This window comes from Dermacentor albipictus, chromosome 7, assembly GCF_038994185.2.
Source record: "Dermacentor albipictus isolate Rhodes 1998 colony chromosome 7, USDA_Dalb.pri_finalv2, whole genome shotgun sequence".
Taxonomy (NCBI): Eukaryota; Metazoa; Arthropoda; class Arachnida; order Ixodida; family Ixodidae; genus Dermacentor; species Dermacentor albipictus.
The window spans coordinates 83,568,829-83,713,007 of record NC_091827.1 but is presented as its reverse complement, the minus strand read 5'-3'; the positions used below and the strand labels follow the sequence as shown (position 1 = coordinate 83,713,007).

The 144,179-nt window shown below is 46.0% G+C and overlaps 2 protein-coding genes and 1 pseudogene across 3 annotated transcripts in view; 1 reads left to right on the top strand and 2 right to left on the bottom strand.

The window, feature by feature from the left end:
• The window catches only part of LOC139048040 (sulfotransferase 1B1-like), a 362,107-nt gene extending 320,657 nt beyond the window's left edge, over positions 1–41,450 (bottom strand). Inside the window, exon 1 of one of the 2 annotated variants that reach the window (XM_070522422.1) lies at positions 41,185–41,450. The gene's annotated coding sequence lies outside the window, so the exon portion shown is untranslated. The remainder of the gene's footprint in view (positions 1–41,184) is intronic. The other variant, XM_070522423.1, reaches the window with a different exon arrangement.
• Positions 41,451–87,836: 46,386 nt separating this feature from the next.
• Positions 87,837–139,902, bottom strand: LOC135908644 (uncharacterized protein C19orf47 homolog). The gene is made up of 9 exons (XM_065440497.1): positions 139,626–139,902; positions 134,116–134,318; positions 131,419–131,470; positions 123,289–123,402; positions 119,778–120,002; positions 118,386–118,474; positions 104,203–104,368; positions 102,208–102,384; positions 87,837–93,162 (listed from the first exon to the last, which is right to left on the bottom strand). Exons 1-9 carry the CDS (start codon positions 139,645–139,647, stop codon positions 92,915–92,917), a joined length of 1,296 nt encoding a protein of 431 aa, XP_065296569.1. The 5' UTR covers positions 139,648–139,902; the 3' UTR covers positions 87,837–92,914.
• LOC135907590 (piggyBac transposable element-derived protein 4-like) lies at positions 98,306–98,973 on the top strand (annotated as a pseudogene).
• Positions 139,903–144,179: the final 4,277 nt, after the last annotated feature.

Here is a 144,179-nt window from a genome sequence, read left to right as displayed (position 1 = left end):
GGCGTGGCAACGTTTCGACACTCACCCTGGCTCGCTCGGTCGCCTCCTATGCTGCTATTTGATGTCGGGCCCGATGCAGTAGCCGGAGAAAGTGCCCATACGTCGCCACATCCTTCTGCCACGTGGCCACCTTGTGCGTCGGGACTTTGCGACACACATGCTTCCGGAAAACAAAACTGGTGTAGAGAAGGTATTAAAATAAGTTAGTTAAGGCCTCCGAGGCCTGCGAGCATATTTCTAGGGTTAAGTATAACGAGGGCCCAATTTCGCACACAATTAACAAAAAGCAGTTAGGCGACTTTTCGCTTTGTTTATAGCGTTAGATGCGAAATATCAAATAAGCTAATCGAGGAGCGAGGACGCAACGCGTAACAAAAGAAGAGATAAGATATGGGATATAAAGTATGTGGGGAAAATGTGGACCATATGAAAGGCAAGGATAACGAAGCACCGATAACAAAGGCACGCAGGCACGGTACGACGATTAGAGGTTATTAACTTCACAGGCATGTACATGTATACGTCACACCAACATCTTGCACAAAGCCGAATGATTTACAGCATTGTGTTTGGGTGATTGCGGCGATAAATTTTCATAAGAAGTTAGTGACGCCATATGAACTCACCCAGAGGTTAAATAGTAAGACGGAAGCGATGGAAACCAGTTCGCGAGTGGGAGATTGGAATTTTGTTTAAGAAGTAATCCTAAGTTTCCGCGCTTTCGAAATGAACATGAAATGCGCAAACGTCTTCCTCCGGCAGCAGCTTAACAATTTTTGCTCGCAAAAGAAAAAAAAAAGAAGATTAAAGGGGAACAATCAAGCACAAAATTCTTGTATCTCCTGCGAACAGGCCTGTTTATTTTTGACGAGAAAATGATGCGCGTTAAGGCGCTTGTAATTAGGTTTATTCAACTTCAACTTGGATGGACCGACACCAGCTTTCACACTCGTGACTGTGAAGAAGCAACCTCACGTTTTCTGTGCATCTGCCCACCCTTATACCACGGGAAGGCAAGTGTTGTATACAATATCATGGACAATGGACAACCGGTCACTGTGAATGTAAAATAGTACTTTGACAGTGGCCGCAACGAACGTTGTCACTAAAGGAAGTCACAGTACTTGTTCGCTCCCTGTGATCTACGGTGGTCTGCGAGATTAGACTGCGATAGTGACGTGTGCCACTTAAATTTTGTGCGCCAATTCCCATTTCTGTAGCCACCTCTCTCTCTTCCTATCCCTTAAAACCCCATTTCCTTTTTCTCCCAGGCAAGGTAGCAAACCAGACATTTTTCCTCTCTTTCTCTCAACTTAGTCTTCAATTGACTGGCAAATTGGACGAGCACAAGTGTGCGATATTGACGAATAAACGTATATTGACCTAATATATAAGACGTGCCAGAAAAAAGAGCCCAAGAGCATGCACATCTTCGTTCGACTCCTTGCATGTATTTTTTACCACAGCATTGCTTTCAGTCTCGTTCAAAAATAACTCAGAAGTGATTACGCATGATATTCATATTCGATTTAAATTCATGCGCATGCGGAGCTCTTTGGAAAAGGTTTAAATGGGCATTTTTGCCGGTGACCTTCGTAAAAATTTATCCTAATTTAACCAAACCCATTCTGTGGTCACACATGAAGAATATCATGGTCGAAGTGCGTTTTGAAGTACAGAGAATCGGCACGAAAAGTCAGGATGGAACATCAACATGGCATCAACCACCCCACAACCTGAGTTCAGTACTAGCGATAAAAAAAAGATGCAAATTCTGGGGCCTTACGAGCCCAAACCACGATCTGATTATGAAACACGCCATAGTGCACGACTCCGGATAGATTTTCACTTCCTCTAGGGTACTTTAGCGTATGTCGAATTAATTATGTAAGAGTGTTTTGTATTCCACCGCCGTCTGAATGCGGCTGCCGAGGCCAGGATAGAACCCGCAACGTACCTACAGCTCAATAGCTGACCGTCAGAGACACTGAGCGTGTGAAAGATTTTACAGCGAAGCTGTTAGGCTTTCATTGGTCGCCATTTTTCGTGTCAGCGTCCATGGGTAAAAATGTGGGCCGATCCCGGAGGTAGCGTGATACCGGGCTGAACCACGGCGGAGGCGAAGCAGGCTTCAAGCAATCAGCAAAGCGATGCGAAAAGTGCATACAATCTTTCGAACCAAGCGTGCGACATACGGAAGAGCATTCCTTTCAGTAAATAAAAGGCCCAAAACAAGCATCCGGAGCACATAATTGATGACTAGGGCGCGAGAAACTCATAAGGCCGTTCTCGATAGGCCTAATCGTTTCGATATGGGCCCTCGGTACTAGAGGTCCTGTGTTCGAATCCTGCCGTCGAACATGTTTTATAAATGTTTGTGTATTTATTCCACAGTACACTGTAGAAAATGGCGCGTTTACAAAGTCACGAAGCCGTTTGAAGCCAGAAGGACGAAGTTTAGGCAAATCCATGGACTTCCCATGATTCCTATGCTGGCTGAACCGCCCCGACCGCAACTCTCGTAGCCACTCCCGTTGCAGCACTGCTATGGAAAGGTATGGGGGATGACACTATGGGCACACAACCGTAAGCAGGTGTAGTGGCTTTGCACCAGCTTCACTGGACATGCTTTTTCGCAGGGCCTTGATGGCTAGTCTTCTTTTTTCTTTCTTTCTATTTTACGACAGCAAGCACAAGGAGACGGCTATTTTCTCCATGCACACAGAGATTACTGCTGTCGGCATGTAACCGCGTAGACTAAACAGAAAAATTGTTTTTCTTTCGTGCTTACTTACTAACTTACGCACTTAGTTTTCGTGCAACTTACTAACCGATAATAAACCAACTTTAAAGGTCGTTGTGTTCCAGAGGCATTTTCGTGTCCCAGGTGGACATTCTGTGCGGTGCGCATGACACGTAAAATAGCGTCGTAATGAAGTTACCCACATGCTGATATTTAAGTTCATTCTAACGTTATTCCGCGTGGCAACTCAAGCGAAATAAAAGAAAAGGAGCATGACACGCTTACTGAGCTCGCCTGAAACTACAACCGACAAGGCTGACAGCCAACTCCAGGTGAATGCGCGAGATCGATAGAAAGCGAGTCTGAAATTCAATTACCGTCCGAAAAAAAAATTAATTGTTGGAAAGGCCGACGCACGCCGTTGGCCTAAAATAAGCTGCAATCAGCCCGATGCGTGCTATACACGACCGCAGGCGAACTGACGCTCGCGAATTCCCATGGCCACAGCGCGCGAGTGTATGGTCTACGTGCTGACGTCCCAACTACAGGGTTGCCAACCCTTGTTTTGCTGAAAGCTGAGAAGTGCGTTGGAGGAGCAGAAGCGAATGTCTGAGAGAGGAGGAGGAGGGAAATACTTTATTTGAGGCCAACACTAAGGCCCAGGAAAGAGCGCTTGCTCGAGAATGTGGCGATGAAAGACGAAGGCACCCATTTCTTTTCTGGACATGTTTGTACAGACTAACAACGCAGAAGCTACAGGTGTTTTCGAAAAAGAGTGTAAGACAGTGACATGTGCTTTTTCCCCTTCACTGGCTGGTCACTTCCTTTTTTAAGCTTCCAGATTTTACTCCGGTTTCTGAAGCCGAGCTTTTGGCCATGATTATCTAGCTGCGCTAACTCCCTCGGAATACATTCGCGGCGGTGCTTATCACAAACATTTACGTCTTTTCTTCTCTTACAGTTTCAATAAGTTCACCAGTCTTAAAAGTGTTCCTATCACTAGTTCCCTCGTAGGTAAATCTTATTAGTATAATGCAGTTCAGGTCATTGGGGGTTACGTGTAAACGGGGTGGATGAATGGTTAGCGCTTCTCTGAATAGACCAATTATTCGGATTCTCCCAGTACCGGCGCACATCACAGTAATTACGCATTGGAAATTTTTAGTACGCAGAGATCCCATCGAATCATGAATAACATCATTGACAGAATTCCAACGCCGCAGATTTTCCTGGAAATATCACAATGGGCGACGATTTAGCACTAGGTTACGTTGCTGCATTCCCCCGTTGAACCAATATTTACACAGGTTTTCTTCGGTAATATTGCCCCTACACCGATTATGCCAGAACATATAGATCATTACATTTCAACTATCACCGGTTTATACCACACAAGAAGACTTCTTAACTTGGCTGGAATTTAAATGCTGGAGTATTACTTTATTTTTGTCCTCGGCACTGGGCTTTAGACTCAAGGGTGTCTTCGGCGCCGTGTGTGGTGTCATTCATGCAACAAAACGTATGTCATTGTGTTTGTTACTTTTCTTACAATCGGTAATTTTCGTAAATTTCTTTCATTCTAAATTGTTCAATAAAATTTTTTATTTCATTTAACATATATTCCCCATTCATCCGGTATCAGTTCTCAAGTCCACACTACTCTTTTATTCGCAGTTCTACCTACAAGTTCATTTTTATGAAGTGATTAATCGCGTGCACAACCACCCGATTACTAGTCCATATTCCATCGAGAGTGTACGCGCCATGTTTTTAATCTGGTGCAGACGAGACTTCTCTTTTCTTTTAAATGTCTGAAATACAAAGAGCTATTTAACTTTAGAATGGAAGATGAAAATTTTCCAGATTTTATAGATATTCCCTATGACATTAACCTCCTTTCAAACGCGTTCACATGCGTAATTCAACTACCCGCGCATACGAGTGCGTATTCCTTACCGATGGAACGTTGCGACAGAAAAGATTTCGGCTGTTTGCAAGTGGCACGCGCCTTCAATATGCGCCTATACGGAATAGACCGGGCTTCGAGGAGGAACCTCCAGTGGGTGACTTGCACGAGGCCGACAACCTTGTGCTGCGATCACGCGACGTCGCCATTTTCGGCCGCCATTGTGAGGCCGCCATAGACACGGGCCGGCTCGGTAGCCGGTCGCTTCCCACCGCGTTCCTTGTGTTGTTTCTCCTGCGTTCCTTCACTTACATGCCTGGAAACGGGACGCGCGCATAGACATCGCCTCACGACCTCGGAGAGTATCTTCCGGCAGTGAACAGCATATCCAGATTTCGAACGCCCGGGTACGTGTGTGTTTGCGGCATTTTACATGCGTTCACTAACATTTCCCCGGCATCGAAAATGCCGCACACATAAAAAGACAGCATGTATAATTCATCATGTTTTCCGTGTTACACGTTCTGTGCGTAAGCCAACGCACAACGGGCGATAAAGGCAACAAAAAGAAACGCATCAGGATGACGCAGACAAACCAAGAACATTTTATTGCGATAGCACTTATATGGACACTCCAGGTGCATTTGTGCCGTCTCCGTCGCCATGAGGTTTTGTATGAGCTACAGCGTGTGAGTGTGAGCCGGCGAATGGTGGTTCAATCTCGTGTGCACGAGCGAGGAACGCGGCCAGGATGCGTGCCTTCTCTAGTCGCGCGCGAGGCAGGGGTGGTCAGGCGAAAGAGGAGGGGCGTCCTTCTCCTGCGGCTGCTAGGATGCCTCAATGTCCTCCTCGCTCGCCACTCCGTACAGAGTGGAGACAACCGCGACGTCTACTACGGCGTTAGCCACGCCAATCGCGGACGCCGTAGTAGACGCCTTTGGCGGACGTGGTTGGGACGCGTTGCCGCCGCTCGTGTGTCTTGAAAGCGATCTGCGACGTGGCCAACGTGCGCGCCCGCGTGGGCCTCATCTTCAATGCGATCTGCGATGTTTGCAGAGTGCGCGTAGTGCCGGTAGCTTCGTATACGCTTTGCTTTCGACGTTTCGTTCGCGTTGAAGCGAGAGATGCATCGAGGTCAATTCTCTTGATACTGCGATTCCTCACTCCAGAATTTCGACAGCGAGTTCACGTGCTTATCGAGCAAGATGTGTTCATGTTTACCTGTGCGCGCGTGACACCGTGCTGGTTAATTTAGGTAAAACACGTTGACGGGCTAGTTGGTTTGAATCCATGATAGAATGTGTAAGCGCGACTGAACAAGGACGTAGAAAGAAGCAGACATACAAAGACATCGCTGTATTTGTGTGTCTGTTTCTTTCTACGTCCTCGTTGGGCCACACTTACATATTCTATCATTTTTAATTTAGTTAGTAAGTGAAAGCTTACAAGTTTATACGCCCTATAGAACTACTACCCTTACTTCGTACAGCTATTTACCAGTTTGCTATCGCAATCGGTGCTTCGCCTTTCGGGCGGAACTGCAAATGTTTTCTGTTAGGGAATACATCATGCCAGCAAATTATCAGCACATTCACGTACCCTACTTATCCGGTATTTCTTCGCCTCCTCTCAAACAGCCCATATTCACACCGCTCACATCACGTGGTAATAATGTGCCCTACATACGCGATGTCACCTCACCTCACGTCGCTTAAACGGTGACCGCGCTATCAGCACATTCACGTGCCATACTTATCTGGTATTTCTTCGCCTCCTTTCAAACAGCACATATCCACACCGCTAACATCACGTGGTAATAATGTGCGCTATATACGCGATGTCAGCTCAGCTCACGTTGCTTAAGCGGTGACCACGTCCCTGGCTTTATCTCGAGTCTGAGTCAACGCTATAAAGGTCAGTTTTACGCTTCGTATCGGTTACGTGTTCCCACCTAACGAGTGCGAAAATAACCGCCGCCGCAGGTAGTGGAATTTGCAAGGCACGCGGCCGCAACCAACAGCAGCTGGCATGTCGCGCTGTTTACTTCCAGCTTGTTTCGCATGCAGCGCTAACCTCGCACGTAATCTTTGTCGTTCAGACGCGTCGACCAATAAAGCCACAGCATGCCGCCTCGTGATGGTTGCAACAGTGCACTTTATGGCAGCCATAAACGCGTGTACTGGGATCGGGCGTGGAGGCTTGGGCAAGGCAGAACGAGATCACGTTGCATTCCGCAAAACTTCGTGCCAAATAGGTTAACATTCAGGAACGGCTTAGGGCATGTGACGATGACTGCTGTCTTTGAAGGTACCAATACTTTTCCTCGTCAACTGCGTGCAGTGCAGCGGAAGCTAAGGGTCGCTTCAGCCTAAAGAAGAATACTAGTAAAAGGGCTCATCCATTATCCGCCTCTGAAAGCCCTCTATGCGCAATGCTGACTGAGCATCACGGAAGCCTTGCTGAGACTAATCCTAATGTGGATTAGTTTCACTAGATTAGAGTTGGCGAGACGAAGTATAGAGTGCCGGTTAGGACTCTGCAGCAGCGCAGGTTTTATCGGTGTTACAGGAGCTGCGAGGATGCGTAGTTGTGACAGTAAATATAGTGATACCTGTCTAACGCGTACGAAAGCAGAAGTATGACAAGCTGCACTCCATCGAGAATGCAGGTTTATTGCAATTAATCTCATTGATGGCAAAAACCAAGCACTACACAACCTCCCCCTTGGTCGCATTCCAGCTTTGATGTACTCAATTCCTGCACTCTGTAGCTAACACACGCGGACAGCTCGTGCTTCCAGCAACGGCAAGTAAGTAGCGGGCCCGCGTTCGCAATAATCCCCCGTCCCCAGCGGCGTTATCCGCCTACCTGTCCATAAATAATCTATAGCATGGTCCTTGCGCCACAGTTGTTTTAATTACGACTGCAGCTGTAAATTTGTGTACGCCTGACACCGTCTCACGCTCTGAATGTATTGCAACATAGGGGATGCATATAGCGTGAATTAGTCAAGACGATGCACAGAAGGATGGCTCGTTAACTGTCTGACACTAATGCTTACGTGAGCAACTACGTCTCAGTGGAAACATACATTGAATAGACGAGGGAACGAGCCATTCATCGTAGACACAGCTCTGTCGTATGACGAAGCACATGGGAAAGGTTATGTTATAATTCTCCAGTGGACACCCAGGCAGTGTGGAATCTTAGGCAAGCAGTTGGCATACACAGAAGGAAAGGTTGGGCATACCGACGCCAACTCTGTAGCCATTGCACTCTGGCACGACGTTACGGCACTGCTCTCTTCTGCAATACGGAAAGCCTACAGGTCGCCCGGGGCTAATCCCAACTCTTGACAGGATCCCCTCTTTACGCTTTTTACGCATTACAGCCAAATGAAAACGAAGCCGCAGGTCTTTACTACACAAACTGAGGATCAGAATAGAGTTCGCATGACGTTACTTTCACAAGATAGGACTGCAAAACCACACCAACTCTCAGGAAAGTGACACTCAAGAGACAATCTCAAGCCTATCCTCTTCGACTGCTCTGATTTCTGCGCAGAACGGCAGATACTTCTTGCCACATTGTCCGGTATGGATGCCAGATCCTTTTCCTAGCAGGATGTCCTGGGGCCATGGAATAGCAGTAAAAAATTTGGAGGAGGCTTGAACTTCGCCTTTAAGAGTGGAACGCGATAGCATTCAAGGATCCCTGACTGCTTTTCACGCTTCCCAGCAACGGTAGCTCCCGGAGTCACCACGCATGCAGGAACAACTCGCAATGAACATCAGACGCCTATGCAGTAAAGCCTGCGAACTGCATCATAGCGCTGTGCTGCAGTGGTTAGAACCCACTGCGGAGTACAAAGCAACGACGAGGCTGTGTGTGCGTGCGTGTGTGCGTGCGTGAGTGCGCGATTGCGTGCGTGCGTACGTGAGTGTGTGCGTGTGTGCGTGTGTGTGACACACACACACGTGTGTGCGTGCGCGATTGCGTGCGTGTGTGCGCGATTGCGTGCGTGTGTGCGCGATTGCGTGCGTGAGTGTGTGCGTGTGCGTGTGTGTGTGTGTGCGTGTGTGTGTGTGTGTGTGTGTGTGTGTGTGTGCGTGCGCGTGTGCGCGCCTGTGTGCGTGCGCGTGTGCGCGCCTGTGTGTGTGCGCGTGTGTGCGTCTGTGTGTATGTGTGTGTGTGTGTGCGTGTGTGTGTGTGTGTGTGTGTGTGTGTGTGTGTGTGTGTGCGTGCGCGTGTGCGTGCGCGTGTGCGTGCGCGTGTGCGCGCCTGTGTGTGTGCGCGTGTGTGCGTGTGCGTGTGTGTGTGTCCTGTTAAGTGTGTATCATTCTATATATCCTAATGATCATTCAGTACCTGAAGCAGCATGTCAGGCCAACAACCAGGCTAACATCTCCAGCATATGGTTAAAGCTTTTTTCTCTTTCTCTCTCGCACAAAACATGCGCAACCATGCACAAACTCCAATGGTCATACAAACTTTAAACAAACAAAGAAATAAAACAAACAAACAAACAAGTAAGTAAGTAAGTAAGTAAGTAAGTAAGTAAGTAAGTAAATAAATAAGTAAATAGATAAATAAATATATAAATAAGTAAATAAATAAATAAGTATGCTTGAACTTGTCCGGGAAAACACGCAACTCGCAGTTTTTCAGACGAAGCGACCACAACTACAGAGCATACCAGACGACTACATCACCGTCATTATTAGTCTGTATATGATAAAAGTAAAGTTAAATTCTTGGGTTTTTCCTACCAAAAGCACGATCTGATTATGGGGCATGCCGTACATGGGGCACTACGGGCTAATTTTGACCATCTGAGCTTCTTTTACGTACACCCAATGGATGGTGCACAGGCGTTTCCGCCTTTCCCCGCAATCGAAATGCTGCTGCTGCCGCGGCCCCGGGATTCGATTCTTCGAGCTCGCGATTAGCAGCACAACGCCATAGCCGCTAAGCAAACCCGGCAGGTGACGAAGACTTAGAATAAAGCTAAAGTGTTGGTACTTTAAGGAGATACTTGAAGCAAGAAGCGTTTTCCTTGCAATGCAGCTGCCGGCGGCATATATATTTCACTGTGTGTCCAGCTTTCTGTCTTTAACGGGCTATGTCAACCAGCCCGTTTTACCAAGACTATAGTGTAAGCTAGTTTACACTCTAAAGTGTGCATAAGGCTGTATATCTGTCTATACCCCATACACTTACACTCTTTACAGGTGTAAGGGTGCGAGCCATAGACCAACTTATATCCTTATGCAACCTTGAGTGTGTAAATTAGTTTACAGTGTACTCCCTCTCAAGTGCATTTCGCAAAACACGATGTCGCTTTTAATCCAGCGGTTATTTCGCCGTTGTGCAGCCGGAAGCAAGTGCCGTGGCAGGAATCTAATAGAGCCGCTGGAACGGCGTGCTGCAAGCCTTGAGTGTGTGACGCCCGCAAGGACGACGTCGCTGGTGACGTCAGCTCACAATATCCGTGTCACAGGCGCGGGCACGGCCAAGGACTGCCTCGGTGCCCCACTTCCAGTGCGACGTGTAGGTCAACGTGACAGATAAATGTGGGTGCTTGCAGTCGCACGCGTCATGAAGGACGGACAGCGGCCGAAGCGTCGAAATTAAACGTTTGTGCGAATGTTTGTTTGTGTGTGCTTTCCTACGTGCGCCTGCACTTCTGTCAGTATATATAAATATATATTGTTTATTAAGAAGTGAGAGAAGATGAGGCACTACATTGGCTGCGTGCACCGATATCAACAGTTATTATGACTCGTAGAAGGAACCTTTCGGAAGGCAGTAAGGGCAGGAGTGCGGGCTTTTTACATGCTGTGAAAGCGCCTGGCCTGCGAACACACTGTCCTTGTTGTTCACTCAAAGAAGACGTCCGCAATAGGTTACATCCACATGCGTTGTAACACCTTGCCAGTTTTCACGACGCTTTTCACCATTGTTGTTGTAGAGGTGCACGTGTTATCGCTCGTAGCTGTGTGGTTACACGCGATAGCTGTCCAAAAATAGAGTGAATTAGTTGGCACTGGCCGCGGTCCTCGCGCAGCACATGCAACCTTCTTCCGTAACCAGTGCGCATGTATGAACAGAGTGCCTCTTGTGGTTGGGCACGGCCGCATGGCCAGCTGCATCATGGGGGAATTTGGGCATGCTTGCTTGCTCCCACGAGTCGAAGAGAGATAGATTCGAGAGGTTCTTTTGAAAGCGAAACTTTGTAGGCGCACTGTCCAGCTTTTTTCTTTGTTTTACTTTGCTGTTGCTGCCGCCGCCGCCACCATCACCATCGCGTCTGCTCTGCTGCTGTCTTGCAGAGTAGCCCTCACACAGGACCTCACTCCAATCGGCTTACACGTATCTGCATTACAGATGTTCCGGTGACCAGCTCTGTTCTCTACGGCATTACGCATTGAAACAACAAGCGGTACCTATATGTCTCCGCTGCAACTAATATACGACCTCAAGCGCGTCATTCCTTCAATAAAGCGAATCTTTGTGTGCCTCCTTTCCCGTAGATTGACGCGTTTGAATGGTTGGCTATATACTTGCCGAATGAGGTGGGGGACAAACATGAGGGCCAAACTAGGCTGATGGCAGAGACGGAATGACGATAAGTGGGCCGATGCTAGAGAACTTGTAATCTGTGGTCACGTGAACCACGTGGCTCGCGTGGTCCGGCTTTACGTGTCTTGCTGATTTGCCGGGAAAGCACGCGTAGTCGCTGTGCTGCAAAACGCGCTGCATCACAGTACCAGATTCGTGGCACATAATTAACCACTTCATATAGATTCCGAAATGTGCGATGCACATATCTTGGCCCGCGTCGTGTGTACGTGTCGGTGGTTAGAAAGCATAGGATGTAGTAGCTGTTCGTATGAGCCTGGGTCCATTTCTGAAGCATACCACTACGCACAAATTGTTTTCATATGATCATGAAGCACGAACAAAAATTTCCAGTGGACATCTTAACCTAATACCTACGCCTTTCAATTAGATTGTTACCTCCCGATTTGCATCTCAACATTTGTGAAGCGAAGACAGTGATGGTTGTTGTCAATATCATAGTCATTTTCTATTGTTGTTGCCTTCGTTTGGTAGAGTTTGCCCTTTTCACGTTCTTTTCAAAGCAAAGATTTATTCGCCTCTTCCTCCCACGCTGCGGGTGCCGCTGTCTTACCAAATAGAATACTTGGGCCGGTAAACAACAAAGGCCCTGGACATGTGCCGAAACAGACGACTTGGGCCGCTGGGTATGCACAGCTGGGCATGTGCTACTGTGACACTAAGGATGCAGAAGCCTTAAATGTACTTGGATACGTATCGTACTTCTGTGTGCGTACACCACTCATCTCGTTTTTTTTTTTTTTAGAAGCGCGATACGTCGACTCCCTATTTGTGACGCACACAGCTAACGTCTACAAGGCAACGTGGCTGTGCTCGTCTCATCTGCTACTGCTGCTAACTCTATAATTAAAGCTTCGCGTCATTTCAATTCCAAAAGTGCTTTGAATCTATCGTTTTCTTTTCCTGTTGCACTCGTTGACAGGCCACATATTTAACGGGTTTTTAAACCAGCGCGCGCATGCCAGCTTCATGCATACACTTGAGGACTGGCTTGAAATAAGTACCAGTTTTCTTTGCACACTTGCCTCCCTGGGGCATTACTCGCCAATTATCTAACATAAACCTTTGCTTCCTTGTCGCTGAACGCTTTAAATAGGCACTGGCTATCTATAGGTATACGACTGTTTTTGCGGTATCACCCGCCACCGTGTCGAATGAAAACGTTATATTCCCGGATTGGCATTTGGGCGAGTTGGTGGACGTATACACGATTGAACTGCAGCGCAAAGAACTAAGTATGGGATGAAATGGTATGAGGGCGTATCCTCTCGAAACCCTTTGTGCGTTGTATTGCACATTACGCTCAATTTTTTATTAGTATTGACACGTGTATTTATATTTATCGGGCGACCAGGTTTCACCGCCTAACAAATCTTATCGCACAGCGCGGGACGCGCTTGCATGTATCCGAAGTTTCTGGAAAGTTATCGATGCTTCTATCCGCAGTCTGTTGTTGCCGAACCTTGTGTTATCTGATTCATTCGCCTGACGCGAATGATGTAGAACTTTATGGAAGGCACGCGGGTCCCAACGATTAGTCTGGAACATTCGACGATTGTGTATAAAAGCCGACGCGCTTGAACCGCTGATCAGATTTTCGACGATCGCCGACCGTGTTCGCCGCTATCGTTGTGCCATAAGTGTAGCCTGTTTTGTGGGCACAGGTTCGCCCAATAAAAGTTAGTTTTGTCTACCACAGTATTGCTGCTGTGTTCTTAACGTCACCACCACGTGACAGTATTATTAACTCGGAAACGATTGAGTAAAACCTCTTTCCCTGATATAAAGCTGCAAATGGTTGCGCATCTGCACATTATTGGCTCAGTGACATTCTTGCCGACAGTTTCTGAGGAAATTGACACTAATTTATGTTCAGTTGTGGTGTCCACGCAGAGGAAGAAAAGCAGCAGTCAAGTGCGTTCCAAAAACAGGCTAAAAAAATTCCACGATGCAGGGTCCACGCGTAAACAGGCAACACGACGCTACATACACGTCTGTGCGATGCAAGGTGGTTTTTATGATATTACAAAAATGTGGATATGGTTGCTTTGTCCATGTAAGCGGAGACGCGGCTTTCAGCAATGAATCGCGGCATTTAAATAATGCTTCTTTTTCTTCTTCAGTCGAATCAACGCAGGACCTTCACATTGCGTCAGGACGTGAAATCTCAGCGTAGTAGAGCGTAACCGACGCTTAGATAAAACTGCCTAATATTGAACTTTTGCTCCCCTTATCACCGTGGCATGACCGATCAGCAGCAGTTTCCAGACTGATAATGAAAGAAATCGGCGGATCCCACGAATATGCGGGAATCAGTGATAAGCGAAGCTTTGCTTGTTGTCTACCAACACGTCTTCGGTGCAATTGTCCTTCCGCCCTTCTATTCAGATCAACGATTCTGGCTCAGTGATTGTTGTTGCGGTTGTTCTGAGTGGTCAAAGCTCTGTTCAAATTTCGTTCACTTCCTTCTTCACACTAGGCTGCTTCTGTTCCCGACTTCTTCGTCAGTTCTCTGTAGCTCCAAGCTACTCGCTCAACGCATGCTCTAAATTTGTTCCGTTTGCTTCCTTTCTCACACTCTATTTTTTTTGCAAGCTTGTTGACTTCTTGTCTCTTGTTCTACTTATCTGTTCGGGCACCTAGCCAGTGGCACAGGTCCAGCTGCACATGCCCAGAGGCCTAAGTTGTCGTCTGTTTGGGCACTGTTGAATCTCAAAACGGCAAGGGCATTCTTTGCATGCCTCCCACCAAGTGACCACTTCACCAGTGCCCGCCTAGACGACGACGTAGCCCGGCGCTGACTTTTGACGGGCAAGCAAAGAAGCTCCCTGCGAGGTAACAGTAACCGCCGCATTCTGTGCAAGCGATAACGAGCGTCAAAGCCGGGCTCCTCAAATCTCGGAAAGCCCAATAATCTCGGAAAGCCCAATAATCTCTGCAAAGGACCAACGTCGACGAATTCCAGGGGAACAGCAATTACCCCTGTTTCCCGATTGCCTCGTAATCACATTGTAGGCTGGTGCATAGGTTGCACATCGGAGGCGGAGTCCAGCGGGGTGGAGCGACATCGTGGTCGGGATGCTGCGACATTCCGATTGGCCGAGGCAAGGAGATCGAATTCTCTCGTCTGGCGACCTAGGGAAAACGACTGCTTAAAAGTGGACATCTTGGCTGCTGCGGGTGGTGCGTGCTCAGACATGTAAAGTGCTTCGACATGGCGTGTGCTCCCGCATCCGTGGGGCCATCTGTGAGCCGTAAATAGGTGTCAGAAACCTATTTCTCGTTTCCTTCTACTTCCTGAAGTCGTCCCCTCACCAACGAGCAACTGTAGGCGATAAAGACGGAGGCCGGCGTGGGTCCGCTTAGCTTAATGCGGCTTCCCGTTATGCGCGCTCCAGTTATACCGTTTTAGACGCTCCGACGACGTAGGCAAGCAACCCCCTGTGTGGGGCCCGACTCCGAACCACTAACGTAGAACCGGGGTCCTAGCTAACAGCAAATAGCCAGCGATTCAAGTTGTATAATCGGTGAAACAGTAGCAGCTAGCAACCAGCGTCCCGCCAAGGGAGGAGAACTGGCACTCGGCGACGTGCAGGTCAGAAGCCACGTGATGGGCAGTCATCGACGCAGCGTGTCACGCCCGGGCTTATCACTCGGCACGCGCCAGCAGAGAGAGTGCAAACACGAGCCGCTCACAACTTTCGTGTGTCGCAAGGCTCAGTGCGCATGCACGCAAGTAAATGTTTGTGGCGCCCGCGTGCACGCATATCATTTTATCCCCCGGTGAAAACGCACGCATCGCTACGCTATGCGGCTATCGGAGCGGAAACGCATGATGGGCGACCGCGAAGCGCTCTGTCTCGCGAATTCCGTGCATGTTCGTCAAAATATGCACCCACACTATCGGTGCACTCGACAAACTTCTGACTATATACGGGGACGCTGCATGCGTTACTCATTGCAACAGGTGCATATTGTAGTTCGGCGCACGAGTCTTGCGGCCCTTCTGGGTGCCAATTCTCCATCGCGCTTTCAATGCGAAGCATTCTTGTCCGACTGCCGCCGCTTTTTTAGCGAGCGGGCGGACTATCTCGTCGCTTTGGCTGGCCGAATCTCTGATGATAATGCAGTCTGGAATGCTGTGCCGCGCGGGAGACTACTGGCATGCGCCACTAGGTTTTAGTTTGCTCTCTAATCTTATCTCTTGCAATTAGGAACGTTCTGTCTTAGTTATTGTAAATACAAACAGTACGGTATGTACAAATTATGGATGCTTCACATTACGTAGATGTCCTCACTCTCTTTCTTATATATATATATATATATATATATATATATATATATATATATATATATATATATATATATATATATATGTGCACGCATGTTTCGTCCTGACATGTGATTACTGCTGTGCAAAGGAGAGCTTTGAAAATGGACGTGTGCTACCAACTTTATTTATTTATTTATTTATTTATTTATTTATTTATTTATTATTTATTCATTTATTTATTTATAGTTATTTAAACATTTTTAAACCGATTTGTGTATCTCTAATACCTCAAATACCCCTAATAAATGGGATTATACATGAGGGGTGGGCTTTTGGTCAGTGGGTTATTTCGCATAACTGTTGTAACTAGTATAGTTGCAGAGTCCCACTCTTACAGGGAGCAGGTTACTAAACACTCTTGATATCTTTGCTGTAAATGACGACAGAGGTGCGGAGACATTCGGACGCGAAGATATAGGCAGTGATAGCCGATGCGGGTTGACGTACGATGAGCCATTGAATTGACCCATGAACCCGACGGGAGAGGGTAAAACTCGTGAAAGAGGCAAACCCTACAGCTATCTTACCGTGAGATTACAGGGTAAGTACGTTGTCATTGTGTTTGAGCTCAGCTATATGCTAATGTTATGGCATAGTTTCGAACATATTCCACCGCATCAGAGAAGGTGATGAGGTGAAGGTCGCGATAACCCGGGACCATCGCTGGCTGCGCTGACGCATGACGTGCTCGATTAAGTTTCCCGGTTGTCGGTCGGTAGGCGTTAACGTGTTCCGTGTCACCCACTGAAAGTGATAGCTGCGTGTAGTTTACAGAGCTTTGTCTTACGCGGACCGTCGTCCGTAACTGACGCGTTTGGGGTCGAGCAGCTGCATTTGTTTCGTTCTGTGGGACGCAAGAATTCGCCAGAAATAAAATCAGGGTAGTGATTCGGCCGAACAGGCTGTTCGTAGTGCAGTTGTTTTAGCGCTTACAGACAACGACACAAGAACGGGCGAACAATTAAAAAAAAAAGCAGACCATGGTATGCACGCATTCAATGCAAACATTTTTTTATGTTATCAATTTGCTTGCTTGCCTGAGAGAGAGAGAGAGAGAGAGAGAGAGAGTGAGAGAGAGAGAGAGAGAGAGAGAGAGAGAGAGAGAGAGAGAGAGAATTAAAGCACGCTGATACAATCACTGCCCAAATGTTTGATCACCATGGCTTCGGTAATTTAAAACTCCTCCTCGCTCGGGCATACGACTGAACACGCGTGTAAATTTGGCTCGCGAAGGTAATGCCTTCAATTGATGGTAACATGGCCGGCGTTTCTTTTTATTTTTCAACGCTGTAGTTGTAGTTCATTAGCGCACTGTTTGGCTTACGTATCTTTCAGAAATAACAAATAAAGGGTGGCTTTCCCCTTGCATCATCCTATTTCTTTGTGCGTCCGTCCTTCGTATACGCGACAATATACGGCGTGACAAAGCGATTTGCTGTACCCACGTTACTGCGGCTATGACAGATGCGCACGTTTGTTTTGAAAACGTTGCTAAAATATGCAATGCTTTATCTTATATGGCACAGTATGTTGATTGTTGTTTGCTATTTATTGTTTGATCAACGGGAAAGCACTCTGTGCTACAAAACTGAACTTACTGTTCCACTGCCGTTATCTGCCGAGAAGGATTGAGAACATAGTCAAGCGATTTTCCTCTTCTAGTCTCACCTGCTTTCGTAACTTTTGAACTCATGGAAAAAATAAGGCCTAATTAAATAACGGAACTTCACATGCGTTTGCTTGTACTATGCTGTGGGTTCTTTCGCACTCCCGACGGGTATACCGCCATTAACTTTCGATTCCCCAAAAAGCGGGTTGGTCTTAACTGATGAAATGACCGTGTTAGCGAATACAGCATCAACGTCAACAGTGCCAACAAACATTTCCGCTCACCGCAACAGTCAGCAAGTCCCGTGTGCACTTATGTCTAAAGAGATGCTGATGTACCTCGCGATCACGATACCTAAAAAAAGCATAATAGATATAAAATAAAGAGAAAAGAAACAGATGGCCTATCCGTGTTGTTTTCTCACACCTACAACCGCAGTGCAGAGATTCTTGCAAAAGCTCCAAAGACGAGCATAAGCTAAAGATTTACGACCCACTTTCGATAAAGCAACGCCAGCCTTTGCTTTTTCTTTTTTTTTTCCTTTTGCCGCACGCGGCATTCCTGTTCCAAGGCAGCCTCGATCGAACTGCAAGATTTTCAAGTTAACTCCTATGACTCGCATGCGGCTATACACAAGATACTTGGGTCATGGTGACAAGCTCGAGAAAAAAAAAAAATGTCGTATATGCATTTCGAGGAAACTTCTGTCACACAGACGGGTGATCACCGCCATCCCTTTAAGGCACATATACCAGTGCCCAGTGTGTCATCAGTGTGTAGTCACCATAGTGTAGTGAAGGTCGCACCCACGTCGACAACCGTATACCGTTTTGCGTCGCAACATTAAGCCTTTTTTTCCCCGCCATTCGTTCGGCTTCGCGTTTGCTGATTTTCGTGCTCCTGGTCTTAGCATCACACACAACTGGCGCAGAATGAAGAGCACGGGAAGTAGCCTGGCCCTTTCATCAGCCTTCTGGACAATCCTTAAGTGCGCATAAATGTTAGTGAGAGGAAATCACCGATCACATCTAGTGAACTAAAGGAAAGAAATGAGCACCGAAGTCGTGCTAAAGACAGTTAATTGGGTGCTAAGTGCGGGAAACAAAGCAAAACAAAAAATGCGCACAATTTCCCGCATCTTCAATGATCCCCCAATCGAGTCTCTATCATTTTGCGCGCGGGGCTCCGTGGTACAGCCGATGCTCAGCCCGCCTCCGGCTTCCACAACGCTGCACCGAATTATTTGCTTAGTCCGCAAGCGAGGACTCCGTGCGCACGCTTCGACTGTCACCGGCACGATTGTCCCGCGTTTTCACCTTGAAAAGGAGTGCGCCGCGCTGCCGAAAGCCGTTTTGTGATTCAGATCGATCCTCAGGGACGAGAGCGAACTTTATGGCATCGCTCGCTAAGCCTCGCGTGTCGAGAGGGGAAAGGGCAAGCTATAGCAGCAGGTTAGAGGCACGCTCTGCCGGCCCACCTCTCCATCATTTCTATTCATCAATACCTCCGTCCTCCTCCTCGTGAATCGTACCACGTGGCTGCCGCTGCGGGCGATGCGACCGAACCGAGGCCGACCGCCGTCGAAAGCAGAGCGCATAAATCGGCGAAAGTGGAGTATAATCATACGGCGTATCCGGGCGGGCTGTGCGGAGGTGGCGCTTCAGATAGGGATCTGTGCGGGTCGGCCGTCGCTACTGCGGTGGAGCTAAGCGTGGCGGGAAATCGTGAGACTGCGTGTCCATACCTGGGTGGACTTTCTACCTTGTCCAAAATTTAACGAGAAGAGATAATCGGGGGAAAAAAAAGAGGATCAGTTCCAAATCGAAGGATGGTGCTTGTGGTATCATATATGAATCTATTACTCACCCTCCTTGTGACGGCGACTTTATTTTCTTCCGACGATAGGTGCTCCTTTGTGACGATTTATTTATTTATTTTGTAAAGGGAGTTTATTCGGGTCGTAGAGCCGCAGCGATAAACGCAGCACCAGCTGGTAGGGTGAAGCCCTAGAGCGATGGCAATGGGGCTTTTCAGCCTGCCGATCTTCTTCGTCAGAATTTATTTATTTATTTGTTTACTTATTTATTTTTTTATTGTCAATACTCTCAAGGCCCACAGGACACTACAGAGAGGAGTAGGAAGACATGATATTGTTGCGGCACACATTCTTAAAGTTGGTAAAGTCAAGTACAAAAGTTTACGGTCCATGGGATCTCAGAAAACGTTCAATTTCCGAGCAGCCTGCAACAGTATTCAGTAAAACCGAACGTCACAATGTTGTTCACGCGTATTCTGGTAGAGGTTGTAAATGCGAATGGTGGTTGCGCTGTGAGTTTGCGCAACCTTTTTCTCAGATATTGTGTTCCGCAAAATTTTGTGGTTGACTGTAGTGTCAGTGATAGCAGCGATGGAGGCGATGAGATGGTTCCACTCTGTACTGATGCGCAGGATGAAGGAGTGGAGGTAAGCCCTCGAGCAGCAAATCGGCACTCCAACGTCGGAATGATGGTCAACGCGTGACGAAATATAAGACGGACGAAGTAGAAGTTGGTCCTTAAGCTCGGGATTAGCGAAATAAATTTTATTAAAAGGCATAGGCGAGAATTCTTGATGGGCAAAGCCACGTCAGGCAAACTTCCCAGAGGAGACAATAGCATGACGAAGAATAATTGGACAAAATGAAATGGGCGGCGCGGTTCTGAATGGACTCAAGTATGTTGGTTACAGAAGCTTTCCATGGATCCAATAGGAACATGAATATTCGATCTTACGTCGTACTAGTGCTTTGTATAAGGATAAGTTTAACGGGACACTGGCATATGAGAAACCGCGTCTTAAGAACCCCAGCAGTCCGTTAGTGCTGTTCGATATAAATTCGACATACAATTTTCACGGAAGTGGGTGTGTTATGTGAACGACAAGGTACCTATATAAAGCGGCGCTTATTACTGGGGAAGTATTGAGGACATATACTGCTGGGTTAGGGGCATTTTAATGACGCGATATGCGCATGCATTTGCACTTAGTTACGTTGAGCTTAGTTATCCAATCGGAGTACCAAGAAGAAATGTTATCCAGATCATTTTGCAGCATTGCATCGTCGGAAGAGTTAGTTATGGTTCGATAAAAAAACTCAGTCTTCAGAAAACCGTTCGATAGTAGATTCAGCTTTAGTAGGGAGGTCGTTAACAACGATTAGAAACAGCGGTGGCACCGGAACAGAGTCTAGCGGTACGCTGGAGGCCACAGGAGTAAGTCTGGAACATACAGCCATTAGCAAACACATATTGTGCCTGATCGGAAAGCAAACATTTAATCACCTTGATAATGTTGGGGTCGACGTTAAGCTTGCTTAGTTTATAGAAAAAAGTAATTCATGCGAGATGGAATCAAAAGCCTTTGCAAAATCTGGGAAAAATGCAGTCTATATATCGTGAGACGATAGTCAAGGGCCTGGAACAAATCTTTAGTTAAGGACAAGAGTTGTGTTTCGCAAGAGAAAAAATTTCATGAAACCGCGTTGACAGGAGGTGAAAAACAGATTAGATTTAAGAAATTCGACCAAGTTTGAGTATATATACTCAAATGTTACCCTACTTTAGATGGTACACTACAGTTAACGATATTGAATGACAGTTAGGTGAGTGACGACTACCGGATCTATGGACGGAAAACACCTTCCCCACCTTCCGATCCCGTGGTACGCTGCAGGGCTGCAATGACTGAATTTTTTTAAGGAAGAATGGAAGATAAGACCATATGGCAGTACCTTTCAGCAATTTAGAATTGATGCCATCAACCCTTGAACAAGCTGGTGTGTTTAAGTTCTTTAAGTTTTAAGTAGATGAGAGGTAGTCTGCGCAGGGGGAGGATACACGGCTTTTCCCTGGTTAACGCGGCTGGACTGGCGATGAGCTGGTAATATGGCTGAAATTTGAAATAGCGAATGGTAAAATTTGTCAAAATGACACAGTCCGGAAATATATGACGTCGAGATTCTAGATTAGCCAGACCGGCACGGGCTTTTAGTTTAGAAATGCTTGCATGATAAGAATATTTAGAGTAAATAAATTGGGCTGTATGGTTTTGAACTGATTGAAGTGTACTAGATAGGTTATGTTGATAAGGATCCCAGATGGAGCAAGCATGTTGTAACTTTGGGCGGACATATGTGACATAAGCTAATAATTTTAGTGATTGGTGAGCGAGTCTCAGGTTCACAGTAGAGAACCGTGAGTTAGATTCGTGGCGTTGGCTGTGTTAAAGACATCATGCGACTAAGTTAGGGTAGTTGAAAATATAATGCCGAGTTATTTAGATTATTCAAAGCATCATATTGCAAAATCGTATTTAGTGATCAAGCTGTCAGCGATAGAAAAAAAAACTAGTGAGGTTTTTATTATATAATGTCCTCAGCCATTCATTTACACCATATTTCAATAGGTTTCAGGTCATATAATTTTTGAAGCAAGTCCATATCTAAGCTGTAATTACTCGTCAATCAATTACGCACTCATCTGTGAACAGCAGAATGTTAAAAGGTATCTCAGCAGGAAGGTCATTATTGTAAATTAGTAAGAGTAGTGGCCCGGGAACTGTACCTTGTGGTAAGCCCGGTAGTACACGCGATCATTTTGATGAGCGCATGTTAGCAAACGCAAGCTGTTGCCAGTTAGTGAGAAAGCTACGTATCCAGTGAAGTACAAAGGGATTAGTGTTGAGACGGGAAAGTTGTAGCAGTAACCGTTGGTGTGCAACCTTGTCTAACGCCTTTTTAATGTCTAAGAAAAGGGCATCTACGGGTACGTTCATATCGAGGTTAGAACTTATATCATGAAAAATTAAAGCTAGTTGAGTGTCAAATGAAAGACATTTACGAAAGCCATGTTGAGCAGGATGACATAGGTTATTGTATACTAAAAAGCTTACGATCTGAGAGTAAATAACACGTTTTATTAGTTTGCAACAAACACTGGTGAGTAAAATGGGACGATAACTACTGCACAACGATGGAAGACCACTTTTGGGGACTCGAACAATCTTACCTACTCTCCAGTATTCCGGCGCCGCTCCTGATCACAATGATTGCTGGAAAATAGCGCATAAGATCATGCTCGCAGTTGTTTTGGTGCTTTTCAGCATTTTTTGCATTTATTTCGTCGACACCAGGCGATGACGCAAGTTTTAATGTATCAATTAGTTTCTCAATACTGTAAGGACAAAAGGCAATATCAGTCAGGAAGGGAGGTAATCTGTTATCAGGTTCAATTGTGAAGACGGAAGAAAAATCACGGTTAAGTTGTTCTGAAGTTTCGTGATCGGGAATGCGGCAGTTTTGTTCATCAGACACAGCTATTGGCTGGGATTTATTCTGGTTATTAACCTTCGAGAGTGTTTCGGAGTTATTCTTTAACATAGTCGGTACAGCGATCGTGAAAAAAAATTCCGTTTTTCTTTGGTGGCTACAGTTTCGAATTCCTTTTATGCAGTGTAGTGCATGCAATGTTTTCCATGTGCGTGCGTTGTTAAACCATTTAGCCGAGCGAAAAATATTTTCTTTCTATTGTTAAGACGCTGTAACATGACGTTAAACCACGGGGATCAATGTTTTTCTGTTGTGGTGATAACGGGCACATATTTTTTCGAACACATCGAGCATCTTGTTTTCGAAAGGAGCCCGTTAGTTTCCATAGAAGGCACAGAAAAATTGGTATGAAATGAAGCCGCAAAATCCACGATTGGCAAGTTATTTGCCGAGTAATTCGCTTTTTCATGCAGTCTGATTACTTTGGCTATCTGTGTAGGTTGTGTAAGCTGACAGGAGTACGATGCATGAATTAAGGAGTGTCACTCAGACCAGGTAAATGCGTCATTGCATATACTTTGTTAGGATCAGAGGCGAAAATGAGATCGAGAATGTTAGAAGAATTAAAGATTTGGCGTGTGGGTTCAGTGTCAAGTGGCGTTAATCCAATGGTTAGGCATGAGTTGACAAAATCGCTTTCGGTACTGTGTTGCGAAGTTGGTGATGTCAAGTTAGTCCAGTTTTTTTTGCGGGAAAGTTAATATCACCGAACAGTTATATCGGAGAGTGGTCATTTAATTCAGTTACCAAACGAAATGTTTAATGAAATTATGCTACAAAGTTAGGATCGTTACCAGGGGGCGACAGTGGACCGCGATTATTTTGAGTGGGTGTGAGGCGAAACACAGGGCGAACCAAATTTCCAAGGAGGAGGATGTCTTAATTTCAGTACACTCAAGGATTTCATGTGCTCCAATGAATACGCCGCCACCATGTTTGTTAGTTCGATCATGCCAGAAGATATTGAAATTGAGTTATGGGGCAGCAGCCCTGCCGGCTGCTGCGCCATAAAAATCCCAAATCGCCATCAGCACCATGCCCGATGGATCATCGCGGCGACGAGGAACGAGCGCTCCCTCGCAGTTCCTCAGGGAGGCTAACTGACGCCTGCGGAAATACCTTGCACCAACGCAAAACTGGCCTGAGGGAGCCCAGCCAGTGACCAGCACCACTATGACTTAAAGTATCTTCAAGCGACTCACTTCCGAAAGTAAAAGAATGCCACCCGAGGGACGCAACCCCACGCCTCGCTTTGTTACGCACCAAGGTGGACCAACAAACCTCCGTCGATAAGGTTATTTAAGGTCGGACCAGCCCATTGTTAGCCGCCTTCAGTAGACCCAGTTGGTCTGTTGTGCTCTGACAGCCATTTGCCAATTATATGCCAACTATAAGTCAGCTATCTCCCAGCTCTCCGTTACTTGCGAAAATTATGTAAATATATGCGTAATGGTTTTATCGTCTTCTCCTTTGCGTACTACGAGACTCCTTCTCCTCCACCGCAATACCAACGTCGGTCTCGGAGCTAGAGTTCGAAGACCTAAATCTCATCGTCGGTAGCAGCGTTGGGACATCTTCCGCGATATCACAACAGTGGTGCCGGCGGTACAGTTGAAGAACCCAAATCGTCACACTGGTTGGCAACCCTGGGATTTCGACACCCCAGTTTACAGAAGTGGGTAAGCACTCCGAGAATGCATTGTGCGTTTGTGGTGCACGCTTAGCGAAACAAAGCCCAGTACTGAGCGCTTGTTTTAATTCAATAGTAGCCGGAATATAGTTTGTGCGTACGGCTTCCTCTTGCCTCCTATTTCTGCTCGGGTTCGGAGTTCTAAGCGCGTCTGGTGGCTCCACCTGGAGAGCTCGACACGACCAATCGAAGACGCAATAAAAAAGTTGTCGTGCATGCCGAAAACGCGTGAGATGGCGCCATTCCTCGCGTGCGAATATAGGCCGTCCACGTGTCAGGTTTGACGTATGCGCCGACTCTTTACACCGTGACGGAGTCGACAAGGCCACATATATAAATAACATTTGGCACGCGACTGCCGACTCCATTACGCGCCGTATACAGCTGCACCCGATGACCTATAGTTATGAGATAGAGTCGCGTGAAAGGAGCAGGCTTGTTTGTAAACAGATGAACACAAGCAAAACTAAAGCCATAGTATTTCGAGCGAGAAACAAAGTTGTAAAGGATATTATGCTTAAGTTTGAGAACAACTATATTGAAATCGTGCGTACTATCAAGTGTCTGGGAGTAACCTTCTCGGAATCGCTTAATTGGGATGCCCAAATTAATAACGTAAGATCAAAAATGAATAAAGTGAATAGGGTGCTACGTCGTCAACGGTATGTGCTATCAACAAAAATTAAACTATTATTCTACAACGCTTTCTCAGTTCCAATACTTAACTATTGCCACACTGTCTGGGGCACAAGTACGAAGCATAATTTATCCAAGATTACTCTTACCCAGAAACGTGCGATAAGATTAATTGCTAACAAACCATGGTATGCCCACACAGAAAGCTATTATTCCGAGTTTAGCATCATTCAAGTGCCTAATCTTTATGCCTTCAGATTAATTCTTATGTACAAGAATGCTATTAGAACAAACAACGCAAATATGTTGACACTGTTCAACCTTCAAAGCAATGTGCCCATGTACAATGTACGCCGTTGCACCGCTTGGTCTACACCGTTTTGTCGGACTGTATACCGATTTCAATCAAGCGCCTATAAACTTCCCTGTTACCTTAACACACTTGAACGTAATAACATCTCCCTGGAAGAAATATCGAAAAATAAGTTAATTAGTGTTTTGCCACTCCTGCACTAATGTATGGGGTTTCATTCTGTTTTTGTATGTCGCGCTATGGTTTCTTACATCACACAATGTTAACAAATGCACTAATGCTGTTGTCAATTTTGTACGTATATTTTCTTACTGATCCCTACTGTATTTTTTGCCCTTGTACGTTCACAAATTTCGCAATGTATTCCAATGTTTCTAGTATTTCTCTGCGTTTGTCATGATTAAGCTGTTTCTCGTCATACTGTCATGTGGGGCGTAATGGGGTTTTTTCAAGCCGCTGCATGCGGCTTTTACCCTTGCGTCCGCTCTCATTCTGTATTCTGTGGAAAGAGAGAAAGATTATTACTACTATTACTATTACTATAACAACTGTCCCCTCTGTACGGTCACAAAGGTGATAAGATGTAGACGAACTACGACTTAAATTCCTCGGCTGTCGCGTGCCATTTTCGGTAAATTTCCCCGATGTTTACGGAAACAAAACAGCACCTGGTCTGACAGAGCCCCTTGGGAACAAGGATGGTTCGTAAAGACAGGCGGACCAATCGTGGTCAGTAAACCGTTAGTTTCAATACTGGGCGCTAAGAGAGCTTGAGTACGCAAACACGCATAGCAGGTCTGCTGCACGCACAAGCAGACGTAGCTTATGCCTAGAGGAGGTGCTGGAATGAACACTTTAGAGACCGAATTCAATAGGGCAAAATTCTATTCGTTATTCGAAGGTATCAAATATTAGCAAACCCCCACTGCTTAGTGTATAAACCAGGTATAACCTCCTCAGAATAGAACACAGTTTAGGAAACTTTTCAAGTTCCTCTTTTTTATCGAAAAATGATAAACGCATTCTTGCATAGCAAACATGAATTCCTTCTTGATAAATTCTTATAGTTGAATGCCAGGGTTTGCCACAAACTGCCATCGGTGCGCGTTCACCGCATGCCTATAGTGGCACTGACGAGCATAGATTTGCACTACAATACGATGCGATGTTAGCAAATGGTAACATGCCAATTTCCCTAATTTCTGCAACAGACGAATTGTTTTTCCCATAATGGCTTACAACTGCAGGTTTAGTATAGCTCAATGAGCCAGCAATCGAGCTTTTCAGTTATTTTCTTAATATACTGCACCATATGGAGGGTTAAAAAAGCAAACGGCATCTGCAAACACTTTATGCGCATGCTTGTGCATTTGTGATAACACGGGCAGCAGCAGCGCTTGTGCGGGTGACAGTCGCGACAAGGATTGGATGACGCGCTCCGTGTTCCATTCTTGTTCTTTCGCATTCTTGTCGCACGTCTGCAAGCTGAGCCGCTAGTATAAACTGGGTTTCGCGTCCATAATTTCGTGAAGTCAAACGACCACACCTTTGCAGTATGCAGCGAGCGTGATCGTACTAGCACCAGTTTCAGAATATTAAAGTGCCACGTTCCCTTGTCATCTCGTACACCCGCTCCACAGGAAAAAGGATGAGAAACACAAAATAAAAAAAAGAACCAGGGAACCCGGAAGTAAACATGCTTCTCAGCGCTTGATCTATACTCGGTTTCGTGCATAGAGCGTTTTTTTGTTTCTGTATTATGCATTGCCGAGTGGAAATTTGCCAGAACTGAAATTTGCGCGGAGTCTTTCGAGTGTCATGATAGATACGTGAGCTTGCATGCAACGCCGTGAAACGTGTGCAGCTATCGGCCGGTTTTAGTGGTCCAGAGGTGCGCCAACAGCGTATGCTCGCGCGAGCGTGCGTATTAGGCTGTCGCACGACGGCTTGAATATAAACAACGCGAAGCCAAAAACAGCTAAAAGGAAAAAATAAAAATAAGATAATAATCTGTAAAATGTTAGCGGCCGCAAAACACAGTTCTGCACAGTTTTAGGAATTAGAACCTTTTTTTTATGGCTTAGCCTAAACAAGGAACCGTTTGCCCGAATCGCTTCGCAAAGCGCACCAAACTGTTTTTCAGCACACACACACACACACACACACACACACACACACACACACACACACACACACACACACATATATATATATATATATATATATATATATATATATATATATATATATATATATTCCTTAAGGATCACTGGACTCCAACTCACCAAAACCCTCCTCACCGAGACTTAGACTGACGGGTCGTTCTGAGCCTGAGTGAGTCGACTCATGCGTGATGATGACGACGACGACGATGATGATGATGATGATGATGATGATGATGATGATGATGATGAAAAACTTTATCCCTCTTTAAAGGGAAAGGAGCTTTGGAATAGAGGGTGGGGGGAGGAACTACTTGAAGTAGGCCTCGTTTATCATCTCAGCCCACTCCAGGATGGCCTCCTGAAGATCGGGCCTCGAGCTGTGCAAGGCAGCCTCCCACTGCGCCTCACTAGATAATAATTGGTTGAGGAAAGTGGGAAGGGTGTGCTTAGGGCACCCCCACATGATGTGGTTTAAGTCTGCTTTCGAAGAGGCACAGAATTCACAAGAGGGAGAAAGGTGAATGGCGGGATGAATGCGGTGGAGGAGGAAAGGGGACGGAAAGGTGTGAGTCTGCAGCTGTCGCCACAGAACACACCTGCGCGGGGATTTGCCCATGAGAGACAGCAGCAGCAGCTACGGTCATGCAGCAAAGTCAGGGAAGGTTCGCCTAGACACCTATTTTCTTCCAAAGAAATGCGGCATGACTAACTCTACAACAACTGTACAGTTATTTACTTTGTGTATACTTTGACTCAGTGCAAAATTGAGCAGATCATCATTCTGTGGCACAGAGATCTTTTTTACTTTTTCCTCAATGGAGCCTACCCCGTTGTATTGTAAAGTTATGAAATTTTCGCTCGTCTGGTGACAGCACGTCCAGTCTGAAGAAAATGTCACCATATCTGCGCAATTCAATGTCCTGTACTGATACAGAAAAATGCAACAAGACAAAGCGATTGTTCTTATCCCTCGTTTTACAAAGATGTCGATGCGCGAGCAATATATGTTCTTTGTAACCCTGTATTGGCCGCGGACACAGATCCACGTCAAAGAATATTAAAAATAATTGGTAAACTTTGTTTCAGGCCATGAAGAGTTGATTTGTACGAAGAAATACAATGAAATGTTATTTGAGTGAAACCTTAATTAGCACATAGCAATGAATTACTCAGTAATTGATTTGCTGAACCATCCTCAACTGAAAAATTTCTTCATCATTACCGATATGTTGCTATAAAGTGTGCGTTATGTTTCCTGTGTGTAATCAAGAATTTTGACGTATCAGACTCAGTGTAGAATGTATGACAAGTTGGGCAGTACATTGTAAAAACCGTCTTGTTGATCAAATAATGAGGAATATAATCTACCAGCTCTGCACAGTTGCACGACACCCCCAACGGCTTCACCACAATAATCGATAAACCGAAGTAAACCAGTAAAAGGTAACAGTTAGAGTAACACGACAATGAAATGCGAGTCGGAAGTGTTGTCTTTCAGGCTTCGGCATTAAGAGTCAAGTGATCTATAGTGGAGTTGAGCGACGCCATGTTGTACGCAGAAGCTAACAGCCGCCGGTTCCGAACTTATTCGTGCCAATTGCTTCCTGTGTACGTGAAATGCACGGGGCCGGAACGACGCTACTAAAGAGAGTGAGTCGACAGGTGATGATGAGCGGAACGTTTCCAGCCTAGACAATTGCTTCATCGTGCTGGGCCTTCCTGTTTACGCGTTTGACTTTACTTTTCTCGACGGGTATACACACAAGAGCGGTGACGCTGCCTCGAGCGCGCTTCACGGAGGCGGTCAAACTTAATTTAATTATATGGGCAGTCTCTATGAAAGGGCATGAGTCTAATCGTTGTACTGATTAAAAATTATTGGGACACCGTGTGACGTGCTCAAAAAAAGAAAAGAATTGGTAGAAAGAAATGAATTTTGATGGAAATATGATCGCCATAAACTTTAAAGAGCGCACGAAAAACAACCAAACAAACAAACACAGATAAAGGAAAAGAAGGAAAGGCAAGAAAGTTAAATGGAGTTGGTCCAGTCTGCTACCCTGCGTGTGGGGAGGGATACGGCAAGGGAGATGGGAAAGAGAAGAGTTCAAATTATGCACGTACCCTGAACGAGGTTCGGCGTTCCTATTCTATAGCTGTGAGAGGCCAGGCCACCCGGACATTCACTTCGGTAAGAGGTGCCGCAGGGGACACCGCACAAACGTACGTTATAATTAGTGACTATACCTATAAGAAATTACGTTCCTACTTAGCGTTGCTGGTGAAATCATGCAGCATGTTTTGCGAGAAGCCGCACAGAATGTTATGGCACTAAATGTGGTACACGCAAACGTCAGTGAAACGACATTTAGTGACATAGACTGTGTTTGCACTGCGTTTTCTTTCACCGTAAGCGCGCTTAGCTTCCTAGACTCGCTCATGTAAAGCTTGTTTCTACCGGCCGCCGTCTACGAGGGCATGATTTAGTTTTGTTTTAGTAAACAATCAATAGGAGACGTTAGCACCTTTATTTGCGCCTGACACAAACTGTCATGTTCGAGAAACACACTATATCTCAAATGTTCTGGCCATGTGTCGATGCTCGCATAAATAGAGGATACCCTGTTGGCACATCTCGGCAAGCCCTGTCCTGCACGTGACATCGCTCTTGCAAGCTTTGCTGCAACGCTGCGCACCAAACAAAAACAAAAGCTTCTTGCTACTCGACTTCATGCACTTGTCTTAGATGTTTTGGCGATGACGTAGGCACACATTAAGTTCATTGCATAAAAGTAGTAATACCAAAATTAGCGCCGCAATATAAAATGGTAGCGCCGAAATTATCGTTCGCTACAGAACACAGGCAGGGCCGATTTCGGTTGGGCTCGAAATCAACTCACATTACTTATAATGACTAAAAGGAACTCACCCTTCCAGAGCAAGATATCAAGAGGAGAGGCGAAGCATAAAATTATGTGGCGTCCACAACTCTCTTTTTCGGTTCATTACTTGTAACGCTGCAACTTGTACTTCTCTTTCGTCGTTGCTTCCCTGATTTGCCTGCTTTTGTTCAATTCCCAGATTCCGTTTTGCGACCGCAAATTATTATACGGGGGAAAAAGGATGAAGGAAAGTTAGTAAGACATAGAGGGGATATTAAGACAGATTATGCTACTTCCCATTAGGAGTTCAGAAAATAGAATGAAACGCAGAGAAGTACTGACTTCGGTTTTGTATAAAAGTTTCTTTGTCAACTGTCCCAGACTTTCCTGAGCGTGACTCCCTGGTGGTACTACTGCCTTGTCGAATAGCTTAATAAAACAAAGAAGAATTTAACTACGAACCCGACAATAGGCTTGAACTTCAGTTCCCCAGCAGAGCAGCCCAACACTCTAACCATTAGGCGATAAATTTTTTTTTGTCTCTTTTACATGGTATTTATTACAATGAATGAAACGGCGTATGTACGGGAAATGTTTAGAACTTTATGATCACCAGATGGTCATACAAAGGACAACAAGCGGCTCATTGAAACAAGACTTCATACAAAGCAGCACCTTGAGTCACAAGAACATAGAAGGAAAAGTTGAGTAAGAGAAATCTTCACAAATATTCAATATCGATGTTCTTCCTGCCGCCGTATTATCGATCAATATACACCAGATCGCCAAGGACATGCTGAACTTGCAAGAGTTTGCAAAATGCTAGTTACATCTTCTGCCAAAACTTTCTTTTGTTGTAGATTAACACTGAAATATTTTCATTCCTTCAATTAACTGTCGCCTTGGTAATGTACCTGACAATATCGAATGCTGCTTTATTGACTCTAAAGATGACATTTAATTCTAGGATGTTCTTCAGAGAAATTCGCAGAAAGAGTTTGATCTACGTAGGTTCCCGCAGTACACCCGGTATCTTGTAGTACAGTGTGATCACGTACCACTCGATATGTTTTTTACTGACAGGCCTGCATAGCGTATGGGAATACTCGTACGCAAGACTGAAATGTAGGAAGAATAGTTTCCTCAAGAGCACTTTTCGGCCCCGGTTGCATTTGTGCTCCTGGCGCGCGAACGTCAACTGGCTCTTTAGGCTACCGCCGCCTGTCTGACACTGTGCTCTCTATCTCCTTTTTCTCTCTCTCTTCGTCACTATAACCCTTCTGCCAGTGCAGGTTAGCAAACCGGACATGAGTCTGGTTAATCTTCCGGCCTTTCCTCTCTTCCATTTATCTCTCTCTCTCTCTCTCTCTCTCCGCCGTATGGATGAGCGAGAGCACATGCCCACGCCGGTTTCCTTTACGCCGAGGACGCGAGAGTTAAACGGGCAAATTTATAGCATTTCACTCACCGTTACACGAAAGTTTCATTTCACATAGATTGATAGATGTGCGCTGGATCTACGTAACGCATATTCAATGAAGCGCTCGCAATGCAAAATTGGTGCTGTGTAATCCGAAACTTTACATAGCGCGCAAATGAGTAGACGAAGAAATAACGAGAATTGACACGGCTTATTTTCTTATTTTGCCGATATTCTAGCTGTCTTGTGTAGGTTGCTCAATTGCGATTTTGTGTTTACGCATCTGTTTGGCTTTTGTCGTTGTATGAAAATTTTCGACTGCTATTGCAAAACTCTGCGAAATTGTTTTGATGTGAAACGTCTATCAATCCGGTCTGAAGGGCCGCTTGCAAGAACCTCGCGTAACAAAAATATCGTATGCTATTTCCTGTTAAATGTATGTGGCAGAGGAAAGACGCCATCCGTCGATCATGTGAACAGATGGCGCCGTATTCGCGCGACGCATGACGTTATTAGAGCTAAATTTAACCTCACTTGCTGCAGAGTTCTGAGAAGCGTAGCCCCGGAGTATGTTTGTCCGACAGAGAGCACCGTGTGTCATACAAGCGTGTTTTTTAATACTCAGACTGGGCGCTCAAATGAGTCATAAGGTTTACACGTGTGCAGTTTGTTGCATAAATTTCGCTCTTGCCTAGGCTCTGACGTCATGAAGTCATCCGTGCGTACAAGCTGGGGCGCTGGATCTGGGCGGAGCTTACGCGCCACTCGCTCGTTCGGATGCACGTGCCGTGTGCCCCGAATCATCGTATGCCGCATACCGTAGTGTCGCTTTATATGGGAGCATACGCAGGCAATACTAGAATGCCACAGCATGCAGCGGCGCACGTCGGATCGGACGCCGAATCATACTGTGTGTCTCCCGCGTTATACGAATAGAACGCACCGATGGACGCGCCACCGGTGGCGGCTTCGTTAAGTTCGCTCGGGATTCAGCCAGCTGTCCGCCGTAAATTTTCGCGTCGCTGCTCACGCGGCTCTGTTTGACTCGCGTTTTTAGAGGGAAATAAGCAACACCGTGTGTGTGTGGTGGACGAAGCTGCAAGGCACGCGGAAAAAACAAAACAGCTGTGTGGTGGGGTGCTGAAACACCAACGTCAGCGCCCCCGCGACGCGGTTCTACCCACTCCACGCGAGACCTCACGGCAGCGACGGCAGCAACGAATGGCCGCCCTTTGGCGGCAGCCTTCTTGTTCCCTTGCTTGCTTGGCGCAGGGAGCAAGTTCAATTACAGAAGTACCTATAATGAGGTCGCCGTTAATTATGGCGTTTTAATTTTTTATTGAAATAACACGGCTTTAGTTTTACTGCTATTGATGGTTAGTGAGTTGAATGAGCATCTCGGTGTTTGTTGCCTCCCGAGGATGTTTACACGGGCAAGCGACGGATTTCATCGCAACGTACCGATGTGTTGGTTCGCTTTATATGCCCTACAGCATGCGGGTCAAATACATTTCACTTGAGTTCAGAGTGCCGCTTACCGTGTTGCTCTACAGCTGGGGCGCACGGCTGCAGGAGTGCGTTGGACTGTGTGCTAAAGCTGCCGCGGCTAGCAAGCACTCATTTGATTGGTTTTATGCAACCCGGTAAATCGTCACACCAGCTGTTCAGCAGTTCGCGTTTTTTTTAATATATATTTTGTGCGTCGCTTCGCGAATGTTGAACTGTTGCTAGTTATGTGACGCAGAATTGTTGTTGATATATAATTTAAGCCCGATGTTTGCGCGTCGCCTCGTTTGTAGTAGGGTGAACGCACGCCGTGTGTTTTTCAGACTGATTACAGGCGAGTGCTTTTTTTTTACAGCGTTATTCATTTCACGGAAAACGTTTTAGAAAGAAGGTAGATCAGAGCGACAATTTCTCTAGCTGCTTCGCACGGTATTGCTGTTCCAGTTTCACTGAAAAATTCGAATCATGTTTGTGAAGTCATTAAAGCTTGCTGCGGTCCCAGCAAACTCACAACGTAGAGAGCTTCGTTTGTTTCGCTGCTGATTGCCATTTTCGCACGCATTTTCTGAACACTTTATTTTATGCTAATAACTTTTGCGGCGTAGATGTGCGACGTCTACGCCCCAAGGGACAAAACCCGCCCTTGCAGCCAGCGCCCACCTACCTCGGCCGGCGCTGCTAAACAAATTGCTTGTTGACTCTCTTTTCAGCAACATTAGGGGGAAAAACAGCAGTTGGTTAGACTTTAGCTTCGTACATTTCCAGGAAGGTCAATAAGGTGACTTCAAAATGTGAAAAGAACATTGATACTAAGCGCAGTTCGGGGATATAGGCAGCGGTATTGCATCGGCGCTGCCACGCTAACTCGCGCTTGCATTCATTCACTCGTGCTTTTTGGGACCTCGTTGGCGATGGTACGCATTTGAAATAGCAATTTCCCGATTGCACTTCATGCGGTGATTTTCATGGCGGTTATTCGGCCAAGTCACGTGTATTCATTGACGGCAAGATCATTGCAATGTCTGCCGGCATCGCACGTACCATGCGGAGTCTTTCAAAATATGTCCGCTTATAATTGAGGCACCGAAACAGCAATGCGGCAAGGGTAGAATTGAAAAAAAAAAACACACACACGATCGAGAGATTGCCTGGCTACGTTAAGTAACGCAAGCTCCAATTCGCAACTAGGATTTGTTATACGCTGTTCTGCGGGACACATCTGGCACGCATTTGGGGGCTGGGCTGTCCCGAACTCCGGTAACGCACGTGCCCACCCTCGTAGAGGCCCGCGTCTTTCCCAAAGCTGTAACCGCAGAAGCAGTAGGCCGGCAGCCGAACAAAGGAGAAATCGCAGCCGCGAATTTTATCCACCGTTGCTGCCAGTGGTTGTCGTCGGCTACGTACTGCTGCCGAGCGTTTCCAAAGCGCCCGCTAGGCGACCGTTAGTGGCGCTTCTATAGGTGGCGTACTTAGCGCAGTTACGATTAACAGGGCAAGAGCAACAGGGGAAACCGAAGCAGGAGCAGAGAGCGGAGCGACCGACAATTTAATTTCTTTTTCGGAAGACATCGTTCTATATACATTTACACAGGAGCACAACAGCCATGCGCAGAACGCGATCAAACACGTCCCCCCTATTGTTCTCGAGCCGTTAATCAAAACTATAAGCCATGCTTTACCAACCACTCGAATCCTTCACTCTGTCTTATGGTGCCAAAAACACCCTCTGTAAAGCAAACGGGGCCCACTACTAATAACGACCGAGCACGATGGCAAAAGAGCAATGCCGCACGCATGACGTCACGTGCGCAAACCGGAAGTGACTGTGCACACGTGGTCTCGGCAAATAAATACTCCCCCTATATAACCGCTCTCCGTTCGTGTTCTGCGAAGCTGCGCAAGAGCATTGCTCTCATGACTGCTAGGTCCTCGGCTCGAGAGCTTTTTTTTTTCTCTCTTCTTTTTCATCGAAATATTTCTGAATTACACTATTTTCCGCTTTGACATCTGCAGACCACTTTCCTTTTTTTCCTATACTTCACCGCCATGGTTGACGCGGAAGGTTCCTGCATAAAGGGAACGAAGCCGCGGTATAGGCGGGGGCAGGCGTTATAAGCTGATTAGCTGATCGTTGTATAGTGACGCGTTGTTACTGCGAGTTTGTCTTATTGTAAAATAAACAATTTGCAGGTTGTACACTGAAGTTCATGCTCATGGCTGGGTCGTCACCGACGACCCTGGCCTACCAAAATATATAGTGAGAGCGTCGAAGGCGCACGGCGAAGGAGAAAACATTGTATTACGTGCGTCCCAACTTCACTGACCAACCACTGACGACTAAAAACAATATCAGCTACTAAACCATTGCAGACTTTGTTGTAAGCGGCGGTTCTCGTTGCTGAAGCTTACCGGCGTACAGCAATTTCTGGTTTCGGCACACTACTTCATGCGCATTGCAAAGTTAGACCGTAACACGTACCCCCACGAGCTGTAGCGTAGGTTGGGCTTGTCAGCTGTCTAACGTGTGAATAAATGTAACGTGTCTGTTTAGATACGCCCTTTCTGTACCCCTAGTGCCCATATGCCCCTCTGCAGCACGCAAAAGATGTTTTACGACATTCACAGCGGCAGCGTCCCCTGATACAACGTATACAAATTTTTTTATTTCCTGATACTATAGTTGGTTCTTTTTTGTAGGCTATTCAAGTGTGATGTTGAGTTTACGCGTGTTTGACGTTGATATTGCTGCTTATTTTTCGTGTGCTATTTTTCGTACATGTGGCGCAAAGTGTGCGAAATTTTTATTTTCGTTTTTATTCGTTTGTTTAATGAGATCACGTGTGAAGTGTCAGTCAAAACCAGAAGACGCTTTGCCACAGTCCTCGCGTTTTACTGTGAGGTCTGTGGTACATATATAATCTATTTTAATTTATTTATTTACTTTATTATGTACGATTCCTTGTGATTGCAATTGACTGCCCAGCCAGAGTTAAGCTACGAACTGCCAATTAGCTGAAATTGAAATGTTTCACTGCGCCAATTGTGTATATATATATATATATATATATATATATATATATATATATATATATATATATATATATATATATATATATGGGAGGGGGGTAGCTGCAACAACTCTGGCTTGGTGTCCACATTTCCAATCCGCAATCAACCAGTCACGGCCTGGACTGTAGGCTTTGAGCATGTCAAATTGCTTGCCATATGTTTTACATCCTTCTCTCGTCATCGTCACCCATCATGCACCTCTTTCTTCCCTCTTTCTTTCCCTCTTCCCCTTCCCCCACCGCAGAGTAGCTGCCTAGAGGAATATACCTCAGGCCGACCTCCCTCCATTTCGTATCATTAAACTTCTCTCTCTCAACCAGTCACTCAAAACAGTGCATGCATTACACCAAATTATGGGATAATGTCATTGAGTGTTGGTTAAATTTATTTACACTGTCTGTTGCCGCCCACCAAGCGGAAATGCAGCTTTTTTTTCAATTCTATGAACACTTTTTTGTTGTGTAGCGGACGGTGGTCACACGCTTATTCCTGGAGGTGATTTCAATATCGATATAAGCAGTAATAATCATTTTACTAGAGAATTTAACATGGTATTGGCTTCGAATGGCTTTATGAATGTGCTCGAGCTCCCTACTAGAATAACAACTGTGAGTCGGTCTACTCGAGATATGTTCATTACTAATTTCCCCCATCCTAAAATCGAGACTGGTGCCTCATTACGTCCTCTCAGCGACCGTCTTCCAGTGCCCTTGCGCATGGATGCGCCAACCCAAACACTAAAACAGCCGGAAGGTATTGCATGCCAACGTATCAGCGATGCTGTGTCTTATCTCTGTATCGTATCTGGCGCAGCGCGGGATCCGCACCTACGGAACATGTGACGTGACCGATATCTGTGTCACGCATGCAACGTGGAGGTGAGGGAACATACACTCTCTCTACCTTGATGTATATACACGCGGCTGTTAAATAAGCGGGGTTCACGTCTGCTCCCCTTGCTTGGAGGCTCTGGTCATGTTTCGGCTGCGGCGCACCACGATACAGATGTCAGATTGATTTCTTTAAACAGTTACACCACTCCTACTTTACCTCTAAAACACGTGAACCATCTACAAAACGTCGCAAACCGTGCATCGCACATGAATTGCGGAAGAGAATTAAGCATGAAATCAAACTATACTAAAGGTTCCTAATGACACGTGCGGCTGAGGATCTGCGTTTACTTAAACAGTTTCGAAATCGGTTAACAAAGGAACTGCGATCAGCTGGAACGGAATACTACTCCACGTATCTAGACACAAAGAATGGCCGCCATGATGTGATTTGGACCCGTCTAAACTCATTGCTACATCGAAACCAGTCATGTAGCCATGAGCGCAATATAAATATTGATGCTAATGAGCGAATGGGAACTTAGCTGGCAGATACTTCCAATTATTACTTTACAAAAATAAAAACAGATGGATCGTTGTTGGAAACATATGAGTACATAAACTTTCATGATAATATCCCAATATTTCTAGATTTTGTGACAACGGAAGCAATATCAATTGTTATACTCAGCCTAAAACATAGCAGATGTCGAGATATTGACGACATTCAGGCAAAGCCTGTAAAATATGTTGCAGTTATCATAGCGTCAACGATCGCACACATCTTTAAAGTTTGTTTAGCTACATCGGTATTTCCAGAAATAATGCAGATTACAAAAGTAACTGTGGTACTTAAAAAGGGAGATGAAAAGGATTTAGGCAGTTATAGACCTACGTCCTTATTCTCTGCTACAAAAGTAACTGTTTCATTTAAAAAGGGAGATATAAATAATTTAGGCAATTATAGACCGATGTCCATACTGTCTGTCTTGTGCAAAGCACTAGAGAAAATTTCGCACTCTAGAATTACTGAATTTATAGGTAACTACAGTTTGCTCACACCACGTCATTTCGTATTCCTGAAAAACCAATTTAATGAACTAGCCCTTTTAGAACAAAAACAATATATTCTGTCACAATTTGAAAACAGAGCTTTTGTGATTCCAATATTTGTCGACTTTTCTAAAACGTTTGAACTTATTACCCATGAGATACTTCTAGAGGAGCTATGGTACTACGGAATCCGAGGACAGGCTGCAGAACTAATAATATCTTACTCGTGTAAAAGGAAACAAACGGTCGACATACATAATGCGTATACTCAGAAATAAACCAATTTATTCTTGTGTCCCGCAAGGCAGTACAGCAGGGCCACTACTTTTCAACATCTTCAGCCCAAATGGCAGATTCATAATATATGCAGATGATACAATCATTCTTTTTTCCGAAATGACATTCATGAACTGGTACAATTGTGTAATACGAAGATGATTTCGCTGCGAAAATAGTCACGATCTAATCATATGCGTGTTAATGAAAAAAATACAAAAGGAGTAATTTTCCGACCGGGAAATGAACCGGTTTGTCCACACAATAGTGTAATATTTAACCCAGAACAAATTGAAATAGTTGGCCAGTATAAATGTTTCAGGGTAGTATTTTCTTCAACTATGCCATGGGCAGCTCATGTGGACCAAGTTGTCAAGTAATTAAATAGAATATCTGGCGCGATGGGCTGCATTATATATATCCTTCCTATGCCAATTAAACTGCTTCTATACAATTCATTATTTTACTCTCACATTAACTATTTCTAGCTGGTATGGGGCACTGGAATACCGCCCTGTTTACAAAAAAATTATATTTTGCAGAAAACGTTTCTTTGTAATTTCTTTAATACAACCTATGGAACAAACATCAAACGGTTTTTTCTTGCAGCCGGCATAATCAAAATCTTTGATTTGTATCAGTATCGGTTCAGGGTTTGCCTTAAAATAGAAATCAAAAAGTAATATAAATCATAATCGGCATCTCCCAACCTTGCAATAAAATAAAAAGAGTTACCCTTTCAGGCACCCTGAAAACTGGTTAGTGCGAACAGCCCGCATCAATACGAGGAAACAGCGCCTTCAACATACACTTTGTTCCCTTCTTAACGCGTACGAATGTGCCAACTTCAACTTGTTTACTTGTAATAAACGAGAAATCGTTCCGTGTACAAATAAGGTATAAGAATGTACCATATCTTTAGGTATGGCTAAGCTTCATATAGGATGTTTCCTTGTTATATTTATATTGTTATCATTATTCTTGTCATTCCTGCGGTAATTTAACGCATGGTTTTTGGCGATGGTCTTGAATATATGTGATGACGCATCTGATGAAGTAATTAGGTTTGTGCATACACAAGTGCGGTTAAGATATTGTTTTGTCTTCTGTTTTTCCTATTGTGTTATTTTTTATTTAAACACGAAGCCGCCATGTGTGTGATCAATTGCTTTGGATGGCCTTTCGCTGCTGCTTTGTACTTAGGGGCTGTGGCCTATAGGCCACAGCGCCTAGACAAGCTTTTTATGGCAGCTTTTCTTGCAGCTGCCATGTCTGTATTTTTCGAGGCTGATATAAGATTATTGTTATTGCTAATACAAGTTCCAAGGGTATAAGAAAATGTGCTCGTTCCGTAGGAAAACTTTTGCGGTGGTGTTATCTCACGACCTGTCGCACACACGCACGCGCACACACACGCACATATACATCAACGACTCTGCAGAAGGTGTGAGCCCATACTCAGCCCCGAAACACCCACATCAACCACAGCGTGAAGCAGACATTTACGAAGTTGTTATTGTCACGCAGACATGCGCTATAGTTATGACAAATCGCGACCTCTAGCGCCGGCGGAACGTTTGGTGACTCACTTAACGACGAACACGTCTGCACGACAGACTCAAAAGGCGTAAAACATATCCGAGTGATTGCGCAGGCACCCGCGGCCCTCTCGACCAAGCACAAAACCCAATTCGCCCTCAATAAGTAAGTAATACGCTTTCTACATGTGCACTTTTTCCACTGGCACTGACTGATCCACAACCAAATAGCGGCTTGCAGACCACACAAGCGCTTGGTAAACACGGCAGACACAAGCTTGCCCCCGGCGTGTTTTGTATAATTATATGCATTCGGGAAAAAAAAGCTCAGTACCTTCGGAATGCGCGTTTGGAATAAAGCATAGTATATGTTTCAGTTACATGAAACTTTACCAACATGTTTTCGTACTCGTCTGGCGCATGCATGCTTGCGTATTTTCTATTCCATACTGCGTAATAATAGCTGCACACTGCTACCAGGCGGATCGCATTCCTATGCGCAACGGCGACGGAGGTTGCTGCTCTCGTATAAAAGTATGCGGGCGCGTGCATCGAGACGGGGCATTCAACTTCCCCTTGCTGCAAGCTGCGCCTCAACGAACGCCCAACTCGATCGTGATGTCACCGCAACCGGCAATAGCCTTCGATCGCGACGACAGCCGTGTAAATTCAAACCGTACGACGCAGAGTCGAACGGCGCAAAACACGCGCTGCTGCTATTCTAAGCTACGCGCTGAGATCCGACGCTATCCCATTCGACGCAAGTGCGACTGTTTACGCCGGCGAGCGCCCGCCTTTAGAGCGTCATCCGCGGTGTGTTTGCACTGATTGTAATTTTCGTAACTGCAGTGCGTTGTGCTTGAATGTGTCATCGCAATTCGCGGTCGTCTTCACCAGTTGTTTTCTTGTTGCGTAATTCGGGTGCGTGGTCAAGGTGCTCGCAACACACGGATAATGCGAGCACTGCTGCGAGTGAATCTTCCCTAACTGCGAGAATGCGACCTTAGAAACAGTAGGAAATAACCGCAACATTGACGACAAGACGTGTACACTTTCATTCGAGCTGACCGCGTGCGTAACTATCACGCGGATCGTTTAATACACCTAACTTCCTGCTATCGCACAACGCACCTATACGGGTACACCTGGGTAAGTGTAAAGCAGAATAAGTAGTCATATAGCCGCGAAACCAAACTTCCACTCACCTTACCGCAGGAGGAGGTGACGACCTCGGCCGAAAGTAGCGAATGCGGCGCTGTGAAGATCCAAGTAGTGCCGCTGGTCAGTTGTCTTACAGGCAAGACGACACAGGTTCAATGAAACGGCACAAAAACAACTGCTGCGACTCAATTGTCCACGCTTCCCGGAACAACACACACTCGGTCACAGACACAAGCCACAGGCACCCAGTGCAGTCGACGTTGGAAACGAGCCCAGCAGGGCGCGTGCACTTCGCGAAACGCAACCGGTGTAGCCATATCGTCACCGCTGCGGTGGGGGAGAAGGCGAGGGAAGGAGGGAGGGAAGCGAGAATAAAGGTGAGATAAAACTGTACCCTCGCACCGGGATGCGCGATATAGCCCTGCGGCGATAACAGGACGTCAGTATATGCTCAATGGTCTGGCGCGCCGCGTGAGTCAGTCAAGTCGCGCGGCCCTCGCGTTGCCATGACTACAGGCGCAGATACGTAGTAGCGCGCCGAAGAAGCGCGTCCAATTGTTACGCCTTGAAACCGTCGATGCATGCGGTGCGATAATTTCATGCTTCCCGTACCTTCATTGCCGAATTGTTGTAGAATCTCGATACAGAATTCGGATGTTTCGCTTCACGCATCAACTAGGCTGTGGGAATTACATGAAATTAAATGGAGTGCAAGCGGTATCTTTTAGTTAACGGTACAAATGTAAAGGACAGCTTGGTGCCTCTACGTAGGCACAAGGTACTCCTTGTCGTAGGGCAAACAAAGAAGATTTGAAGAAACACAACAGCATTGAAAAACCCCGAAGAGTGTCTTAGAAAACGGGCGTGTGCAATGTTCCGGCCACGAGTGAAGGAAGATATAGAAGAGTCTACAAGAACAGGCAACAAGAAACGCAGGAGGGCAACTGTTGTTGGCAGGCACATCTTGCCCTGTTTCTTCAACACAGTTTAGCAATTAATGTGAACTGTACAATGAACACGTCCTCGTCACTGCATCGTCAATCAGCTGCGTAGTGTGAGGAGGGCGGGAAAAGACATGGCATCAGCGAGACAGAACGAGACGCGAGTCAACGCAGATTGCGCCCGATTTCACGTCGGCCCGCCGAAAGTTGGGGCAGATCCCGAAATAAGCCTTCTAAGCTCTGCCACTAACAAGCGATTGTCTTCATTAGTTAAGGAGTTCAGAAGGAGCCGGGACAATTTTCTTCGGAGTGTCCAGTGTCCTCGCAGAAACACCGTGTCTACATACGAAGTGCCCAAACCCTCGACGTTTACGTGCTTCAACCGAAGTGTTGCGCTCTGTAGCGAGTCCAGCACACTCCTGCGAATGGCCATTTGAACATCACTGCGAGTTCTGAAGGCCACACACAACGGCGACGCGGCGAGCCTCACCTTTACAGCTGCGTCGGAGTGCGCGCTAATTTCACGCCGAGACAACGTAGCAGGGCGCCCTATCGCCAGTTCAGTCCCTTCATAACACGAGACCGGTGAGGCAGCGACCATAAAGACTGAACGTTTCCGGCGACGCCATGGTTGAGAAGCCTGTGAGTGTCGCCAGGAGCCTTCTTAGTTGGCCTCACTTCCAAGGCATCGCCAACGAGTCGATCGGCCGACTCATTACCCACTACATCTGTGCATACGAGCAAAGTCAATGAAAATTTGCAGCGAAACCGAGGCTGGCGCTGTTCCTTGAGAGAGGGTAGCGAACTTTGCGTGCACTTGCCCACATGTAGTGCTTGCTGTAACAACTGCGGTGCTGCCTTGCTCACAGAGAGCACTACGATGCGCTGCGACCGGCAAGACCACAGCTCTTGATTGAAGCTATCTCGGCCGGAGCACTTTCGCATTTTGCCGACCAGCCAGTTCAGGCAACTCAGCACACCAACAAACGGTACTACGCTGGCACCGCCTTCCTCATCGATCGAAGCACCGGTGAAAACCTTAATAAGCTTATATAAGCACATTAGGCATGAGTCACGAGCTCAGAAATATTTTAATCTTGGAGCACGCAATCATGCGCTTTGTAAAGGTCAAGGTGGCAAGTGTTCTTGAAAAGCATATGCGCGCTTTTGTTCAGTGTAGCACAGTAAATCACCCACATTACCTCGTTCAGGCAATCGCTCTTGAAAGTTATAGCCATACGTGTTGGAATGTTCCTGTGACGCTCAAGGCACCATGTCCGCCAAATACAGGCAGGACCTTTGATCACATTTTCGACGCACGAAGTGAAGGATAACCGTCGATAAGATGTCGCATCTGCCCAGATCTGTGTTTAGCAGGTTTCAGAATCGGCATTACCCAGGCCACCTTACGAGCCAGCAAGGTGGCGGCAACTACCTCATATCTAATCTTCCTATTCTCTATTCTCTATTATCTATTCCTATTCCTATAATCTATATATCTAATATTCCTATCTAATCTACCCCGTCAAGGGGTAGTAAGAGTTGTTAGCCGGAGAAAACAGTTGTTGTAACCCTTGTAATAGTCTTTAACAACAGCCGTTAACACTTGTAGCAGTTGTTAGCCGGTGAAAAACGGCCACCGGAAAAAGATAAACAATGTACATGTATACAATACACTTCCCAACCGTGGACCCAAAGCTTAGCAAGTTGTGTGGTGCGCTAAGAAGGGCAAAGAGGCAACACTTGAGAAAAATAAGTTCGGCAGCATGTTGCACTCCTGTACCGCGTGAAGGCAAAAGCCGTCTCCACACGTGGTAATGCATTAAGTGTTTAGAAAAAGCTTATTTAAACAAGTGACGATACTAACACTGAGTCACAATCACGGCAAAATTGCACCATGACGATAACATGTACAGGAAACGAAGGATTGTATACATGGCACGTTCTCAAAGTAGTGTCCGAGTCCTCATTCATTAACATGTAAGAACATAGACCCATGGAAAAGCACAGTTAAACAAAACGTATTGTCACATGTATAAAATGTTGTTCAATATATACAGTGTACACAATGGTTATATACAATGATGATATGATACAGACAGTTTACATAATTTTGAAGTGATGCTGTGAAATGTGTATTTACAAAAATTATCATGTATAAGAGAACACGCACACACGGAAGCTCAGGCACTTACATTCTGTGCACATTCAATGAACACTTCTGATGTCCTGGCTACAAGAACCAGGCTGGTCGAAAATTAAGCTTTAAGCGTCCATCAGCAACCGACAGGAAACGGCGTGAACACTGCCGAAGGAACACTTCTTCCTGTGAACAACTCCTGTGACATAAACGACAGTAGCTCAGAGTAGAGCCTGTAGGATCGGAGGGGTGATACTTCTTGCAAGACATAACGAACCGCAGCGTGAAGTAAACGTATGACGCTGTAGGTCGACCTCCTCAACGACACATGCGAGCAACTACGTAAAGCTGCTTTCGTTCTCTTTTCCTTTCTGTTATTTTTTGTCATTTTTTTCATTCTTTCGTTCTTTCTTTCCTTCGTTATTTTTCTTTCGTTTCTTCATTCATATTCAGCCATTGCACCTTTGCTTGCTTACACGGGTATAAGCCATTCCTAATGATGATATCTTTTGCATCATTGATTTTTTGTGACTGGGCTACACGCTGGATTTTTAGGATATGAGCCATTGTAACGAGCCATTTAGTGTTGATCCATCTTCCAAGACGGGTTTGAAAGACCTGAATTCTGCTATACGCATCATAATGGACCACTGCAGTCCCAATGAGCAGTATTTTGTGTGAAGTTGAGCGATTTTACTCCATTGTCAAGAGCATAGCCTTGGCAGAACGCCTCAACCGCTCCGACCATTTACCGGGCGAAGTATAAGTCGATTTGATCTCTATAGCCGAGGACGTTGTGGACGCTGCTTACTCTGGTGATGAAGTAAAACGCCTTTCTACCTTCCACCTTCTGCTTCATTTACAGTGGGTTTGTCTTTTCATAAGTTAAAGTAACCAAAAGTGTCCAATAAGGCAAATAGATGTTCGCAGTTCTGCGGATTAGAGTACCAACGAAACTACATGAGTACATAATATGACACGTAATTATTTAACAACATATAACAAACTTTAGGACAGAAAAGAAATGCGCATTGGGCCATTTGTAACAGTAAACACGAGGTTTTAGTACTAGCATAAGGTCTTCGTATTTTCGAAGGTTTCACAAGCAACAGTTGCTTTTCACTGTAGCCCCGTTGTTGATCATGGAGCAAGAATATTTACACTCGGCATAACCAGAAGCTTCATAGCTATAGAACATACACACTGCCATTCAATGAAATGGGGTACGGTACTCTCACCACAGAGAAAGAGATTCAAGAAGAGCGGACACGCCCATAGAGCCCAGCGGCCGAATTGACTGCAGCGCACCAAGCGGATGGGATTAACACCTTCTGGTTTCGGTTTTGAGCGCGCGCGTTTTGAACGCTACCTGGTACACGCAAGGCTGGCTCCGCTGATTATTATTATTATGGGGTTTAACGTGCCAAAACCACTTTCTGATTATGAGGCACGCCGTAGTGGAGGACTTCGGAAATTTCCACCACCTGTGTTCATTAACGTGCACCCAAATCTAAGCACATGGGTGCTATCGCATTTTGCCCCCATCGAAATGCGGCTGCCGTGGCCGGGATTCGATCCCGCGACCTCGTGCTCAGCAGCCTAACACCATAGCCACTGAGCAACCACGGCAAGCTCTGCTGATCGGCGCATCTTTTTTTTTTTTTTTTCGCTCCTACTGCTGAACCCTGCGCGGCGTTGGCGCGGAAGCGTTTTATTATTTAGTAGAAAGGATTGCTAACAATCTTTACAAGCTTCCCCCGAATCTGTGTCACGTGCAATTTCATAATGAAAACGCAAGGCGTCTTCTGAAATGATTAAATGTTTATTTTGCTCTATATAAATGCTCGTTCCGGGCTTCTCGTGCATCCATCCAAAGTTGTGGCACCAAGTAAGCAGCAGTCGTTGCCGTACAAAGCTCCACCGGATGCCATCAGCTGAAAGAAAGTAAATTACAAGCATGTATCGTGTTGATATATTGACTTAACAGGAATATTGCGCGTAGAGGCGAAACGTGCGTAAGTGGTGAATGAGCGGCATTACAGATGAATTCACTTTTGCGTACATTTCGTAGCAAATAGACTCCTCCTAAACAATGCCATAAAATCTGAAGGAAACATCCGATTTTCAAGCGTCCCTCCCTTTCCCGGCATTATTTCAAGTACTTTAAAAGCACATATACACGGGTGACTGCGCGTTTCCAAAACAACTTGGCCTCAGTCGACGTGATGGTACCCAAAGTATACGGAGGTGTCTACAACACAGGCTCTCAGCCAGACCATGTTACACGCTCGCAGACTGCCTTCTAGTTGCACTCAAGGCAAATGTGTGGGTGCAAAGCCTGTTTTCAGTCGCTCAGAAGACAAATGTCGAGTTCTTGAGCTCCTCGGCGGTATCTCCTACGCGTCTTGCCAGCGCAAGCAACACACTCCCGTGTCATCACTCTTGGCAATCACTCGTCACGTTTTCGACAAGCGTGCGTACCGAAATAAGGTATATGTTGTTGCAGGGCCATAAAAAGCGTCACAAACTTGTCCGAAAAAATTCAGTAGACGCAAAACTAACTCACCACGGCCGGCTTGCTTTTTTGCTGACAGCTTCACAACCCCAGGCGCATCCAGCATGCCTCAATAATATCCCAAAAAGTTAGGAAATGAATTATAATAATTTTTGGGGTCAGAGAATGCGTCACGAGCTTATCCCAATAAGATTGAGTACACGCGATACTAACTGCGGCACACAGCCGAGCTGCTTTTCGCTAACTGCGCCACTACGCCGAGCGCGGCCTCTGTGCTTGAAAAGTACCCCGAAAAGTAACGAAATTAGTTACAATAATGTCTGCGGTCGGAGAAAGCGCCAGAACTTGTCCCGGTAAGATTCAGTACACGCGGAACGATGTCACACGGCCGAGGTGCTTTTCGTCACAAAGCCAGGTGAGGCGAGCGTGCCCAAAAACTACCGAAATAAGTTATAATTATGCTTGTGCTCATAGAAAGCGTCGCAAACGTCTCCCGGTAAGAGTAATTAACTCAAATTATCTAGGCCTGGACGGTGGAGCTGTATTTCGATAACTGCGTCACTATATAGGTTCAGTTTTGTGCAGTAAGCCTAAATGTGCTTGAAGTGCGTCGCAGACTGTCAAACAAGATTCCTCACCTTGCTGTAGCGCAGTAGTGCTGCGGTGCCGTGTCGAAATGCAGACGGAACGCAAGAAAATACTGGGAGCCCAAAAAACGGGCTACATCCAAAAGAGACGGGTCGCCGAGCAGGCGAGCTTCCCATGCGCAGCCGGCCTCGCTCGCTTCGGTGGCATGTCTGGCGAATGACGCATGCATATGGCGCAAGTATGGCACGTCTGGCGAGCCGCTGTGGTGCCACTAGCTTGTTGCTAGGTGACGCAAGAAAAATAAGTCGGGAAGTATAAGTTCATTTATACGCAAAGCTTTTTAGTTTTAGCGGGAAAGAATTAAAAACAAATATAAAACGTTGTCTGTAAGTTCACTAAACATTCTTTTTTTCCGATGCTCGCGTCAACTAACGGATAGGGTTGACACTATACGTGACGTGTTTCCTGTTGCCAGTTTTCGCCGCGTGTCCCCTCTTGTTGAATTTCTTTCTCTATGCTCTCTTCAGGATAACGGTGAAACGATATAGATGAAAGCTGCGGCATTTGTAGGGGACTTGTAGCCCCATAACAAAACCTTTGTCGAAATAGCATCTGTAGTCAAGTGTTCAGAAATTTTGTGTCATTTTTGCAAGAAATGCGGCATCGCATCTCAGATCTTGGAAAATTTTTACGGTTTCGTTTGCGATGGCTGGTTATGCGGTTTTGGAGTTTTAATGCTAAGTACGAAGTTGGATTTCCGATTGTCACCCGCGGAAACTATGGTCCCAAGTGGCGGAGTACAATAACGACGACGTACTGCATATGTTTCGAAGCATATGCATATGCATATGCATCGCATCTCAGATCTTGGAAAATTTTTACGGTTTCGTTTGCGATGGCTGGTTATGCGGTTTTGGAGTTTTAATGCTAAGTACAAAGTTGAATTTCCGATTGTCACCCGCGGAAACTATGGTCACAAGTGGCGGAGTACAATAACGACGACGTACTGCATATGTTTCGAAGCATATGCATATGCATATGCATCGCATCTCAGATCTTGGAAGATTTTTACGGTTTCGTTCGCGATGGCTGGTTATGCGGTTTTGGAGTTTTAATGCTAAGTACAAAGTTGAATTTCCGATTGTCACCCGCGGAAACTATGGTCCCAAGTGGCGGAGTACAATAACGACGACGTACTACATATGTTTCGAAGCATATGCATATGCATATGCATCGCATCTCAGATCTTGGAAAATTTTTACGGTTTCGTTCGCGATGGCTGGTTATGCGGTTTTGGAGTTTTAATGCTAAGTACGAAGTTGCATTTCCGATTATCACCCGCGGAAACTATGGTCACAAGTGGCGGAGTACAATAACGACGACGTACTGCATATGTTTCGAAGCATATGCATATGCATATGCATCGCATCTCAGATCTTGGAAAATTTTTACGGTTTCGTTTGCGATGGCTGGTTATGCGGTTTTGGAGTTTTAATGCTAAGTACGAAGTTGCATTTCCGATTATCACCCGCGGAAACTATGGTCACAAGTGGCGGAGTACAATAACGACGACGTACTGCATATGTTTCGAAGCATATGCATATGCATATGCATCGCATCTCAGATCTTGGAAAATTTTTACGGTTTCGTTTGCGATGGCTGGTTATGCGGTTTTGGAGTTTTAATGCTAAGTACAAAGTTGAATTTCCGATTGTCACCCGCGGAAACTATGGTCCCAAGTGGCGGAGTACAATAACGACGACGTACTACATATGTTTCGAAGCATATGCATATGCATATGCATCGCATCTCAGATCTTGGAAAATTTTTACGGTTTCGTTTGCGATGGCTGGTTATGCGGTTTTGGAGTTTTAATGCTAAGTACGAAGTTGCATTTCCGATTGTCACCCGCGGAAACTATGGTCCCAAGTGGCGGAGTACAATAACGACGACGTACTGCATATGTTTCGAAGTATACGCATATGCATATGCATCGCATCTCAGATCTTGGAAAATTTTTACGGTTTCGTTTGCGATGGCTGGTTATGCGGTTTTGGAGTTTTAATGCTAAGTACGAAGTTGCATTCCCGATTGTCACCCGCGGAAACTATGGTCCCAAGTGGCGGAGTACAATAACGACGACGTACTGCATATGTTTCGAAGCACAAAAGAAAGCCGTGCCTCCCATTAAAGGGTCAATTGAGATGAATTTGGATTCCCTCACTATAGTTCAATTTGCATGTCCGAGCGTAGCTATCAGGAGTTAAAAATTAATTCGTGATACCACTACACATTTAAAACTAGCTCCCGACGAGAACATCTTATACTGCTGTTCACAAATAGGACTTTCGGAGAAAAGACATGGCATTTGTAATCATATTTAGATGTTACGTGTATTTGACATAAACAAGAAGAAAGGTGGTTAACCGAGTTAAATTTGAATACCCAAGAAAATGGAAGCGGGAAGCGTAGCCGCAGTAGCTCAATTGATAGAGCTTCGCAAGCGAAATGCGAAGGTTGTGGGATCATTCCCCACCTGCGGCAAGTTGTTCATTCATCCACTTTCATTTCCATCAATTTATTGTTTCTTTATTTTCATTTATTAAGTACAAATTATTTCCCCTATGTTGTCCTTGGTGTCAGTGTATGTTGACGTCTTGTGATTTGTGTATTTGACATGGCACTTTGCGTTTATTTTTTTTTACTCCAAACGCCTAATAGTATTGTATACTGTATAATTTTAGTATATTTCTTTATATATGGATCATCAAAGTGCAGACAAGCCGTATGAACACATTTAAACAGGACGACTTTTGCCAATTCTACGTAAGAAATATCTTCTCTAAGTCGAAAACGCTTTCTAGCAATGACCACAATTTAACATGTCTGTGTTAGCAAAATAAATGCCTTGCAACTTGTTTTAGCTGCTCCCGAACAAGGCTATATCAGTGACCACGTGCAACTAGACGACTATGTCCGTGCAGTTTATATATATATAATTTATGATATGCATGAATTATACAGAACACAGTATTGTTATGACATTCAGAGTAAAGAAGGAACAAAATAAGAGCAATTGTATGTCAAATACACAGTATCTAAAGTTGTTACGAAGGCCATGTCTTTTCTGCGAAAATGCTATTCGCGGCAGTGATAACCGTCCATGCCTCAACGATGATGCCAGTCATGGGACCGGATGTTTGGAACGTCCCAAGGTTGCACATACGGGTAATGACGCTCACTGAACTGCGGCCTTCAAAAGCAGGAGTAATAAACACACACACATACACAAGCACGCACAGACATCAGAGTTGCATGACCTCGCAGAATTCCAGCCAAGTTTCCAACGAAACTTACTTTCAAGCGCTTGAGTTGTATTAATAACGTTTTGCAAAAGCCGGTGATTAACTCACAAACATTAAACTTTACCCGCACGACCCCCATAATTAAACACATCAATCTTGGTGCCACATTCGGTTCTTCCACAACATCGTGAAAACATCGGTAATGTTTCCATAATGCTCACGAGCGCTCTTAAAAGCAATTTAGACGATCTGTCGCCCGCCTTGACTAGACGTTGCCTACCCGAACAGCCTTCTCTTGAGTACCCAGCTTACAGAGAAGAGCGACAGCGTTATAAAATTAACATGAAAAAGCACGACCAAGGCCCTTTGACATTCACACGGATGCTGGGCCCCTGGTCATGTCCATCTAAACAGCACAAAGCCTTGAAATCCTTGTTTTAATGCGCTAGCATTATTAGCATAGTTCACGCACTGTTCGGGGGCTGGTTTTTTATGGATGTATCTAATTATTTTTCCGCCTACTCGGGTCACTGGGTAGTCCCTGGCAGTCCATGGTGAAATGGTTAGCACATTGGGCTTCTTTACTGAGGCGACACGAAGCGAAACGACCCATCGGACCAACTTGGGTCACTCAGTATGTAGCAAAGTGTACACATGTGCCGCTCTTCAACGAGCCTCTTTCACACCGACATGGGCCACTCTCTAGAAGCGGGGCTGGGCAAACAATACTGTTCGAAGGAACTCTCTTGCGCCGACTTGGATCACTGGGTATTCGCCGCTCGGTCTGTGCCGGTCTTCAAGGAACCTCTTCAATGTCAACTTCGGCAACCATGTTCGTGCCACTGGCAATGTGCCCCTCTAAATTGACGAAAAAAGATCCTTTAAATGTCTCCGATGTTTAGCGGCATCAAACCCACGTCGCAAGGGTGCTTCGAGGGCAGCAACCCTACGCTTTAGCGGGCTGTGTCCAAAAAATGCACTGCTTATCTACCGTTTTTCAATCAAGCTGTCGCGAATCTGCGCTATAGAGTCTGTGCCACTGAGCGCGCGGCAGGCAAGAAACAACCCTCAGCGTTAGCGTGCACCGGCACCCCGCTCTTCTGTTCTCGGAGGCCACGCGCGGACTTCTCGGTAGCGCCGCTAGATGGCGCGGTGCACACAAAGAATCGCGAGAGAGGAGCCCCGTTGCAGCATGACGCGTTTCTAAGCGTGCGCACGCATTGGCGCGCCATGCATTTCGGAGGCCATTCCCAGGCTTCGTGGAGGCGGCGCTAGATGCCGCCTTATTCTTCTTAGTAATCAAAGTGTCAAGTGAAGAGGAGTCTCCCTGCAGTACTCTCTTCGTACATAACTAGTTTAGAGGGTGGCAACAGGTTCTGTAGCTATATTAATTCAATGATAAACGCATTACCATCGACAATCATCGTGAAATTGGTTCTGCCAGTATTTACATATGCTGACTCAATGGGTCTTTTCTCTAAAATACGACCCATGCACGTTGTCTCATCAAGAATGTGTTTTTATTTTAATTTGCCTTGACCGTCAAGTTTTAATAGGATTACCTACCTTCATCGCCTCGACACTTTTACATGAACCCGATAAAGTTGGGTCGAATTGGCCTGTCGGGACAAAAACAGGGTCTCCGGTTTCATGTCATTCTGCTCCTGATAGAATCAGGCCTGCACCTTCTTCTTTTCTCCTCACCTTCTTCTGGGGCCTTTAGTCTCCTTCGTCCCACTATCTGCATAGTAGCATGTAGACGAAAGTACGCTGGCTAATCAGGGCTCTTCACTGGAGAGTGTTTTCTCTCTAGCTATCTCTCCTATGGTCATTATTGCGTCACGCCGCACTTTACGCTTTGCCTGCAAGTCCCCGCAACGTGAATAGTCAGCTCCCCATATTCGTGCGGTCGTAAATTTGGCGCCTCGTTCGTCTCGTCTAGGACACCGGTTAAACATTCTACTCGCCTCCTATTACGTTCGTAACCGCGCTAAAACGAGTGTTGAATAATCATTCTCAAAGCCGCTAATTAAGAAAACAAAATTTTCTCGCTCATCAGCACGACCTTCACTCACGCAAATAAAAATCAATGACACACTTATTTCTCCTCCGATAGCGCTCAAACATTCTACGCGCTCTGTATGATGCCTGGAAACACGGATGAACGATTATTGAGCAACTTTCAGTCAGTCTCTAGTTAACCAACTCATTCCAAATACTACCTGTGCATTGCCGCGAATATGATCTTCAATACTTCTAACTTTAAACTCGGTGCAACATTCAATTATTCCAGCACAGTGGGAAAACATGTGTAGGGGAGAGATGGGAGGTATGGGAAGGGTGGAGGGAAGTGGGACAGTTCAAGTATACTTAATACCCCCCGGAGTTGCGCAGCTTAGAAACAACCTCGTAGTTAACGCAAGTATTTATGCATAGTTTAAATCGTATATGCTAACATTCTGCGGCCGTTTTCTCGAAATTGTATTTTCGATTGCCAAAATAGCTAACTAGTTGTTGTTACCATTATCAAGCGAAAATAAAAGTAAAACAGAGCATAGGTACCGATGAAAAAATATTCAAATCGTGCAGTTGTGGAGCGTATTCTGCTACTGCTCTTAAGCCTAATCAGCGACTCTTCCCCGTTAAACGTGATAGTGCTCGGTTTTCTGCACATGGAAGGAATGGCGGAGTGCAAATTAATGCAGGGAAGAGTGGAACGCAGTCGCACTCCTGCCTTACTGTTGTGCATGACTTTTTTGATTATTTTGATCACGTATTTACTCTCTACAACTGACTTTTTATTCTTGCATACCTATAAATTTCTCCCAAATCCTTTTCAGAGCCCAAGTACATCTCAGCCCGTCAACTGCAGGTTAAATAAACAGCTCAATATTTATGGCAACGAAAGGTGTGGTAAAGAAACACAGACGCTCAAGAGGCGGCTAGCATGGCACATCGAGTGACGAGTTCGATCACCTTCGTAACCGGCTGAAGAAAATAATCACGCCCGCCACAACGCCTGTTGTCCATTTCCTTGGCGTCAGAAGAAATCGAGCAAGAAAATGAATTAATCCTATCTGACTCCACTTTCTAGATTCACTAGTGAAAGATAATCCTTATTGTACTATTTTTCTTATACGATCTTTTATTACCAGTCCATATAAGGCAAAAACCTTAAGCGGCTCGTTGCAATGGCTCATACCCGAAAAGAGCGGCGTCAAGTCCAGGGATACAAAAAATCAGTGATGCAAGAAATATCATCCTCAGGAATGGCTCACGGCCCCGTAAGCAAGCACAAATGCAATGGCTGAATACGAAAGAAGAAACGAAAAGAAAAAAAAAAGAACGAAAGAAAGAAGAAACACAGAAAGCCGGAAAGAAAGAAGGAACGGAAGAAAGAACGAAAGAACCCTTGGGTTGAGCATTAAGTGATCACATGTGTCGTTGATGGGGTCGACCTACAGCGCCACACGTTTACTGCAAGAAGTCTGACCCCTCCGATCGTGTATATATAACTTAATACATTACCACGTGGGCAGTAGGCTTTCGCCTTCACGTGTTGCACGAGTGTAACATGCTGCCCAATTTTGCTTTAGAGGCAAGGTCAGAAGCACGGTTGGAAGGGATATCGTTGTAAAGGTTATGAAAGGAGGACAAGTACTGCTGTTCTTTGCGGGCCGTGCGGATGTATGCGCAGTGCCAAGCGGAGGCACCATCTCAAAACTGCCAGTGCCACAAGCGACAGCGGGAGCCTGAACACTCAGGTATTTGTTTGTATTCAGTGCTGACCTGCCCCCTCATAATGTCGCGCAGACAAACGTTTCGGGCCGTGTGCAATTTGTCCCATTCCTCCAACGTGACGTCCCACTCCTCCCAATAAAAACGGTGAAGTGGGACGCATCTCTGCGTTTGCAATTATTTTTTTTTTCAGGGCTTCCCAAACGCCGTTGAAGTAAGAGCGCTGTGTTATTGTAGGCGAATGCACGGCGCAACTTTTGAGAAGTTCAGCTTCCAACCCAAATGTGACGCTAAAATAAGTGTGAAGAAATTTTGCTTCGTAAAACGCGGACTTCAACTAAAATAGCGCGTTCCAGGTTCACTTACTTTCCTCCCCTGTAGTTCAACGCAGGCATACATTACGCATCTGCTTTCTTTTGGCAGCGCCATGAAAACCTCCAGTCTATGTGCGTAGGAAGAACAGCAAGTTATACAAATTCTGTTAAATAATACGCATAAAAAGCCCAGCTAAGTGCACAACGTTATTCGCAGGTGTTAAAATGTTCAAATCTGGGCAAGCAAAGAGATAACTGGTCATGGCTGTACGTGTGAGCAGCACGAGCAGTATTTTGGGTTCGGCGTTGCTGTGATTTTCGGCCGAACTTAAAATTCGGTAAATAGCACAGCAACGCAAGCTCCGAAACGCGGGAACACTCGTATAACAAAATGATGTAATCGAATGCGATCTTTCTCAACACATGTATTCGAACAGTGAATGATAATTGAACGCACGCACGCACGCACGCACGCACACGAAAACGCACACGCACACAGCGTCATATACGCGAATCGAATACTTCGAATCAAAACGTATGTGATTCCTGTTCTAAATTTCGTATATTCGCGCACCCTTAGCCCGAAAGCTGTTAGCATCGGGGAACATGGCCTATATTATAGACTCAGGAGGCACAATCTGCTTCATTACAAGTTATTCCAGGCTGTTATAATTCTTTCTTGTGCGTGAAGCAACGGAACGATGTAGCATGCTTTAGCTTTTGCTCATCGTGTCTCCATTACGATCATTCATCGTGAAAATGCCTATCGCGACGTGATCGAGTGCCCCTCTACATTCCGAGAATAAAAGTGCGACAGGTGTTTTCTTCCACAGGAGTAACTGTTTTTACCATTCTTGAGAGAGAGAGAAAGAATGTATAGAAATGCAGGGAGGTTAACCAGAGGTAGCTCGGGTTGGCTTCTTTGCGCCACATGGAGGACCTGGCTATGGGTGGTTCGAAAATCTTTTTACTTAGACGACGTCCGACACCGGATTTTGTAAGACATGGGGCCATTAACGCTGTCGCGTTAAAAGCGTCTGCACATTGAAGTGGTAGCCAATCGCATGAGTCCGTAGGCCTTGTTGAACAGCAAAGATGCAGCTTTCTGCGTGGAGTTACTTTGAAAGTACTGACCTTGGACTTCCTGTCCTGGTAGGGGAATACTTTCTTGTCTACCAAGCCCACCACTTGTCACTCGACAATACAGCTCCGGCAGACACAAAGAAGACGTATCTCTTGCAACAGCTGCATAGGTCGCACGTGGGCTGTCGGCCGTTCCCATTTACAGAAGTTAGCAAATACCAATGCCAAGCCACAAGCGGTGCAACATTTGTCTGCATCGTGTTAACCCAGGCTGTAGACGTGGCTGTAGATCCGGGAACAACAAACGTAAACGACACATGAAGAATACATTAACGAGGCCCGCAGGAGTGGCGCATGTTCACGGGACAGTGAGCTCAGCGGAGCAGCAGCGTCATTATTTGAACTTCCCGCTGACGTTCGGGACAGTGAACGTAATTATTCGAGAACTACGAGGAATCCCATAAACTGAGTTGAACTGTGGGACCAGCAGTAATTCTCAGAAGCGGTTAACTAACGGCGCAGTCTTTCTCGTTACAGTATAGGTTTAAGTTCTACAAATGGACGTAAATTAATTTCAGGAGTCTTACGTGCCAATACGACGATCCAATTACGAGGCACGCCTCAGTAGGTGACTTTGACCATCTGCGGTTCCGTAACGAGCACACGATAAAGGGCGCTCCAGCGCTTTTTTTTTGTATTCTGCGCCCATCAAAATGCAGCAGCCGCTGCCATGGATCGAGCCCGAAACCTCGTGCTCGGTAGCGCTAAAGCCACAGCCACTGAACTACGACGGCGCGTTCTACAGGCACAATGTGCAGTGTAGGCAGGCTGCAATGGATATACCAAGATGGACGTTCTAACTTGCTGGCCCGTTTTCTCTGAACGAAGTGAATAGCTTTACGGTCTGCTACTTGGCAATACATTACGGAACGCACTGACTCCTCCTCTTCACCGGCTTCTCTAGAAGACACGTAGACACTACGTCAGTGCCGAACGTCACGATGGCGCTCTTTTTTTTTTATCCGAAGCATACTAGCCGCACAACCACGCTCTTCCTTGCTGCGCCATGCGCGGCCGCGTAGCTACCATATGACGTCATAACAGCTGGAAAAGCGGAGGCTCAACTCGTGCGCTCGCTTGCGGCCGCGTAGCTACATAGCCGGGTCTCAGCTCGTGCGCTCGCCTGCACGAGTTGTTTCTTCGTCTAGCCGAACCAAATATAGCCAAGCAACAGCAGTTCACCAGGCTAAACAGTGGTTCAACAACTAAAATAAAGGCTAGTATGCTTCGCATCCTGGGCTTAACCTTAGCTAAGCCACAGCCATTTTTTGCCAACACCATGAACTTCCGGTTATCGGGACTCCGTGTTCTTCGGCCACACGCTGTCCCCAGCGCACGCGCAGTGCAAGGACAAGCGGCAAGAAGTACAACGACAGGCAAGCGAGACCGCGAGGAAGAGCGGGCGCGTGACTGAGCCCTGCAAAGGCGCGCTGTAGCAGACGGATCAGAACTGATGTCTCGCTTCGATCGGCGTCACGATTTGTGAAGACGGGACCCGAAATTCCTGGATATGAGCGGGCGATTGTCTCCTAAATTAACAGTGGTGGTTTAAGGTCCGTTTAGGTGAATAAACTGCTGCGAGAACGTAAGGAATAGCACGAGACATGTGTAACTCACCTTGCTATAGAAATGGTATACCAACGTGACGGTCCTTAGCAGAGGGCAACGGAGGACGACGATCCTCAAGCGAGCAGTTTCTGCCCCTTTCGAGAGCACCGAGGTCAGAAGGAGGGAAAAAAAGAAGATAGAACTGCGACACAGACGTTTGGAAAACGGGCACCTTCCTCGGCTTCCACGGATTCGCGTATGCCCTTAGCGGGAGCAGAGCAAGACATTTTGTGCAGCTGGGCGAACGGGGTTCTAAAATTATTGATTTTATTTACACTTGCAAGGAGATGTCCTCCGCGTGCGCGACCATATCCGGTTTGGTGCGATGGCGTCACCCGTAAGCACAGCCGCCGCTGACCTCCCCTGTCGTGGCTTGAATGAACGGTACGCAGCGAACCTTATTATTTTTCTTTTCATTTGGTCGTTACTAGCGAGAAAGCCAGAACGCAGAGTAAACAGCGTTCAGAAAGAAACGTGCGTATACGGGGTATACAAAAAAGATCTTGACTCTTGAATTCAGAGCCATAGATCAGGGACCGCTTGCGGGACACAGTTCTGTCGTAATCATCATCATATAGTCTTCAGCGCCGTTACCAGTACCTCCATCACCAGCAAAAAGACCATCACCACCTGCACCATCATAATCATCTATATTTCCCATTGCCACCTTCGACTAGGTTTGCCTTGATTCCCGTGATACTCACTCAGTACCTGTAACGTGTAACCTTACATGAGACGTATACGAGCTACGTCTGACACGACACACAGAATTCATGTGCGTCAACACACTATCCGCCAGCTGGTGCTATATATAAAAACAGTCCTTACGTATATTTGTTTTTCATTTACATTGTATTGCTCTGCAATTGGATCATTCCACGCCAACTGTACCAGCTTTGGCACTCGACCTTCTGCGATTTCTTTCCAAAATGTTACGCGCTTGCGTACACACGAAGGCATATCGGAAAATATCCTCCCCCCCCAAAAAAAAAAAATTCGCACCCACTCAAGTGCCACTGGGACATTCTCGTAATTAAGGCCCTAAATTATACGCCATAAAAAGAGCTGCCAAAAACTGCATTCCGGTAATAAAAACTAAAGACTTCTCTTTCTCACGCGATTGAAGATATGCTTTACACCATAAATTGCATTTATGGCTTCTTAGACATTCCTCCATTTTTACAAGTCGTTAAAGTGGACAAATTAGTTCAAATTCGGGATCTTCTTTTACCTTAGAACAGCTACATACAGAAATACCAATTTCGTACCAGTTATGTGCCCAGGAATAGTGCTTAACACGAAAAATGTTTTTAGACAGGCATATCGACGGTAATTATGCAAAAAAAAACTAATTTTTGTCCGATGTTTAGCCAGCCATGGAGCATTGAGGTTGTCCTAGCAAAATTACGCTAAAGAGCGCTTTTAATGGCACTTTTTATTGTTTCCAAACTAAGAAAGGTTTTACCCAATGATTTTTTTTTTGTTTTGCGTGATAAAAAAAACATAGATGCACAATGAATGCAATATTATACATAGTAACCAGTGTGGAACACGAACATGCACGTAGAAACATGACGATAGCAGTATTCCCAGGCATCAAGATGGTTTTTTCTCCCTTTCTTTCTATCTCCCCCTTCTACTCTGTTTCTCTTTTTATCCCTCTTAACCCTTCCCCCTGCGCAGGGTAGCCAACCGGAACTACCTCTGGTTAACCTCCCTGCCTTTCTCTGCATTATTTTCTCTCTCTCTCTCTTTTGACACTGTTATTCACGTTCATGTTCTGCTAAGCATGTTGGAACTTGGTCTGTCTGGCAGGTCCTTGCGATGGATTTCTGAATTTTTATCAGGTCGCAAAATATTTAGTCATACGGGTGAAGGAAAGAGTGCTGAACATGTTGTCAAACAGAGAGTACCACAGTGAAGCGCACTCAGCCCCTTTCTTTTTAACTGCGTCATGGCTGATTGAACAAGAAGACTGCCATCCCAGTTAAGGTTTTCACTGTATGCAGATGATGTGTGTATTTGGACATTCGGGTCTAATGCTCAACTACTTGAGATGACATTGCAAGACGGCACAAATATCATTAACCAATTTTTCAGAGAGAGAGGAATGGTTCTATCACAGCCAAAGACAGCTGTATTGCCCTTCATTCGGAGGCAGTTAAAACATTTCACTCTTAATCTGGAAGGACACCCTCTAATGATTGTCACACAGCATCGATTTTTTGGCCTAATACTTGATAGGCAGCTATCCTGGGCACCCCACATAAAAAAACTAGAAAATGAGGTCAATGCCATAGTGATCACTGTACTTCGCAGACTTGCAGGCATATCATGGGGCGGATCAGTATCGTCCATGCTGACTGTTTACAATGCATTAATGCGACAAAAAACTGCGCATTCCGCTCCCATCTTACACGGACTCTCCCACACGTCAGAAGAACGACTTCAAACACTTTTAGCTAGAGGACTAAGCATATGTCTAGGAGTTCCAGGAGCGACTTCTAGCACTCTTGTAATAGCTGAGGCTCGCCAATCACCATTTCCAGTTATGCGATTTACAGAAACATGCCGACATTATTTCCGTCTTCAAACACAGCATAAAAGCCACCCATTGGCTCCAGACATAATGAAACGAGATAGAAGTCATGTTCATATAGAATTCCGAGAAAATCTTCACACATTGCCAAGAAATTAATTTTGGGACTCAGATGTCAAATATCTTCCATGGCTGCTTACACTTACAAAAATCGAATTGTCAGTAGACGGGCCATTCATAAAAAGAGGCATGTTCATTCAAGCTGCTCAACAACCAGCACTTTACCAGATATATATGCGGTATTCAGGATACACACACGTCTATATAGATGGCTCCAGTACAGCAACCTCTTCAACTTCATCATTTATTATACCGCACCTCAACAAACAAGAATCATTTAAGTTATCTCGTGCTACTTCGTCTACAACGGCTGAACTGTTCGCAACCCAATGTGCGATTAAACTTGTATTTTCAGTCAGAGATGCGCAGAAATGGGTAATTTTCAGCGATTCACATGCGGGCATCACAAAAGGGAAAACATTCAGTGACAGTATAATATACGAAACACTTAAACACCTCACAAAGGCAAGCGAAGCGAAACAAACAATAGCATTCCAGTCGATACCAGGGCATTGCAACATTCCTGGCAACACAGCAGCCGACGAAGCAGCACGACAAGCCCACCTTAAAGATGATGCGGTTCCGCTCCCCATATCAAAGAATGAATTACGCTGCATTATAAAGACAACGTCTTTCAAAATGTGTAGAAACACTTGCTTTGACCAGAATTCTAAGAGCTCGGACTTATACCATATTGATCCGTTTATTGAATTCAAATTTTCATTGTCATTGGACAGAACAATGGAAACGCTCATTCATCGATTAAGGCTAGGCACTGCCTACAGAAAGCATTTCTTACACAGAATTGGCCGTGCGGAAACCCCTGAATGTGATTGTGGATTTGTAGACGAAGATATATATCACCTCCTACTATATTGCCCACACCAAGATGCCGACTTAAATCAATCCTAATTACATTACACCGCAGACCTTTAAGTTTAAGGAAACTTTTGGGTCCTTGGCCAACAACGTCCTTGCAGAAAAGCGCTTTAAAAGCGCTAAAGACTTTTCTTGAAGACAGCGGCATTGTTGGATGTTATTAACGCTTTTATTGATCCTTTCATTTCAATGTCTCTGTATATGTACAACGTGTTTGTGAATTATATTCACTGTTATGTTGTTACTATATGTGATAATGCGTTTACACGATGTGTGTACCACCCGCTGACTAGAGACTGCGTTATTAGGCGACAGTATCGTTTGTATTTTTGAGACCTTTATCTACATAACTGTAGAGACATTTACCTTGTATATTCTACGTACCATGTGTTTGTTACGTAATAGTCTTTCTGTGAAAACGTTGCGTGATATGTCCTGGCGCTTGTGTGAAAAGATTATTTGATATGTGATCTTTAACCCTTTATGTTGTATGATGGAACCATTCAAGAGTTAAGAAGTAGCCGGCGCCTTAAATTGTCCGTCAACGTCTCCTTATATCATATCAATCAAAAAAGATAAAAGAGAATTCAAGCTGTCGGGCACAGCTCTTGAAATTCGCATCTGTTTTAGCTTCACCCAAAGCTCCTTGGCGGCAAATATAAAATATACAGACGTGAGCATTCATGTGCTGACAGAGAGGTGTCAGCCTGCACTGCTTTTTCGTTCATTTGTTCTTCTTCAAAAAAAAAGAAAGCTTATTTTCTTCAGAACTACAACAGATATATGTTTCGATGTACATACAACGGTCGTATGACAGTACTCGCGGAGTGGCACATACAACTCTTGTCTTGTATGGTGCACAAAGCATGCATGCGCACTTGGTGAACGGTGAATAAAGTATAATGAAATATTCAATTAAATTTGTGTTTTTGATTTAGCCACTCATTATGTGGCACTGGTTGTGTACCCATTCTCGCTCAATCCTTCAAAATGGACCTGTCCTTCTACGATTCCCATATAAAACCTGAACATGCAATGCGGGCTTACAGATATTTCTAAAGCTCGCCGATCAGTTTTTGGAACGGTGAATTACATTTCAGAGATTCTTGGATTTACATTAATTTATCCATTCGACATGTGCTACTGGGAGTGTGCCCGTTCTTCGCCAATCCGGCGCATTGCGTATATCGCAATGCGACATAAGAGGTGCAGAATCCCGAAATGTTGCTTTATGCCTGTCGTATTTCTCTTTGTATACACCTGTCATCACTATTTTTCTCTCGACAAGCATCATACCTTGCTTTCGTCCTCGTAACATGGCTGCGTCTACGTCTCACGCTGTGCATCGGCCTAAGTTGGAGCTCTTATTGATGCGAAAGCGCATCAATTGGCCTGTTGAGCGAAAAAGCCGGCGTCTGTGGTCCCAACAAGCGAGAAACGGCACCTGAATTCCCATTGGCTGCTGCGCCACGTCATGAGCGCGCCTCGACGGAGCCGAGTGGTCGAATGGGAACGCCTGCTGGCGTGTTGGCGTTCCATGTGTCACGTGAGGGAAGAGGGTATTGCCGCGACGCCACGTCACCCTCGCTCTCGCACGCCTGCGTTAACCGCGCGTTCCTTGTGCGCGCAAGCTTTCACCTCCAATCTTAATATATGTATAATGTATAATGTAAGTTAATGTATAATGAAACGGAATGAATTCGAGAACAAAAATTTTGCCAGTAGTAAGTTTCGAGCCTATGACACCGCGCTCAGAAGCCGAGTGCCTCACCCACTGGGCTAGACCAGCGCCTCCTAGATAACAGGCCTGTGCCCTCTGCCTCATGACGTCCAATTACTGGGACCGAAATTGCCATTGCCAAGCCCGGCGGGCCGAAAGCGGTGACGTCAACACCACCGTGACTTACTTGCGAGCGTCCCCTTTAGATTCTATATGGCAGTCGCGTAAGGCAGCATGACGTCGCGGATTGAAGTGCACCTCCCTTGTGCTATCCAGGAGGCGTTGGCCAAGCATCTCAAGGCGCTCGCTTGCCCGCGAGGAGTTCATAACTCGAAGGACCGCTTAGCGGCGTTCAAATGGACCTCATTGCTTTCGCATTAACAACACATACGATGTGCTTAGGTGCCCTCGATTTTTTTTTACATAACTTGTGAATGATGCAGTGCATAGGCAAAAGCGCTGCATGACAATTAAGTTGAGGCCTTTGTGGTGGACACACCTAAACATTCCATGAGAGTACACGTTGCGTAAGATAAGAGCAATGGAATGGAATGGAAAACTTTAATCACTCTTTAGAGGTTTTAGCGGGTCGAGGCCGAAGTCTTCATTCTTGAAGCTTGAGTCCTCTTCAGCCATGGATGGGCCCCTAGTCCAGGGCTCCACTGAGCCGGGCCGCCTCGCACGCGTGCGCTATTAGAGCTCTTTGAGTCTCTAGCTCGCGGCTGGTGAGCCAGCTCTCCCATTGCTCCGCACTTGGTGTTTTGTGTTTGTGGAATGCCTGGTTTCTTGTACACTCCCATGTAATGTGGTATAATGTTGGCTTAGCTCCACACCACGGACAGGTTGCGCTATACTGCGTGGGGAACATCCTAATTAGTATGTGTAAGTTTGGAAAGGTGCCCGTTTGCAGTCTCCGCCATCCTGTGGCCTCCTCCTTTGTTAATGCTTTATGTGGTGGCGGATATTGATATCTTAGACCCTTATAGAGGTTTAATAGCTCTGAATAGCTGTTCCCGCAGTTGATCTGTGGCCCCTCTGGGGCGGTTGACGTTCCTGCTCGGCTGGTCATCCCTCGAGCTAGGCAGTCCGCCCCTTCGTTGCCCCTGATCCCTGCGTGGCTTGGTATCCAGATAATGTTATGTGTGGGTTGTCCCTCAGCGATTGGAACTCTGCTGAGGATCTTGAGCGCCGTGTTACTTATTCTGCCTCTTATATAGCTCCGGCACGCCTCTTGTGAATCTGTTAGAATATTGAGCGATATTCCTGTTCTATAACCTTCTTCCGCTGCCAGTGCGACAGCAATTTCCTCTGCCTCGGTTATGTTAGCCACCTCGGCCGTGAGTCCTGTGATTAATTCTCCTTGATTATTTACTACTACCGCTGCCGCGTTGTTTTTGCGTGCGTGTGAGTATAGGGACGCATCGGTATAGACTGTATTGTCCCGATGTCCCATCGTCTTTTCGTAAAACTCTGCCCTAGCCTGTCTCCTACTCGCATGGAGGTTTGGGTCCATGTTGCGAGGGATAGGTTGTATGCGTAGTTTCTTTCTTAGTGGGTCTGGTATTGTGGCCCTGCTACTTTGTGATTTTTCTACTTCCCGACCTAGCTTTGTCAGGAGCGCCCTTCCCGTCGTTGTATTGCTGAGTCTTCGTACTTGTGCGTTGAGCTGGCATTCCCTTAGTTCTTCAAAAGTGTTGCTGATTCCAAGTTGCATGAGTTTGTCGTTGGATGTGTTCCTTGGGAGGTGGAGAGCTGTTTTATACGCTTTCCGGAGGATGGTCTCCACTTGCTCTTTTTCGGTTTTGGTGATTGCATGGTACGGCAGTGAGTATGTGACCCGGCTGACTATCAGGCTGTTGACCAACCTGAGTGTGTCCTCCTCTTTCATGCCATATCGCTTGTGTGCCACTCTGCTAATCATTCGGCCCACCTGTCCTGCTGCTTTGTTTAGCAGGCAAATTGTGTGGCTGCATTTCCGGCTTCCTTGCAACCACATGCCGAGGATTCTAATCATCTTTTGTTCCGGGATGTTCTGTCCTTCTAGCCTTACTTCGAGCGGGGCATCAGTGGGGTGCCTGCCCACCCTGAGGAGTTCAGATTTCTCCGTGGAGCATCTGAGGCCTCTTTGCTTTGTGTATTCTTCGATGCAGGTGGCAGCTTCTTGTAGTGCCTCTTGTTTATCCCCTAGTGAGCCTTGAGTAGTCCAGATCGTTATGTCGTCCGCGTAAACAAAATTATGAGCATCGACGTTAGTCGTAGGCGCTTAACCGCTTTAGTTGAGCTCCACTTCACACAGATCCCAACACTTGCAATGGGTCTGCATATTTTTTTCCCTTCGCGACACCCGCCTTACCAAGCAACTGGGAGTAGTAGCTAAGGGAAGCTATCACTTGCAAAAAAACGTTACTGCAAAGAACGTCATGAAAATTGTACCGTGGTCAAGTCGGCATCCTGCAAGAACAAAATTTAGGGCATTTCACATTCTTATGGCACACATAACAAAAGCAGTCAAGACTAAATACCGGAACTTTGAGCGAAACGATTTGATGCCTTCCGTCTTTATCACGCCTCTTTGGCATACAAGCCCAAGCTATTTGAGTGGGGACATTCCTGTGATACTTTTATAGTGTCTCTAATAGCTATATTTGGATCATGGTGCCTGTATTGGACTGGCATTCTTTTGTCATGTTTCGTACGTCCTGGCCTTGTCTTGCTTATGATATGTTATCGCCTGCCTGGAAACTTCGCTGAAGGCACTCGATTATTACCACAAACACTTTGCTAGTGTAAAGGCTGTTATTAACAGCTTTTAATCAGACGAGTGACAGTGTCAGATGCGTATGCAAGGACGTCACGAAGACGAGAGTGATGGATTGCGCCTGTCGAATGAAGAACGGCAGTGAGAGATGTAGACACAGGAAAGTACGTGGCGGCTCATCATCATCATCATGATAATCATCAGGATCACCATCATCATCATTCTATGTGTATATCCGCTGCAGGACGAAGGCCTCTCCCTGCGATCTCCAATTACCCTTGTATTGCGCTAGCTGATTTCTACTTGCGGCTGCAAATTTCCTCATTTGATCACCCCACGGCTGCGAATTTCCTCATTTGATCACCCCATCTAGTTTACTGCAGTCCTCGACTGCGTTTCCCTTCCCTTGGCACCTGTTCTGGACCTTTAATGCTCCACCCGTTATCCAACCTACGCGTTACATGGCCTGCCCATCTTCATTTTTTTTCTCCTATTGTCAACTAAAATATCGGCTATCTCCGTTTGATCTCTAATCCACAGCGCTCTCTTCCTGTCTCTTAACGTTACGCCTAACATTCTTCGTTCCATCACTATTTGCGCGGTCTTTAACTTGTTCTCGAGCTTCTTTGTCAATCTCCAAGTTTCTGCCCCATATGCTAGCACTGGTAGAATGAAATGATTGTACACATTTCCTTTCAATTATAGTGGTAAGCTCCCAGTCAGGATTTGGTAATGTGTGCCATATGCACTCAAACCCAATTTTATTCTTCTGTAAATTTCTTTCTCATAGTGAGAGTCCCCTGTGAGTAATAGACCTTGATAAGCCTAATCATGTACTCTTGCGCAGACTCTATTGGCTGACTGGCGATCCTGAATTCTTATTCATTTTCCGGGCCGTTGAACATTATCTGTGTCTTCTGCACATTAACCTACAATCCCACTCTTACAGTCTCTCCGCTGAGGTCGTCAATCATTTGTTGTAATTCGTCCCCAGTGTTGCTCAACAAGACAATCTCATCCACGAACTGAAGATTGCTGAGATAATCGCCGTTGATCCTCACTCCTAAGCCTTCCCAGTCTAATAGCTTGAATACTTCTAAGCATGCAGAGAATAGCATCGGAGATATTGCACCTCCTTGCTTGACCTCTTTCTTGATAAGTAACTTGCCACTCTTTCTTTGGAACACTAAGGTAGCTGTGGAATTTCTGTAGATATTTTCCAGGATATTCATGTATGCCTGCTCCTGTGCTCCTTCATTAGGCAATGCCTTTATGACTGTTGGTATGTCAACTGATTCAAATGTCTTTTCATAATTTATGAAAGCCATGTAGAGAGGTTGATTGTACTCCGCGGATTTGTCGATTACCTGATTGATGACATGGATGTGATATATTGTAGAGTATCCCTTCCTGAAGCCAGCCTGTTGATTGACTAAAGTCAAGTGTTGGCCTCATTATATTGGAAATAATATTGGTGAATATTTTATGCCATACTGAAGGCATCTTAATTGTCCTATAATTCTTCAGCTCTTTAACGCCTTCTTTCTTATGAATTAGTATAATGTTGGCATTCTTCCAGCTCTCTGTTACACTTGAAGTCATGGGGCTGTACGTATAAAGGGCCTAGAGCTTTTCAAGCATGGTATCTCCTCCATCTTTGGTTAAAGCAGCTGTTATTCCATCTTCCCCTGCTGCTTTTTTCCTAATAGTGTCTTCCACGGCCTTTCTAACTTCGTCGCATAGCGATGGAGGCGGTACGTATCTAACTATATTTAAAGATTATGCACCTCTCACGGATTGGCCAGGAATAGGCAAACACCCACGGTAACATGCCAAATGGCTTAGGCGGAAGATCAAGTACATCAAATAAATCATTGAATATAATGCGTTATTCTTCAAAGACGTCGATGGGCTTTGCAGATGGCTGCGAGCGGACATTTTATGTTTCTGTTTATTGCAGGATTTTTGTTACTGTATTTACGTATAACAAGGAAGTGCACGCACTGGCACACTAGTTTTTCGGTCAACATATATATATATATATATATATATATATATATATATATATATATATATATATATATATATATATATATATATATCAAGTAACGTATCCGCCGAGACACTGACCCATCCAGCCGCCAGCATGCAGCCCCGCCAAACCTGCGAAGGTAGACAAAGAAATCTTCGCTTTAAAATGCACGTCCCTCCACGTAATGTCTAAAAAAATAACGGTCATGACATGTTTCCGACTCCGCAATGACTACCACCTCATGCAGTTCACAAAAGCATTGCCTTCAATATTTGTTTCTGTTACTCAGAGGCAACCTCGCTTAAGTATGGATTTTGGCATCACGTATTGTCAAATTTGCCGTCTTCTGTGCTTTCATTTGCCAAGAGGACTGCTGCGGTTTCTCTGATTGGCTCAAATTTCTGCAATTGCTGAATTTCACAGGCTCCAAAATAATACCCCTGGTCCACAGGTCCCATCTGCCTGACACCATTTTAGCTCGCTTTCTGTTTTGCTTTGGTGAGTGTCGCATAGTAAAATCATAGATTACTATAGAGCGAGCCATTGCGATAGCTTTCTTGACGCCGGAGACATTGGGCACAATTAATTTTCGGTCGTCGCAGCTCGTTCTTACAAGCGCACTTGCTGTCGGCCACTACAAGTGTCATGACTGTTAGGGTACTAACAGTCATGAAACAGTCATGATTGTCATGAAAAAAGGAACGGCTGTCAAAGTATGACAGGATTGCAGCAAGCACAGGACTGCAGTTGCGTTGAAGCACGGAACACCAAGGCACTTCGGGCGCAACATTTTATTTCGATCTTTTTTATCCGAATGTCTGATTCGGTGAGCGATAAGCTAATACAACTCCCTTGTGCATCTCAGAAAACTATCAGTGCCTTACATGTTAAGAAGAACCAATGCTTGCACGAGGTAGTGAAACAAACAGAGGCACATTTTATTGGCAGTGAAAACATTAACATAGATAGACTGTTCTCACACGATCACCGTCACGATGTATCAGGCAGTACGGAGGCGGCAGGGGCTATCTGGCTGCTACGTAGCTTTCCGCACCACGTACGACCGTTGGCCGTGGAGACCACGAGGTATAGAGCTCCAATATGCTCGCAGTTTCGAAACGATGGCGCCCTACAGAACAACGCAGAGGGAAGAGCTGTAATCGGGCCCCCCGTCCCCAACTTATCAAATGTTCTTTTTTTCACTGCCGTTCTCAGTTGCGGCGTCGGCGGCTCGGGTCCCGGCGGCGTCCCACCAACTTCGGGGACTTGATGTAGCAGACGCAGCACGTCGGAAAGCGGAACGCCTCAGCGTAGGCCTTCTGCTCGGTAGTGTGCAGCGCGAGCAGCTTGCGCAAGGCGAACTTCTGCTTGCACGCGGCTGAGTAACCAGACGGAAGGCCACTGTGCACGACGAAGTCGCACGACGACCCCTCGTCCCTGCGGCAGAGACAGTGGTGGGCTCAGTGGCGTGCGTTTCTCACTTCAAGAGTTGTACCCTACACGCGACTGTGAGGTCACGTTTACGAAACGAGGAAACGCGAGATCAACGAAAATAACAAGACGAACAGGAGCATGGGCGAAGATGAAGTACAGGTTAAGAATGAAAAAGAGGAAGAAGAGCAAAACGACAGATGAGGCTTATCCCTTGCACACGTACCTATCAAGTAATCAACGAGCTAGTGGTGAAATCGAGAATTCAGCCTGCCGTGAAAGCTTATCGAATGCAGAAATTTTGCTATACTTGCTATGTGTACGTAGAGGTGCAAGTGGTGCCGCGTACGGTGCTCGTCATAGTACGTATCACTACGCTCGTACATGGGCAGCTTCACCGCGTTGTGTGAAAATTGTGCCCTCGAATCAAGTATAAAAAATACTTATTGTGCTCCATAGTTGAAGCTGCCAATGCAGAAGTCGTACTGTGAATGCCCTAGAAGTGTGCAGATTTCGAGTTCAACTACAGGCCGTATATATATTAATGAATTAATTTCACTCTCGTTCAGGCCATGACATGCCCAAGCAGGAGTGGCAACTTAAAACACAATTAGTATAAATCGCGATTACAAATGAATAACGCCATAAACAATCAAGAATGATTAAATCACTACGCGTATAATATGTACTTGGTAACAAGCAAAGTAGCAAACTAAAACAACAATATTTTCGGTGCCGTATGAAAGTCAGCCTCTTCGAAAATGGATTAAGGAAGAGCATTCCAGTGAGAAATTTTCTGTGGAAAGAAACTCTGTTTAAATGCACTAGTTTTACCAAATATCGGTTTCAGTGTATGGTAATGATTGTGTCGAGTCTTTCTGGTGCCTAAGGATTTTACATATGAAGGTATGGATATGTCAAATTTACCTTTCAACATATTATGCATGAACACTATCCAAGCGTGTTTTCAACGCACCTGTAATGCTGTAATCCCGTGTTCTTGCGTAAGGTTAATAGGGGAATCACGCGTTCTTTATTTACCAGAAATGAATCTGATAGCCATTCTTTGCAATATTTTATGTTTACCTATATCCTGCTTAGTTTCGAGATCCGAAATTTCGGAAGTATATTCTATTTTCAATCTTATGTACTAGACGCTAGTAACTTTAGCTCTGCTGGAGCTTTGTTTAGTTTCCTTTTTAGGAAACACAGCTTCTTAAATGCTGATGCACATATATACGAAACATGACCTGACTAGGATAAGCTGGAAGCAAATGCAATGCCACAATTCCTATAGCAAGTAACTTTTGCTGGTTCTTGGTAGCAAAGAGTATAGGAATAAAAACTAGGCTGTAATTTACGTGTAACTGTTAATAAGTCTGTTTTTTGCGCGTTGATTTCCATACCCAAGTTCGACACCACTGCTCAACCTTCATGTATATAGTGCAGTCATCAGCAACATGTTTTATACTCACTGTATCAGACAAAAACTCAATGAGATCATTCACATAAACTAGAAAAAGCAAGGGCCCGAGTACACTGCCATGAGACACACCAGAAGAAACAGGGAGCATATCAAACGCACAATAATCCACTACAACAAATTGTTTTCTGTATGCAAGTATGCTTCAACCCATTTCACTAAGTAGTAGGGAAGGTCGGTTAATTTCAGCTTATGTATTACTTTCGCATGTGGCAATTCGTCAAACGCCTTGCTAAACTCTATAAAGAATGCATCTATTTACGTTGAATGTTTCAATGTCATTATAAAGTCATGTACACTGGTGAGTAGCTGAGTTGTAATTTCGTGGTAAATCCGTGTTGATAAGGAGACGAAACCTTATTGTTAGACAAGAAAGGCCTTATATAGCCAGCTAAGACGTGTTCTATAAGATTAGAACAAGCAGATATAACTGACACGGGCGTATAATTTGTTATCTTAAACTTGTTGGTCTTTCTTAAAAATCTGCAAAGCGCGCGCTATCTTCCAGTCATCAGTAAGCTCACTAGTGGTCAAACAAAGCTGAAAAAGATTTGCCAAGTATTCTGCAATCTGCGCTGAAAAGCGTTTCAAGAGCGCAGTAGGGATGTCATCTCTACCGCGCTTTTTTTTCTCGTTCAAATTAGGTAGCGTGAAATATTCTAACTACTTCGCCAAACTATGGCGCACGGACCGACAAGCCAGTTCACAAAAATATGAATGCGCAGACGAAATACTGCACTTTCTCATTTTCTTGCCCTAGATTTTAAAATTAACCGTATGCAACCATGCCTGTTAGCGCTGGCTAGTCATCGTTTCTTAAATCATAGATGAGCTAAAAAAAGAAAAACGTCATACCAAGAACAGAGAAAATATTATATTGATAAAAGCTATAAAGGTAACAAAACAGTTCTTCTTTAAATTATGGTGTTTTACGTGCCAGAACCACTTCCTGATAATGAGGCACGCCGTAGTGGGGGATTCCGGACCACCTGGGGTTCTTTGCGCTGCACCTAAATCTAGGTACACGGATGTTCCCGCATTTCGCCCTCATCGGAATGCGGCCGCCGTGGCCGGGATTCAATCCCGCAACTTCGTGCTCAGCAGCCCAACACCATAACCACTGAGCAATCGCGGCGGGTAACAATTGTTTCTGAGCAGTTCACAAGCGTTTGACTGTTCGTGTTGAAGCATACACGGCGGCCCTCGCTGGCGGAAAACACAGCGCACACAAAAACTCACAGAAGGACAACAGGAACACGATAATGCGAGCGAATGTGGGAGACACGCATTGAAGGAAAGGTTGCAAAAATTTACAGATACAGCGCTGTGATCAAAGTTACAATCATAAAATTTGCTAACTTATTGATATCCCCGATTAAAAACAACAACAACAGCAACTAATTCACGTGCTGCTCTGTATTGCAAGTGTTCCGATGGCCACACACCCTGGATTTTTTTTTTCTAGTGGTATGTGCATCCTATCCCGAGCATGTATCTTCTCTAAAAGATTCTTAGGGAGAGCTTCGTAATTCTTGCAGTGTAATAGCTTATGTTTTATGTCGTCTTCAGCCTCCTCACAACAGCACACATCACTGTCCGTTTTTCCTAACTTGCACAAGAAGCATTTAGCACAGGCGGTGCAAATCCGAAGTATATGGATTGTTGTTTCTGTAAAGCGGCTGTCTTTCGTAGGTATGCTGAATTGCATGTTAGGTTCTATCACGTATGAAGTGACACAGAGCTTGCTTAAAAGACAAAGTGCATCAATCGCCGCTAGGGGTAGTACGATACCACTCCATTTTTCGTGAACTTCGTGTGTCATGTAAGCCGCCGTAATGGCCCCTGTAATTTCTCAGTGACTTTGTATTCACTGAAATACAATATCACGGGGACTTCAGATTTTCTTTTACTTTCAGTACTTATACTAATGGTATCAAATTATTACTTTCATGCGTGTTCCTTGAGGTGCTTTCTTTGAAGTTTTACATAAGAATTGTCAAACATTATCTGAGCAATAATTGTTGCTATACATTCATTCCAAACACCAGAGATCCGGCTATAATGTTATGTATCGCAGTACACGTGGACACTAATACACCTCTAAATAAAATGTTAAAATCTGATATTGAGCACATCACGAGCCGTAGCGAAAGAGTAAAGATATTGAAAAGTTACAGCTTTAGCAAGTTCCTAAAGAAACAAAATGTTGCTGTGATTCCGTTATTCTGAAGCTGGATGTCGTTGAGCTGTACCAATAGGATGGTACCTGGCTGTCGAAATTATGCCCACCACACATTTGTTTTCTTTGTTTACGGTTGTCCTCGGACACTTCCAAGCTACTTCTTCGTAGCGTTTAAATCCCATGACCCTTAATTTGCGCATTTTTTGTGCAAGTGAACATAAGATAAATAAACAAATAAATAAATAAAAAATAAATGAATAACTATGACTGCATAAGCTCGGTCGAGAATGATCTGTCTAAAATACCTAGAAATTTCTGGAAATATGTGCAACTGAGGTCGTCACCAAGTAAAACAGATAGTACATCTCTGTTAACACGCAATCATGGAACTATCAAGAGCGTCTCAGATGCGTTTGCGCTACACGCTTGAAATCAGTTTTCAGCTCGGGCCCCACTTTGCCCGAAGTTTCAGGGGACAGCGATGATGTGCGAAGCACTCCGTCTATATATATATTGGTGAAAAACGTGTTGCAAAAAGCATTCGCAGCGCAAGATCGCCGCTGTCATGTGGCCCTAATGAAATTGCTACGACTTTAATTAAATCATTCAGTAATGCGCTTAGTCCAACCCTAACTTGCGAATACAACACTTGCCTCAAAATACGGACAGTTGCTCTACGAAGGAAAATCTCTCGTGTTATTATCGCCGACAAATCACTAGGACAACGACAGAGCACTAGGAGACTGGCGTTTTTCCACCTTTAATATCTTTGCTGTGAGGCTACATATCAGACCCACAGTGCAATGCCATCTCCAACGGACATTGCACAAGTGCGCACGTAGACGCCAGTGGTGTGCCACAGGGCCCTGTCCTTGGATCGCTTCTCGTCTTTCTCTTTGTAAATGATCTATCCAAAGTTATAGATCATAAAGAAGTCGTCTTTGTTACTTTAGGCTGATTACATCATCATTATCATCATCATCAGCCTATTTTTATGAGCACTGCAGGACGAAGGCCCCTCCCGGCGATCTCCAATTACGCCTCTCTTGTCATAGCCAATTCCAACTTGCGCTTGAAAATTTATTAAGTTCGTAACCCCATCAAATTTTCTGACACACTCGACTGTCCTTCCCTTTCCTCGGCACGCATTCTGTGCCTTTAATCGTCAACCGATCATGTGCCCTACCGATTACATGGCCTGCCAAGCTACACCTTTTTTTCTATCTTAATGTCAAATACAATATTGGCTATCGTTATTTGCTTTCTTCCTGTCTCTTACCGTTACGCCTAGGATGTTCAGTTACGATATTCGTTATAAAGATATTCAAATTGTCAGCCTTCGTGACTGCAACAAGCCGAATCCACCTTCGCCCATTGGGGCGTGCAGAACGAACCAGTTTTGAACATTTGAAAGACGAAAGTAATGTCATATACAGGCCACACAGATGAGTTCTGTTTCCCTTACCACCTAGGAAAAGCCCCACTCTCTCGGGAGTGTGAGGTTACTGACCTCGGAATCATCTTCCAGCTTCCCTGACATAGGAAGTGCAGCCTGCGCAGCCTGAGCCCAGCAAGCAAGTAGGATCGGCGCATTTCTTAAGCATGTCCATTTCATCCACGGCAATTTGCCAATATCCAGAGCGAAGGACTATAGATGAAAAATAAGTGGCACCGTGGAGACAATCCAGAGCATCGTCAATGCGGAGAAGAGGATATACATCTTTCTTGGTGAGCGTGTTTAGATGACGATAGTCAACGCAGAATCGCCAGCTGTTATCCTTCTTTTTGACGAGAACAACAGGGGACGCCCACGGACTGGAAGAGTGTTCAATAATCCCTTTGGCAAGCATCTTGTCAACCTCGTTCTGGATAACTTGTCGTTCAGAGGGCGACACTCGGTATGGGCGTCTGCGAACAGGTGCTGCATCGCCGGTATTTATCAGATGCTTCACGACCGTAGTTTGACGCAAAGGGTGATCGTTCAGATCGAAAATGTCGGAGTAGGACTCGAGGAGGCCACGGATATGTGCGGCTTCTTGGGTGGAGAGGTCCGGTGCAATCATATTTGTAAAGTCGTTGGTCGGTACTGATGCAGAAGGCGCAGAAGGAGCAGTGGTCGAAGACGGCGCAACAGATAGAGCAGAAATGTGGCACTCGTGCGTTGGTGACAACGTGGCAAGAGACATGCCTCGACGAACTACTTGCGGGCACTGTCCGAAATTTAGGATCGGAAGACATGTCTGATTGTCCGCAACAGAAACGATGGTGTGTGGGAAGGAGACATTGTGAGAAAGCAGGACTGACGTCGCGGGAGTAAGGACATAGTCTCCATCAGGTACAGGTGGGCTGGCTAAAACAGGGATGAAGGTTGCTGCAAGAGATGGCAGGCGTATAAAATCCGCGGAACAAAGCTGAGCTGGAGCTTGAGCAGGAAGGTCAATGGGAACAGGTAGGGGTAAGTCAAGTTGTACAACACCGGCGGAACAGTCAATCAGAGCAGAATGGGCGGACAAAAAGTTGAGTCCGAGGATCACATTGTGAGGGCAACGTTCAAGCACACTAAACAAAACGGACGTGTGGCGACCGGCGACACTGACACGAGCAGTACACATTCCAAGCACAGCCGGAGTTCCACCATCGGCGACCTGGAGCAGTCGAGTCGGAGCAGGAGTAAGTACTTTTTTCAAGCGCGTTCGAAGCTCCGCACTCATGATGGAAATTTGGGCTCCAGTGTCGATGAGTGCTGTAACGGGCAAACCATCCACGTCCACGTCCAGAAGGTTCCGATTAGTAGGCAGGGTCAACAGAGGAATTTCAGGCCGGTGTTCTAGAGCAGCGTCACCGCCAGGAGCTGCCCCAGTTAGTTTCCCGTCGGAGAGCGGCGACGATAAGCTGGGGATGGAGAGCGACGCAGCTGGGGCGAACGGGAGCGGCGACTATGTGGTGATGGCGATCGGCTGGTCGCGGTGGCTCGAGCGTTGTCAGGTGCGTCTTCAACCTCGGTGGGGAGGGATGGCGGGCGAGGATTCAGTGGGGGGCGGCGGTAGGCGGGAAAGCTTGGTCGAGAGTGGGCTGGCCAGGAACTTCGACAGTGGCGAGAGATGTGGCCCACACGTCCACAGTAAAAGCAGATGGGTCTATTGTCATGGGTGCGCCATTCGGCCGGGTTGCGATAGCTCGGATATGGACCGTATTGGCTCCGGTGAACAGGGGCAGTGGCAGCAGACGAAGCAAAGTCAGGACGGCTGGCAGAGCAGATGGATGGAAGACCTACACTGGCAAGTCCTTGGCGAATGACCGACTGAATGAGTGACACAAGCGGCCGGGAATCGTCAAAGCACTGCGTCACAGGCGTGGCAGGAGACGCTGCTTCGATTTCTCGCCGAACGATACGGACGACGTTCTCGGAGGAGGTGGGCTCACGCGGTGGACAAATGTCTTCGCACGTCGATGAAGCTGCGGCATTAGGTAGACGCGTAAACTGTTGAACTATGCGGCGACTCTTCGTGTCTTCAAAGCGGCGACATTCGTTAATGATCTCATTGACCGTTGTGATGTTCTTATAAACAAGCAGGTTAAACGCGTCGTCCGCGATGCCCTTTAAGACGTGGCTGACCTTGTCTGCCTCTGCTATATTGTTATCTACTTTGCGGCATAGAGCGAGGTCGTCCTGGATATACGCCACGTAAGATTCAGTGGACGTCTGTACACGGGTCCCAAGGTCCTTCTTTGCAGCACGTTGGCGGCCGACGGGTTTGCCGAACAAATCTCTAAGCTTCTGTTTACACTGGTCCCAACTTGTAATCTCTTCATGTGTTTTCACCCGTGCTGTTTTCTTCAGGTAGAATATTACATTAGCCAGCATAAGCGTGTTATCCCAGCTGTTGTGTGCGCTGACCCGTTCACAATTCTGTAACCAGTCATCGACGTCAACGTTGTCAATCCCGGAAAACATGCCAGGGTCGCGAGGCTGGGCCAGGATGACCGTCGGTGGCGACGACGGGGCCGCGGTTGAACTGTCTCCTTCAGAAGACATGGCGGCCAGGTTACGTACGCTGCGGAGCTCCGTCTTGCTTGATTACCCCGCACCTCCACCAATGATGTTACGGGAAGGAAGAAGCGTTTGTCTATTTACAGGTAGCTTTTAATGGCTGAGCCAACAAGCGTAGAGCATCGATACTGCTAAACACTTCTTCGTCGTCTCCAAGACCACCATCAGCGTCGTCTTCTTTTCACATTACCGACTGTGACAATATCATCAGCAGCAGCAGCACATTTTCTCTCCACTGCAGGACGACGGCCTCTCTTTTCAACATCCAATTACCCCTGTCCTGCGCCAACCGACTCCTACTAGCGCCTGCGAATTTCTTAACTTCATCACCCCACCTGGACTTCTGCCGTGCTCGACTACGCTTCTATTCCCTTGGGCACCCATTCCATAACTGTAATGATCCACCGGTTATCTAACCAGCGCATTAGATTAGTTGCCCAGCTCCATTTTTTTCTCTTCATGTCAATTAGAATATCGGCTATCCCCATTTGCTCTCTGATCCGCACCGCTCTCTTCCTGTCTCTTAACGTTACGCCTAACATTCTTCGTTTCATCGCTCCTTGCGCGGTTCTTGACTTATTTTCGAGCTTCTTTGTCAGTCTGCAAGTTTCTGCCCCGTATTTTAGCACCGGTAGAATACACTGAATGTAACATTTCTTTTGAATGATAAGTGGTATGTGGTAAGCTTCCATGATAAGTAGTAAGCTTCAAGTCAGGATCTCACACAATGTCTGCCGTAAACACTCCAATCCATTTTTATGCTTCTGTAAATGTCCACACCAGATAAGGGTCCCCTGTGACTTAGGTAAACATACTGCTTCACAGACTCTAGAGGCTAACTGGAGATCCTGAACCTTTGTGCCCTTGCCAAAATAATGATCATTATCTTTGTCTTCTGCATATTAATCTTGAGACCCACCCTTACACTCTGTCTGTTAAGGTCCTCAATCATGTTGTTGTAACTCGTGCCCAGTGTTGCTGAACAGGACAATGTCATCTGGAAATCGAAGATTGCTGAGATATTCGCCGTTGATCCTCACTCCTAAGCCTTCCCAGTTTAATAGCTTGGATAACTCCAAACACGCAGTGAATAGCCTAACCGAGAGAACGAGCACAACGAAAGATGAAAAGGCGAACACGGAGCGCAGCAGGGGATGAACGGCGGCGATATCGGAGACAGCGCTAAGAGAACCGTGGAGGAAGCGGCTACAGTGAAAGCACGGGGCAGAAAGCGGAGAGGGCTCTAGAGTATGGCGAAATAGAAGAAAAGCGTAGTGACGCGCGAGACGGGCTATGCAGCGATGACCGCCATGAGATGGCGCCAGAGTAGCGCACCGTCGTCTGCTCACCGATGGCATGCGGCGAAAGCGTCGACCGATACCAAATTTGGAAACAAAGTGCAATATAAGCGGAGGTCTGTCTGCGGCTGTTGCTGTGAACCACGCCCACGCGTCACCCACGCGCTGCCTCTCGCGATCTCCCGATTAGCGAGGCAGTCGCGCCACACTTCGCTCCGTTTGCAATGTGCCGCACCAGACACATTGTCCACGCCAGCGAATATATCGCGAAATGAAAACACGTGTGTAGCTGCGCTTAAATTTCGCATTAAGGACTATCATAACTGTCGCTTAATTTCTTTTTGGCCAATATAGTAGTCCCACGTTTCGAAAAACGTTTGACATGCAGCGGGTAACCAGAGAGACACATACATAGATTTCTGGTCGTTTATGTTCAAGGAATAGTGAATTCATGCAGAAATTTCACTACTAGCAGCACTTTTGTGATATGAGATTTGAAAATGCGCTACGGGATATTTTCTCGTTCTAGTTAGCAGTTTCCGAAAAGCCTGCCTCTAACAGCTCGGGACGATTTTAACTTAGACGCCAACGCATATTTTCATACCAGATTTTTGAGAAGGACATCTCGAAAGTGAAGCTAGTCTTGAGGTTTCCACTAAGCAGACATGACCTCGGAACTCGTCGGCTTCAATTTCGTAATTCCAGCATGGGCCTTAAGTTAGCAAAGTTAATTAGCACATTTTACGCAATTACAAAATTACTGCGGAAATTTATTTTGCTGCTAATGGCCGCCTAGCCGCGGAAAAAAAAATTGCCTTTGGTTGAAAGCAACACGCGTTCTGCCAAACATTTCATAATATGTGAAACAGCGATTCAGTTAAATGAACACATAATATTATTGTTTAGTCCCATATTCCAGTTATTTTTTGTCTAGATTGAAGTTTCACATACGCTGACTGATATTACTTGGATTAGCGTCCCACGGAGATCCATCTGGTTATAGCACTTCGCATACCCGGCGCATCTGCCTCTTTTTTTAAAAAAAGGCAAGCCATTGCTCAAATAGGCATACTCGCAGTCTGGCATTTTTGCCAGACATCAACGAATGAGAACAATTTCCACAAGAATGCTTCTCAATAGTTTATTCCACAAAACGCTTTGGAGAACATGTGTGTGTGTTGAATGGATTACCACTGATGAAAGGCTGTACACAGCGCTAGCACTTTAGAATAGCCTACACAGCTGCCCGTATCTTTCAACCACCTACTCAACAAAACGTCAAAAAGAGTAGAATGAAAAGCAGCAACCCTGACAAAGGAGGAATAACACACGGTGCTTCTCAAGGGAAATGTCTTGCTGCCTGAGCATGGTTGTGAAAGCAGCTGAGAGAGAGAGATTCAACTTTATTCTTCCAAGGGATTATGGCACGCGTAGGTCCCAGGGTCCCCAAACTCCACGCGCTTGTGAGTTCATGGAGTTCCATGATGTGGCCAGCCCGGTCAGTGGCGATCTTCTGCCTGGATGGGTCCGCCGTGCGCAGCAGGGTCTTTCATTCTTCCGAAGTGGTCAGGATCTCCGGGCACCGTGGGGGGAGGGTCCGCCGGGCATTCAAGGAGAATGCGGGTAAGGATAGCGTAGAGATGGGTGCATTGAGCACAGGAGGGGACGTATGCTCCCGGGTGGATGCATGCGGGAGAGGAAGTAGCGGGAGGGAAGGGCGCGGGTCTGAAGTCGGTGCCATAATATTAGGTGACAACAGTCAAGGGATTGCTGGAGTTGCCATTCGGCGCGATATGTCTAGCTCAGCTCGTTGAACGAGTGCGTGCGCTCCTTGGAAGAGCTCGACTCCGAATCCGCTGCCTCCCGGTTGACGAGACCTCGAGCCTGGTCACTGGCGGCTTCGCTACCGGGTTTCGCAGAGTGCGAAGGCACCCAGACCAGTTCCACATGGCGGAGCGGGTTCGTAGACTCGGCCTCGTAGAAAACTTAGGAGGGCGGTTTTTGAATCGGTAAGGACGCACCGGACATCAGTGTGTGTGAGTGCAAGCGCGATCGCCGCTTCTTCCGAAGATGCTGGGGTGGATGCATCAAGAAGGTGGAGAGTTGCGGTGGGTTTGAGTGCACTGTCACCGACTGCAATTGCGGAGTCTTCACCCGTGCAGGACGCCTCCACCTATGTGGCGTCAGTTTCGGAACCGTAGTCGTGGTATTTGTGCAGATCTTTTGCACGGGCTTTGCGGCGGACCGAATGATAGGTGGCATGGGTGTTCCGTGGGAGGGTTTTTACTGTGAGTTGAGTGTGTATGGGGCGGGGGACTGGCAGGAGTGTGGGGTTGGCTGCTGGTATGTGAATTTGGAGAGTGTTTAGTACGTAAGGTCATTTCAAAGATTGAGCTAGGGGAGTGTATTTTGCATGTCTGTGGGCCTCTATGAACTCATGTGTGGTGTTTTGGAGCCCAAGCTGAAGAAGTTTAGTCGTTTGCATATTAGGGGTAAGTGCAGGGCCACCTTCTAGGTTTTACGAAGGATAGCATCTAGGGCGGCGTTTTCGTCTTGTCTAAGTCGGACATATGGGATTGTGTAGAGGGAACCGCCGGTGGTTGCGGAATGAAGGCATGAATGAGATGACAAAAATCGCGCTCCTTCATGCCATAGTGTTTGCAGGAAACTCTGGGAATGAGGTGCGACAATGCTTCCGTCACCCGCTTAAGTTTCGAGATAGTGAAAGTGTTCCGGACGTTGTCCTGGATGTTAAGGCCCAGGATCCAGGGTGTGTCGACCTCCAGGAGAGGGCGTACGGCCAGAGTACCGGTGATCGGGACCGTGGGAAAAGTGCGTGGTGAGGGGCGCATGAGTAGCTGAGACTTGAGCGCAGAACAGGGGTGACCAATGGTTTGTGCGTGTTGTGTGATGTTCGCGGCGGTTTATAAGGTTTTCTCTGCGTCTCACTGCCGTGGGTGGTGAACAGAGTGATGTCGTCTGCAGGTAATTCGGCAATTACCGGCCAATTTCAGTTCTGCCAGTTTTTTTTCTCTGAGGTTGCTGCAGAAATAATATACACGCATCTTTTTGGTTTCTTTTCCTCCAAGAATGTAATAAGTGATCATCAATATGGCTTCCAACCCGGCAAGTCTGCTGAGACCGCATCACTTTATATAAAAAAACTTTAATTCAGAACATTGAAATGAAACTTTTTACTATTGGTATCTTTCTTGACTTCAGCAAGGCGTTTGATTCGGTCTAACATGATATTCTACTAACAAAACTAGAAATTAACGGAATTCCTGGCATCGCTAAAGACCTAACGGAAACCTACCTGACTGAAAGACAACAGTACACATTGCTACATAACAATGAACACTTGCTCTGATTAAGGAACATTAAGATATGGTGTACCTCAGGGATCCATATAGCGACCTCTCCTATTCACTACGTAAATGACATCGTAAACATTTCTTCAAATTCGCCCATTATCATATACGCTCACGATACTAACATCTTCTTTTCTGGCTCAGCCCTAAAAGAACTTCAGCAGCAAGCGAATATTTGGCTTGACAAATTACATGCTTGGCTGATTGTAAATCAATTGACATTAAACGTTAAAAAAACTAATTTCATGCTATTCCACGCAAAAAGCAAAGCAATAAAGCACAACCCAAAGTTCTATTTTTATGATTCAGAAATCACACGTAATAGTGGTTGCAAATTTCTGGGTGTACACTTCCGCAACCATATGAGCTGGTCTGATCATGTCACTCATGTCAAAATGAAAATGGCTCGATCCATAGGTGTTATATGAGCCGCATTAACCATCATCTTCCATATTCTGTAGCAAAGCAGTTATACTTTTCAATTGTTCATTCGCACCTCCCATACTGCAAGTTAATTTGGGGCACGTGTAATAATATATTGATAATCATGCCACAAAAAACTTTGAAACTATTAACGAGACGGTAAGGTAGCCATAATAACTTATTCTCTGTTTTTCGCGTAATGCGTTTTACAGAGTACTATAAGTTCAAACTAGTGGTCCTTATCTAGCATCGTAAGGCTTTTTTTATTCAGCAATATGTACCTCAGCCGTGTTATTCACTATAACTTCATTACGAACAATCTCATTTGTTTCGATTAGACCGAGGACAAATTACGGCACTCAATCACTATACCATGAAATAATAGAAATATGTAATAATTTTCCTTCTGTAGTGGAAATTGCACAATTGAGCAGATCTGTACAGAATTTTCAAAAGAAAGTAAGATTACTTTTTGACCCAGGTTGAAGCGTTCTTGTGTTCTTTCCCGGTGTTTTTCTGCTCGTATCCTACCACCTGCGATGTCTACCTCACATTGCTTAAGTGCACTTGATTACACTCCACATGTAACGTTATGCACATAATTTAGTCTTACTTGAAATTTTGCTTGAAGCATTCACCTTTTGATTTGCTTATGTTCATTGATTATATTGTTGACACAAGATGGGATTGTTTATATTTTTTACATGTATTGCGAAGGTTTGCATGTAATTGGTAAATGTATTGATGAATTTATATATATGCGATATATTGGAAATGAGCTGTTACTGAACGTTTCTTTGCCGACCTCACTGCCGACCCGTATTTTTATGAACCTGGATGTAGGCCTAGTCAGGAAACATGCTCTGTCTCTTTCTTTTTGCCTCATCTCGTTAGCATGATACATTGTTGTATATGTACACATGTTAGAATAAACCGTATATATAGAGGGTGTGGTGAAGGCGAGGGATATTGTGAAGAGCACAAGATAAGGAGTGAGTGCGGAATTGAAGAGAAAAGGGAAAGGAACAGAACCTTGCGGACTACCCACTCCGCTAAATGGATATATATGTAGAGGACGCATAGGAGTTCATACGAACCTCGGCCGTGCGTCCCGAAAGGAACGCTTGTATGCAGCCGTACATGCGGGCGCCTACATTGAGGGGGGAGAGATCCGCCATGATTGCTCGGTGTTCTACTCGATCAAAGGCCTTGAATAAGTCCAGGGCCAAGATGGCTTTTGTATAAGCGGGCATGAGAGGGTCAATGATGTCGTGCGTCAATTGAAGCATGCATGGCTTCTTAGGCGCAGAGACATAGGCAGAAGCCCACCATGCTGTGTGGATATAGGTTGTGGTTGTGCATATGTTAATTAAGCCTGTTTAAAGCAACATGCTCGAGCAGTTTCCCGACAAATAATGCGAGTGATATGAGGTGGAGGTTTGATATGGTGTGGGGTTTGTTTTGGTGACGAATTTTGGCATGGCGCCAGGACTGTGGCAGGGTGACTTCTCCCAAGCATTGATTAAAGTATTCTGTAATCTGTGTGATCGATTGATCATCCAGATTAGGGAGCATAGAGTTCGTGTTTCTGTCCTTCTCCGGTGCAGAGCTTGCGCGGATGTTTTGGAGGACCATGCGGACCACTTGCTCCGAAATATCGGCGTCCAGGGCCTCATTCGGGGCTCCTGTGTAAGGTGGGAGAGAGGAGGAGGTGCCGGGTGCCGTGTGTTTTGTTCGGAGTTGGTCCAGAAGGGTGTCGGCGGAAAGCGTGAAGTTGTGAATGAGACGCGTAATATGGTGTTGTGATGCTGTGCGTGAGTGTGTGGCATTGAGAAGGTGCCGTAGGAGTTTCCATGTGTTCTTGGTAGAGAGGCTGCCAGGTGTGCTGTTGCACACCCAACCCCAGTTGGAACGGCACAGCTCCTCGGCGTGTCCAGCGATTTGTGTCTGTAGCGTGGCCAGCCGGCGTTTTAACGTTCTATTATGTTTTTGGCTTTTCCATCTCTCTATGATGCTGTGGTGTGCCTCCCAGAGGTGGGCTAGACGTGTGTCCAGTGTGGGCGTGCCGGGTGACGTGGCAATGTGCTGCGTGTGTGCGGTTATGCCGTTTAGGAGAGATGTGACCTAATGATCGATGCCTTGTATGGAGGTGTGTGGGAGTTCTCGGCGTGCGGACCGGATTGCATCCCAGTTAATAAGATTGTGGGTGAGGAGTGGAGGGCTGTGATGTGCGTGAGGTATTTGTATGGCGATAATGTAATGGTCGCTTCCGAGTGTATGTTGCGTACGTGACCTCGAGAGACCTTTGAGGCAACGGCTCAGTGCAAGGTCCGGACTACTGTCCATGGTTACACTAGTGCCTATTGCGAAAGTTGTTATGTGGAGTGAGGCGTAGGTCTTGGATGGTAGTCCAGAGTCTGCAACCCCGTGCTGTCGTGCACCGATAACCCCAGTCTGTATGCTGAGAGTCAAGGTCGCCACCTATGAATAGGGGATTTAGGCCCATGATGCGATGAATTTTATGGAGTAACACATCGTTTGCAGTTGTTTTTGTACACTGCAACCCTGGGGGGCAAAATTAATCCGGTGTTCCCCACTATGGCGTGCCTAAATAACAGATTGTAGTTTCGGCATGTAAAACCACAGAATTTAATTTTTATTTAGCGCTCCTCTAAGCTATAAGATTCATTATCTCTGCAAAAACTCATGATCAAAGTATTCTCCATAAATATTTCATAAAAAGTGTAGATATAAACGTCTACTTATTGTTATTGTTTTAGTGGTGATACATAATGAGTATTCTTATGATGGTGTAACTAGCGAGACAGACATAATTGCGATACAGTGTGTAACGGCACGACGACACGCGTAAAAGAAATGACTGAGTTTCCCTTGATGTCTCTGACGTGGACGTCGACTGCAAGTTGATAGCGGCAAGGGTTATGTGCTTCTCAAAGTTATGCTTGTCCACAAACTACTGATTCTGCTCCGTGATTTTGTGAAGCCTGTGCTTTGCCAGTCAGTTAATTTAATTTATGAGGTGGTGGTTGGTGCACACTGGCTTTGTCGTTTATGTACAGCTCATCTGCAGAGCAGCATCTCGCATATTACTTATGGAGCACAGCAAGCGAACCTGGTGTGTAGTGGTAATCGTATAACATCGACAGTCATGTTTCTTTTCGAGCTCCTACTGCTCCTTGCCAACACAAACTGCAGCAGTTGCCCAAGATGGCGTGAAAGAGGTTCACTGAAGCGTGGCACATACTCAGGGTTACGTGCCCAGTGACCCAAGCTGGTCGGACGGTTGATTACGAACCTGCTTCCCTCAAATGCTTTTTTCATGCGAAGAAGAGATTTATTTTAAGAGAGAATGCGTTCTACAGCGTTCGCGCACCACTAGCGTAGTTCAAATCGCCCGGCCTCCGATTGAGGAGTGGTGACGTCATGGTCTCGTAATGACGCTGCGCCGTCGGTGAGTAAAACGGCGCCCGCAGACTGAGCTACGGCTTTTCTACGCAAAACGCGAACGCGCGGCCAGAAACAGAGACAAGACAGAGCCGACAGCAGCACGAAATCGGAACTATGGTGGCTAGCGGAAGGGAAAGCACGCGAAGATAATGGTTCTTTATTTTATAACGCCAACTTCGACGCTCGTTGCAATGGACGACCCTGACGACACATTGGCTCGCGATGCTGGGCTCGACTTCAGCGATTTAAGCACTGACAAACGTGACCTGCTACTGAGGGCTCGTGCTGCCGGCGTCGTTGCATACTACTACGACGGCAACTGTAAGTCGTGGCTGTACATATTCGCACATTTGTAGCTTTTACTTCGTGAAAACTTAATGCCGCACTCACCGCCCCTTCTTCGACCTGCAGTTGTTCTTGCGCTTCTGATAATGCAGGCACGACCGACGGAACAGCGCTATGGGAAAGCATTGCTTTGAAAGGCACTCCACACGACTTCAGTAAGTCGGCGTTGAACTCGTGATTCTCAGGACGAAAGTGCAGCGAGCACACTATGCGATTTTGCGGCTCTTTGCCAACGCGCTGTGGCAGAGGTACGGCACTTAACCACTTCGAACGGAGAGGTTCACTCGTTGGCACACCGTGATAAGTAACGTTGGATTCGCCGCTACAACTGCTCTTGGCCAAGTTCCGCGGACCGTTCGCGCATCCCACGACATCACATGGACGAGGCATTCTCGCTGCCTGTTCCAAATGCAAGTTTCACGAGCCAGCAGAACCAGCGCAGCACGACGCGATAACGAAACAACTGAAACTCCACAGCGCGCGCGGCGCAGAGTCGAGCGAAAACGAAACCTTTCGACCACCCGTACTACTGAAGGGTAACGTCAAAATGTTTCTTCTTAGAATCAAACAGAAGTAGACAAGTAGCAATTTCTTCCGTCTTATAATCTAATTAAAGGATTTTTTTAATACGAGTAGTAGTGACATAAATTATGATGGAGTGTCTTCGTCATCAGGCTAGTACCGGAATGTCGCTGGGAGATCTCAAATCGTGTCATGCATTTACCTCAATTTCTCGGTTACTAAAGCTCTGCTCACGATTATGTTAACGCCTAAGACGTTCGAAAGCATTGCTTTATCCCGTTAACTTGGCTTCATCGTAATCTTTAGTGTCCCTTTAAACGATGCCTCTTAAGTACGTACGTACTGCATGTTTGCAAAGACCACGAATGCTCTGCTTTGTTAAATCATATGCAAATATATGTTTGAGCACTAGACCCAGCTAAATCCACTCAACAATTGCAAAACAAGGACCCAGAAATTAAGTTCCGGATGCCTCACGAGCTTAAACCAAACCAAACAAGTGTGGGACAGACTCGCCTTGGTATCGTTTTGTTTCACGATGAATGTTGGCATTAGCGCTAATGTAGCAACGTAATGTATTGCCACCACAGACCCATTGTATAGGAGGCACGTATACAGCCGGGCTCCTCTTTTGCACTTCCCTCTGGACATGCTTGGTCATTCAGTGGCACTACTATGAAGACCACGCGTGGCGCTTGTGTGAATATAGATTCAGATAAGTTTTTCCGAATATTTATGATGGGGGTTTGATTTTGCACAATGCATTTTGCGACTAATGTCGACAGTAATGCATTTAGCACATGAATCAATATAGCAACACAGCATCGAAACGAGTTAAGTATGAGGCGTGTACTGCAGTGGGACTCCTCTCTCGGACTTCCGTCTAGCACCACTGCCGCGAAACCTACGTGCGGCCCGCGAAACGCATGGTGCGCCAGTGCGTGCGAACGCTTAGAAACATGTGACAACCGGGGCTTCTCTGCCGCTTCTTTGTGGACGCACTGCACCATCTGATGCTGCTGCCGATAAGTCTGTGCATGGCCTCCGAGACGAGAAGCGTGGCCTGCCTGTGCCTGTGAGCTCCAAGAATTGTCTGCTCGCTTGTGGCATACCGTACAGTGGCACATAAGCAGTGACCCACGCTAGAGGTTAACTGAAAAGCAGCACACACTCGGGGAATTCATGGTGCAGCTTGCTAATGCGTCGGTGCAAACAATGTTTGCTGAAAAGTGGCACATACCCGGCGCACTTGTAGCACAGCTTGCAAAAGGGTTGGGCTGCTGTCTGTGAGGAACCCCTGTGATGTGGGGTTCGATTCCACTCAGCATCGCAGAAAATTAAGGGATCCTTTTCATCATGGTAGAGCATTACCAGTGGCACACACCCAGTTACCCAAGCTGGTGTCAAAGAATGATTGAAGAGTGACACGTACCCGGTGCTTCAAGTGGGCATCAAAGAGTTCCACTGAGCAGCAGTACCTACCTAGTCCAGCATCTAGCGACCCCATGTCGGCGTAAAAGAGCTTTGTTAAAGAATGGCGCATACATACACACTGCCACACACTCAGCGACCCAAATTCGTCCAATGGTTGGTTTCGAACCCAGTTCCTTCAGCACAGCAGCCCGATGCGCTACCCATTGGACCATGGACTATCCAGTGACCCAGGTAGGTGGGAAAATGGTTGGATACATACAGATACCTAGCCCCCGAAAAGTGTGTGAAGTACTCTATAAACAAATGCATTAGAACCTCATTAGTATGCAGAGCAGACACAAACGACTGTACGCATTGCAAATGTATTTATTTTCAACACGATAAAGGATGTAGTGAACACAAGCATATAACTTTAGTGGCCGTTTCTCTGTCAACCTTGCAAACACACACACACATGGCACACACTGAAAGGTAACTCTCGATATGCAGAAAAAGTATAGTGAATACTGAAACCTATCAATAAAGAAATGGGCAACACACCTTATAACCCAATTTGGGTAACCACAATAGACATAGGAAATGCTTTCTTCTAAAATTGGTTATTGTACTGCTCCTAGAAAGGAAAAGTATGGAGCCTCAAGTCTGCAGATAAGCTCCACACGGCTTTTTTCAGACGTGCAACAGCTAATGCAAAGAAGAGTGTTTACCACTTGAGCATAGTGCGGCTTGATAGTCAAGCATGTTGACCGAGAGACAGATGAGGGGCATAAAATGGGTGAGAAGGGTACTCAGAAACGCACTTTACTGTACATACACTTGTAAAGAAACAATGCTATTTACCAGTGCATAAGTGGTACAACCAGATAGAAAACACGAGACAAGATGGTTGTCCCATTTGTGAACTGGAGAATAGCTTATATATCAAAGCAACTAGCCTAATCGTACATTTTTGGAAAAAAATGAATGCACGCTACAAAACTTGAGGTGATTCAGATTGTGTGGAGTACTTGGCAGATACCACACTGAAGTGGGCTCAGTTCACCAAATAAGCTTTGCCGTCTGCTCTATGAACTGTTTGCTGCAAGCTCTGTTCCCTTTATCAAGTGAGCTTACAGTGGCTTCAAGTGCATGTTCTGACCATTACTGCAGTAGTGTATACTTTCAAAAAAATGTCTCAGTTCTGCACTGGTGTAGATTCCGTTTGCATTTTTTTCCACTTCGTGTGCACACTTTTTTTCAACGGTATTCTTTTTTGAGTGTTCCTGCAGGCTCAAGCCTCAGATGCAAGCATGGACTGATTCCCAGGACCCCTGCATGCACCTCTGTTGCAACCTGCCAGTTACTGACAACCGAGTTGTGGGCCTTGTGTTCGCGAGATGGCCTAACTAAGGTGTACTGAAGATGTTCACATTAAAGCACGCAGGAAATAATTAAATGAACAAGAGCCATCAAACTCAAAATAAGAAATCAATTCAATAGACTCGTTGCACTCAAACTGCTACTGATAAATGGGGAATGCAGTGTGGAGGCTTAATAAATGTAGCACTGTACATTGCAGAATCAGCCGGCAACAAAACTAAAAAAGAAAATGTACTGCTCACTTTCGACAATTTCTCCCTAACTTTTTTTTTTTAATTCAGTGCATCAAGGCTTTATGTTAACGTTACTGGTGATTGTGGCACCTCCTTCATCAGAATGCTATTTATGAGCACAACTCTGTTTCAAACACTTGCCCCAGTTGACTTACCATGACAATAGATTATAGCACACACAAAGCCCTCGGCATGTCAGAGCCCTTAGACATGTATGCACACATAGAACGACCACACCCCCAGGCTGTGAGCTTGTCTTTGAGGTGTGAAGGGGCCCACACCACAAACATATACAACAATGACACTTTCGTGATGAATGGAACAACATAGTGAAGGGCTCGTGCATCAGTCATGACGCCTTAGGTATCACTGTCACATCATGAGCATTCAGATTTTACTCCCTTCTTTTCTTCTATGAAGACGGAAAGGTTTGTTCAAACCAGATCTACAATAAAAAAAAAGTGCAAGCAAAACGAGGTCCCTCACTGTGCCCGATAGATAAAATATCAAGAGTGCACTATAGGCACAAGACGTGTCAGCAAAATGGTCATTGTTTCAGCTTGCACTCTTGCAAGAAACGTTCAAAAAAATGTCACAGTGCCTCGTGTACATGCTGAAATGTTCAAAGCATTTCTCACTTGAAGCGCTTGCGTAATTGCGCAATGAATTTAACTTCCGCAGGTGCACAGGAACCGGAGGCCAACCCAGGGCATGGGTCAAACATCGGTCAAACTTAAAAGTGCTTTCCGCGATAACAGTTGCACGCAGGAAGCTGCTGTAGCAATACGCGTGCTTGGCATTGTAACCAACACCTGTGAACCCAGCAAGAACAAGAACATTAACCTATACTGCTAGGCAACTGTGACCACCGAACCAGAGCCACAGATTGATGCTCCGAAATTGAGGCAGCGACTGGCGGTCTCCTACAGCTTTTGGCACACGCACAAGCGAGTTCTAAAGTCGTAACGCTGACTCTTGCAGTTTTGATAATGAATGCTGCACCAAAGTTCTTAAATCTTTACGAAGCTTTAGGGTCCTATAAACAAACACGTGCCTTATCCTAGTCAAGTTGTACTTGTGTGCCCAGTGGTGGTGTTGGGTCTGGAGACCTATCACTGGGACACCTTTAATGTGAGGCAAGGCCAAGGAACCATTGCACATTGAATACATATCCCCTCATGCAAAGGTGCTGCTAAAGACAGTCAACTACTACTCCTGCTTGGGAAACCCATATTTTGTGAGCCTCTCACCATTACCAATCTGCTTTTAACTGACTTCAGACTTCTTAGTTAAGGGGCAAAGCAAATGGCTGCACCACATTCAAGTGCAAATGAGCACTAAACGGGTACTTGAACATTGCTGAAATGCTAGTCAGGACACATTAGACCGGCGACAGCACTTGCTGCAATAAATAAAAAAAAGTATATTCTTTGAAGCAGCAGAACTGCTTCATGCACAGTTGAAAGAACAGCCGCTTTACCCAACACTGATGAACTAATGATGATGCTCTTCTGAACACTATGAAATTGTGTTGTAGCAGAACACGACACACCGCTGGAGAAGTCACGCATGGCACACCCACCGTTCACACCCACCTATGCTATCAATGGAGTAATTAATTAAAAAGAAAACACATTGTGTAACTGCTGCTTATCCTCGCTAAAACATTTCTGCACTCACCCCTGCAACTTTACATTTTCCGTGAATTGGCATCCAGATAGCATGATGTGGGTTATGCCAGGCACTGTGATTTGCGGGTGGCCTGTGTGGAAAACATATACAATCATCGGAATGCGTGCGGAAATGTTTTAACAGGGATTCCATTGAACTCGGTAATGATGTAACGCGATGATGTAAAAGAAAATGGTGCTGCAAAAGTCAGAAGTACTGCTTCTCTTTTCTGCTCTCCTTGCGACTCTCACAACATTTGCGACAGATGTCATTCGACATCGGTGGCTTTGCTGTCCCCCATCATGTACATGCATATAACATTATTACATCATTACATGCATATAACAAAAGCAGAGAGAGAGAGAGACAGGGACACTGGATTCATATTTGCAGTTACAGCAGTGCTCTTATTTGACAGACCCTGCTGCAGCAATGAAACGTGTACATGCTGTATTTGCACATGCTGTATTTTCAGTTTCTGAATACCTTCAAATGACCTCGAGTGGCAGAAGCCCTATATGGTAGTCTATACGATTAATGACTGAAGGAGTCGGTGGATGCATGACAGCCTTGCTCTCTTCTGCCTGCTCAAGACCTTTACCTCCCTAGCATAAAAAACAATCGACTGAGCATTTATTACCAGAAACGAGAACATGCTGCATTCGCTGATAAACGTTCCAAGCACCGATGTTCAATAATGTGCTGTAGTGGGCTAGTTGTTTCTGTGACATGATGAAACACTGCGCTGCAAAGCAATGCTTTCGACATGGATGTAGAGAATTAAGACATTTGACACACAAAGTGCCAATTAACAACTTTTTAATGACAGCAATGGAAAATAGCGCAGACAGTGAGAGTAAGCAAGATGCACGGCTGGATGGCTTTTTGTGGTCACATGGCATGTGTGTTAGTGCATGATTTATAGCACTAAATGACACAGAAATAAAATATTTGAAAAAAGAAACTGACGTGCATACAACCTGATGTATAGACAAAGAAAGAGCCATGTGACCGTGTACATCTTGCTTACTCTTGCTATATACACTTTTTTCCATACCAATATTCAGGCCCTACTGCCATGATAATGTCACATTCATCTGTTCACATTGGCAGGAATGTGAGCCAAGTCATTTCAATTTACTAGGGCAGCACTAGAAATGCTGAGAGAGGCTGTGATACTTAATAAACTGAAAACAATGGTTGAAAACGCACGAAAACACATTCCCACTGATCGGCCTTACAGCCCTGGAAATGTTCACAGCAGTAGTTTTGCATACCAAGCACAGCACTCTATCCTGACAATGCGTGTACAACGACTGTTAGAAACCTCAAGTTTCGAGATGAAGGCTACTAAATGGCGCGTATCAGGCCGCAGTAGTCTGGAAAAGCTGCACTACCGGAAGCTGGAAAGGTTGTGGGGGAGCGAAATGGCCTTATGACATTTTCAGAGCTAGTAATAAAAGCGTAAATGTTTTATTTTTCAGGAGTAGCTTTATGCTTAGGATATTAGAATATGTTCGAAAAATGGCATATAGCAAAAAGACAGATCATTTTTTGCTCGCTCTGAATTCCGTAAGCTTTATTACCTGCACCCAGTGACGCTGATGTCCCTTCTATCAGATGCCTTTTGTATGGTTTGTTGGTAAAATTTTCAGGTGCCCGAACGCACTGCCAGATCAGTGCATCACTTTAAGAAACGTTCACAGTGCTGGTATTAAAGGTTTGGTACACCCAAGGACATGTGGTACGTCTGCATGCTTTCCACGCACAACACAGACATACCGAGCCTGCGCATGTTCATTCCTGCTTAAGTACACTTTGCATGCCTGGTAATTATTTCTGTGCCTACCTAATACAAACTGGCCTAAAGTATCACTTCCTTGAGTGAATAAATTGTTTAGCCTTGCAGTTATTGTGAAAATAAATGGCAAACATTTATGTGTAGCGCTATGAACCAGACCTGCTTGCTTATTGAATGCAAAGGAACAGTCAAGCTGCCTACTGCATAACTTGCATTCAATCAACATATGGACATATTGAAGTACAAGTGGCCAGAAGCCATCTTGGTAATCCCATAAACCGGCCAGAGAGAGACAGAGAGAGAGCAAAACTGAGAAGCAGTGCCGCTGATGAAATGTGACATTAACAGACAGCAGCACTTCGCTAACGATTTGCACCTAGACGAGAAAAGACACTCTGTGGGGCAGCAGTGCTGCCGCTGAAGCCCACACGAGAAAGCGTGGCTGCACGGTTCGATGTCAGAACCACAGCGCTTCCTTTCCGGGTAGCGGCCACAGCTGATGTCGGTACTGTCGTGCGCATTGTCGTCCGAACAACACCAGTTGTCGTCGACGCTCGCAACTTGGGCCCCAGGCGGTCGCGAGCCGCAACCAACCTCGTTGATGCGACACCTGAACAGGAAGGAGAAATAGGCATTTGCTTTTGTGCGCATGCCAACCTGTGAACATTAAATTTAGTAAAAATATCCCAGGCACACCACAGGAAGGGAATGCAGTAACACATATTACAAAGAACTGTCATGAGCACACGTCTTTTGTCAGATATCGTATAGACTCATGCAATGAGTCTATACGATATGAGTTTATACAACAGACTCGTAGAAGAGCTGCACCCGTGCAAGGGCCACACTCCTAAATTCGCAGCATAAAATTTGCAGAAAAGGAATTGCCATTGCCCCATTGCCCTTGCCCCATTGCCATTGCCCCAATGCCCCATTGCCATGCGCATGCATTGGCTAACTTTTATGTGCTGCTGTTGCGGCTAGGGTGGCGTTCAGGGCTTGGAATTCACCAAGCCCATCGTCAGGTTGTAGAAAATGAAGGAAAAAGAGTTTATTTAGCTTAGTTACATGGCTCCAGTTACAGAAGCCCACTTCATGCACAAGCAAGTTAAACATCAGAGTTCACATCAGAGTTCACATCAGGACCCTCTGTCCTCACTCTTGAAAAGTCTCCGCTTTTAATACCGTCGTCTTCCCTAGGTGAGCCAACTAGGGAATCTGAAGACCATCTAGCAGCAAATCACCATTGTCGACCCCGTTGCGATACCCGTGATACTCTCTGCGACACGCCACGCGCGCTAGCAGCTGGGCGTGGCCTCAGAGATTATGTACAATCTAAAATGTTACGAGCTGGCCGAGCTTGTCACCTCAATCAGACAGCGGGGCGCTGTGCTGTGTGCCACGAGCTGCTAGACTGTGACGAGCCAGGTGAAAAGCAGGTACAAAAAACTATCACCTCGGAACAGAAAGCAGCTATGTAAAGGCTGTCGCGTCAGGTGCTAACTCGCATGTTAGAGACGCCGAAGATTATTTTGTTCTTTTATTCAAACCTCATTGCATGTGTGGCTGTGTAGCAGTTCTGTGGGCTACAAAGCAGTCTTCTTATTTCCACATTAACAAATGTGCACCCCATTGGGCATATACGGTTAAAGCTCGATATAACCAAGCCGGTAAAATCAGCAATTTGCTTCATTATAATGAAATTTTAGTTGTATTGAAATTCAACCTTTCATGCAGGTAAGTACACTCATCGATCGATTTTTCATACAAGGAAAGGGGCCGCCGATTTTTCTGAATTATCGGGCAATTGAAGAAAGCTCACTGAATGACAAAACGATTCATTTCGATGAATTAAGGAGTCTGCGACGAATGATGCGGTTTCATGCCTATCGACAATATCTTCACATCGGCAGTACGAATTAAGTGAGGCGAGCCAAGCTTTAGCGTACACTCTGCCTCCGCGGCTGATAGCGTCGCCCGCACCGAGACAATGCTATTTTGAAAAGCATTGGCAGCAGGAAGCGAATGCTTCGTCTGCCTCTCGCTCCAATGGGTCACCGAAAGTTGAGATTGTACAATCTCCAATGCTAAATGTGCGGAAAGACAGCTTCACGCCACTGTCTTGGCATGCCCACTCTTTGCAGACATGGCAGATTACTTCTAAAGCAAGGTGTGCGGCTGAGCAGTCGTGCGCAGCCACAACCCAGACACGCATCAGAAATGAAGACATGCGCAAACTTAAAACTTAACACCCACTTTGTCTTACCTCGCCCCCTCGTGTGTGCTCGATCATATTACCACAAGCACGCTCCCTTCCCCCTCTTTCCTTCTGCTCGCACGGGAAGACGGTACTCGTGAAGCCACCACCTTTCTTGTCTAACCCTAGCGCACTTTCGCTCATACCTAAAGCACACAGTGTGCAGGCACGATAAGATCTTATCACACTTGAACTTTATACGGAACATGACATGACTCCACTTCAGTGGTAGCAGCCCACGATTTTAGACGTGCGTTTGCAAGGAACTGCTTGAAATTCAATTATTTCACCATCTGCGTCCGCAGACGGTTCCATTTATTGTCTCAGCATGCCTTTGCGGCACCAGTGAAATTTCATTATACTGAAATCGCATACAAACTTCATTATATTGAGGCTCTAAATACATGAAATTCTACGGACAAGAGGTTATGAAAAGTAACATACTTCGTTATTTTGTGGTTTAACTATACTGCAATAAATGGTAATAATGGATATAGCGAGCTTCGAGAGTATGTTGATTTCTATGTACCTAATTTACTTGCTAGCTTGATACATTCTTGTTACGCAATGCTAGAAGACTCCCGAACATTGCAGTATCGTATCTTTTTGCACAAAATTTGTAAGGATTTATTTTGTGAAATACTGTTTGATGTTAGATTAGGTATTTGCATATTTTTTCTTGATTTAATACTCGATTCAAAATACACTATTCAGTATTTGCACACCCGCTGTTATAAGTACTCTACAATGCACTTTAATAATTTCATGTCTGCCCAATCTATGTGCAGTCGGAGACAGTGCATGGAACAAAGCTACACACTTTCGGTGAGTGGTTCGGTGTGCAGAAACATTCCATGAAGTTTGTCTGCATGGCAAAGTTGATGCTGACAAAGCGGCTGCCAATAACGTTTATGTCGACCCTTCTGGCAATGTAGCTTCTGTTCTATCGGTACAAGATATTGATTGCGTCGACGCTGCCAGCAAAGTATCTACTGCACCGTTGGTCAAGTGTGCCCGGTGCCCTGAGTGCATCAACCTCTGGGATCACATCCTGCACATGGACAACCGTATTAACTCTATTCTAATGCACCCTCTATTGTAACGTGCAGCCGTTTTCTTTGACTAAAAAAAAAAGGAAAGAAAAAAAGAAAAGATGCTCTCAATTTTACCGGGCACCCGTTTGCTGCAACCTAAAGAAAAAAGTCCTTTACAGTACCGCGCACCTCATTTTTTCACACAAGAATACAACTTTCTCTCATTTGAAAAGAAAGGTTTTCTCCCAATACACTAAAGTTGCGATAAATAATGAAAGTCGCAGTTTCGCCCTAGAGGTGAATCATTGATTATGATAGCAAATTAGTAGACAGCTATACGAAAAGCAAGGATAGTAGTTTTATCGGCCGTATAACCTTTTAAACATTCACTAACTAAATGAACAAATGTGGTGTCACCCGCGCACAAGCAAACATAAACACGCCTCACTCAATGACTGCGGACTCTTTTATCAAAACGCTGGAGTGGGGAAGTGTTTTAGCAGGAGCGAGCAAATTGACTTTTGTGCGGACTCTCGCTTCTACATGCACAAAGCAACGAGATCACAGCGCGGTGCGCCTAGATGTGTAGACTCTTCGTCTCCATCGCGGATTGCTTTCAAGGTCGTACATAGCAGCCGCCAGAGTGGAAAGCTTCTCCTGTTTGTGCCAGTCCCACACTCAAGTTTCGGGAACTTTGAACGCCCGTGATGCGGCCAGATTTCTGTCTGTCTCTGCAAATGTGGTGACGTTTCTTTCAATTGCAGCCTCGTGATAAACTCGGCATGTTTTTGCAGTTGGAACTTCCATGCCGACAGAGCAAACGTGAAAAACAGGAAGACAGTGCACTAACCTAAGCACACGTACTACAGCACAGAGAAAGCTACGGCAGCTAGGCTTGAAGTGCGTGCAGGGTGGCCAATTTGAAATGCCGATGGCGATATGGTAACACAGATTTAGGGTCGTACTCGACTGTAACGTGCAGGCTATTTTTGGACCCATTTTATTGGGTAAAAAAGTGCACGTTAGATTCGAATAAATACGGTAAATCAGAAAGTGAAGCAAGAAGCAGCAGTAAAGGAAAAAAGTGCGCAAGGACATCTAAAGCTATTCTGCAGTAATTTTAGGCCAGGAAATGTGGGTGCAACTTTCAAAGGCCGTTTTTTTATTAACCCATTGGCTTCCGCGGCCGGCTGAGGCCAAAGTCACTTTGGCTGGCGAATCGCCGGCCGCTCAGGGTATGGTTTGTTTCGGGTTTCTTCGATAGATGGCAGCACAACACAACTTGTGCAGTGATTGATTCATGTGTTTTCCACCAGATGGACATAGTTGTCCACAGTCTGAGGTCAGTTTTGTTCTTTTTGTCGACAAAAAGTTCGCACTCGCGTCTCTTTCCAAACGTGGCGTCGCTGAGAAAGTGCACTTTGACGGCGGAAGAAATTCTCAATCTTGTGTTCGAGAGTGATGACGAGAGTGACAACTGCGATGAAGACGATGTTGTGTCAGATGACGAGAGTGACCGGATTACGGATAGTGACAGCGACAATGAAGACAACTTGTGTTTAGCGCAAGATCCGTGCGACTCTCGGCCACCATCTCCGAAGGCGCGAAAGCTAGAAGAATGGCAATGGGGAGCAGCTGACACAGTGGAAAAGGTTGTGAAGAACACCTTTTGTGGTCAACCGGGCATCAAACGAGCCATCCAGCTACAAGTAGGTGCAAATCCCAGTGCTCTGGCAATGTTCAACGCTCTCCTCGGAGACGAAATTTGGAGCACCATCGCATTACACACAAATGCCTTTGCATGCGAGAAACAGCGTTTGCATCCCTATCCCAGTTGGCATGAAACAACACCGGATGAAATGAAAGCTTACTTCGCCATGTGTGTGTTGATGAGCCAAGTGAAAAAAAGCACTATTCAATCTTACTGGTCAACAAGAACTGTTATAAGCACACCATTTTTTGCTTCTGTGATGTCTAGGCAGCGTTTTTCGGCACTCTCAAAATATCTGCATTTCTGCGACAACTCTCTTCCTCAAAGTGGAGATAGGCTGTGGAAGTTGCGCCCTGTGCTCGACCACGTACTGAAATGCACTGACACAGCCTATGATCCGGAAGAGTGTCCGGCAGTTGATGAAAGCCTTATGAAGTTTCGTGGTCGGCTCTTCTATGTCCAGTTTAACCCCTCGAAACGGGCAAGATTTGGCCTTAAGTTCTACAAACTGTGCGAGTCTTCAAGCGGCTACTGCCTGAAGTTTTCGATTTACACAGGAAAAAGTGAGAAGACTCCAGTTACCGCTGGATTGTTGTGCAGTGAGGCAGTTGTAATCGACCTTCTAGAAAAACGTCTGCCCAATGGCCACACAGTGTTTATGGACAACTGGTATTCTTCGCCATTGCTATTTCGCCATCTAAAGGAAGCTGGTTCGAATGCTGTCGTCACAGTCCGCCTTCACCGAAAGAACATGCCGAAGGATTTCAAGGCGAAGCTGCAAAAAGACAAATGCAAGTCCCTCTTTGCGCGAGGCATCATGGCCCTCACTTGGCAAGACAAAAAGCAGGTCACAATGCTGTCAACCTGCCACAGTTCAACTGGTCTCACTGATACCAGAAAAAAGGGTCGCAAGAATGGCTTGCCAGTTCTGAAGCCACAGGTTGTAATCGATTACAACTGAGGAATGGGTGGAGTGGATCGCGAGGACCAACAACTAGCTTCCTTTCCAATTATGCGAAGATACGCCAAAGGCTACAAGAAAATCTTCTTTTATATTATGGACATCGCTGTTTATAACAGCTACGTTTTATCTGCCAAAGCATCAGGCAAGCGGCTCCACTACACAGACTGGAAAGTGAACCTCGCAGAGGAGATTCTCGAAGCGACCGTTTTGCCCCAGTACCATGGTCGATGTAAGCCGCCTGTCGCGGCTACACCAATGCGGCTGCAGGCTTCCGAGTGGGCTCATTTTCCTCGCAATATCCCACCAAACAAAATCAAGCAGAATCCATCGAGGCTATGCTCAGTCTGCAAGACACACAGGAAAAAGTTGGAGAGCCGATGGGAATGTGAAAATGTGAAGTTGCACTTCACATGCCTGTGTGCTTCAAAGCTTTCCACACACGCAAATCATATTAGGCGGTATGATGTAGCGAGCCCTTCCGAATAGAATAAAGTAAATTTTGTTTCTCTATGAGGTGTACAGCGGAGTTTATCGCTTTTTTTCAAGAGCGGCTCGCGCGCCCAACGCACGTCGCTTTTTCCGCGCGGAATACCAGGCAGGAAACGCGGCGGAGGGCGCGGAAGCCAATGGGTTAAAATGAATTTTTTGTCTAGTGTTGCTGCTTGTGCCAGCAATACCTCGGGAACTGCTTATCAGATCTCCTTAGGGCTTTTTTGTTGTCCTGTGCCTGAATAAAATTTCCAAGGGCAATACAAGCATGCTTTATCAATTAATTTCTCATGAATTTGTGATTAAAAGGTATCTAAATACCAATATTTGACAATTGCAAGTATAATCAAGAACACTAAAGTTAGTGATGTGCTAAAATCTTTCTCTACAGCAATCTCAAGAAAGGGCTCTGACTTGCCTTGAAGTACCTATCCAGGAATCACCATAATAAATTTCACAATGCCATTACATTTTGCAATTCTCCAGGTCTTGCCTAAGACACCTAATGTAAAATGTTTTCAGATACCTCTGTAACTTCACAGCCCACATACATTGCTCTGAAACTGTGTAGTTTTCAAATGATTGTGATATGAACCTACCTTGGAAATTTCAGATATTTTAAACAAGAAGGTTGGTGTTCGAGGAAGCCTCTCCCTTAATGGGTAGATGTTAGGTGCTGCAACGTAACAATAAAAAACTTTTTTGCCTTCTTTCTCATTTATTTCGTCATTATTGTGGGTTTAATTCTCTCTTTAATAAAAGCTAAACTATAATGGCAAACTAGTATGCATTACCTCCAATGACGGAGGCACCCATATCACAGAAAGCTTTACTGCGGCCACCACAGTCGCCCCACTGTTTAAGCAAGATCAAATTTCTTTCAGAATGCTGCCATGCATGGTCTCTTGTACTAGAGAAAAAAAAAATAAAAAATTCTTGCACCAGTGAGCACAGTTTTATGCACATAAAAGATGCACCGTTTTATAATTGCACAGCCAGAAATTTTGGAAAACATTGCCGCATCTCACACAGGTGACTCATTACAACGGACCCGGATAATTCAACAAAAAACGTCCGTTTTATCCGAAGTCTGTAATCTCCGAGATGCCTCACTTCCAAAACTTTCACCGCAATGTCTGACAACTTTACTGCAAAGAGTGAGTGACAAGCGCACAAGGTAAAAAACAAAAAAAAAAAAAGTTGCAGCTTTGCCCGAAAGGCGAAGCATCGATTGCGGTAGAAAATTAAGCAGGTGCGGCAGCAGCAGCGAGCAAATTTACCTTCGTGCTGTCTCTCGCTTCAACGCGGACTAAACCTCGAAAGCACCCTGTATGCGAAGCTACCGGCACTGGGCGCACTTTGTCCACATCGCAGATCACTTTCAAGATATAGTGCCTGTGCGGCTGCCCCTCTGCTTTGCGCATGAAAGACTGCGCACTTCTGGCCCGCTTTGCTCCCTCCCTCGCACGCAAGATCTCGAGCCGCGATCGTCGGCTGACCCTCGCAATTAAGTTGCCAGCCTGTGTCGACATGACGAAAGTCCAACTTATACGCCCGATTTTGAAAAAAATTCTCACTAATTTCATCTGCTGCAGCCGATAGTCCGATAGTCCGCTAAAAGCGAACTTCGTTGCATAAATAAAATAGATAGAACAAACTAAGGCTGAAATATGGTCCGTTATATCTGAAAGCCTGTTGTATGTGGGTTCATTGTAATGAGTGTTGAAAACTTGAAGACTTGAAGTTCTAGACTTGAAGTCTATAACTTTCAAGTCAAAGACTTGAAAAATTATAGACCGATCAGCTTACTGTCCGTTGCCTACATACTATTCACTAAGGTAATCGCAAATAGACTCAGGAACACCTTAGACTTCTGTCAAGCAAAGGACCTGGCAGGATTCCGTAAAGGCTACTCAACAATAGATCATATTCACACTATCAATCAGGTGATAGAGAAATGTGCGGAATATAACCAACCCTTATATATAGCTTTCATTGATTACGAGAAAGCGTTTGATTCAGTCGTTACTTTAGCAGTCATGGAGGCATTACGGAATCAGGATGCAGACGAGCCGTATTTAGAAACACTGAAATATATCCATGGTGGCTCCAGAGCCACAGTAGTCCTCCAGAAAAAAACCAACAAATTCCCAATAAACAAAGGCGTCATGCAGGGAGATACGAGCTCCCCAATGCTATTCACAGCGTGTTTACAGGCGGTATTCAGAGACCTGGATTGGGAAGAATCGGGGATAAGAGTTAATGGAGAATACCTTAGTAACTTGCGATTCGCTGATGATATTGCCTTGCTTAGTAACTCAGGGGACCAATTGCAATGCATGCTCACTGACCTGAAGAGGCAAAGCAGAAGGGTGGGTCTGAAAATTAATCTACAGAAAACTAAAGTAATGTTTAACAGTCTCGGAAGAGAACAACAATTTACAATAGGCAGCGAGGCACTGGAAGTAGTAAGGGAATACATCTACTTAGGGCAGGTAGTGACGGCAGATCCGGATCATGAGACAGAAATAATCAGAAGAATAAGAATGGGCTGGGGTGCGTTTGGCAGGCATTCTCAGATCATGAACAGCAGGTTGCCATTATCCCTCAAGAGGAAAGTGTATAATAGCTGCGTCTTACCAGTACTCACCTACGGGGCAGAAACCTGGAGGCTTACGAAAAGGGTTCTACTCAAATTGAGGACGACGCAACGAGCTATGGAAAGAAGAATGATAGGTGTAACGTTAAGGGATAAGAAAAGAGCAGATTGGGTGAGGGAACAAACGCGAGTTAATGATATCTTAGTTGAAATCAAGAAAAAGAAATGGGTATGGGCAGGACATGTAATGAGGAGGGAAGATAACCGATGGTCATTGAGGGTTACGGACTGGATTCCAAGGGAAGGGAAGCGTAGCAGGGGGCGGCAGAAAGTTAGGTGGGCGGATGAGATTAAGAAGTTTGCAGGGACGGCATGGCCACAATTAGTACATGACCGGGGTAGTTGGAGAAATATGGGAGAGGCCTTTGCCCTGCAGTGGGCGTAACCAGGCTGATGATGATGATGATGTAATGAGTGTAGACTGTACACTGAAAAATCAGCTACTAATCCTATTAGCCCTACTGATTACTTGTTAAGCCTACCGATTAGAGCTATTACTGATAAATCACCGGCTGTGGCAACACTGCTTTTAGGTTCTCACCTGCAATGGCAGTGAAGCGTCCCTGCGAGCCCCCAAGCCTTCCCGAGGTAGCCTCGGTCAGCGACCGTCGCAGCATGACTCCTCCTCCACCAGAATCACCGCTCATGGCAGCACCGCGAGACGAGGCTGTTGGTGGCAGGACCTGCCTCCGCATCAGTGGCCTGCCTGTGTTGGCAGCTGCAAACATTCGAGTGGCAAAGCTGACCGCATCAAGCATGGTGCGGGAGCCAAGCGTGACAATGACAATGTTTCGCCCAATCACGTAGTTTGCAGCTGCTGTGGTTCACATCTGATAGGCTGTGCGATTCCAGATAGCATGAATGCAGAGGTTGTATGTCGTAACGATCCATTTCAATTCCATTCTTGTCATTCGTTGTGCCAGGTGTCGTACTTCTTACACATATTACCTGAGGGAACTAGGGCACTAGTGCTTACGGGAGCTGCAAGCATGGTGGGGTTCAGTCAGTATAGGAATGCTAGTCAGTCGTGTTTAGAAAACTATGCATGTAAATTGAAAAAGAAAAAGTTTAATGAACAACGCCACAAAAACGTTTGAAGCCAGAAGCACGAAGCTTAGAGAAATCCACGTGCTACCAATGATTCCCATGGTAGCTGAATGTTTGCAGTGCCACAGTTCACTCCAGTAACATTTGCAGGAAACTCTGGTACTGAGGGACCCCGTATTTGTTAGATTGTAAGACACGCTTCTTTGAAATTTTTTTGTTGAAGCCGACTCTCGTGCTACACTCGTATAACAGCAGAACTGATTATTTTAAAACAAATATTCTAAACCCCTGTTTTCACCGTTATGTTGGCAACCCGTACCTTTACGTTTCGATCCAATCCATTGACAAGTCAATCGACGTTTTCTTTGTCATCACAACCGAATTGAGCAGATTCTTGCTGTGTTCATGAGCAGTGGTACAGTTACAGTACTACGGCACTCTGCAGCCCTTCATGCTTTGATTCTGTTCATTCACGAAGTTATGGCGGCACAGTGCATTTAGACAGACACCCACTTTAAGATGCTATCAATTTTGATGGCTGAGGAGCTGGGAAACTCCGCTGCGGCTCAACATCTATGAATCCATGATTCCCGGATGGTGGACCAGTGGGAGGACCCCTTTAAGTACGAGGCCGATCGAAAGAGCTTGCATGGATCTTGTCATGGTACAGTTTCCAAGATGAAGTGGCTGTGGAGTCTTTTAAGAAGGGCTCAATCTCAAAAGAGCTCGGAGGCACACAAGATGACTTGATCTGGGAGGTGGATAGCAACATGAGGCGATATTCTCGGGCAATTGCTTTCGGATATAGTTTCACTTTCGCGACACTCTGCCTCTCCTGGCACTGAACCCTTCAAAGTACATGCCTGACAGCGCTCTTGACAATGCGTGGTACATCCCTCTTGGCAGTGCAGAAAGATAGCGAACTTTGCACAGTGGCAGAAACACTGTCGCAGATGCATTCGGTGCCGAGTCGGGCGGAATGCTGCGAAAGTGAAACTAACTTTGAAACTGATCGGCTGAGAATGCAGCCCAAGGAAAGCTCTGGCTCCGCCCGAGACGACAATGATGAGTGAAAAGTACTCGTTTCCGAATTCCTTGTATAAAGGTACCATTTCTTTTTCCGTTCATCTCGCGTTACACACGAGGTTCTATTATTTTCTTTTGTGTGACTGGAAAGTTGCCCTCCATGTTACAATCGTGGTAATTGAATGATGTGGTTTAATGCTTCAAAGCAACACAGGGCCTTTTGAGAGGCACTGTAATGGTGGGCTCAAGATTGATGAAGACCCGTAGTTCTTTCAAGATCCATACTTTCAAGTGCACCCGTACAGGGACATTTCGGCACTGCGCACTCATCAAAATGGGTTTGCTGCTGCAACCTAGAATTGAACCTGCCCACTCGTGATCAACGTATCAACAGCACGGCCATTCAGACAACAGTAGGTGAAGGTTAAGCTGCGAGGATGTATAGCGCAGCAAGGCCTCTTACGGGCAGTGAGTTGGATGATACGGCTTGGCTTGGCTGCAGCTTCCAGGACGGCTTGATAAGGCGCAGGCAGCTGCCGCTTGGTAGTAAACACAGTCTTTGGTGGTGCACTTTCTGGCTCCTCGGCAGTGCTTGGTCCCAGGCGTTGGAAGACGGTGCTGCTTCCCGGCTGGGCAAGGTATAGAGTGTTCCAAGTTATTGTGTTAGGTCACGCTGTTGCTTTGAATGACAGAAAGAGCAGTGAGTTAGTAACGATTTGTGGTTTGAAAGGTTAGGCGTAAGGAAGACGTACACAAAATTAATGGAAAGGACAACCATAAACACCAACGTTTGCGTTCTCCTTTTGTTTCTTTCATGTTCATGTTTTTTAGGCCTAGCCTTTCAAACTATGAATGCTGTTTGTGTTACAACTAAATAAGATGCTCACAGCCCACGCACATGCAGAAATAGCAAGAACAGCCTAATAAATAAAAGTTTTTCTTCTAGTTACGGCATACCAACAAGCCCAAATTGTCATGTATGCGCTGCAGTTGGCTTGCATTAATTCAATGTTGCGTACCCTCAAACCTCATTAAAACGAAGTATAAGATGGAGCCAAATTATTTCATTATTATCTATTGCTGCACAATGTGCTCAGTGGGGTACACAACTTTAAACGTGCCAAAAAAAAGACGGCTTCGTAGCTTGCCCGCTTGCCCAACTGCTACATGGTCATGTATGCAAGGGACTTTTAATTAAGCATTAAAAGCATTTTCTAGTATGCCACATGGAACTTATTGATACCTGACATGACAGGTCTAGGATGGCAGCCTTCTGTTCAAATGTTATTATCTTTCGCTTCTGCTTTTCCCTTGGCTCATTCATACTGTCAAGAAACCTGTGAAACAGCGATCTGCCGTGGTTGAGCAGCACGTACCATGCAACATAACTTAGTGCACCGGCTATACAGCTGGTTTGTGCTTCTATTTTTTAGAAGCTAACCAACGTTTTGGCAGCATTTATAGAACGCTGGGAATCCTAAATCTGAATATTCTTTGCTTCAGCTGAAGAGATACAGCAGAAGTGACAGGTTTAAAAGAAGAGATGAGAGCGAATCATTGAAGACGTAGATAGGAAACGGCAACTACCAATCTCCCGCAGGCTGTGGAATTTGGGGGTGCTGTCTGCATGAAGCGGAGGACAAACAGGTGTGCCGCCTCCAGCGAGGCTCCCTGAAGACCCAAGCACTCAGTGTTGGCATAACTCCCAGAATACTCATTTCGCCGGATGCGGCTAAGATACACATGAACTCTTGGGTGGGTGGTGCCAAAACACAAGAAAAGCCTGCTGAATTGTATGCCCTTATTGCGCCGATTTCTATTCGAAAGGTAGAATTACAGACTAAATAATCCAGCCAATGCTATATTAACTCCGCCAGAGGCATGACAATGCTTATTGCAATTGGTCTCTGGTCGGAACGTGGCAGGAGGCAGAATGAGGCTTGCGGTCGCTACCGGTGGTGTGTGTGTGACCCATATTAGCCCCATTGCTGTAAATGCTTAGGCCTGGGTTACAACTAAGCTCCTCAGCCCTAAACAGTGCGGGTGGGGATCAGGGTGCCAGTTGGAAACAACACCACTGTGCGATTTATTTTTCTTTTGTAGAACAACTTTTACAAAAAGGCAGCTGAACACTGTCAACTTTAACACATTAACGTTAAATGAATATAGCAACACAACGTATTGTCACCGTATAAACGAGTTACGATGTGTGTACTGCAGTGAACATTTCTTTTGCACATCTCTATGAACACTCGCCACCGTCTAGTGCTGCCGCCACAAAGCCTGCACATGGCCTTGACGATTTGTACAAACGTACTGAGTCATTATGGTAGGTCCTTCTGATTATTAAATGACATCTAAGCACTCAGCGCAATGCATGAAATTTATTATTATGTTTTCAAATTGTACATCACTACTGACTGCAGTAGTGCCGCCCCCTGAGTTTTCAGCTGCCCCGCCAATGTCGACGTATGTCCTCCATCTGATGTCAGTAAGGCGAGCTATCCAATTCGTTACCCAGGGTACGTCATCGATAATTTTTCCAACTTTATGGTGAAACGATCTTGTTCCTAACAGTTGCAAGGTAGGTTAATTTGTCTCTATAAAAACAAAGTGACAGAAACAGAATTCACAACAACAATTTATCACTACACTCGAGTACTTCCAGCACGCAGCAAGTGTCGTCTGCTTGTGTTACAACATGCTCCATGTTGACGCTATCTGCACAGTTGGTGTTAGTCTCAATCTTTCTTTTTGCGAGCACCATGGTTCACCCTTGTTGCATTGTGGGCTGCAAATCTAACAATCAGTGACATGTCAAGCTGTGATACCATGTCCCCCTGCAAGGCGAGAGGTGTGGCTGCAGCGCATCGGGCTGTCGGTATCCAATCGAAGCCAGCATCTACGCGTTTGCATCCGTCGCTTCAAGCCAAAGGACTACTACCACAATGGAGTTTAGCGTGTCTGGTATTTGGGTAAACGCAAGCGCAAGTGGACTGGGCATATTATGGGGGTGCAAATGTGAATGGCCTGCTCAGTGTAGCCACTTGGTGGCACAGAGCTCAACCAAACACGGAGTTAATATAGCAGCAACTAAGTGTATTCTACTCTGCTGTTAGTGTAAATTTTCGGCAGGAGTATAATCATGAATATGATATCTTTTGAAATGTTTAAAATGCTTTACACTTGGTTACAGCAGTATTAGCTCTGTTTGGCTGGACATGCCCTATAATTTGGATGCCTTCGCAGCACCGTTTCTGACTGGCTTCCCTACCGTTATAGGTTTCATGGAGCTGCTCTGCCATCCCCCTACTTTGACTTTTTTTCATGCAACCTCGTTAAACAATTATCAGTTTAACGGCCCTTGAATACAGTCAAACCCACTTATAACAACATTCAAGTGCCACGAAAATCCCATTGTTATAATCGGTGATTGTTATAACCAGGTTGCATGAAAAAAAAAATCTAAATAGGGGACAGCGTAGCTGTTCCAAGAAAAGTATAATGATGGGGAGGCCCAATTCTCCTCCCCACCACCTTCCTCAATCCAGCTTCTGATTGCATTGACTTGTTTAACTGTTTAACTTTGCTTCCTGCGTGTTCCGATCACATGTTAAAAAACCGTGGCTGTCAGCGTTCAAGAATGGCACTGCTATAACAACTGCGAAGAAGGGTCACGGGCAACAAGTAACATACGAGCTTGGCTGAGGCATCACTTATGGAGCCCACAAATGGCGGCTTTTAAAAAATGTGGAAAGGTTGCCGTGGCAGCATCTTAGCTTGCTAAATCCAGATGAAAGGCTAAAGCGAGGTAGCCACAAGTATCTCACCACGTACTTCCCAGTGGCTTGCATGAGAAAACTGCATGTTCATCAGCCTTGCTTGCTTTATGTGAAGCTTGCCGACATCCTTCTCCAAGGCATCCAGGTGCTCCACGTAGTGAAGCAGAAGGTCCCTCACGAAAACAAGCCCATGAAGGATTGAATCCTCTATAGGACCTCCCACGGGGACAATGTTGAGGAAGCCTGCCGAACTGCATCAATGCTGCCATCGTGGCCGTCGCTGTCGCTATTCGATGCAAGCATGTTCGCAACGATCTCCCAATTTGTCAGAAGCACTTTGTTTCCAAATCTATAGCCGTGTGGTTTCTTTTCACTGGCAATATCGCGCACTGCTGATGATCAGCGAGTGGATCAGCCATCTTCTGGTTTGGTGGCAAGTCAAACGAGGCTAGGAACGACTTTGACGCAACGAACAAAGACAAGCAAGAGCGACTTATTAGGGTGACAGCATAGAATAAAGAACGAAATGTGAGGGCCAAGCGAGCAATCGGGGAGCAGCGTCAACGTCACAGTTGGCGCGGTCCATTTGTATTTTTGAGGGTGGCACGGCGCAGGGCTATGGGCACAGCCCATTCATGTTCGGAGGGGTGAAAGGGAGAAGGGAGAGATGCGCACAAAGCTGCTGTGCATCTCTCATGGAGAGAAGCGCACGGCGGCAGTTGGGGTGGCAGGTGATCGTGCAGCGGCTTGCATTTTACTCTTTCTTTTTTCTTTTCAAGGATTTCGCTTTCCATTAATTTTTGGCACAGACACCCAGTAGCCATACTTCATCGTTATAACTGATAGCGCGGCATGGGGTTGTAGTAAGCGGGTTATTTCCCCACAGAAAACATACTCAAGTTCACGGTGCAGCAGCTTTTCATTGTTATAACCAATATGTTGTTAAAACTGGTATTGTGTTACAAGTGGGTTCGACTGTACTATGACGCATCTTTAAGTAGCATGGTTGACAACTATTCTAGACAATGTGTGATCAAATATTGCTGCGGGGTAGTATTCCCAATGACCAAGAGCCGAGCAGGAAGAAGAAGAAGACGACGATTGGAAGCTAGCGCGGGCTGTTGCCTCTTGGTCAACTGCGGCGTATAGCCTTGTAAATATACTTGTAAATAGCTTTTCGTCGGTGTCTTCCTACGTAACATATTTGGTGGAGGTGGACGTTCCCTGTACCTCGTCACGGAGCTTCGCAGTGGATGGTACGTCGAGCCTACCTTCATGGCTCCCGGCGACGCCAACCCGACACCACCGGCCCCGACACCTGCTGCCACTTCGACGACCTACATCACCCTCTCCGCTCCCCGTGATCCTGGCGTATTCTCGGCAAAAGATGGGGAAGACGTCGAGGACTGGATCAGCCTTTACGAACACGTCAGCCGCAATAACCGGTGGGACCCAACTATCATGCTCGCCAACGTCGTCTTTTACCTCGGTGGCAGCACCACCAAGTGCTGCCACCTTCGGCACTGACTTACGTTGACTTCGTGTCATCCCCACCAGTGCCCGACGGTCACTACATCGCGGCTCCTATGCAAGACGTCCTCCTCACACACGGGATCACACTACCTCATACTATTTTGTCTATTACGGCGAATTGCGTCTGCCTGCCAGTGGTCAATTTTGCCTTGACGACACAAGTGCTGCCACGCGGGATGTCTCTGGCCCAACTTTGCTCATTCGAGGATCACTCTGTAGCATCGATTTCAGTAGACGACAATTCAACCGATCCTCCTCTACCATCGCAGTCGGCAACTTGTACCATCGCCAACTTACAGAAAATGATTGCACCCGACATGCCGTCCGAGCACGCTCGTGCGCTCTACCACGTTCTGATGTCCTACCAAGATATTTTTTACTTTAACGATCGTCCTTTGGCCCAAACAACAGCTGTTAAACATCGCATTAATACCGGAGATGCCCCTCCTATTCATCGCCGCCCGTATCGAGTATCACCGGCTGAGCGTCAAGTGATTCACACCGAAGTTCGCAAAATGCTTGCCAAGAACATTATTGAACCGTCATGTAGTCCATGGGCGTCACCGGTTGTGCTGGTAAAAAAGAAGGATGGCTCATGGCGCTTTTGCGTGGATTATCGGCACCTTAACAGGGTTACCAAAAAGGACGTGTATCCCCTACCACGGATTGATGACGCCCTTGACTGCCTCCACGGTGCTCGCTATTTCTCCTCTATTGACCTTCGCTCTGGCTATTGGCAGATTGCCGTGGACGATCTCGACCGCGAGAAGACTGCCTTTGTGACACCCGACGGTCTTTATCAATTCAAGGTGATGCCGTTCGGCCTATGTAATGCTCCTGCCACTTTTGAACGCATGATGGACTCCCTTCTTCACGGTTTCAAATGGTCCACATGCCTGTGCTACTTGGACGACGTTATAGTATTCTCCCCAACATTCGCTACGCACCTCGAGCGCCTCTCAGCAGTCCTGGACGTTTTTCGGCGAGCCGGTCTGCAACTCAACGCATCGAAGTGCCAATTCGGCCGTCGCCAGATTACTGTCCTTGGACATCTCGTTGACGCGAACGGAGTGCAACCGGACCCAGGCAAGATCCATGCTGTTACGCACTTCCCTGTTCCGAAGTGTGTCAAGAATGTGCGCAGCTTCATCGGCCTTTGCTCGTACTTCCGCCGTTTCGTCAAAAATTTCGCGGCCATAGCACGACCACTAACCGAGCTTTTGAAAAAAGACGCCCCTTTCCAGTGGGGCGATAACGAGGCCTCTGCATTCTCGCTTCTCATCGATCTTCTCACAACGCCTCCTGTTCTGGCCCATTTCGATCCTTCTGCGCCTACCGAAGTCCGTACTGATGCCAGCGGTCACGGTATTGGCGCAGTACTGGCACAACGCCAGCGTGGCCACGACCGTGTTATCGCTTACGCCAGCAGGCTCCTCTCACCCGCGGAGCGCAACTATTCCATCACTGAGCGTGAGTGTCTGGCCCTAGTTTGGGCCGTTGCGAAGTTCCGCCCATACTTATATGGCCGACCCTTTTCCGTCATCACAGACCATCACGCGCTTTGTTGGTTATGCTCATTGAAAGACCCTTCAGGAAGACTTGGTCGCTGGGCCTTACGCCTCCAAGAATATTCGTTCTCTGTCACCTACAAATCTGGTCGACTACACAAGGACGCTGACTGCCTGTCTCGCTACCCGGTAGACGAGCCTGACGACGCTGACAGTAGTACCGCCGACGGCATTTTCTCTGTGTCTGCCTTCGCTAACATCGCCGATGAGCAGTACCGAGACCCTTCGCTGTGAGTACTCATCGAGCGTCTGCGCTCTACACCTACCGACGCATCCGTTCGCCGATATGTCCTCCAGGGCGGCATTCTGTACCGAAGGAGCTTCCTCCCTGATGGCCCTGATCTTCTTGTCGTGCCAAAACATCTACGACAGACTGTGCTCTTTCAGATGCATGACGCACCCACTGCAGGACATCTTGGCGTAACCCGCACGTACGACCGCGTCCGCCGCCGCTTCTATTGGCCTGGTCTTGCTCGCTCCGTCCGACGCTATGTTGCTGCCTGTGATCCCTGCCAGCGTCGGAAAACGCCTCAGGTGCTACCTTCCGGTCATCTCCAGCCGATCCCCATCCCTGTGGAACCGTTTTTTCGTGTTGGATTAGACCTCCTCGGTCCCTTTCCCACGTCATCCTCTGAGAACAAATGCGTAGCCGTCGCAACTGATTACGCCACCCGATACGCTATCACGCGGGCTCTTCCTACCAGTTGCGCCACTGACGTCGCGGACTTTCTCTTGCGTGACATTATCTTAGTGCATGGCGCCCCGCGACAGCTGCTTACTGACCGTGGTCGTAACTTCCTCTCTAAAGTTATCGCCGACATTGTGCGTTCCTGCTCTATTCAACACAAGCTGACTACCTCATACCATCCTCAAACCAATGGCCTGACAGAGCGCTTAAACCGTACTCTTACCGACATGCTGTCCAAGTACGTTTCGAAGGACCACCACGACTGGGACGTTGCCCTTCCTTACGTCACCTTTGCTTACAATGCTTCCCGGCACGACACCGCCGGATTTTCTCCATTTTATCTACTCTACGGTCGCGAACCGACCTTGCCCCTTGACACGGTACTTCCTCCTGCTGCGACCTCAACAACCGAGTATGCGCGCGACGCCATCGCCCTCGCCGATCATGCACGCCAACTTGCCCGTGCTCGACTGACGGACTCGCAAACCACGCAGCAGCGTCAGTACAACGCCCGCCACCGTGACATACAGTTTTCGCCTGGTGCACTCGTGCTCCTGTGGTCGCCCTGTCGTCACGTTGGACTTTCCGAAAAGCTCCTTTCGCGATACACAGGGCCCTACCGCGTGCTGTGCCAGGTGACGCCTGTGACTTATGAAATTGCTCCTGTGAGCTCAACCTCGTCATCTACTCTGGCGTCTAGTGATGTCGTGCACGTCAGTAGGCTCAAGAGCTACTACACTGCTTCAGAGTCCAGCCTTTAGTCGCTCCGGGACGGCGCTTTTGCCGCCGGGGGTAGTGCTACAGGGTAGTATTCCCAATGACCAAGAGCCGAGCAGGAAGAAGAAGAAGACGACGATTGGAAGCTAGCGCGGGCTGTTGCCTCTTGGTCAACTGCGGCGTATAGCCTTGTAAATATACTTGTAAATAGCTTTTCGTCGGTGTCTTCCTACGTAACAATATTATTCAAAGCTGATGTTTGATTCCGTAGCCCCTTGAGCAAGCTCCATGCCACAGTAATGTATGACGAATAAAGAGCTACAACTTTAACTGGACAAACAAAGAGGGCGCCAGGGCATATGAACCTATAATCCAGTGGTTCTCGGCCATGGATGTGTTGGGGACACCTTGTGGGCAGGTGGAAGTGATGGGGGACCCCTTGCAGTGAAGGAGCGGGGGGGGGCAACGGTTTACTTTCATTTCGATAAACAAAATCGGCAATGAACATTGTGACGCATTTTATTTTTTGTTATCTTGTGCGGATTGTTGCCGCAGTTCTGAGAGCAAGTCCTAGAACACTAGGAATGAGTCAAGGCTAAACTGGCCTCCAAGACATGCGTAACTTATATGTCTGTATCAAACTCGTAAATTATCCCCTTGAAAATTCTGTGTAAAAGTATAGAAATTCGTACGTTTATATCGAACGATATTTTTAGCCGCCATTGCGTATATAGAACGCTGCGTGATCTCAGCACTCGCTGCACCCGCGAGCTCCGCTCCTCCCCCGAAATGCTCGGAAAATGTGAGAGCGAGAGGGAGGGAGGCTCGGACTGTACTCCCGCTGCGCATGCTCTCCGACTTGCGGAACTGCTTTTATTTTTCTCTCTCCCAATGTCTCTCATCCTTCCCCCGCGTAACCATAGTGATCGGCTCGGTAAAGGTAGCCAGGAACGAAGGCGGCGGTGGCCTCCTCCTTTTGCCTTTTTTTTCTTGTTGCTTTTTCACGAGTTTTGCTCAGCCAACCACAGCTCATGCCTTTCGCACATCGCTGTCGCCCTCGGAGGTGGCCGTCGCGAGCGCTTTGTTGGCGGAGACTGCGCACGTGAATTCTTGTGTTTTGTGCGCGTTCTTGTGTTTCTTGTTCATTATTGTTTTGCGTGCGTCTCCCGACCCATGTGACTGGATCGTGGTGAGCTGACGCAGAAGCAATGACTCCAGCAAGCGCAAGCAGCGTCAAGAAGCGCAAGAACCTGGACTTTGCGACAAAGCTGGGACGCCGAACTGGGCAAGTCGGGGTGTCACGCTTGCCTTCTCGTCGATAACTGCTCGGCCCATCACACCACCTGCAAGCTCGAAAACATCACGCTCAAGTTTCTGCCGGCGAACACGACAGCGAAGTTGCAGCCGCTCGACCAGGGCATCATTTAAGTCGTTCAAAGTCGCCTACAGGAGGCGACTCATTGATAGGCTCCGCATGGGCACCGAGCTTAAGGTTGACCTGCTGGGGGCCATTCAAATGATGACGGGCGCCTGGAGAGACGTGAAGCAGGATACTGTGGCCAACTGCTTCCGGAAGGCAGGCCTCGTGACGGCCAAACTTCCCGAAACCTGCGAAGACGGCGACGAGTGCATGGACGACACGTTTCACGAGTTGTCGTCCCTTTTCCCGGCTGCCGTTCCAGCCGAAGTGTCTGCTGACGATTTTGTGAACGTTGACAGCAATGTTCAGGCTGTTGCGAGCCTCGCTGACGAGGACATTGTAGCTGCAGTCGGAGGGACCCAGGCTAACAGCTCGAGTGGCGACGAAGATCGTCCGCATGAGGGCGCAGCTACACGCTCGTACTCCGCCGCTGAAGTGGCGGCGACATGGAAGGAACCGGGTTTTCGCACCTGAACAGCCTCGATAAGATGGAGGTTGGCGTCTTTAATTTCATTTGCAAGGCGAAGAAGCAGACCAAGATAAGCGATTTTTTTTTCACGCAAATATAGCACTACATTGCGTCGTTGCGTGCGGAAATAGTTGTCATTCTTGAATGCGCCGATCGGTAGGTCATCGTCCGCCACAGGTAAAGTCTCTGGGCCTGTATTTTTTATATCGAATTTTTAATATATCGAATTAATTCGCGATCCCCTTCGAGTTCGATATATCCGTGTTCGACTGCATATATATATTGACACGTGTACTTATCTTTATCGGGCGACCACGTTTGGCCGCCTAACAAATGTTATCGTGCAGCGCAGGACGCGCCTGCATGTAAAAGAAGTTTCTGGAATGTTATCGATGGTTCCCTCCACTGTCTTTCACCGCAACTTGTATAATCTGATTGCATGTATGTGCGACGTGAATAGTGCAGAACTTTGTGGAAGGCACGCGGGTCCCATCGGTTAATCTGGAACATTCCACGACTGATCTATAAAAGCCGACGCGCTTGACCCGCCGATCAGATTTTCGACGATCGCCGAGCGTGTTCGCCGCTATCGTTGCGCTATAAGTGTAGCCTGTTTTGTGGGCACAGGTTTGCCCAATAAAAGTTAGTTTTGTCGTTCACAGTATTGCTACTGTGTTATTCAACGTCACCACCACGTGACATCTGGTGGACTTGCTGGGACCTTTTCCGACGTCAATAACCGGAAATAAGTGGATCGTCGTGGCGACGGACTACCTCACCCGCTTCGCTGAAACTAAAGCACTGTCGAAAGGTAGTGCAGCCGAAGTGGCGAAATCCTTTGTCGAAAACATCCTGCTGCGACATGGCGCCCCAGAAGTCCTCATCACCGACAGAGGAATCGCCTTTACAGCGGAGCTCACTCAAGCCATTCTGAACTACAGTCAGACAAGGCACAGGAGCACAACGGCCTATCACCCGCAGACGAATGGCCTTACGGAGTGGCTGAATAAGACCCTCGCCGACATGCTAGCGATGTACGTCGACGTCGAACACAAGACGTGGGATGCCGTCCTCCCGTACGTAACATTCGCTTACAACACGGCGGTACAAGAAACAACACAGATGACGCCATTCAAGTTGGTTTACGGCAGGAACCCGACGACGATGCTCGACGCCATGTTGCCACACGTCACTGACGAAGAAAATCTTGACGTCGCTACCTATCTCCAGCGCGCCGAGGAAGCCCGACAACTCGCCCGCCTACGGATCAAAAACCAGCAGCGTACCGACAGCCGACACTACAACCTCCGACGACGCTTCGTCGAGTACCAGCCTGGCGACCGTGTTTGGGTATGGACCCCGATACGCCGACGAGGACTGAGTGAGAAACTACTGTGACGCTATTTCGGACCCTACAAGGTCATCCAACGTATTGGCGCACTGGACTATGAGGTCGTGCCAGACGGCATTTCGCATTCACAGTGGCGCCGCGCACGACCTGAAGTGGTCCACGTGGTGCGTCTTAAACCGTTTTACGGACGCTAATGAACTTCCCTTATTTTGTTGTTTTCTTTGCTACGAGTGCTTATTTATTACTTTCGTTTGTTTTCAGCATCAGGTCGATGCTGTAATGGCACGTGTACTTATCTTTATCGGGCGACCACGTTTGGCCGCCTAACAAATGTTATCGTGCAGCGCAGGACGCGCCTGCATGTAAAAGAAGTTTCTGGAATGTTATCGATGGTTCCCTCCACTGTCTTTCACTGCAACTTGTGTAATCTGATTGCATGTATGCACGGCGCGAATAGTGCAGAACTTTGTGGAAGGCACGCGGGTCTCATCGGTTAATCTGGAACATTCCACGACTGATCAATAAAAGCCGACGCGCTTGACCCGCAGATAAGATTTTCGACGATCGCCGAGCGTGTTCGCCGCTATCGTTGCGCTATAAGTGTAGCCTGTTTTGTGGGCACAGGTTCGCCCAATAAAAGTTAGTTTTGCCATTCACAGTATTGCTACTGTGTTATTCAACGTCACCACCACGTGACAATATAATTTTAGAGGCTTGAGAATATCAACATTTTCGAATACGAATACTTAAGCTTTACATATTGAATCGTATATTGAGCAATGATATGCCCATGCACTTATTAGCAAGTTGGGTTAATTTGATATGTTGGAACATTGCAATTACATTGTCAAAATTACAAAGCTAGACTAGTAAGCCATTATACTAAAACATTGTGCATTTGGAAAATTGAGTGATTCCCGCTAGCTGTCCTCACCAACCTGTGCCTTAATATACCCCATCAAATGGCTGTAAACTCACAAGTTGCACTTGCTTTTAAGCAATAAAAAATTTGGGGTGGCACTGACAAAAAAGAAAAAACAAAGAAAAAAAGTACCTTCGCTGTCCACAAACCTGTGCCTCTTCCGACTGAGAGGCTGTCTTTCCCGCGGAATTTGGACGTTTAGTGGCTATTTGTGTTTCACAGGCAAAATTTCGCCAGCAGCACGAAATTATCACAAAATTCAGTGTACTGTCACAACAGTATTCGTAGATTAAATAGAACCAAGTGCTAAAAAGCGTGTTTGCTCCTGCACTTGCAAGAGACTTGCAGGAGAAACCTGCATTTGAAAATTATTTTATAAAATATATCATCCCCATACCGGTATTATTAGTCGAGAGAAATACATGACAGTACCTTCATGTGTGTCCCTAAGAAAGGATCATCCTTTGAAAGTCAAGGAACTAGCATTTAAAGGTGACATTCTTTTTTAAAGGTGCAGTATTCTTTTTTTCTCAAGACAGCCGGCGCCTTGAATCTTATTCCGCCTGATGTTGCGTTAATTACATCTGTTGATGCTTTTCACCCCGCTTTGAGTGTATAAATACCCTTCTACAAACTACTGTATTTCGAATGAAATCCCCCTGCTGTAATGCCTTATTGGTGATGCAGGTACTGAATAAATAAAAAAAATTGAATAAATAAAATATGTAAGGCGCCATGCGTCTTGCACTAGCCACGCAAAGGATTGCATGCTTGGCACTGTGCTAAGAATACTATCACTCATAAGGCGTCAATGCGTCTCGCACCAGTCACGCGAAAGATACCATGCTTGGCACTCTGCCAAGAATGCTGTCACTTGTAGATGCCGATGCGTCTCTCAATAGTCGAGGGAAATTGAAGGTATCCCCCAAAAGTGATGATCCAAGAACGTGTCCCACCTTTTTTGGCCACCAGTGAAATACCGTATTTACTCGCATAATGATCGCACTCGCGTAATGATCGCACCCCTGAATTTTGTCGTCAAAATTCGATTTTTTTTATTTCCCGTGTAATGATCGCACCCCGAACTTGCCGCAGCGATATGTGGTGCTCCAAGTCTAGCTAACAATGATCGCGCTTACCATCTGTCGAATGCTACGCGAACGACTCGCCTGCACGCACCAAACATTCTTAAGTGGATGCCTCATTTCATTACTTTCATCACTTTCCGCAATTCCATGACAAAAAGAGGTACTACCAAACTTGTCTTTATTATGGGTAGGCTTTATAATAGTTGTGGTCAACAAAAACAAAAGAGGCGCGTCTCGATTCTTTTCATCTGCACTCGTGAGCACACAACAAATCGCGCGCGGCAATGATAGTAGCCACGTTTACACGGATACGTTAAAAGTGTACCCTATTCATACGCCGACGCTTGTAACACAGCTAAGATATTCGCCCACCCTTAGCGGAAACGTGCCGTGTTAGGACAGTAGTGAAACCGGTGCCGCAGTTTCCGCAGCACACCGGCCATGCGTTTCTGTCACTGGCAGCTAAGTGCGCCCATCTGTTTCTGTCCCCTCAAAGTGGACATGGCTACGTTATTGCCGCAAACTTGCCGATGTTAACGATATTATTCATCACTGATACGGAAGAAACTGTTTCAATGCACGTAATGTACTCACGAGAAGAAAAAAAAAATCGCGTTCGGCGCGTTCGGCTTGCTCCGCCGGCCGCCATGTTTGTTTTGCTGTCCCGCACCCGCATCCCGCAGCAAACGCGGGACGAAAAAAAAAAAATTTTTTTTTTCGTGGGAAATTTAACCCGCGTAATGATCGCACCCCTGAATTTGCGTCAATTTTTCTGGCGAAAAAAGTGCGATCATTACGCGAGTAAATACGGTAAGGTCACTTATTTTCAGGCGAATCTCATATTTTGGACTTCCCATTATTCATACCTTCTGGTGGTGTCTGTCAAGTCAAAATTTTCGGTCGGCGCCCATACAAGACGCAATATCAACAAGCTCAATGTCACACCTTTTTCCATTTTCAAAAATCAAGTCCACTTCACCTTTCCCCCACGGAATCCTGTCTGCTCTTTTAGTCTACATGCAGCATCTTGGATACAAATGAAGCAAAGAATGCGTGAAAGCGTCGACTTAAACAAAGAAAAGTTGTGGTGAATCAAAGGTGAACGCACCTTAGCGTCGGTCGTGCTGCTCACTAAGCTTTCGCCAAGCCGGTCGAAGACTGATCGCTTGCCAGCAGCTTGTGTCCCAGCTGACAAACCTGCGAGTGGCGTGCATCACAGGGGGTTCAGAAAGACTGCATTCAAATGACATAACGCATTTTTGCACGTACAAGCCATGCCTGTTTTAGTAGGGCAAGGTTTTGAAAGCTACCATTGTCACTCTTGGACCAAGTTTCGCAGGCTTGTTTAATTTCTCCTTATGATTATAAGAAATGCAATTACATCTTTTAGCAGGTTCATTATTTTACCAGATAAAAAAACTTCCCTTCACTTTTTTAGCACAAGTGACAAATAATGACTGCACAAAAGTAAACAAATGGTACATGTATACATACTACAAAGCATAAGGCACACAATGATGGAAGCACTTTCATGACTGGGTAATTATTTCTAATTTTACAGCACACTGAAGTCCAGTGTTTTGAACATGAACATGCAGCAGTCACACATAAGACAAATTTTAAATATCTGCTCCCGACATAATGTGCTCGAAACATTCTGTTTCATTATTGCAGAAATAATAATTTTTTATTGCAATAGCAAATATATGGACACTCCAGGCACATTCCTTGACGCTGGCATCGCCGTGATTTTCCGCACAAAGTTCAAGGGCAATAACACCATCGTCACACGCCGTATGCTGTATGTGCAATCTAGCGCATGCAAAAGAGGAAAGTGGGGACAAAGCACTTGAAAGCGATCTGCGATGTGTACAAAGTGCTGGTAGCTGGTAAGCTACCAGCCCTGGTAGCTGGTGCTGGTAAGAGTGCTGGTAGCTTCGTATGCGCTCTGTTTCCTACGGCTTACTTCACATTGATGCGAGACGCAGCAAAAAAGTAAATTCACTCGCTGTTACTACTGCGCTTCTTCATCTCAAGTGTTTTCACAGCGAGCTTCCGCGGTCATCGAGCGAGCTGTGCGCGTGAGACACTGTGCTTGTTAATTTAGTTAGTAAGCGAAGGTTTGAAACTTTACACAGCCGATAAATCTACGATCCTTACTTTTTATAGCTGTCTACTAATCTGCTATCACAATCGATGCTTTGCCTTTCGGACGAAGCTGACGTTTTTAATTGCAATGAGTACTTAGAGAAATCACGGGAACAAATTTGCAGGGCGTGCGAAAGTTAGTATTTTGGGAAAGTGAAGGAAATAAACACTTCGTCTCTAATCAAGAACAGTCAGGAATACATACATGTACACAAACACAAAGTTAGTAGGCTTTTAGTAGGTAATCTGTGCAGTCATCTCACTTTCTTTCTTCGTTTTTTTGTAAGTATGCACTCGTCCATAACAGAAAGGGTCAGATTCAACCCCTCGTGGTCCTCAAATGCACGCTTGCCTTGTTGGCTGGCGGCCAGGAGCTGGCGGGTGCGGGCAGTGGTGCCGGCGGGCAGGACCACCTTGAGCGTGGGGCCCTCGGTGTGGGCGACTGGCTGCGGCGCCACTCGCTGAGAGGCCGAGGAGCCGATGCCCAACCGCTTGGTGGCCACAGGGGTCGATGCAGCAGGTTCGTCGCCTAGACGCCGCTTGGTCAGCGGCCGCACCGTGGCCCGCGGCTCTGGCTCTGGACAGATGCACAGCGCCACAAGGTCATCGCCATAGGTTGGCATACTCACTCAGAGAACACTTACTCATCATCCTTCTTGGGCATTCATTGCACAGTCAATAAGAGCATTAGTGAGTGACAAAGGGTGCGAGAGGATGCGAGTATGAATGTGAGTAAGTGCTGGTTAATGCAAGTACTAACGAACACATTTGTTTTACTAACGAATATCCATTGCGGAGATATTGAACTGATGTTAGTACAAGTGTGAGTGACTGTCAGAGAGTGCAAGTGTGGGTGGGTGCTGTTAAGCATGAATGGATGAGACTAGGAAAGCGAAGAGGAACATGAGCGAGTGCTGGTGGCTGTGAGCAAGTGGCCTGCGAACGTTATTGTGAGTACGGGTGAGTATCAACTTATTTTGCTGACCATATAGTCAACGACCTTCGCATACAGTCAACGACCAATTTTGCGGATATCCAGTTTTCCAGACATGGCCGATTATTCAGAATGATATGTGATGTTTAATGGCACAAGGGACAGGTCTGGCCTAGAAGTGCCGTGCAGGTAAGTGCGAGTATTTAATGGGACAATGAAGTGGAAAGTATTGATGGAATACAGCTAAATATGGGCCTAAAAATAGTCTCTGTGCAGCGCGTAAAACATAAATGTATTAAAATTATGGCAATGGCTTCAAAGTGTTCAGTGAACGTAAAAGATATGTTTTAAAAGAATGGTCTTTTAAGATGTGTACGTGCCATTGACACTGCTACCGCCTCAGAAACCTTGACTGCAAGGCCTTAGAGGCAGGTGCCGTACAAATGTTACTATCGCAGCAGTAACCTCTGTTCAGAGGTCGTGCTACGAATTCATTGGGAGTAGAACTTGTAATGAATGAACATCATTTAAATATTTTAAAAGTGATTTGCTGCTAAAAAATGACTTGACATGAAGGAACATTGCTGGATGAAGAGAAACATTCTGTTTGTAAGCTAGAGGAAAGTTCTTTTTTCTTTCAGCTTTCAATTCACAGCAATCCACCAGGACATGTAGGATGGTCAGTGTCTCTCCACATTTAGAGCAGACGGGAAGGTCACCACCAGGTAACAAGTAAAAGTGGGTCCCATAGGTATGGCCTATCCTACCCTAATGGACAAAGAATTACTTCAGTTTGCCAGATCTTCGTTGGTGGTCGCCAACTTCCCAAATGAGGCTTAACTAAATGAAGCTTATTCGACGTTTCAGTGACCCAAATTCACTGCCAGTACGTCCTGATCTTTCTGCAGAGAAAAGGCTTCAAGTCTGTCACAGGGACCGGTATGAAAGTGTTGCTTGCTTTTTGCTCTAACAGACGTAGCCATCTGGTCTGCCAGTGTGTCCCCTTGATGCCTGTGTGGCAGGGCGCCCAGCAGATCGCAACACGCTGGCTTGACATGTACGCAGTGCGCCAAAGTGAATAAAGCCCATTGAGAACAGGATTTTTGTGTTTGTTAAACGACATTATGGACCTTACTACACTCAGAGTCAGTGAATATGATAACACTGGGCAGGTCGCTTTTCCCGACACATTTAACAGACAACATTACTGCACATGCCTCTTCAGGCAAGATACTTGTTTCCGGATGCAAAACATCAGATTCTGAGAATGATGGGCCAACCATTGTAAAGGACACGCACGCCAGCATGGGACTTTCATGTGTCAGTATAAAGCTCCGGGCAAGAGTACTTTAGCTGGAGTTCTAGAAAGTGCATTCAGATGTGTTCCTCTGGAGCATGCTTTGTATGAACAAACATTGTGTCACATTTAGTAAGCTGTCATTGCCACAGCGGGAAGAGCTTTGGTGGAGCTTTTAGACGAGGTTCTAAAAGTGGGACACCCATTTCATCACTGAGCTCTTATCACGCAGTGAGAAGGGCTCCTTTGCTGCGGGTCAGTTGTGAAATAATGTGATGCATGTCATATCATTTATAGTAGTGTAACACAGATGTTCAGGACTTGTGTTTACAGTTGACGACCGATAATTCGGACAACACAGGACAGGTAAATAAGTCCCAAATACTGAATGCCCCAAAAAATGAATGTATCCAAAAAAGATGACTATGTTTTAAGGCCCCTGTGTGTGCATGGAATAAGTAGTCAATGCATTGCTGCCCACACTTCCGCTTACATGCAACCAAGTCCGCCTGTATTTCTGCCAGTTTTGAGTTTTGCTGTATGCTGATGCAAGGACAAGGCTCGAGTCAGATCCACATGTGGAAGGCTCCAGAGGGCATGGCACATCATCATCTGAGTCAGAGTCGCTGTTCAACGGTGGCAGAACTTGCTCAATTATTTCGTCATCATTCAGGTTGGCACACGACGAAACCGCGCTGTCAACATCTACAAAGTCTTCAAATCTAACGGCAGCATGAATCGGCCCACTGCAGCAGAGCAGGTCACCAATGATGTCCGCATTTGAGCTCATTGTGGTAGGCGGCAGTTCAGCCTCTTTAGATGCGGAGTTGGGCTCATTCGGACTGTGACTCGAGACTGTTTTGGAGTCAGACTGCGAGTTTATAAACTTCACAAGAAAGACTTGTTGCAGCCAGCAGAGCACTGCCTGGAACACAAACTAAGCAAACAAGCACAGCGTGGCAGAGAAAACTCCACAAACAGAATGGTGATAGTGAGCCATGCGTAGGAGTGCCGGAAAAGGATGCGATGATCGCAATGTTGATGCGACCTTACAATTCAGGCAAAGCCTCCAAGATGGGCAGTTGCAATTAAATCTCAGAGGGGTAGAGCGGCGATTAAGGCAAGGCCTCAGAGATTACCGTCTAGCGTGTAATCTTTGAGGCCGTACTTGATGTCTCATTGAGGTTGCCAAAGGAGATAATGGTGGCAGAGTTGGCCTACGCTACAGCCGCAGATGAAGTCCAGATAATCAAATGTAGAGCTGGTGGCTATCAGAAATATCAGTTGTCTTTGCACGTAAAGTCTATGGGGCATTGGCGGTGCTGCGAAGCTGTCCAAATTACCGAGCATGTCTGGATTATCGGGGTCCAATTTATCGGTCAGCGACTGTCTTATGCTCTTGAGTGTTTTTGTGTGACTATTATGATTTTTTGTTGCTACTACATACACCATTCGATATATATTATAGTGCACCACACTAAAGGCACCAAGGTGTTTGTGGTCACACATTTAATAAATAAACAACAAAATTTATAAATACAGTCCCTAGGAAGTCTGAAAAATTGGATGTTGACTGTATTGAGTTACAGCTACATCCCTGCTGTTCTATTGGAAATGTGGTTCCAAGCTCACCAGGTGCTGCATAGTTGCTCGGAAAGCTGACCCTGCTCACTGGTGCTGCCTCGACAGGTGGTTCTGGCCTGGGCGATGCCTTGACGGGCGTGTATCGACGTGGGATGCCGACCGCTGTTAGAGAGAAACGGATCAGGGTAAAAACTACCGATCCACGTGGCCCTGCTGTGTGAGGAGCAGCTCTTTTCTTTACAATATTCCTTTAAAGTCTACAACAAGTGCAGTTCCTTGCATGCTTTTTAACAAAAGCTGCACAGCTTCCAACAGCACAAGCACAGAGTTAGTGTCACGAATATACATGGTGTCACGAATATACATGGCTTTATGGCAATGCACTTTGCCCCCTAATAGTGAAGTTTGGGTTGTTGAGAAGACGAACCTGAGCAAGGAAGCCTATGATCTGCGTCCAAAAACAAGAAAGGGGCTGGCAGATGGAATGGCACACTGTGGTAAAAAATTTTTTAAACAGGGTTGAAGTACCTCAGACAGGCTGGCCAACGTTTCGATAGGTGGACCTATCTTCGTCAAAGGCGGCCTCGTCATCCTCGGCGTGTTAGTTTTAAAGGGTTAGTGCAGTGACGTCACGTGCGGGTGTTGTCGCTGGCGGCTGGTTTTAAAGAGAGAGATTACAAGAGGGAACAGGCGCTGTCGTCCGACGTCTGTGAGCCTCATTCTCAAGACGAAGGGACAAGAGCGTGAGAGTGGGCACGCGGGGAGGAAAGAAAAGAAATAGAAGCAGAAAAAAGGGAAAAAAGGAAAAAAAGGAGGGGGGAGCCAGGGCCGTACCAAGACACAACAAAGGGGGGGGGGGTGAAAGAAAAAGAAAGAGAAAAATGAAATCTTTAAGAAATACGGGGGCTTGGGAGCGTGTTGGGGATGCGAAAGGTTAGGAGGTATTCAGGGGGAGTCGTTGGCGGCATGTTTTTGAGGCATTAGAACGGCCGGTCAAGCAATAGGTCGAGTAATTTTGAAATAGTTAAGGTGGCGACGAGGAGTCTGCGGTGCAATGTGTGGGGTGACTGAAAGGCAGCGGCATGGTCTTTCAAGGGGCACTGCCCCACGCGCTTAATGTAGGTGTCATTACGGCGGCATCCAGAAGGCGATACTCTGGGTTGAGGCGCCGAAAAAGGCATATTGACTTCGGAATGTGTTGTCGAGGGGGTTTCAAAAAAAAAAAGACTAAAAAAGGGGGGCAGGGGGAAGGGGGGGGGGCGAAATCGGTATAGCAAACAGGAGGGTGACGCGTGCAGAAGCGGGCGCGGGCAAGTGTACATGGAAGAAGGGGATCGTACAGTTGGTATAGACGTAAAATCCTGAAAGAGTACACTAAATTGAGTAGTAGGCAGGAAATTTTTCTTTTTATTTTCCTCCTTTCTTTCCTCCTACTTCAACCCTGTTTAAAAAATTTTTTACCACAGTGTGCCATTCCATCTGCCAGCCCCTTTCTTGTTTTTGGACTTCCATGACAGCTGATGATGACGGAACAGGGTAAGTGCCCCTTGTTATCCTTTGCCCATGTAGCAGTCCTTGGAGACAGCCAGTACAGATACCTGAAGGAACATTTTCCACCAGGCCCACACGCGCCATACATAAAACACCTTAGTGGGGCACAAACATCAGATATTCTACCGCTAGTATGTGATGCGCCAATTGACACCACACACTTTATTATCAATGTAGGCACAAACAACCTAAGAACACAAAGCGCCGCGGACACGATAGAGTCCATGAGCGACGTAATAAGAACCATTCAAGCCGCTCGCCCAAACGCACACATAACCATAACGACTGTCGCTCCCCGCCTACAAAACAAACACCGCCCACTATTCTACCAAACTAATGCACTCATGAAACACAATGAGGAGATTAACAAGCTAAACTCACTAATTTTCAACTTAGAAAACGTCCATAAGAATGTTGACACCATGCACCACGCGGAAATACACGAAGCACCACACGAACACCTAGCTTGGGATGGCTTCCACTTGAACCGCAGTGGAATAGAGCTAGTTTCCCAACACATCAAGTCCTTTATTAAGGACAAGTACAGAAAAACTCTTTTAAATTCCACCTCAAATACCAGCTCCACCAACTCTGCGGAACGTGCAACCGCGAACAACACAACTGTGACAGTCACTTCGAGGACACAGGGAATACAGACAGTGGAATGTGAAGCAAGCCACTGCACAAGTGAAACAGTCAACACAAGAACAGTTGGAACACAGACAGTGGAATGTGAAAAGAACCAGAAGGCACACACACCACCAAAAATGACATCAACCACCATGCAAACAGACACAATGGCAACAGACAACAGAAAACCCACCACCGAAGTCTACACACAGACCCCCACACGCCTGCCTGCACACACACAAACTCAAACAGAGACCGAGATCGAATTAAGCCAGGCATACGATAATAAACCGGCCGAACGGAAAAACACCCCACGCAAATCTGCCCGCAAGAAGACAAGTAAATGACAGACATCGCAAATCAATAATTCCTCAATGCCACGAAGCACCGAATTCCTACAGGCTAGAAAACTTACCAAAAAACATGTGAGCTACACCTCCCATCTGAAAACCTACACAAGCTGCACCGAGAAAAATATAATTCCTAAAGGCCTAACACTCAAGGCTGTACCAGCTCTAGGAACACTCCCACCACACCATCGCGCAAACTGGCAAACAACATTACATAATGCCTCACTTTCACTTTTGAATATCCTCAAAGAACACTGCGAAGAGCAAATCGAAACTTTTAACCACAGACTTAGGAACATAACCCTGACACCAGATGAGAAGAGAGATTTAGAACATTACGGCGAAAAACAATCTAGAAAATTGGTTCAAAAACAAAGGAAAAAAGCAAATTTTAATCAAAAAACAACCTTCCAGCCAAACAGCCACCACACCCAGACAAGAGGGACCTCGAGCTTAGAAGGACCAGACAGTAAGGAAATTTCCACAGAACTAAACCGCTCCAATGTTATAGACATTTCTAAAACATTAAGTCAAAAAGAAATAGCCGTACTCAGCAAGGGCTTAAACTTTTGCCCCACGAACAACACAATAAATGAATTCGAGCTTCACAAGGACCTCTCAGAATTCTCCCGACGAATGCGTATCCGACACTTTTTTGCAGACACACCAGACACCGGGACGACACCACTTAGAGCCCAATCCACTTGGACTCCCGAACCAGAACAAGCCATAGAACTTGACATATACCTTAAAACTATCACTAAAGAAATTATAAGCCAATCCAAGACATCTAAGCGACCTAAAAACATAACTGCGTCAGGGAGTCATATCATTTCAAATCTGAGCTGCCGGAATGACATTGTTATTAAGGAAGCAGACAAGGGTGGAAGTATAGTTATTTGGCCAATAGAAAAATACAAGCACGAGGCTTACAGACAACTAAACAACCCAGAACATTACCGCAAACTAGATAACGATCCGACATTGTCCTATACAGTGACAATTACCAACAGGCTGAAATCACTTTTGGCTGATGAATTGATAACACCATCAGAATACAAATTTCTTAAACCAAGCAACAAAACTGCCGGACGTTTTTACCTCCTTCCGAAAATTCATAAAATTCCATCCGCTGAACTATACACTGCTATTATCCCAGGCCGTCCGATAGTATCAAACAACAACACCCCGACAGAGAGCATCTCCACATTCCTTAACCACTACCTTGGTAACTTGCCGAAAACACTTCCGTCATTTGTACAAGATACGCCCCACCTGCTGAGAATTATAGAAGACATTAATACTAAAGGCACACTACCCCACAACACAATTCTCGCAACACTAGACGTCACGGCGCTGTGCACCAACATTCCAATCCCTGATGGTTTATCTTCGATAAAACAAACGCTGTCTAAACACAGTGCACAACACTCTACTGAAGTTTACCTGTCTCTCCTTGAATTAGTTCTCACACATAACTACTTCGAATTTGAAGAGAGTTACTACCTACAGATACACGGTACAAGCATGGGTACGCCTTTTGCACCAACCTACGCGAACATATTTATGGGGATTCTAGAAACAGATTTCCTATTGCGCTGCACTACCAAGCCCCACACATACCTACGATACATAGACGACATACTCATAATCTGGGGACATGGCCAAGACAGTCTAGATAAATATGTATCCTTTCTAAATTCTGTTCACCCAACAATAAAATTCACATCAGAATCCTCAACTGAGCGCATAAACTTTCTGGACACAACAATATACATTGACAATGGTGAACTAAAGACAACGCTGTATAGGAAACCTTTCGACAAACAACAGTACCTAGAATATACCAGCCACCATCCCAGACATTGCAAACAAGGCATCTTTAAAGGCCAAGCCACACGACTACGTCGCATTTGCGTTGAAAACCAAGACTACATAGATAGACTCGATCACCTTAAAGAAACGCTATCAAACAGGAACCACCCAAACAGTGACCTTCAAACAGCTTACATCGCTGCAACCAAACTTGATCGAGCCGAGGTCCTCAAGCCCCGCCCGAAGATCACAAGAACAACAACGCCTCTTCTTACTACTAAATTCTCAAACGCACTCCCAAACGTGAATAACATCCTAAGTAAATACTACCCGATTCTCACCAGCAACCAGAAACTTAAGAAGATTTTTCCCGACCCTCCCAGAGTGGCCTACAGACGCAACACTAATTTTAAAGATGTTCTTGTGCACGCCAAACTACAGAAAAAGAAGAAGTTGGGAACCAATCCCTGTGGTCGCCCCAGGTGCTCTACATGCAAACACATTCAATCCACTACTACAGTAAAAAGTACAGCGTCGAATTACACACACAAGGTAACTTCGGCTTTCACCTGCACATCAAGCAATGTAGTCTACTGTCTAGAATGCGCCGCTTGTAGCAAACAATACATAGGTGAGACTGAACAACAAATCAATACAAGACTCAATGGTCACCGCGCGGACACAAAACACAATTTACCCAAAGCAGTAGCCAGCCACTTTAATGAACATGGACATATGTTTGACAAAGCAAGGCTCTATATACTACAAACAAATTTCCGTTCCCCTCGCGAAAGGAAGTACACGGAATCATACCTCATACACAAGTTTAATTGCCTACACCCGACAGGAATTAATTTGGCACGCGGCAACTTAGAATCTTTAAAAGCTGTAACTTAAATCTGAAACTCTCATATCATCAACCAATACACAAAACACATTAGGCCACCAGCCAACTTTAATTCTTAACCTCACCTACTCTTTCATTTCGGAGGAAAGAAAGGAGGAAAATAAAATAAAAAAAAAATTTCCTGCCTACTACTCAATTTAATGTACTCTTTCAGGATTTTACGTCTATACCAACTGTACGATCCCCTTCTTCCATGTACACTTGCCCGCGCCCGCTTCTGCACGCGTCACCCTCCTGTTTGCTATACCGATTTCGCCCCCCCCCCTTCCCCCTGCCCCCCTTTTTTAGTCTTTTTTTTTTTTTGAAACCCCCTCGACAACACATTCCGAAGTCAATATGCCTTTTTCGGCGCCTCAACCCAGAGTATCGCCTTCTGGATGCCGCCGTAACGACACCTACATTAAGCGCGTGGGGCAGTGCCCCTTGAAAGACCATGCCGCTGCCTTTCAGTCACCCCACACATTGCACCGCAGACTCCTCGTCACCACCTTAACTATTTCAAAATTACTCGACCTATTGCTTGACCGGCCGTTCTAATGCCTCAAAAACATGCCGCCAACGACTCCCCCTGAATACCTCCTAACCTTTCGCATCCCCAACACGCTCCCAAGCCCCCGTATTTCTTAAAGATTTCATTTTTCTCTTTCTTTTTCTTTCACCCCCCCCCCTTTGTTGTGTCTTGGTACGGCCCTGGCTCCCCCCTCCTTTTTTCCCTTTTTTTCTGCTTCTATTTCTTTTCTTTCCTCCCCGCGTGCCCACTCTCACGCTCTTGTCCCTTCGTCTTGAGAATGAGGCTCACAGACGTCGGACGACAGCGCCTGTTCCCTCTTGTAATCTCTCTCTTTAAAACCAGCCGCCAGCGACAACACCCGCACGTGACGTCACTGCACTAACCCTTTAAAACTAACACGCCGAGGATGACGAGGCCGCCTTTGACGAAGATAGGTCCACCTATCGAAACGTTGGCCAGCCTGTCTGAGGTACTTCAACCCTGTTTAAGGGGAGATGCAGGTCGAAAATCGCAGTTTTTCTCGAAAATTATCCATTTTTGGTTTTTACTTGTTTTGTCAAGTTTAGTACCTCTACTTTTATGAAAATAAATATCAAAGCTGAATTTAAATGGGAAATGGATTAAAAATGCATTTAAAGAGCACAAGGTGGCTATTGAAAAACCGAAAGTATGCTGTCTTCGAGCGTCTCGCCGCCGCCATGGCGCGGTTCCTCGCTGTTGCGGATCGCGTGAGGAGATCAGCCAAGCCTCATTCTCTGAATCGCCACGGTTGCCTGGGCGTCTACAGCGCTAGAAATAATAAAGAAAAGCATGTTATTGCCGCGTTTTCCGAGCGCTGCGACCGATTTTTCAATCACGTGGTACGAAGCCCGAAACGCCATTGGCCATCATGCGCGTACATGTGGCGAAGCCTACTTGCTGGTTCCATGTTTCGTCGAGGTGCGCTTCACGGTGACGATCATTCGGCAACCAAGCAAGCGCAGTCATCATGGAGTGAAACACCGTGCGGTGCGCAAATATTGAGGTCGCCGGCGGAAATCTAAGGCAAAGGCTCAACCAGCGACAACTCGATCCACGGCCGCTACGGCGGTTAGGCCTAGCGCAAGCGGCGCCGATCCCGCCCGTGTTACGAATGCCTCCGGCGAGTTTGAAGCGGCCTTAGAATACGCGAGTGCGTCGGAAAAGAAGATTGGACATTTCCAAGATGAGCAAAGAGCGCGTGATGAGGTGTCATCATTCATTACTGATTTGACAGCGCTCAACATTCTTGTGAGCGGCGCGATTTGCCCAACATGCCAGAGCTCAGAACTTCGTGTCCGGGAACCGGCCATGAAGCGCAAAGGACTCGCTTCGTTTCTGGAGCTACACTGCGAGAACTGTGCGTGCCCAAAAAGTGTTCTTTCCGCAACTTATTCATCGTGGCGAGTTGCGGCATGCAGGGACACCAGCGAAGGTGCGCGCCGAGACTATGACAGCGGGAGCTCGCGTGAAAGATTCGCCGTCAAAGCTACTGTGGCGGCCCGTTCGATAGGAATTGGGTATGAGCAGCTAGTGCGGTTTTCATCAGTGATTGGACTCGCAAGGGCCGTGAGGGAGAGACATACGCTGCAGGAAGTTTCTAGTGACAGTCGCTGTTTTATGAACAATTTTCTTCTTTTATGTCAAAATTTGATTGGAATTCAAGCCCTCTTTTGTAAATAAACATGCAATTAAAACTTCAAATGCGTTTTTCTCAAAATGAAATTTTGGGCAATTTTTTGAGTTTGCCCCTCACGTTTTTGGCACTTCTGATGCTTGGATTTGAATTAAATTTTGCACACATTTTCTCTGAAGTGTGAGGAGTGCCATTATCTCTCTCAAACATAAATATAGGTCAAATATTTACAAAAAAATTTAAATTTCCACATGGTGGTGTCATGAAAATGTAGAAAATGTAGACTTGCCAGGTTCAAATTTTTCACGTCATTAGCATATTTTGTATGCACTTTATAATTTGCTTTTGGCACTCTACAGTTTATATGGATCAAAATGAGCCATCAATGACCTGTGATTAGGGAAGTTAAGTGTGACAAAAATGGGGGCTATAAAGGTGCAATTTTGCACATTGGCATCGAATAGAACAAAAACTATGCAACTTACAGTGAAACTAATTGCAGGGTTGAAATCAGCAAAAAAAACTAAATTGATAGGTGGAGTTTCATAGCTATAAGTCAAAAATTAAAGGAAAAGTGTCTTCGAGTACCATCTCCCCTTAAAAAATTTTTTACCACAGTATGCTCTGCGTAGTAATTTATGGCAATTACATGCACACATTGTTCTTCCTGCTATAAGAACACAACAGATAGTAACAATAAACTCGCATACCAATTAAGAATGGCGGCGTCAACAAATAAAGAAGGCTGTGGAGTCCGTACCTAGCTGGGCCCCCGACGATGGTGTGCCACGCATCAGCTTCTCTTGTGCCTCCTGCAATGCAGATTCATAGATTGAGTGGTTAACATAGTTAAAGCTAAAGGCTGTAGGTTATAGGTGCCGTAACGCAGGGCCCCCAGACTAACTTGACCATGTGTGAGGTCTTAAGATGTGCTGAAAATTAATAACAGAGTTTTGTTAACATCCTCGTGCCGTGACAGGGAACCAAGCCTGTGATATCACACTCACTAGTAGGATGGTAAAAACCAGACATGGCACCAACTGCTTCGCTGAACTGCACAGTGACCAGAATTGATCCCAAGTCCTTAATGTCTCATTCGCAAACAATTAACCAACGTCAGGCAGGCAGTGCCATAACATAACCTGTCAATTGGACATGGTAAAAAAATTCCCAAAAGGTACAGCTACTTTTTCTTTAACTTCATATGTGAACACTTACATAGAAAACATCTGCTTTTGGTAAAAGTTACCGATGCAATTTTTGTGAAGATGTAATGCGCCAATCCAGCTAGATGACACTTTGTTTATCCCAAAATGCAACATGTAGCTGTAGTAACATGGTAGCAACATGGTCACCCCACATGACGAAACCATAATAACATGAGAGAGAGAAAGAGAGCGATAAAATCACAATAAAATCACATCACATCGGGACGCTCCATGGTGGGAGGCCTCGTTCGTGGGTAGAGCCCTCAGTCCAGGACCCCAAGATAACATAAAAACACGTTTCTAGGGGGACAAGTCGCAAAAGATAAAAGTCGGAGAAATTTGGCACGTACCTGACTGCAGCACAATGTTCCAAACTGATCCATTTCAGTGCCCTCAGAAAGTGCATTTCACAGTTGAAGAAAGTAGTGCTCTACAACAGTGAAGGAACCTGAGGGTACTGCAATATTAAGGCAGTCACTATGCCATCTAAATAGGAATACATATATTCCCAAAGAACTCCCAGGCCCTGTCTTTAATTGCACAGCTTTAAGCCTCATCAATGTCACTGCTCCCAATGATGATGCAGAAATGACTGTCGTTCCCTGGCTCACCAAAGCTGGCTGGCTGAAGTGTGTGATGCCACGCCCTCTGATGTTGGCTGTTAAAATCGTGAAATGCGTATTCATGTGCAGCATGCAAATGCTAGCTAATGCCACCTTTTTAGTTTGGCAATAAAGTCGACATGTGTGGGCCCCTCGGGTTGTGCCCACCCCAAATCACAGATATAAAAGCAGATCACTCGGTGTTGGCCATAGTATCTTGCCCCTACTATCTTCCACATCGGCCCACTCTGGATGCCTAGCACTTACGCCTACCCAGAATTAGCTGCATGCTGACACAACAAAGTGCATTCAAGAAAAGCTTGCAATTGTGCAGTCAGAATTAGTCATGCAAGGCACGATTAGCCCATCACGCCATGGTGGACAACAGTGAACAGATTACAAGAGCAGCTGGCGTCCATTTGGCGCAGCTAATTGCATATCGCTCTAATATAGCCCTTGAAGCACTTGTTCATCGATAAGTTCAGGGACACTGTCATTCCATGATGGACAGGTTGCATCCGGCCACTGCCCCTGTCTTGGCCCTGCCACTCTCACTGTCCATTTTTTTCCCCCAATGCTCACAACACGATGTCGACTCACCACTATCAGCAGCGGTCAGCATGCAGAAGTACACCACAGTCTGAATGGTGTTGCCAATTTAAATTGAACATTATGACCTTTATAACAATGTCAGATTAATGACAGGAATGATGACTATAATAAAGCTGATTCATGAAAGTAAAAGTTATTACACAACTGAAACAAAGTCTACATTTAGACAAGGCTGCAGCAGCTCTTCTCAATACTTCCACGTGCATTTAGTTCAAGCACGACATGCATTTCAACACTTAAGTCATTGCGAGAGATGCGCCTTAAATGCTGGAACATTCGCACATCTGTAACATTGTACCCACATGTAGAGAAACAGGCCTGCCACAGCATAAGGCAAAATTACTGTTCTCAAAATTGCACAGTTATCCCAAAGTAATCCAATAATGTACGCTGACATCCCATACAACATGGTAGCCATGTTATTCAGTTCGACAACTGCCGACTGTGTTTCTGGCTATCCCAGCCACAGAATTAAAAATATTGTGGAGTGCATCCGTGCATCCGCGCTTTGCAGAATGCCAGTGCATCTGCTGTGCATCGAGGCAAGTGCAGTGGTGTCTAGAGGCATGGCTTCGCATCTGTTATGTGCACTGGTGGAAGTGTTAACTAGTCGATGTTGCAGTGTACTGGGCTCGAGGTGGTCAAGTCACCACCTCACATGTGGCACACATACACAAGGCTGGTTTGCCGTGACAATGTGCTACTGAAATAAACGTTCCCTTCCCAACACCAAAACGCAGGCTTGGCAGGTCCAAACAATGTAGCAGACGACACAAGACCACGCCTCTAGATGCCACTGCGCCTGCACAGCTGTAGTTTGATGCACAGACACGATGGTGGCAATGGCGCGCTGCAAAACCTGGCCATATGCTTGCGTGCCATGCAATATTTTACAAGCAAGTGCATTTCGTCTTAGAATGCCCTAACGCTCGCCCTAAAGGGTGTCCTTCCATTTTGACTGTACACCTGCCAGCTGGCCAGCACACGTTACTACCACGTGACAATGCCCCTTCCAGTGCAAACACCCATGCCTACCTTGCTGTGGACGTACTTGGCATGCTTCAGGATGGCGATGACATCCCCCATGGTGTGGATTCCCATGTCAAAGAGGTACTCCTTGGTGAGGTCCATGAGCATGCCCCACTGGATGCGGTTGTCACCAAACACCACTGCGTACTGCACCGACACATCCTGCGGCAGTCCCGCAGCACGGAAGAACTGCACCCACTGCGAGGTGCCTGCATCAGAAGAGCACAACGTTAATTTAGACCTAGGCCCAGTTTAACCTAGAGTTTATTTTTTTATAGCGCAGGTCTTGGGCACCCGATCCTGTGATGAGCCTCGGCATGTGTCGCCTTCCCTCGTAACCGAGCAAACAAACACAGCAAAAGAAAAAAACAGCAAACACAGAGCGCAGCGAGGGACGAAAAGCGGCAATAGAGAAGAGAGAGAAAGGAGGAAAGCAGAAGAGGCTACAGCATAAGCATGAGGCCGGAAGTGGAGGAGGAGAGTATGGTGAAAGGGTGAGAAGAAAGCGTAGTGTCACACCAACGCAAGAAGAGCTCTGCGGCGACGACTGCTACAAGGTGGCACCAGAGTAGTGTGCTGCTGCCTGTTCACCAATTGCATGTGGAAAGTACATGTATGTCAACTGATACTCTACATGGAGATAAAGCACTGTACGAGCAGTGGTCTGTCTACGGCAGCTGCTGTGAATCATGCACATGCGTCACCCATGCGCTGCCTCTCGTGAGCTTCCGATTAGCGAGGCAGTTGCGCCAATCTTCGTTCCGTTAACGATGTGCTGTACGAGACAGATCGTTCGCGTCAACCAATATAGTGCGAATAGCAAACACATACATGAGCTGCGCTCAAATTTCACATTAGAGAGTATCAGAATCATTGGTGAATATTTATTTATTTATACACTGCAGACTAGTCCTATTGGGCCTCAATCACACAACCCTCATCTACTCTGTCTTGTCCCCATTACAATATCAGTTTTTGTCAGGAAAGAGTGTTACCTCACAGATTTGTCTTCAAAAACAGGTCACTTGCTATATAGGGAGCATTGTCCAGCATCGCAGGTACCTCATATTTTGAGCAACCGGAAAAGAAACGCTCTCCCCTGATGAAAACTGACACTGTGACAGTGACAGGACCCGGATGATGAATTAGGCTTTACTTGTGAATGCTATTTTTTGTAGTGTGACTAATGCAGGTGTCTATCCTAAACGTATCACCTGCACTATTCCTTCTCTAAATTTCTGATGCGATGTTTTCATAGTAAAAATTTTCCCATGACCATTAAAACCAGCATGCAGTGTGTGGCTTCAGGATCACTGTCCAGTGGCTAAGCCACAAATCACAGTAGGCTGGCAATGTGCAGAGAGAAAGAAAAAAGAGGCATGTAAAGGGATTTACGTTTTTGCACAAGAAAAGCCGCTGCAAGAAGAACAGCGGTTGCCGAAGGAGATGCAGCCAAACAGCAAGACTGGTGAAGGTGAGGTATAGCCGTAGGGGAGCCATGGTTACGGAGAGTGCACAGATGGGCCAGCTCAAGCGTAGCCTTCACTGTTCGGTTCATGTGTTGCTTTGGAGTCAGGCCATCATCATTTGAACACAAGCTGCCAAAAACCTATGAACGGCCGAGACGTCCCAATGAGTGTGGGAATTTCTTTCAAGGAGTTGCTGAAAGAAGAGGCCCGTGCACAAAAAGGATTTATGATAATGACCTCAGAACTGTGTAAATCCAAAGATATTTACTTTGGAGTTTCGTGCGTTCATTAGCTGCGCCGCAATTTGATTGAACAGATGATGGTATGAGGGTGATGTTGGGAACATAAATACGTGGCAGGTCCTTGGATAGAAGATTAGGATTATATCAGAAATTGGAACACGATTATAACTTTTGCTGATAGCTTGCATTTACTATTCAGTGTCTTTCTTCAACAGTTAAACCGCTTGCAATCAACATTGTCGTCTTGCTTCCTGTAATCTGATCTCTTGACATTCACCAAACGTTCAATAGTTCCTCCCCGATATTACCAATACTTAAATAAATAAGACTATTTCTTTGAAAACGTGTCTTCGCACATGTGCTCTACATATCGCATGAGCTGCTCACCCATGCTTTATGGATTTGTGAAGGATTGAACACTCCAGTCATACCACAAGCAGTCGACAGCATTTGAGCAGCATTGCGAAGGTCTGACTATTCCACATCAAGTTACCACAAAGTGTGTTTGCACAATATAGAAAAGAATGATAGCATTTTGATGATAGCATCAGTAGATACTGCAACGTCAGAGTATTTATGTTTAAATCAGGGCATCGAACCGAACCCTAACTAAAATGCGGACCCAGACCACCATTTTTGGCATAACTTAACCCGAACTTGAACCAATATTTTTGGAACATACCTGAACTCGAATGGAACTCTAACCAGAAAATATAACGGTTATCGGTTTGGCACGAAATGGTTCACGCATATAAGGCGACAACGGGTGTTCAACAGTTGGCATGATTGTTCGAATAACTATACTTCAATCGGAACACTCTACTAGCACTCTACTCACAAGTTGCGTTTTGTGCGACAATTGGGATGGACGATGGGTATGTGCTGGTAACTAAGGCCATCTTTGCAAAGACGCTTGAAGTTGGCCATGCTAGTTGTGTTTCACCGCCGCAATGTTCTTTCAGCGGCTCTGTGGAATCAACATTTCTGGTGGCGCTCCCAATTCTGCATTTAGGTCAACTTGTTGATAGACTAGTAAAATTAGATAAGCACGGAGAGTGGAAAATACTATGTCCTCGAGAAGGGATATCAAGCAGTTCAGCTGCATGACTTACTGTAACCATAACACTGTGGTCACTAATGAATGCCGTCCTTTTCTCGGTGAGCGGAAATTGTGGCTGTAAACAGCAAGCAAAAATCTGCTTTTGTTGTGTGCTATGGTTCAATACATGTTTGGTGCTAAGCTAAGAGCACAACGTGAGTGCTCTTGAACTTAATTCTGGGGTTTTATGTGCCACAACCACGATTTGATCACGAGGCACACCATAGTGGGCGACTCCGGAATAATTTTGACTACCTGGGCATCTCTAATGTGCTTTCAAAGCACGGGGCATAGACATTTTTGCATTTTGCCCCTATCACAATGCGGTTACTGTGGCTGAGATTCGATCCCGTGACTGTGCTTGGCAGCGCAGCACCATAGCTGCTAAGCCACCACGACGGGTAATGTGAGTGCTTCCGAGTTTTTTACTTCTTTCTCCGCCTTTAGCCAGTGCAAGACTACACGCAACGTGCAGATGCGCAAGAAAGATAGCAGTATGGCTCACCACAATCTGTCCTTGTGCATCATTCAGAAACATTGGTGTCGTCACCTGCTTTCTAAAAACGCAACAAAGTGAGTGAAACGCCTATTGCTGGCTTCTTTCTTTGCTACCGACTTGAAGTTCGAAGTTGTAATTCATGTAATACAGTGCGATTTTGCATTGTGTTTGAAACCATACATCACATGCCACAGTGCGCTCGCCAGTCCTGTAGTAAAAACTAGAAGAAAAACTGAATTTACCTGACTCTACTGTTGTCAAAGCAATGAGTGTGCAAGCTGCACAGACCTTATGCTGATGCAGGGATTTGCGCTAATTAAACGGTATTTATTATGCATGTGAAAATTTCCCCATACCTATGTAATTCATTTGTAAATTTCTGCCTCCTCTTGATGAAACTTGCGCATGCACCATGTGGACAAGTCGTGGTAGTATGCAGCCTAGTGCCATGAGGCAAGATAAGACTGACTGCGTGGAACTGGTTCACAAACCATTATATCATTTTATTTCTCTGAACCAGAATTTAACCGGAATGAAATCAGAGCATGTTGAACCTGAACCGAACTGATGTTCTTTCTGGTTTGACATCCTGGTTTAGATAGGTGGAGTTCAGCTCCTTTGCACAGTTTACACGGTTGCATTGTTTCTGCCATTGCATTACTCTAATGATGCGAATACTACGAGACAAAAATAGCTTCCTACTTTTCGGAAGCACCTGTTGCGTAAAGACATTCAAAGATGTATGTAAGATGTAAAAATGTATGTAATAGATGTATGCAAGATGTAAAAACATTAAAAGATGTATGTTGTCGTTTCATGCAATTAAAAGGGAGAGACACTTTACAGATATAGCCAATTTTATTGGTATCGCCACAATTATTTGGGGCAAGATTAATATGCATTAGCTGATGGCTTCTGTTGGGAGTTAATTGGCTCACGCTCAAACACTTTTGCTCAACTCAAAAGAAGGTTAGGCATGCATTCAGGTTTTTGCATGCTTTAAGCGTAGCAAGCATGGTCATTGAGGAGCACCACTGAAGTGCCTTATTCAGATAGACGTGAGTGCACCCACAATTTGCCATGCCAATGACAGCACACAGAAATCTGAAATACGGAATGGAGTGGCTGCGTGCATACATTCATTACTGTGTAACCACGTTTTATTGTGTTTCTCGTTTTATGTTCATAGATATTAGCCATCGGTAAATTAGTTTTCTTGCATTGTTGGATTGTGTACTGTTGCTGCATAATCATTATACTCCTATTCAACTACTGTAATATTCGTATTTTCATGTGTATTTCAATATAGCATTATTCTTGCTCATTTCTGTGTAATCTTCAACTACCAGATGTTTCATTATTTACTTCTAATATGTTGATTGTATTTTCACGCTGTTCTTACCTTCGTTGCCAATCCTACATTCCATATTTTTATACATGTTATAACAGGAGGTCCCCCTGACAACTTTTACTTTGGGGCCTCCTTCTGTATTACATTTCCATTGTAATTGTAAAAATGTCTAATAATAAGAAAATTGATTGATTGAAATTGAACGACGCATGGCGTACTCCTCAACAGTCGCAGGCCTGGTGCGCTAGCCGGTGCGAAGTGCACTGGAAATCGCCACAAAAGCCGAAAGCGCATCGCATAGAAAATAGCATGAGCGCGACAGCATCGCGTTAGCTTTCAGTGTCATGAGCCATGAATCGTAATAAGCAACTGAATAAAAGCGCACGCACTAGGCGCTTTGTCGACAAGGCCCGTCTCGCATTTTTAAACGCCGCTGTTGCCCGTCTCCTAGCGCCTTCAGATCCCATCACTGCGCCGAGGAGTGCTGTCGGCTGAGCCGTGTCATATTACATACGCTAAAAGGCAGCCGTCAACAAGACTGTTTCCACAGCACACAGGGGCAGGAATAGTTTCATCCGCCGCTGTCAGATTTGCAGGACGAGTTCAGCACTGCTCACTATCGTGCATTTTCAAACAGCGGCATGTCGCGCTGCTCAAAGCGCTACGCTCGCAACCGGAAGACTTGTCGCTCGCTTTGTACGAACAGACAGCGGGTATGGGGGGGGGGGCACACAAGCAAATGTAATGATAAACTGTCTGACTTCATGGTGCGTCTTCACCGGCAGAGCACAGCAAAATAACGGAGAAGCCTATTCTTAGAACTCAGCGAGCCTCTAATGTGAGGCTGGATACGTACTCATTTCGGTTTTGGAGGACATGCTTTGGTTTCAGGTGCTCGTGGAGCGTCTTGGTCCGCTCCAACTAGAGAATAGGAGAGCTTGCACCACTCGCAGAAACGTGCGGCTAAACGAATCCGTTTAGTAAAAGCGGGCGAACTTCAGAACCTTCAGTCCATATCCACCACGCCAGACCGCTACGCCAGGTTTTGTTATTTGTTAAGTTTTGAACACGGCTGCCACACCAACGTTTGTGGACGAAAAGTCAACTGGGACCAGAAGTAGAAAAACACTATGGCATCGCGCGAGCTTTGCACAAGTCCGTGCTTCATGCAATGACGCCCTCTGCACTTAAATTGCGGATCCTAAAGGCTATGCTTTTGCTGGTTGAATGCGACGGAAGCGATTTCGGTAGCAGGTTGGACACGTTAGGTACGTTCAATTTGCCTGCACTAAATGAACCTTTTCACGAGCTGTGGTGCCCTGCTACTCTGCAATTCGTTCTAGTGATCTCAGTGATGCCTCAATAGCGCCCTCAGAACCACGTCGTTCATTTATTATCATGATTATCATGGAGGAAAGAGAGAAAATAGGACAGAGCTTGACGTCATGTTTTTGAAGCCGGAAGTGCAGCTATGTTGGTGTGAGTATCAGGTTTCGGTTTTGAATGGTTATGACTGCTGGCGCCTCTTCGGGCCTAACGCTGTAAGTGTTCCCTGATGTATTTCCTTTCCCCTCACCGGAATAAACGCATTCATTGTTTGACCCCCGACTCGAGCAGTGCGGCTCTTCTTTTGCGGCAGCCCTCACGCCGTAGGTCCCGCGTCCGGCCTCCCCGCCGAAGCTACTACAAACTGGCAACGCGGGTGGGGCTGTTTGCTTCGCAACTTTCACGTACGGTGGCGCCGTCATGCGGCGGCGGCCGGAAATAATCGAAAGATTATACTTGCCGCTGGCTGCCGCCCGTTCGTGTAGCGTATTGGTGTTGTCTACGCTTTTCCTTCCCTTTGGTTGATGTTTTAACGCGTTCAAAGCTCCCGTGGGATCCTGAAGGACACTTAACATGCTCAGAATGAGCAAACATAGAAGTAACCGTATTTGCTGCGTGCCGCAATGGGTGCCGAGCGGTAGTTATGCGGTTGGTGATGTGAGCCTTCACTCATTCCCACCGGCTGCGTCCATGAAGAAGAAATTGATTATTAAGCTGCGGATCGGCAAAGGTTTCACAGAAGCGATGAAGGTTTGCAGTGCGCACTTCATGCCGGAGGACTTTTTTTTTTGGAATACGACAGATGAGTGACAATTCCGAGCACTTGAAATCACGAATAGACGCACGTCCATAAACCCAATGGGCATTGAAACTCCCTCGGACGTCCGGATAATATCCCGACGTCCAAGTCCTACAGCAGTCGTCCTGGGGACATCCAGTGGATATCATTATCGGACTAATTTTAACATCCACTTCTTATCCTCCTGCGGACATCCTTAGGTCATTCGTGCTGGACATTTCGCCAATCTCCTGAGCATGACTTTGTTCGGATTTGAGTGACGAACTGCTCCCTTGCTGAGCATTTCTGCGCTTGCAAATACCAACGTAGAACTGACCTCGAGTTCATTCAAGCTATAGCCACAGCTAACTTTGTTCAATAGAAGCATCAACGTTTGTCGGCGAAATATCAACGAGTCTTCAAACATGCAGCATAAAATAAACCACATTCGATCTAATTCTACCCGCCCATGGGATTTTCTTCTTCTGGTGGAGTGCGTACAGGTACCCACGGAGGCAGGTTAGTGGACTGGTTCTAATTATAAAGCACAGCGTGATCGTAAAAGGTACGTGCATGCACATGTGACCGCCTCATTATTATTACTTGCAGAGCCACAGAATGATTTCTGTGCTTACAGTGCTCACGCATTATCACGCATATCCTTTGTGAGCCATCACGCTCGCCAGACATCGATGTGACCAGAGATCAACTGCGCCATTGTATAGTTGACGTCCATTCACGACGCTTTTCAAATAATAATTAACAGCAGCCACACATTTGCAAACTTCATAAATATTTCGATCATCTCTAAAGATGCAGAAAACGCGCCGCAAGCATACCCATTATGCTACCAGCGCAATCTTTTCTGAAGCTTAGCATACATTGCATTTTTTTTTTGCCGGAGGCTATTTCTTTTTATCGTGCGGGTTCTTTCCGGTAATATTTTTGGAAGTGTGCATCGGCAGAATTTCACTGTTGGCATTAACCCTTTCGTGTTTACATTGATGTTGTGACTGTTAACAACACAATAATTTCCAGTCATCCGAAGAGGCGCCGTCGGAAACAAGAGACGTTTCGCGCGCAGCGCGAGCCAAGCGCGGGCGCGACCTTGACGGGGAGCGGCGAAAACGTACACCTGTGGGAGGTGAAATCATTCCGCCGGGAGAGAAGCGAGCACCATGCGAGCGCTGGCCTCTAGGATGAAACTTGGCCTGCGAAAAAGGCGCGAAGGCGAGCGTTTCGCGCGCTTATTGTGAGTGCAGAGGCGCCATTTTCAGTTGTCACTACGGCTGTGCAAGGTGGTCAAGACTGTTGTTTCTTTCTCCTGAGCTCCTGGCCGGGTTGGCCCCGCAGTAAAGGTAAGATGAAGCGTGCCTGGACTTTATACTATACCATGTGTTGTCGGTATGGTCTACAGGCCACATATGCACAGTAGTTCGCGTGAGCGCCTTTCTTTTAGTCGCATATGTGCAAGGAGGTGCTGCTGTACGCGATTGCTTGCGGTCGCATATGTCGCTGGGAGCTGCTACTCACTGTTAATACGGTGTAGTGCGCGTAAAGTATGCAGAAAGCTCGCAAGAGATTTGCTGAAGAGAAAGCGGCACGGGAGACGAAAAAATCCCTTCAACTTCTCCATTCTGCATGCACCGGGCAGGAGTGTTCCTCGACCAGTCCATCTGTTGTTTCGCAGTCCTTGTGCAAATTGTTCAGGAACCCGAGTCGTCAGAATATGACACACTTTCAGAAGACGCCACGTTCTGTGACCGCGATTACTCCAGGCGATTGAGATTTGGTGCGGATGGCATTCCACTTCGTCAGTCCAGCCCTATAGCTTCATCGGGTTCTGATGTGGTAACTCCACAAATACGTTTTCTAGATTCCCTGCGTCTATGGGCAATTGAAAACAACATTAAAAGGAAGGCCATTACTGACCTACTGAAGCTTCTGAAGTCCCAAGACCTTTCTAAATTGGACCTTCCCGGTGACGCGGGTACCCTCTTGAGAACACCGTGTACGCAAGGTAAATACCCGGTAACTGCTCTGAAGCCAGGTGAATATTGTCATTATGGTCTTGCTGCAGGATTGCGGTACTCTCTGAGAGCCGTGAAACAGCTCCCACGCATTCTTAAACTCACATTGAATGTGGATGGATTACCGCTTGCAAAGAGTTCCAAAATGCAACTGTGGCCAATTCAGTGCAAGGTCAGCAACTGGGGCGCTGTTACCTCACCATTTGTAATTGGTTCTTATGCAGGGCCTTCAAAGCCACTGTCTTCAAATGACTTCCTCAGACCTTTCGTTGACGAAACGCAGCATCTGTTGACACATGGGCTTGTTGTCGATAACCAAAAGATTGAACTGAGACTGAAGGCACTAGTGTGTGATGCCCCTGCACGGTCCTACATAATGATGTCGAAAGGTCATAGTGGCTACAACGGGTGCCCAAAGTGCACTGTTGAAGGCTCTTATGTGGCAGGCAAGGTTGTGTTTCTTGATTCAGATAGCCCTCTGCGCACTGATGAAAGCTTCAGGGAACAGCATGATCCCGAACATCACAGAGGAACCTCTATTCTCCTTGAGTTGCCCTTTGATACAGTACGTGATGTTCCTCTTGACTATATGCATGTTGGCCTTCTCGGTGTTGTGAGAAAACTCCTTTCCATACGGGTATCAGGACCTTTGAATGTTCGGCTCGGTCCACTTTCTCGTCTCAAGTTCAATGAACTAAGCAGTACTTTGCGTCGACATATCCCACGTGAATTTTCCCGGAAGCCACGGGGACTTGATGAGCTAGATCGTTGGAAGGCGGTTGAATTCCGGCTTCTTTTGTTCTACACAGGGCCAGTATTGCTCAAACTCATTCTTCCAGATTACCTCTATGAAAATTTTTTGGTTCTTCATGCCGCACTTTCAATTCTAGCCAGCAAGCAGTTATGTGCTCGTTATGCTGACTATGCAAAAGATCTTCTCAAGCATTTTGTAAATACATTTGCTAATTTCTATGGAAAAGACGATGTGTCTTTCAATGTTCACTGCCTGTTACACCTCCCTGACGATGTAAAGTATCATGGGGCACTGGATTGCTTCAGTGCATTCCCTTTTGAAAACAACATGCGACACCTGAAAAAGCAGCTTCGCAAGCATAGAAAACCCTTGCAGCAACTTGGAAAGCGGCTATCTGAAGCACGGTCAAGCAGTGTCGGAGAGCTTCGTGAGGAAGGCAGTGTTGTAACACCCGGTTGCCGTCATGAAAATGGTCCACTTCCTTCCACGTGCTGTGTGCCGTGCTTTCAAAGTGTGAAATGC

What these genes read in the sequence shown, in the direction of transcription:
- LOC135908644 (XM_065440497.1), bottom strand. Translation starts at nt 139,647, where the DNA reads ATGTCCTCCAAAACCGAAATGA. An exon ending in GAGCAACTATGCAGCACCTG is followed by an intron (nt 120,003 to 123,288) that starts GTGAGCTTGGAA and finishes GCATCTGTCCAG; the next exon opens with AGCCAGAGCCGCGGGCCACG. An exon ending in TATCATCCAACTCACTGCCC is followed by an intron (nt 102,385 to 104,202) that starts GTAAGAGGCCTT and finishes GAATGTTTGCAG; the next exon opens with CTGCCAACACAGGCAGGCCA.